General features: G+C 39.3%; 2 protein-coding genes across 4 annotated transcripts in view; both read left to right on the top strand.

The window, feature by feature from the left end:
- Positions 1 to 42,977, top strand: part of fgr.S (FGR proto-oncogene, Src family tyrosine kinase S homeolog) — a 49,271-nt gene extending 6,294 nt beyond the window's left edge. For 2 of the 3 annotated variants that reach the window (XM_018249455.2, XM_041583923.1), the window contains 12 exons: positions 9,619 to 9,835; positions 10,056 to 10,257; positions 13,040 to 13,139; positions 13,313 to 13,411; positions 13,822 to 13,925; positions 14,857 to 15,006; positions 21,140 to 21,295; positions 33,415 to 33,594; positions 34,863 to 34,939; positions 37,335 to 37,488; positions 38,838 to 38,969; positions 39,735 to 42,977. In XM_018249455.2, coding sequence (XP_018104944.1) covers positions 10,059 to 10,257; positions 13,040 to 13,139; positions 13,313 to 13,411; positions 13,822 to 13,925; positions 14,857 to 15,006; positions 21,140 to 21,295; positions 33,415 to 33,594; positions 34,863 to 34,939; positions 37,335 to 37,488; positions 38,838 to 38,969; positions 39,735 to 39,943 — 1,560 coding nt within the window. In that variant the 5' untranslated portion in view covers positions 9,619 to 9,835; positions 10,056 to 10,058 and the 3' untranslated portion in view covers positions 39,944 to 42,977. The remainder of the gene's footprint in view (positions 1 to 9,618; positions 9,836 to 10,055; positions 10,258 to 13,039; positions 13,140 to 13,312; positions 13,412 to 13,821; positions 13,926 to 14,856; positions 15,007 to 21,139; positions 21,296 to 33,414; positions 33,595 to 34,862; positions 34,940 to 37,334; positions 37,489 to 38,837; positions 38,970 to 39,734) is intronic. The other variant, XM_018249454.2, reaches the window with a different exon arrangement.
- A 23,490-nt stretch (positions 42,978 to 66,467) lies between these two features.
- On the top strand, positions 66,468 to 129,892 carry ahdc1.S (AT-hook DNA binding motif containing 1 S homeolog). Its single transcript, XM_018249452.2, has 5 exons — positions 66,468 to 66,942; positions 109,023 to 109,155; positions 113,452 to 113,486; positions 113,766 to 118,608; positions 129,362 to 129,892. The coding sequence occupies exons 1-4, from the start codon at positions 66,876 to 66,878 to the stop codon at positions 118,556 to 118,558; spliced, it is 5,028 nt and encodes a 1,675-aa protein (XP_018104941.1). The 5' UTR covers positions 66,468 to 66,875; the 3' UTR covers positions 118,559 to 118,608; positions 129,362 to 129,892.
- Positions 129,893 to 144,179: the final 14,287 nt, after the last annotated feature.

Here is a 144,179-nt window from a genome sequence, read left to right as displayed (position 1 = left end):
TTGAAGTTTTCATGTTTATAGTATTGTTATCAAAGACGATTCAGCTGTAAAAAAACTTGTAACGGAAACTTGCATTTTAGAGCAATAGCACATTATGGGTCAGTTAGAACAGCTCTGTCTTTCAGGGTCAATCATTATGATCAAAACTCCCTTTCTGGCATTTTTTCATAATCAGCTCTCCCATAATTGGAAGTTGGAAGTACTGCGGAACACCCACTTTGTGTCAAAGCACATTGCAATTCCCAAATAGAACTTGTGTAAAAATAATATATCCAAAATCAGAATTGCCTGGACTCATTACCAGGCAGGGGATAATCTTAACTTTTGTGATTCATTACAGCTCTGTCTTCTATAAACCCTGCATAAATGTTCTTCTTTTCTGACTTGACCTCAATTTGTATTCAGTGTTGAAGGGTTTATATAATTCTATTTTTCAAGACTCCTACATTTCGTTAATATGGGGTCAGAATACAAAGCATGGGATTCAATTGGTCACGCTTGTGGGAATCAATAACTATGTAGTTTATACATTTACAATTGCTAAATTCAGATTAGGCTGCAAAAATCACATATGGGGGTCTTAGTACTGCACACATGCATCCCACCAAAGCATCAGTGCATGTCTTACTTCCCCACTTCTAATTCTAATACTTCCCAGATAAATTGATTTCTGTGTTCACTGATTTCTGTGAGGCAACAATTAACCACAAATAGAATACTTGTGATGAAAATATGCACCTACTGTGCATATGGACTTAAAACAAAGAAATGCACCCAATCTGCCACAATATTATAGAGCCATGGGGAATGGAGAATGGCAGATGTCTGGTAAGAAGAAACCATCATTATGTATCAGTTCAGACCATGTATTGTACATCAGTTGTTCCCCCATGGAATGGTGGAACTTCATGGTATTAGGTAAGCTCTGTTCAGGGTCAAACCAGGTTAAAGAATCTCCAAATGGTCCAAGATACTAGTGGGCTCCAGCCTAGGACAATTCCTTTCAGCCCTTTCCACTACAGGATAATATAACACCTACAACATTTGTTTCTGTCTATATACAGTATAAGTTTTGTGGAATTGGTCCTGAACATCGGATTATATAATGAGTGGGCTAGTGGGGGCTGTTTGGGCCTCTGTGTGGGCTGTAGTGGCCTCTGCGTACCTGAAATGCCAGGGCCTATTTTGATTCTCGGTCCAGACCTGGATGAGTCCCAGTCTGCGACTAGCCTATGTAAGAAGTTGTACAGTATTATACATGGAACAGGAAGCCTTTTCTTCCATCCATTTTCTGAGACATCTACTTGACAGTTAGAGGCATATTTATTATGCTGTGTAAAAAACAGTTGTATAATACACCACACATATACCACACATTTATGCATTTTTTCTTCTTAGTGACTTCCACCTGAAGCAATGTAAAATAACACCGTCAAATCTGGCGTTTGCATGGTATAAAATTACACACACCGATAAATTCTCCATTTATTTTGCACAGCTTTTTATATCATATTTTTTTGGCGAATTTCATGTTACACAGCATAATAAATATGCCCCTTAAAGTAACAGCTTCCAGTGAAGAGTGAAGGAATGGATCAAACTCTGGGTCAGCTTGCTCTGTGCTGGGATACATTATTAAAACATATTCTAATAGTTTTAGCTGTAGGCTGTAAGGTCTTACAAGGAATGCACCTGGTAAAGCAAATGTTATTGTCAGCATTGGGTATTGTCATGAATTGGCTAATAATTTGCCCTTACCATACTTGCTGAAATGTAACTCAATATCAGGAGGTGCCATTACATGATAATTAAGATTTTTTTTGGGGGGGGGGTTCTCCATAAGAGACACAAGCTTATTTGCAGTTTGGATTGGTTTATATCTCTGTTACAGGCCATGAAAATGGTTTCATTATTATACACCAGTAGTCTGAGAGGCTCTACTGTGCCCAGAAAGGAGGTCTCCAGCTGTGCTATCATTTTATGAGATGTTATCAATAGTACAGACAACAGCTAGCAAAAACAGTGGTCAAGCAAGTTAATTCTAAAGCTGGCCATAGACGCAAAGATCTGATTGTACGAATCCTCCTGTGGACATTTTTCGTCCCATGGAGATCGCTCGTTTGGTCAATCGGCCAAGTTAAAAGATTTCTGTAGGCTGACGGTAATATCTCTACATGCTGATCGGACGATTTTCAGAGGGAGACTGTCATTAGCTTTGTCGGACATTATTGCTGTTAAGGTGGCCATACACGGGCAGATAAAGCTGCCGATATCGGTCGTTTGGACCGATTTGACAGCTTATCTGCCCGTGTATGGGGGCTTCCGACGGGTCTTCCCGATCGATATCTGGCCACGATATCGATCGGGAAGGTTGGATTTTTACCCGACCGACCCGTCGGAGCCGCTTGGCGCATCGTAATTCGATCGTTCGGCCATACGGCCCAACGTTCGAATCACCCCCGATATAGCCATGCAGTTAGTGGCATATCGGGGAAAGATCCGCTCGTTTGGCGATGTCGCCAAACGAGGGGATCTTGGAGTCTATGGCCACCTTTAGGGGCAGAGGATCGTCTGATGTGTTCTTTTCTACTTTATTTAAACTGAAGGTTAGTGGCAGGTCGGAAGATGGGGAAATCCAATTGTTCGAGGATTTGAATGATCGGATCTTTGCGTCTATGGCCAGCTTTAAGGTGGTCATAGACGTAACAATTACGATCTTTCTTGGAAAAGATCTTTCCTAGAAAGATCGTTCATTTCAATACACACGTGTAGAGCTGAATCATCAGATATAATGGTGTAAACAATAGAATTCTACCTGTATCAGACGATTCAGCACTAACAATGGACGATGTTTGGGTGCCTTCAAATGCACCCGATCAAAATTTTCCGTCCAGCCCGATCGACGAGCCGACCGATATCCAAGTTTTCTGCCGATATTGGTAGGCTCGTTTCCCACCATACACGCACCGAATATCGAACAAATATTTGTTTCTCTGTCTGTCCGTCTATGGTCACCTTAACAGTCTAAATAGGTTTCTGCTTGTAAAGACCTGTGCAGCACAGTGTTATGACCATGAGAATGTAATGGTCAACAAGTGAATATAATTCAAATTACTAATTAAAAAGCAAAGCAAGCAAGGTGGGTACATGGTTTGTATCAATTTCCTAAATTTGGGTCCAAATTCTGCTTCAGCACCCCAACTGTTCTACATAATACTCTAAATATACTCTATAACATTTAAATGCATAACATGAAAGGCTTTAGCAATAACTGTAAATGTTTGTTGTCACGACTGATGAATAATTGCCCATGAATATTTATACAAATGGCTCTGAATGATAGAAACTGTGTCTAGGTGACTGATACTTTAAATGAACAGTTTTGAATGGCCTAAAAGTACTTTGGCTTTAAAAATCAAAATCAATTCATTTTTTTGTTGGTAAAGCTGACATTTGATACTTTGTTTTATATCAAGATGTTATCTATATAAAATAAAGAATTGCAGGTGTCTACAGATGCTCTCTAGTGAGTTGGAGCCAGTCATGGTCTGATATTTGCTGCCTTCTGGAGTCCCAGCTACTTTCTAACCTCTAACCAGTGATCCATTAAGCCTTACTATGACATAATTGTAATACTGGCTACCTTGGACCAGAGGCTTCATTTACAAAGTGCAGGACATTTTGCAAAAAACAAGTGGAAACTGCCATTTTTTTTTAATTTTGCACTTTTAAGGGGGGGGGCTGACCTCATATGGGGGACCATGTCCCTGTATGTGTGGCTTTTTTACTGTGGCGTGTGGATGTGCGGGGTCTGGGTCTGAGCTCCGAATATATTCTCGTATAGAGCATCGTGAATTCAGCTCTTCTAGTGCAGAGAGCTTAATTGCGCTGTAATGCCCCCCCCAATTTCCTCCAACGTAAGATTGGTAAGAGTGTTGGGGAGGGGGGCATATCCTTCATGAATACATATAGTAACATAATAAGTTAGGCTGAAAAAGGACACACGTCCATCAAGTTCAACTTTTTATAAACAAGTCTATATATTACATGCCTAACTGCTAGTTGATCGCGAGATCCATTTGAAGCCTCTGAAATTTGCCTCAGAGGGGAAAATCATTTATTGATCTGACTTGTGTTACGTATGTTTTCATACACTAACTTAACTTCCTTTACACAGTGTCTCTTTTAATTTGCTACGTGTATCTTATAGTAGAAACACAAATGTATACGCAAATTGCCTTTTCACAGTGCAATGCCTTATTGTGAAACAAACTACTCATGTCACAAGGTACAGGTATGGGATCCGTTATCTGGAAACCCGTTATGCAGAAAGCTCCGAATTACAGAAAGGCCTCTCCCATAGATTCCATTTTATCAAAATCCAAATTTTTCAAAAAGTACCTTGTATGGGATCCGTTATCTGGAAACCCGTTATGCAGAAAGCTCCGAATTACAGAAAGGCCTCTCCCATAGATTCCATTTTATCAAAAGCCAAATTTTTCAAAAAGTACCTTGTACTTAATCCAAACTAAGATATAATTAATTCTTATTGGAACCAGAGCCAGCCTATCGGGTTATTTAGGGGCAGATTTATCAAGGGTTGAAGTGAAAATTCGAATTTTCAAGGTTTTTTCTTAGTGGAATTTGACTAGGGAATACCGTATATACTCGCGTATAAGCCGAGTTTTTCAGCACCCAAAATGTGCTGAAAAACTCTACCTCGGCTTATACGCGGGTCAGCTAAGGGGAAAAATAGACACCCCCTTCCTCAGCGGAACCCCAGTTCTCATATGTGCCCTAAATCCCTGCGTAACCAGCCAGTCCCTCACCGGCCGCAGATATGAGGCTCCTTCCGCGGCCCCAACACTCCTCCCTCTCCCATAGCGCATCAGGAGAAGACTGAGTATGATGTAGCGTAGCGCAGCTCCTCCTGTCTGGTGACGGTGAGGTTGTCGCTAGAGGTGTCATGGCTGCTCAAAAGATCAATGAGGCGCTGGAGCACCTAGCAAAAGCAGAAAAAAGGTACCGGTAATATTAAGGCACCGGGAAGGAAATTAAGAGATCAGTTGCCTTAAGAGATGCGTTGCCTTTTATCGTCGTTGGGGTTCAGTGTGACTTTTCCCGACGAGGGAAGGGCTGCTGTGTTCTAAATAATGTCCATACGATTGCCATGGGTTATAGTCTACTGTTGTTCCGCAGACATTACCCTAATGGCGTCAACATTGAGATAATACTTATTTCCCTCAAATGAGAGCCCTAGTCTTCCTGCAATCACTGGCTTCCCTTGATCTCATCATACTCTGGCCTAGATCAATAAAAGAAGTACACTAAGAGCAGACACACTAAGAGCAGGCCTACCTTTCATTGTTATTCAGTGGGTGCAGGTACAGATTGATTTTCAAAATGAATCAGTTAATAGTGCTGCACTGAAATCCATGTCTCAAAAGAGCAAACAGATTTTTTTATATTCAATTTTGAAATCTGACATGGGGCCCCTAGGCTTATACACGAGTCAATAAATTTTTCCAGTTTTCTTAGGTAAATTAGGTACCTCGGCTTATACACGGGTCGGCTTATACACGAGAATATATAAAATTATATAAAAATATATAAAATTTGATTCGAGTTAAAAAAATTTAATTTGATTTTCAAAATTTAGCATTTACTGGCCTTTTAAGAATTTTAATTTGACTATTAGCCACCTTAAACCTGCAGAATTGCTGTTTTAGCCTATGGGGGACTTCCTGGGATCAATTTGGAGTTGTTTGCAGCCTTCCTGAAAATCTAGGGGGTTTTTTGAAGAAAAAAACTTGAATTGAATTCGAATCAGGTCAATCCCATTCACCCAAGTTTGAAAAATTTGATTTTTTGAAATATTTTGGTTGGTCTGGTTTTTATCGAATTTCAAGTTCATGGGAGTTTATGGGAGTTTTTACAAGCTCCCATGAACTCGAAATTCGAACCCTTGATAAACCTGCCCCTTAATGTTTACATAATGTTCTAGTAGAGTTAGGAAGTGAAAATACAAATAACGGAAAGATCTATTATCTATTATGCAGAAAAGCAATCTGGATAACAGATCCCATACCTGTACAACATTTGACTTCAATGGTTTTCCATGGTGTGATGTGAGGACTCTTTCTTTTTAGTTTTATTTATAACTGCATTTAAGAGGAACAGGTATCTAGAATCAGGAATCAGGAAATCAGTAAGCTCTGAAATACTTCAATGCCATTTCCCTTAGTGTTCGTTTTATGCAAATAATTATTATATTTAGATTTTTTTCCTCTAATAATAAAACAGTATATTGTATATACCCAAGGCATGGTGCTCCTCATTATGAGAGAAGGAACAAAGATACCGGCACACTGCAATCATTATGAGAGACCAGTTATCTGGAAAAACCCTGGGCCCAAGAATTCTGGATATTATAGCATTTTTTTGCAGAGGAGGAAGAGGTAGGGGGAATGAAATCCTCTTCTACTTCTGCACCCTAATTCTGTCATCATCTTTGATGCTTAATTATGTTGCTAATACTCTATGCCTTTCTATGTATCATAAAGTAACAAAGACATATTTTTAGAATCTCGGTTTCAGCCTCACACTCAGTATTTTGTAGATTTCTCCCAAATTCTATTTTGTTGTTTCCTTTTTGTCTCACCACCAAGATGGAACAAAAACCAGACTTGTATGCACAAGTCCAACCTCAGATGGAAGTCGCCATCTCTGTCCTGTGGCCATTTGTGTAGTATTTTTCAGAACATGACCTGGAACATCCATGGACTTCTTTGATATTCTATAGAAATAATTGCCCAGATATTGAAAAGCACAGGGTTTCTACATTCTTTATTATGCTGTGACATTTTCAGACCATGTGTGTCTCATCCAGACAATTTTCTTTCCATGACAAACGGTTGTTTAGTCGGTCAGACAGGTTAGAAGATTTATGTCGGCCAGCGATAATATCTATGCATTTATTTTTATGCATTGTATCAGACAATATGAATGGGTGACTGTCATTACTATTTGCCAGACATAACCTTAGTGCTGTCTGTGCAGGACATTGTCTGATTTGTTATTTTTGCTACTTTATTTAATCTGCATGGTTAGTGGTAGGTTGAGAGATTGCACCATATGATGGATTGTTGGACATAAGGATATATCTGCATGTCAATGGCTATACCCCATCTTAAGCCTATGGTTCTCCCCAAGATTCTTCAGCATTTTGCCCACTGCACTTTTTGGAATGAAAAAACAGTGTTAATTTGAAACACAGAGGATTGCCACCTGATCCCACTGTTTGTGCGCTGGTACATTTCAGGAGATCCCCAGAAAGGACAATGAGTTTATGACACTGTTTTTATTTGTAAAAAAAAAATGGCAAAACTACAAAAAATCACACTAGGGGTTCATTTGATTCCCTGGCACAAGTGCTAGTGTACTAAGAGAGCAAAACTTTGCCCCTTTGTGCTCCTTTTAAGGGTTAGGCCACACTGGGCGTTTTGGGGAGATTTGGTCGCCTGGCGACTAATCGCCTCATCTTTGCGGCAACCAATCTCCCCAAATGCCTTCCTTGACTTTGCGACGGCTAAAATGAAAAAACGACGGCGCTAGTGACACGTGGCAATTCATTTTCCGAAGTCACCCGAGGTTTCCTCGTGAGGAAACTTTGGCGACTTCGGAAAATGAATCGCTGCATGTGATTAGCGCCGGCGTTTTTTTCATTTTAGCCGGCACAGAGTCAGATAAGGTGTTTGGGGAGATTGGTCACCGCAAAGACGAGGCGATTAGTCGCCAGGCGACCAAATCTCCCCAAAACGACCAGTGTGGCCTTACCCAGAAATTTGTGCCTTGCACCTTCTGATACTACCAGGGCTTTGTCAGAGCGTCAGTGACCGAAAATGTAACAGACTTTGCAGAGAGTGTGTATTCAGATAGATAACTGACACTGAACTTCAAAGACAGCTGCTGAGTTAAAGGTAGAGAAAGGTTCTGAAGCATTTTTGTTCTGTAGATCATCCAGTGCATTAGGGCATTCTTCATTATGGTTTAATTGTATGTAAAAAAAAAAAAATACCATTACTTTGTGAATTTGAGTTTCCAGTTTCTCATGGGTCTGGATTTTGCAATTTAACAGACTTTGCAGACAGTGAATATTCCGTTAAGATAGCTGACACTGAGGGGGTTATTTATCAAAGGTCAAATAAACTCTAATAAACCCAAATGTTTATTTATGAAAAAACTCGAACGTCTAAAATTCGATCGAATAGGAATGACGCGAAAATTCAAATCAAATTCGAATTGAGTTTTCCTCCTAAAAAAACTCGAATGTCAGGAAGGATTAACATCTTCAAATTGTTCAACAGACCTCTGCCATTGACTTGTACATGATCTCGGCAGGTTTTAGATTGCAAAGTAACGAATTCGAACTGTTTCCAGGGTCGAGGTGTGATAAATCTCACATTCGAATTAGAATTTGAGTTAGTGGTTTTAAACTAAAAATTGTGAGTTTTGACCAAAAAAACAATTTGAAAATTTGAATTTGAATTTACCATTCACACCTTAGTAAATTTTCTCAGAACCCACTGAGCATGTGCAGTGTCACTGACACTCGAATCAAAACAATATCCAAGATGGAGAGTTCCTGTGCACAAATTTGAAGACCTGAATCATTACTGTTATAGAGATGCTACACCTTTAGTCTGGGGCAGCAAGTTCAGTGTAAAATGTATAAGATATATGTATAAAATACAGCATTTCTATCTAGACATATTTGGTTTCAGCGTTTAATTCTCCTTTAAAGGGCTAATTCACTCTAAACTTTTGCTGCAGAATTGTACTTAGTGCAAGGTATTACTTATAACAATATAGGTTTATGGTTTTTATCTGTGCAATGACCTTAGTCACTTTTTTTGTGAGGTTGGGGTATAACACATAAGGGGGGGCTACGCAAGGTTATAAGAAAGACTGTGACAAACTAGCACCTTTATCTGCACCTTGTATAAACCCCCCCCCAAAAGAAAAAGTCTAATGTAATAGGACCAACAAATATAGGTGCTAAACTGCACAATTGTAGCTGCCCATAGCAAGCAATCGGTAATTGTAAATACCATGTTCTTATAACACATTGCAGAAGTACTGGAGTAAGAAGCACGGGATCCTAAAGCTGAAGTAAGCCTTCAACCCCATTAAGGAAATAAGTGACCATTTTAGCTTAGAACAGGAAGGGAGAGGGTTTCATTTCATACATTCAGAGATAAGGTTGTGGGACTGTGCATACAAGAGAGGAAGAAATAAATAAATAGAGAAGCAAAGACATGCAGTAAATAATATACAAGAATGCAACTAGTAAGGAAAAATAGAGTTATTCAAGTAGTAATGAATAGAAGGGCATTGTGACACCTGTGACAATGAAACAGCACAGAGAAAGAAGATTGGTGAAGTAGGAGACTAAAAGAAATTGAAGTGAGCAGATATATTTGCATGCAGCAGGTCTCAGAGGCCCTGTAAGGCTCTAAATCATTATATAAGAGGACATAATGTTGTTGTCTATTATTTATAAATCACCCACTGTACATATTCTGTAGTGCCAACATAACCAGTAATTCTTCCTTGCAGCAAATCACACATTTCCTTTAAATTCACCCTCAAGAAAAAAGGAGTCTGTGAATGAAAAAGATGGCAAATAGCAGTCTGTGATGAGAAGAAGAGAACTTCAACTAGGAAAAGGGAACAGCAACAAAGACTGATCATTTTGCCTACACTGTGTATCTATTTTGCTTTTCTACAGATGCATGGATGATGCCTCTTCTCTGAGCTCACATTTCATTAGTAGGTAACAACTTACTAATAAACGTTACTTAACCTTAAAATGTGCTAATAATTGGGTCTATTTCACTTGCGATTAAACTGGTGCTTAAAATACTAGTGAGTTGCCCCGTTTTAAAATATATTGTTAAAACTAAAGCACTTGTAAACTATCAAGAGCTGAGGTCTTCCTTTTGTAGTAGCATGTTTTATAGAAGATGGAAATACTGAATACTGCCATTTTGCAGGTAATGGGCTGCAAACAGTGTAAAGAAGATGAAGTGGCAAAGGTGGAGGAGAGTGCACTGGAGAACCCCCAGAGGTACGGTCCAGATCCCACAAGTCAGATGCCTTTTCGGATTCAAGAAACCCATACACCATTCATCAGTCCGGGAATAGGAGGGGTAATGTTGGGAACCAGCCACAGAGGAATGGGAGTAGGAGTTTCAGGTACATTGGTGGAAGGTCTATAAGCAAGACCTGTCTCTTAATTAACATTAATGATGTTATGTAATATTTGTGAAAACATTGCAAAGAGTGTCCTGAGATAATATAACTAGCATAACGAACCAAGCATTTGCTTAATAAATGAACATATAAAATTTGACAATTACAAAGAAATTATAGCTGCAGTTAGCTTTGTAAGGAGCTCCTGCTAAATAACTATGACTTTAGAAACCAACATTTATTACAGAGAAATTGGTTCAAAGTGCAAAAACCCTGAAAATTGAAACTGGCCATCATGCATAGATGCAAAGGATTTTTTAATTGTAAAGTAAAGAGTTGAACTTGTTTAATGTATTGAGTCCATTTGGAGGACCCAAATAATTTTTGCATGGGGGCCATAAAATGTATTTTACGCTACTGCTCTGATTATTTATCACTTCTACTTGAAAAAAGTTCAGCTGCTGAAGAAAAGCTTACTGTTCCTCCTCAGCCAAGATGGTGTTGGAGACGTGGCCATGGATGTTACAATTTCAATCTTTCCTGGAAAAGATATTTCCAAGAAAGATCGTTCATTTCAATACACTCTTGTAGAGCTGAATTGTCAGCTAAACAGATAGAAACAATAGAATTCTACCTGTATCTGACGATTCAGCAATGGCCTATGTTCTGGTGCCTTCAAAGGCACTCGATCAAAATTTTCTGCCAGCCTGATTGATCAACTGACCAATATCCAAGTCTTCTGTTGATATCAATTGCCTCATCTCCCACCATACATGTACTGTATATCGTACGAAAATATGTTTTGTTTGATATTATCGCTGCATCTATGGTCACCTTTAGGTAGTGCAGCCTCTTCTGTAACAGCAATACATGCAGCGCCGGATTTGTTTGCCGGCCGCCCCTAGGCCGCGAGGTCCAACCAGGCGGCCGCGCGGTCCTAGCGCCAGCCTACACTTCCCCTTCCCAGCGCACCGGCAAAAAAACGCCGGCGCAGCTGGTGTAATTGAATGGGGACGCACACATCCCCATAATGCGGCTGGGCGGCATGCCGCCCCTATTTTTTGCCGCCCTAGGCCCGGGCCTATGTGCCCTCGCCACAAATCCGGGCCTGAATGCATGAGGCTAAGTGGGCTTACACCCTGCCTCCTGATATCTCTAAATGGCTTACTTGGGTACTTACAAGGCTATTCATGGATTGTGCATCATCTTGGATCTTCTTTAAATGGATGTTAATTACCCTAGCAACAAGTGAACAGTTTTGTATGAATAGTAGAAAATAAATGTAAGCAATGAAAAATAAGAGTAGCAGTAAAACCAAAGCTTGGGGGTCAGTCTGTTTTCTGGATCACAGGTCATCTGCATCAACCAGACTACATTCTTAGCTGCATGATGAAAAGGGCCAGCAGAGGAAGGCTATTAAAAAGCATACAAAATAAATAATGAAGGCCAAACGCTAAATTGCTTAGAATACATTAATCTATAGTATATTAAAAGTTAAATACAAACTTTCCCTTTGAGTCTCTTACGCCACCTCTTACGCTTGGGCTGACATACTGTATTGCACTTCATAGGGCCATAGCACGTGGCTGGCCTTGTTCTCCCTGGCCCAGCCTCAATTAACAATCTCCCATTAATCTTAGTCCACTATCTGATTTGCATGACATTCTGATTTATAACCCCGCATCTCCTGCCTCCAATAATGTCAGAGATGGGTGGTTGGGTGCAGGTTTATCATTAGCACACAGTAGACTGTGTTTGGTAGGGAAAGGGTGCATTAGGAGCGAGGTAAGCTCTTGCAAGTAGGGCCCTGTGACCCTAGTTTTTCACTGTAATTCTGTAATCTCTGTTTGTTATAAATTATTGTAAAGCACTGAGTAACTTAAATAAATGATGATGATGATGATGATGATGAATCAATCACAAACTGGTCCCACAGCAGGATGTATGGATCTGTGGCCAGGCCCGGATTTGTGGAAAGGCCACCCAGACCTGGGCCTAGGATGCTGCCCATCCTCGATGATAAACTCATTGCACATGCAGTAGAAAGCCAAAGCACACCTGGGTAAAAGTTCACCCACCCTCTGAATTCAGGTTAAGAACTTCAAGAACAATGCTGCTACCCCCATACAAGCCATTAAACTAAGAAATGCATCATAGTTGCCTCTCCTCCACAGGCAGCTTGAGCACTGGCCCATAGCCAGATGTTGCATGGTACAGCCAAGGTGGCCCTACATGTCTTTCCAGCTCTCTGATACATTCTCATGAAACATCAGTACAATGGGCAGTTACCCTTATTCTTCTAAAAAGTTTTTGCAGCAACATCAGAGTTGTCCTGACCAGCTAAAATAAATTGTCTGGCATCCTTACCTTAACCAAGAGTTTTCTTCATATACTCGGCCTTCACAAACAGCGTGATTTTCTGTAGGGTCTGACCTACAACTATGATGACTTTAGGTTGGCCAGGTAAACTAACCTTGTGCCTTCTAAGCTTGAATTTTAACTTGTGTCATGACCCACCTGCATAATAGCCCCTTACTAAGTTTGTCTGGGATGGTCTTTATAAATATCAAATGACCCCTTTCTAGCCTGGTTGCACCTGTGGACATAATATTGGTGCATAAACTTAACAAATCTTAAAAATCTTACCCTTAAGGGAATACAAAACTTCTGAGGCCCTCTTATTATAAAGGCTTTTACCTCAAATGGTATGTATTTGGTGAAAAATGATATTTAAATATATCATTCTTTATGCTAGAATATAATTATTTTAACTTTGTTCATGTAGGAGGGGCAACCATGTTTATTGCTTTGTACGATTATGATGCTCGCACAGAGGATGACCTGAACTTTCAAAAGGGAGAGAAGTTCCATATTATTAACAACTCGTGAGTATCTTACTGAGATAGGAATGTGTGCATAAATTATTGTGACTACATACAGTAACCTTAAGTATATATATATATATATATATATATATATATATATATATATATACTGTATATATATATATATATAGATTGTGTATAATATGCATCTGATCTATTTATTCCCTATACAGAGAGGGTGATTGGTGGGAAGCTCGATCGCTAAGTTCTGGAAATACAGGATACATCCCCAGTAATTATGTGGCACCTATGAATTCCATTCAGTCGAAAGAGTAAGTTCTACCCTGCACTTGGAAGAAAAATGCTAAGATCAACAAACTTTTTAATAGCTAACATAACCAAATACTTTAAGGGTGGTGGCACACAGGGAGATTAGTTGCCCAGCGACAAATCTTCTCTACTGCGGGCAACTAATCTCCCCAAATGCATTCCCGCCAGCAAGAATGCGAATCACCGCGGGATTACATATGTATCGATATATGTAAATGTGAAACTTGTACAATTGTGAACCTTGTAAGCATAGATACTATGAATAATGGAACACTTGGCTGTTCTTTGGGGTCTATGGAAGCCAGAAGATCTTGAATAACGTCTCATGATGTACAAAACAAATATTCTTATAGAATGGTGTTAAAGAATTGTAATTTCTCATGTACCACTGTTTCCCCTGTCTCTAAATTAGGTGGTACTTTGGAAAGATTGGCCGGAAGGATGCAGAGAGACTACTTTTGTCTGATGGGAATCAAAGAGGAACCTTCATGATCAGGGAGAGCGAGACAACCAAAGGTAAAGCTTATCAGGATGCATGAGTATATAATATATTTGTATATATATACAAACAAAAAACCTTTTGTTTGTCCTGCATTCTCCTGACAAAGATCCAAGTATTGGATCGAAACGTTGAGTTTAAATAAAGGATTTCATTTTTTTGCACTATACAAAGTATATATATATATATATATGTGCAGGTATGAGATCTATTATCCAGAAAGCTCTGAATTACAGAATATCTGTCTCCTATAGATTCCATTTTATCATAACAATCTAAATTTTAAAATATGATTTCTACTCCATTTTATCCAAATAATCTAAATTTAATTTAAAAAATGATTTCTCTGTAACAATTAAACAGTACCTTTCCTTCTTCCTTCTACATACAAAGTAAGATAATAATAATTAATAATTATTATTAATTAATCCTTTTTGGAAGCAAAACCAGCATTTTGGGTTCCTGTTATGTTTACATTATTTTCTAGTAGATTTAAGTATGAAGATCCAAAGTATGGAAGGATCCAGTATCCTGAAAACCCCCAGGTCCCGAGCATTCTGGATAACAGGCCCATACCTGTATATATATGTACAGTATGTGTGTGGTGTATATATGATATATATGCTTGACAAAGGGGACCACCCCGAAACGTTGCATCGTGTGCAAATAAATCTTCGCAAGGGTTTTCCCTGCTTGATCGTGCCTGGTGTGCCATTGCCTTTCTTTCTTGTATATATGATATATATAAACATAAATAAACAGTATCAGTATACTAACACCCTACCATGCTCTCTTATTTTAGTCTTTAAGTCTCCTTTCACATTTTTCCTATGTGATATTCTGTCTTCTCTAAATATTATGTTTAACTAATCCTTGCCACCTTATTTCTTTTACCTTCCACTCTATTTTCCATTTTGATCAACAGCTTCATGTTATGGTTCTTCGCAGGTGCATACTCCCTTTCTGTTCGTGACTGGGATGCTAACAGAGGAGACCATGCAAAACATTACAAGATCCGCAAGCTAGACAGTGGAGGGTTCTATATTACAACCAGGGTCCAGTTTGATACTGTGGAGGAGCTGGTGTTACACTATAGTGGTAAGAAGGCTGCATCTTATATAGACTAATCTTTCCTTTCTTCATGGACATAAATAATATAGAGGTATCAAGTCCAGACTGACATTCCAAGTAAGCCCTGGCATTTCAAGTACACAGAGGCCCAAATACCCCCGCAGGCCCAATAAATAGTGAGTGTCTATGGTATCTTATAGCAGCTACAATATAATAGTATTTGCCAGAATCTAAAGACCAGTCCAGGCCTGATAGGTATGTTTCTGTTATAAGGCAGCTTGTAGCATGGATTTTGGAAAGAAAGCAGGCAATGTAGAGTTTATAATATACACTGGTAAATGCACAGAAATAAAAAAGCATTAACATTAACTTTAGGGACACATACGATTGGCATTCAAGGAAAGTGCAAGGCTAGCATCTCATAGACTGCTGTATCCCCTAGCAACAAGGCTTTCCTTACAGAGTAGACAAAAGAGCAGATTGGTCGTGAAGTGGCATAGCAAGAACACCATGTTCAAATATGATTGTTCAGACTATGTGGGGATGTGTTTAGATGTGATACAATGAAACAATATTGCAGTAGCACTCTATTTTCTTAAGTTCAAAATCAGGGCATGATGAACAATTCAATACAAGAAGCTAAGAGGCAGCTAGCTCAAACTGTGCCGAGTTGTACAATTCAGCTTCCCTTCAGCAACGCCATAACATATACTCTGCCAGCTCTTTTACAAATCAATTTGTAGATACCAGAAATTGTATTAGTACTGGAATTCCTGCTAATATAGAAATTAATATGTATTTTTTAATAACTTTGGCCCAAGTCTGAAATAAATATATTTTGCAAAAAAAATGGAAATGTACCTGGTTGGTTTGGGTTTTTTTGGGTTAATGTGGGGTCTTTGGGGTGAGTGGAAAAATTCTGCTTTTAGGCTTAAGCTGGCCATAGACGCAAAGATCCGATCGGACGAATCATCGTACGATCGGACTTCCCCATCTCCTGACCTGCCACTAACCATTCAGATCAAAGTCTTACCAGTCAGATCAAATAAAGTAGTTAAAGAACAGATCAGCAATGTTCTGCTCCTGACAGCAATCGTATGATAGTTATGTCTGACAAAGCTGGTGACAGTCTCCCACTGAAAATCGTACGATTGGCAATACACGCAGAGATATTATCGGCAGCCGACAGAAATTTTCTAACCTGTCTGATCGACCAAACTACCGATCTCCGCCGGACGAAAAATGTCGGGACTCTCCACACACGGTCCAAAAATCATACAAATCCTCGATTCGTACGATCGGATCTTTGCGTCTATGGCCAGCTTTAGGCTCATTGCACACATGGCAGTATAGCTGGGTTTGGGGATTTTTCTGCTTGCAGAAAAAATGCCTCAATCATTTACTGTATGCCCTGATAGGAAACACAATTACTTTTTGTAGTTGGCTGCAAGTAGCAGATTTTCCCTGTGTAATGTTTATAGTCATGGGGCCAAGCAGATGTTAGACAGACCCTGCCACAGTGTAGATAAGATTTGGGGTGAGTGCTCATCCGATGCCCTCAAAATACCTAGGATGATATGGCAATGTTTTCATATATCTGTCTTTTTTTTAGCTAACAACCCCAAATATTGGGGTCACTTACATGGTTTTGAATAAAAAAAAGTCTCCAAACCTCTTTTATGGCAATGATTCAATGATATGACAAAATGCGGGTTTTTTGACACAGTTCCTCATAGCTGTTAGACAGACAATACATTCCAAAACACACATATAAGAGCCTCATTTGTTAATGCAAGTGCAACATGGAAAGCACAACAATATCCACAAATTGCTGTGTTTTTTTCCTCAATGCGGCATTTTGTATTACAGAATTCCAGATTAATAGCAGGCAGCCATTAATTCAAGTGCACAAAATGTTTCTTGATTTAGCAATGTGGATGCTACTTAGCACTGTTAGACAATCACTCGCAAGTTAAAGCTTTTTCTTAGTCAATGTTGGAAGGAAATGAATCGTTTCTGTGCAGTGCAGCACCATTATAAGGTAGCTTATTCCCATTTACTAGCCACAAGCCACCTTTGCCCTCATCAGGCCCAGACATGACATAGGTTAATAATACACTGGGACTTGATTTTACTGTTTGTCTTCATAAATAAGCCCTATAAAGTACATATAGTATCATAATGGTCTTTTGAAGAATTTTTTTATACTTGCACAGCTCCCCTCTCAGTTTGTCCAGAACTGCAAAGCTTAAAAAACTCTTCATTATCAAAGCCTAGTGGTTAATCATATATGCAGGAGGTTCTGTTAGTGAGAATACAAACCTCTCTGTATCCTGTGTGGCCTTGCCTGCTAATTCTGTGTGAGAGTGATGGAGAAATGTAACAGCCCAGCCTTTGCAAACACTCCTAACTGTATATTAATCTAGAACAGTTATAGTTACTTTTTGAAACTTCATAGGGCAACGTATTGACTGTATATTCCTGTTCTTTTTAGGAAAACACTAGATCTCATGCCCTATCAGTGCAGAGGGGCCTCATCAGGTTTGTTGCTTTATGCAGCAGCTGACACAGAGCACCCCTCAAAATACACTACATTCCTTTTGGAAAATAGGTTGCTTGGGCCCACTAACACAAGTAGATGTTGGTATTTTCATTTCTCTTTCCATTTTGCATCTATTAATTAATTCATTAAACTCAGAGTGATATGGTAAATCATCAATAGTTGGCACTAGATGGATTTGGGAGATGCAATGCTTGACTTCATTACTTGACTACAGTGGGTAACCTCAGACACTTTTTATGCATTGTTTAAATGGGTAGTTTACCTTTAAAATAACTTTTAGTATGACATAGACATTGATATTTTTAGCCAATTTTCTTTCTTTCTTTTTTTTTTTTTTTTTGCAGTTACAGTTATTTAGCTTTTTGTTTAGCAGTTCTCCAGTTTGGAATTTCAGCAGCTATCTGGTTGCTAGGGTCTTGTTTACCATAGCAACCAGGCAGTGAGTTGAATGAGAGAATAGGAATAGAATGATAAGGAATAAGTAACAATAAGACTAGAAAATGGTAAGTTTACAGAGCAATAGTTTTTTTTTTTAGCTTTTAGCTACTGGGGTCAGGGATACCCATTTAAAGGGGGTTCACCCTCCAAATACTTTTTTTCAGTTGAGTTGGTTTCAGACTTTTTTCAAATACTTTCTATTTATTATTTATCGTTTATTTAAATTGAAGTTTAAATTTGAACATTCCTGTCTGGTGTTTCAGTCTGGCAGCTCAGTGATCCAGGAGCATCTGAACTGTTACAATTTGCTGCCTTTAGTTGATACATTTCTCAGTAGTATCTGTGGAATATTAGCAACTATTGTATCAATGATAACAGCTGTTTTTAATGAAATTCGGGGATTCTGCTCAGCAGGGACAAAGCTAAGAAATGTATCAACTAAATGTATCAATTTAGAACAGTTTCTGAGTCGGCGACTCCCCCTTCCAAAGCTGCTTTAGAAGGTGAAAAATGAAACTTTACACTTCAATATTAGAAAAAAAATTATCACAAATAGAAGCTAATTGCAAAAACGATTTTTTTTCTGCTAAACTGTCTAAAAACAACTAAACTGGAAAAAGTGTTTGAAGGTGAACAACCCCGTTAAAAGCTGGAAAGATGTAGAAGAAGGCAAATAATTAAAACCTTTAAATAATGAAGAAAGTTGCTAGGCTAACACACTACAGTTAAACCTATAAGAAAAAAAATATAATGCACTGTTTGAAAGGGATATGTCCAGCTTTATAACGGCATATGTTCTTTTTAAGCCTTCTAGCACCACCTACTGGCCATTTTAGTTTTTTTTTTGCTGAAAATGAAGTTATATTAGGATTCATTTATAAAGGCAGCACAATGTACAAAGTGCAAAATTGGGAAGCAAATTGCCATGTTTCAAAGTTGCAAATTGTGTCCAAGTTGCGGCACGTTTCTCTTCCTTCATTTGCGTGCAAACGTTGTTAAGGCTCATTTATGGCCTTCCATTTGTACTGATATAAATAAATAGCATCTACTAGAAAAGCATAAAATGTTTTCATATAGAAAGTAAAATTTTTCTGGGTCTCTTCTGTAGGGGCGTTTCTGGGATTTTCACCACATGAGGCAGCCAATACCTTCATGCCCGGAATTTACCTTTCCAAGTGTAATTACACTCTCTGCACTAGAAGAGCCAAAATCCGAATTTCAGTACTTTAAGTTACCCCTGGTAACCTGTGGGTTGCTGATGCCTGGGAACAGTTTCTCAACTCGCTTAGAATTATCGAAATAGCATAGCTGCCAATATTTGAAAGTAATTTCATGGCACTGTGGTACATTACTTTTGGGCCATTAAGACCACGTGAGAACTGGACTTAGAACTGGAGTTAGTATAATGTTCCACACCTCCCATATTTAGAAAACATAGTAGTGAAGAAAGAGCAGCACACATGAAAAAGCATAAAAGTATGTGTTCTGTGTCACAGTCTGTAGCTAAAATGAGGGTTAAACATGCTCACTATTAAGTGATGAATTTAATGCCCTGCACAATATTGGGTACAATATCCAGTACAGGTTTTGTTTAACTATTACACACAGAGTAACATCGGTTCTGGTCCCTGGAGTATCTGCACAGAATCACTGACTAATAGTTTCTCTTTATAACCACTGTTCACACAGGAAAAAAATACAAATTAATTTAATTTTTAATTCTGATAATTTCAGTATTTGAATCATTTACATTTCTGTTTCAAGGAGAACTCCCCCCCCCCCTAAACTTGCAGGCATTGAAAGGACGGTGATTAGACCAGCAGCAAACATTGCCCCTTTTATTACATTTGCCTGATAATGTCTACATTCATAGTTCTGACAAAAGCTTAATGTGCTTTGCAAGGCAGCAGCACACTCAAGTGGTATTACTCTATATTGCAATGTTTTTGTTGTTAAGGGAACGTTAGAAAGATTTCAAATATATCATCAGTATCCTTGTATTTCTATCAGTATGTCTTCCCCTGATTCTATTGCATTCTTTCTCCATCAGTTTTTTTACTAATCTTTCTGACCACAGTTCAGCTCAGTAAAATGGTTAATTTATTTCTGGACAATACCAGTGTGCCACAAAATTTTCTTTTAGGGGTTTAGACAGGAGTGAATTTTCTGTACATAGCACACAGTAGTTGTTGGCAGAAAGGAAAATGCAGTGTACCCACACGTTCACCCCTTGCTTGTGCAGGTAACACAGCAGTAGGAATAAAGGGGATACTAGCCACTATGAGAAGGCGTAGTAGCAGCGATGTAACTATGATATAGGGTCATGGAGGGGAGAGTTTGTGCACCTAAAGATGCGACCTAGTCCCTCCTGAAGATTATTTTATACATGGAAGGCTGGTGTCAAGATGAAGTCTACTCAATGCATGAGTCTTTAGGTGCAGGGTTCCCCAGCATCATTGGACACACTTTTGCAAAAGGAAGAAGGATAAATACAGTGGTAGCAAGTGTAAATATGTGGGGTTCAAAATGAAGTCTGTGCATGATTCTTTAGATGCTAGTACACGGTGTGGCATACAAATAAAAGCATATACGTATATGTTCAAAGTCACAACCTATGGTTGAAATAAATGGGATAAATCATACATCATCCAGGAAATTCGACGGTTGATTGAATCTTCCACACAGTGCCCAGTACACCTTTGTTCATTCTAAAACTAGCAGAACATGGCACCAGAGTATAGTGGTGGCAAGCCGCCCTAGGTCTGGGCCTTTTCAGCCTTGGCATAAATCCAGATACACTTGTGCACAAATTGGAACAAGAGGCAGGACGGATTTATCATAACCAGGTGCAACTATGTGGGAGTACAAGGACCAGCTTTAGATACAAGTACCGTCAATTCGCACAATGACTGCTGCCTATTTTGAACTACTGCATCTCCCAGTACCCAACCATTTTCAGCTGATTGTAATTTAACAACAGTTACAATGTCACAGATTGGTCCTACTGTGTAAGTACGGGGCCTGAGATGTCTGTTTTTCCCAGAGTACCTGCCGCCAATAAAGACAGTTCTAATGGCAGCTCATGTTATCATACCCTTTGAGTCCTAAAGCAGATAGATATAGCTCTTTACTCTCTCATCTACTTTTTTGTCGTTTCAGAGTTCAATGATGGGTTGTGTCACCTGCTTACAAGTCCATGTGTCAACCAGAAACCCCAAACACTGGGGCTTTCAAAAGATGCCTGGGAAATATCTCGAGATTCCGTCAATCTGGTTAAGAAACTGGGACAAGGCTGCTTTGGAGATGTTTGGAAGGGTAAGAGTCTAACACAATGTCACAGTCCTGTGTATATTCTATTCTGGACACATCAGTTGTTTACAAACATAGTTACATAGTTACATAGTTAAATCGGGTTAAAAAAAGACAAAGTCCATCAAGTTCAACCCCTCCAAATGAAAACCCAGCATCCATACACACTCCTCCCTACTTTCACATAAATTATATATACCCATATCTATACTAACTATAGAGCTTAGTATCACAATAGCCTTTGATATTATGTCTGTCCAAAAAATCATCCAAGCCATTCTTATAGTCATTAACTGAATCAGCCATCACAACATCACCCGGCAGTGCATTCCACAACCTCACTGTCCTGACTGTGAAGAACTCCCTATGTTGCTTCAAATGAAAGTTCTTTTCTTCTAGTCTAAAGGGGTGGCCTCTGGTACGTTGATCCACTTTATGGGTAAAAAGGTCCCCTGCTATTTGTCTATAATGTCCTCTAATGTACTTGTAAAGTGTAATCATGTCCGCTCGCAAGCGCCTTTTTTCCAGAGAAAACAACCCCAACCGTCTACCCTCATAATTGAAGTCTTCCATCCCTCTAACCAATTTAGTTGCAAGTCTCTGCACTCTCTCCAGCTCATTTATATCCCTCTTAAGGACTGGAGTCCAAAACTGCACTGCATACTCCAGATGAGGCCTTACCAGGGACCTATAAAGAGGCATAATTATGTTTTCATCCCTTGAGTTAATGCCCTTTTTTATGCAAGACAGAACTTTATTTGCCACAGTATGACATTGCCCAGAATTAGACAACTTGTTATCTACAAAAATCTCTAGATCCTTCTCATTTAAGGAAACTCCCAACACACTGCCATTTAGTGTATAACTTGCATTTATATTATTTTTGCCAAAGTGCATAACCTTGCGTTTATCAACATTGAACCTTATTTTCCAGTTTTCTGCCCAGTTTCCCAACTTAGACAAATCACTCTGCAAAGTGGCAGCATCCTGCATGGAACCTATAGTTCTGCACAATTTAGTATCATCTGCAAAAATAGAAACAGTACTTTCAATGTCCACCTCCAGGTCATTAATTAAGTTGAAAAGCAAGGGATCTAGTACAGAGCCCTGCGGTACTCCACTAACAACACTGGTCCAATTAGAAAATGTTCCATTTACCACCACTCTTTGTAGTCTATCTTTTAGCCAGTTCTCTATCCAGGTACAAATACTATGTTCCAGGCCAACATTCCTTAATTTAACCAGTAACCTTTTGTGTGGCACTGTATCAAATGCTTCAGCAAAGTCTAAGTTAATCATATCCACTGCCATCCTAGAATAGAGGTCCCTGCTTACCTTCTCATAAAAAGAAATTAAGTTAGTCTGGCAAGATCTATTAAAGGAACAGTAACACCAAAAACTGGAAGTGTTTTAAAGTAATGAAAATATCATGTAGTGTTGCCCTGCACTGGTAAAACTGATGTGTTTGCTTCAGAAACACAACTATAGTTCAAATAAACAAGCTGCTGTGTAGCATTGGTGGAAATTGAAAAACGGCTATATGGCACAGAATAGTTAATGGATAACAGATAGCATTATGTTCTACAGAGCTTATCTGCTATCTGCTGTGTAACTTGAGCCTTTTCCCCTTTGAATGGCTGCTCCCATTGCTACACAGCAGCTCATTTATATAAACAATAGTTGTGTTTCTGAAGCAAACACAGTAGTTTTACTAGTGCAGGGCAACACTGCATTATATTTTTATTACTTTAAAACAATTTAATTTTTTGATGTTACTGGTCCTTTAAGCATAAAACCATGCCGGCACACACTCATAATATTATGATTTGCTATAAAGTCCAGTATCTTATCCTTTATTAACCCTTCAAAAACCTTTCCTACCACTGATGTCAGACTAACTGGCCTATAGTTTTGAGGCTGAGAACGGGGTCCTTTTTTGAATAGAGGCACCGCATTAGCAATTTGCCAGTCTCTCGGCACTAAGCCAGATCTCAATGAATCCTGAAAAATTAAGTAAAGAGGTTTGGCAATCACAGAGCTAAGCTTGCTAAGTACCCTGGGATGAATACCATCTGGCCCGGGACCTTTGTTAATCTTAACATTTTCTAGTCTCTTTTGAATTTCCTCATGTGTGAACCATGCATCATTAGTTGTATTACTAGAATTGGGACTATTAAGAAGGAAACCTTCATTAACTGGTTCCTCATTTGTGTAGACTAAAAATAAGAGTTTTATTTTGTTTTCATCAACCAGCTGACCCCCTCTGATACTAAAGGTCACACCCCTTCCTGCTTCATTTTTTTACTATTAAAAAATAATAAACTTTTTACTGCTTGCTGCAATATCCTTTTCTATATCAATTTTAGCTTGCCTTATAGCTTCTTTGCATGATTTATTGGCCTCCTTGTACCTTATAAATGATTCGGCTGTCCCAGCTAACTTGAAAGCCTTAAAAGCACATCTTTTCTTACCCACCTCAACACCAACACTTCTATTGAACCAAAAAGGTTTTGCTTTGCAACGACGTTCCTTGCTTACAAGGGGAATATACTGACAAGTATATTTATGAAGCAGCATTTTAAAGACTTCCCATTTTTGTTCTGTGTTTAACCCTGTGAAAAGCATTTCCCACTTAATATGTTGCAGAGATGCCCTTATCCTGTCAAAGTTTGCACGTCTGAAATTTTGTGTTTTAGTTACTCCCTTATAGAATTGCTTCTGCAACAGAATCTCACAGGAGACCATGTTATGATCACTATTCCCTAAATGCTCACCCACACAAATGTTAGAGATAAGTTCAGTATTATTTATGACAAGGTCCAAAAGAGAGTTATTCCTAGTAGGTTCTTGAACGAGCTGGAATAAAAAGTTGTCATTCAGCATATTTACAAACCTACTAGCTTTTTCTGTCTTGGCAACCCCATTACCCCAGTCAATGTCTGGACAATTGAAGTCTCCCATAGCAACAACTTGACCCAGCTGTGAAGCCGCTTGTATTTGCAAGAGTAGATGGGCTTCATACTCGACACTTATACGAGGTGGTTTATAGCATACACCAATGATAATTCTTTTTGTAACCTTTTGCCCAGTCAAATCTCTACCCAAAGGGATTCTACACTCCCCCCCGTGCCAGCTATGGTTATTTCTTTAGCGCATGGCTTTAATTCAGGCTTTACATATAAACACATTCCTCCACCCTTTTTAATCCCTCTGTCTCTCCAAAAAAGGGTGTAACCATTTAAATTCACAGTCCAGTCACATGTTTCATCCCACCAGGTCTCAGGGATACCAATTATATCATAATTTTTAGAGCATGCAATAAATTCTAGGTATCCCATTTTACCTGACAAACTCCGTGCATTTGCCAGCATACAGCGGAGGTTACTACTTTTACATCAGTAATTAGGTTGTAAATGCTCAAAAAAATATTAACCACCCTTGACAAGCTTATATTTTAATGGTCAGGTAACAGATTTGACTCGGTCTCTCCTTATGAACTGGCGAACCTTCCTAAAGTCAACGCTGTCCTCCTGCTGGAAGCCCACAGGCTAGATACAGCCCACCATGGGATATTTATGCCCCCACCCCAAGTATTCTCAAAGTCTCCACAGCCATGCTTGTATGACATTATATAATTCAATACTTGCATATGCAATGTAACAAATTATTGGACAACTGTATGTAAAAAGTAGCACATTGCAGTATTTAGATATAAAAATGTGCCTTTGCAATTCTCTGTACAATTTAAGGTTACTGGAAATAATAATATTAAATCTGCAGGATATCACTATAAGTATATCAGGGGTGCATGTGCATAATCCTGTAATTCACAGCTGTGAGCTTTTATTATACACTGGTGGCCACAATATGTATCTCATATCACATATAACCATATATTTTGTGTACTGTTGCAGGGAGGATTATTTCCAGGTCTTGTTTTAGTGTCATTGGGAAAAGCAAAAAAAAAGGCATGTACTTCCTAGGGGTTGGGAAGGGATATATGACATAGCCAGAGAGTGCAGTTAGCCCCACAGTCTGATTATGGGCCTGCAAATTATTTTTCAGGCCCCCAAAATGTCTAGTGATTGACCGGATTTACCAATATCTATTAAAATTGTATGTGAATTAGGGCCTCATGAGGCCCCTATACTTCCTGGTCCCCCCTGCAGCGGCAGGGTCTGCATGCTATGTAGTTACACCCCTGTGGGCCTGTTCAGAAAAGTATTCTCTTAGCCCTTGTGTCAGTGGTGATATACAATATCTGACCCAGGTTAACCTTGTCTACACTAGTGCAGAGCTATGAGCATATGCTTAGATACAGGCCTCTATTATGCAATAGTGTTTGGCCATTTGCCAACATGATCATCTTATCAGGTTTCTTGCATGCCCATGTTGTGTGAAAATGATTATTTATTACTGACTTTACAAGTATTATTCATACTTCACATTCGTTTTTTGTAGGGATGCACCGAATCCACTTTTTTGGCCGAACCCCCTTCACGAAAGATTTGCCCGAATACCGAATCGAATCTGACTCGTAATTTGCATATGCAAATTAGGGGTGGGAAGGGGAAAACACTTTTTACTTCCTTGTTTTGTGACTAAAAATCAACGCAATTTCCCTCCCTAATTTGTATATGCAAATTAGGGTTCAGATTCGGTTCGGCTGGGCAGAAGGATTCGGCTGAATCCGAATCCTGCTGAAAAAGGCCGAATCCTGGATTTGGTGCATCCCTAGTTTTTTGGCCCATTGGAGATTATACAGTATCTCTATTTACTGGTAGTGCCCAGGCTGGTATCAAACTTATGACTGCTGCATTGCAAGGGAGAACTGCTAAGTGCTGGGGCACCATACCTCCCAGTGTAAAAAGACAAAAGCAGCCAAAATGCTCTTAGTCAATCAGGCCTCAGTATGACTGATTTTATTTGCAAAAACATAATGATCATTAGTGATGAGCAAATTTATTCGCCACCCATGGATTTTTGGCAAAATGCCAAATTTCGCCATGTGAGAATTCTTTCACGAAACTGTGGCAAAAATTTGCCTTGTAAAAATTTAGCCGCAAAAAAACGCCCATAAGAAAAAAACACCCATTGACTTTAATGCATTAGGACAAAAAAAGTCGCAGAAAAAACGGCCATTGACTTTAATGCATTCGGAGCGAGAAAAATTGTTGCGCATGTAATAATTTGTCGCGTGTACAAACGCCCATTGACTTCAATGCGTTTCATGAAATTTCACAATTTTGCAAATTTTTTTGCAGTTTCACGAATATTTCAGCAAAGCATCACAGGACATATTCGCTCATCACTAATGATCATCTAAAATGGCTTCTGATGAAGTGACTAGTAGGTCACATAACGTGTTAAGCCTGTCGCCCCCTGCCATCCTTGTATGTGATGTTTTCAAATGGATTAATAAAGCTATTTACGATTTTAACCAAGTTTGGCTGCATCTCCAGTCCACACCCTATCTCAGCACTACAATCCCCTGGTGCAATTCTTGATTTTTTGAGTGATCATCTAAAATCACCACACCTATAACATTTCTTTGCTTTGCTAAGCAATGTATATTACCTTTAGGTGTCTTTATACACATTCAGTTGTTACTGATAATGAATTCATGTTCTCCTTCCAGCTACTGAACTAACACTCCCATGATCCCCAGCCAGTTATAAGCTTCTTACATATGATGGGGATTCTATTTCAGCAACATCTGGAGGCCTCAGTGCTTCAAATCTCTGCTGTATTTGGCATTTCCTTGGTAACATAGTTATTGTGGAGGTCACTGTTGGCTGAGTTCTCTAGAATTACCTTATTGTATGCAGCCACAGGAGCATTCTGAGTAGAACAGGAGTGTCAGGGTTTCTTTTCCCTCAATGCCAGCATAAGAGTCCCTGTAAATATACAAGACTGTGGCAGAAGATTAACAAATATTGGACGGCACCAAGCCTATGACTAAGAAAGATAATCCTGAAACGCATTAGGTGTTTTACCAGCAGCCTGCTACAATAAAGCCTTTTCCAGAAGTGCCGTCCAATAATCTTGTTAATATTATACAGTCGGGACACTGAGGACTGAGCACCTGGGTGAAGGAATTGTGGGGAGCCAGAGCGGTCTCTTACGGTTTGTGTTTTACTGAATGTGGCAGAAGATTATGCATGTCAAAAGATCAATACACATTAAGGGCATGCCTAACGTACTGCTACATATTGAATTTTGTACAGACCTTATATATCTTAGGAAACCTGTTCTAACTACCTAGATTGTTTTAAAGTAGACTTATTGGGGCAGATTCCCTAAAGGGCGAAGTGGCTTACACTAGCGTCAATTCACTAGCGTTACCGCCTGCAGGGACTTCGCCAATTTCAAACGGGTGCAGGCGTCACTTCGCTAGCAAAGGAGATAGACGCTAGCGTTGCTTCACACTCTAACACCAGGCGAATTTCCGTTCTGGTGAAAGGACGTAACTCCGCAAATTCACTAAGATGGAGATTTTACTGAACGTTACCTCATTCGTCAGACTTGCCTTCCCCAGCTCAGACCAGGCGAAGTGCAATGGAGTGCATAGGACTTCCTCAATTTTTAGTGCAAAACTTTTCTAAATCTCAAAAAACGCTGGCGTCTTTTCCTTTTTTCAGAGTGATAGCCTGCAAAGGTCCGTAAAAAAATTTTTGGGTAACCGAGTTCCCCCCTCCATTTTCTAACATATGGCACACAAACTATACAGTGGACTCATGTGTAGGGCAATTTAACAACTCTATTTTCTTTATTAAGGTTCCCTGGACTTGTGTAATGTAATGTATTTGCTGCAACATGTACGTTATCATCATATGCAAATAAGGCAATGCTAGCGCATTTTCACTTTGATTGCCGAAATAACCCTAGCGAAAATTTGACAGCGTTCGGCGCCCTGGACGCAACTTTGCAATTTAGTGAATTAGCGAATTTGCGCCTGCCAAAGTGTTGCGATGCCTGCGAATTTGCACCTTTGCCTTAAGATTTGTATAGACTTATGTTCTTTCTATGTTAAAATGGCAGCACGGCTTTTCATTATATTTTTTTAAAAAAAATAAATCCACAGTTCCTCAGGCTAAATATCACAACATGCGCTATGATTCTGGGTATTTTATGTTCAGGAGGAAAATAACAACACATCATGGGCATCATAGTGGTGCAGTGGTTGGCATTGCTGCAAGGCATCCTAAGTTTGATTGAAACCAGTTCAACCTTGTCTGTTGTTCCTTGTGTGGGGTTTACGCCTACTCTCCAAAAACATAGAGCAAGGTTACATTTTTCCTGATAAAATTGAACATAGCTTGTGACAGGACTCTTAGAATGTAAGCAATACTGGGACAGGGAATGATGGATAAGCTCTGTAATGTACTGCAGAAATAAAGGATAACAATGGAGGCAGATGGTATGGCATATAATGAGAATATATCTTGGATGGCAGGAGGACATTATCACTAACCTGTAAATAGAAGAGCACAATGTTTTTCATTGCAGGACTATGACTTTAAAGTGGTACTTTAACTTAAAATTATAAAAGTATAATGTAGACATTGATATTCTGAGACAATTTGCAATTGATCTTTGTGTTTTATTTTTATAATTTTTCAGTCATTTTGTTTTTCATTTAGTAGCTCTCTAGTTTTTTATTTCATTGAATATCCGGTTCCTAGAGTTTTTTTTTACTTTAGCAACCAGGTTTGAATGAGAGGCTGGAATATGAATATGCGAGGGACTGAATAAAAAGATAAACAATAAAATGTATAAGTAACACTACGATTGTAGCCTCATAGAGCTACAGTGTTTTATATGCCGGGGGCAGTGACCCTTATTTGAACGCTTGACAGGGAGGAAGATGAAGGCAAATAATTAAATAAATAATGAAGAACAAATGCAAAGTTGTTAGGAATAGGACATTGTATAACATACTAAAAATGAACCAGTCCTTTAAAGAGATATTATGGGGCAAATTCACTAAGCGCCGAAGCGCCTAACGCTATCGTCAATTCGCAAGCGTTGGGCATTTTCGTTACTTCGCAAATTCACTAACGAACGCTGGCGTAAATTCGCTAGTGTTACTTCGCACCCTTACGCCTGGCGAATTTTCACTACGGACGAAACTACGCAAATTCACTAACGCGCGCAGTGTACTGAACGCTACCTTTTACGCTAGACTTCCTTCACCACCTCAGACCAGGCGAAGCGCAATAGAGTAGATAGGGATTGCTTCAAAAAAAGTTCAAATTTTTTCTAAGTCACAAAAAACGCTGGCGTTTTTTCTATATTATGGGTGATAGGCTGAAAAAGATCGAAACAATTTTTGGGGCTCCCCTCCTTCCCCCCTACATTTCCTAACTCATGGCAACTTAACTATACAGTGGGCACATGTGTAGGGCAAAAAAAAAATGTATTTGATGTTTTGAAGGTTTCCCAGGCATTTGTAGTGATTCTACGTATTCCTCCATTGAAGTTTGAATTTGGCGCTGTATGCGAATTAACCATCGCTAGCGTAACTTCGCTTCGCTTAGCGAATCAACGCTAGCGCAACTTCGCAACCTTACGCTACCCCTGTGCGCAACTTCGGATTTTAGTGAATTTGCGGAGCGCTGGCGAAACTACTCCTGGCGAAGTGTGGCGAAGTGCGGCGAAGTGCGGCGAAGTTACGCCTGGCGCAACTACAAATCTTAGTGAATTTGCCCCTATATATCTGGGTTTAACATGAGTCCAGTTAACATGCTTTGGTTATACAGTATATAGTGCGGATATTTTCCAAATCATAGCAGATGTTCCTCCGAGCCATCATTCCCTGTCCCAGTGGTGCTTTGTACTAACCATGCACAGTACAATGACAACTAAAAAAATATTTAATTGTTGGAGTGAACCTACAAGGAGCCACCAGAGAAGCTCAAATTCAGGGCCCACTCTTAAAGGGCATGTAAAGGCAAAAATATAAAATCCCATTTTTACTTTCTTTAATGAAAAAGAAATCTATCTCCAATATACTTTAATTAAAAGATGTCTACAGTTTTTATGATAAACCTGACTGTATGCAGTGCAATTCCCCCTTCTTTTACTGCTGTTGATAGGAATTGTCAGATGGTCCCCAACTGCTGTGCAGGTAAACGATCATACTTTCAAATGGCAGGGGGAGCCCCCCCCACCTTACTTCCCAGAACTCGAGCAGCATTGTTGGATTCCCTGTAGAGATTTGTATCCAGAGACGCAGTGTAGTCTCTATATTATGATTATTAATCATTCTTGCTGTATTGGCTTCTATGGCAGATATTATTTGACTTGTGCTGTTTTGATAATTTATGACGATCCCTAAGCTTAACCTCCCAACTGAAGCCCAGACCACACTGAGCATGTGCGAGTCTTGATATTGCAGAAATGTCTAACAAAGTTACAAGATGACAGCCCCCTGCGCCAACTTTGAAAGCATAAATCATTTGTCTTATTAGGCTGCTGGTGCTGTAAGTTCATGTTTATATTTAGTATACATAATACAGCATTTCTAACATTATTCTATTTTAGACTTTAGTTGCCCTTTAAAAACCATTCGATAGTGCCAAATGGTATAGTAAGAAAGTAAGAAAGGGCTGAGTTTTTCAAGAGTGGAGCCCACTAGGAGATCCTCTGGTACTCTGGCAGACCAGTACGAGTGTCCCACCCTGTCTTACAGTTACTCATAGCACTGGGAATTCTTCTGAGCAAGTGTGAGAAATGAAACTTTTATTTATTAATATTCTCTCTGAATTAGAACCCCTTGGAATATTACTTCGTCCTTACGTACAGATCATATTACCTATCCTTACCTCCCTGTGCCAAACTTGATATTTTGATGAGCACACTAATAGCATAAGGAAGCCTGTGCATAACATTTGGCAGGCTATTGCTCTCCAAAATTTGTCACTGTATTTTGCAGTTCAATTGGCATTAGAGCAGCAAACAAGTTATGCAATTGTATAATGGTTAGATGTTGTTGCACCCATACTGAGGACAGTGCACATGTCAATCATGACCTATCTTGAAAGTAGTAGAAAAGGTATGAATCAGCCCCATGCAAAGGGCTTAATTTCCTTGTTATATCAATACATAATGTTAGAAATTAACAAAACTCCTCCATCTTATACAAAAACTTGTAGGAGCAGGAGTTCCACCAAACGTTAGACCCAAGGGCTTGGGAGAGGATATGGGAGGGAACAAACAAATGTTCCATTAACCTAGGACAAGTAGAAACCTCATACAAAATACTTACTACATGTACTTGATTCCTTCACTTCTACTGAAAGTATTTCCATCCCAATCCTCAACCTGCTTTAGGAAATGTGGAGGGGGAGGTACAATGGCTAATTTTTGGTGGCAATGCCCTTTCAGTACAAAGGTATTGGACAAGAGTTTTTGGGATAATTGATTCTATCACCCAGATCCATAAGGACCCATGGATAGCATTATTTAATCAATGGATACCCAATATCAATGGTAACTCCAGGAAACGAATCACATTTATATTCACAGCAGCTAAACAGCTAATTTCTAAATCGTGGAGAACTCCACACCTCTCAATCCCAAAATTAAAATCCCACATTACAGCAATTATGATAAATGAAAAATTTACTTCCTTCCTAGCAAGGACTCATGATAATTTTTTACTAATATGGCAACCATGGGCACCTCGAGCCACAAGTTTGGGACTAAGCTTGACATCTCTTTCAGCATAAGACCAAACCCTATTAAAGGAAGGGAAATAAATTTTGAGAAATAGAGTATTAATAATAAGAGGAGCCCTGAGGGGAAAATTTTAAAAAGAATTCTACAATGGGTGGTGGATGCAAGGCAACAGAGGGCCTTTTAATGGCCCCAGACACATAATATTAGCAAATACTGGTTTCTTAACGGGATAGTGCTATATAAACAGATAAAAAGAAATTGGAGCAGGTAAATGAAACAGGCAACAGGTTGGTTTTTAAAGTTGTACGTTTATTTTTATTTTTTTTATGAAAGTGGAAACAAATGTAAGCATAACATTCATACTATTTAAGATTTGTTATCTTTAAATTCTCTGTTTGACTTTTGTGTAATGTTGGTAAAAATACAGAAAGAATATATTTTATTGTACTTTACACTATTGGAAAAATGTAAACTCAAATAAAAAGATATTTATATATATATATATATATATATATATATATATGTAAAAAGTAGTGGAAACATTTAAAACATTTTAAGTCACATAGATCACCATTTCCTTATATTTATTTGGCTTCTGTATAACACGTGTTTGCTTATTTAATATGCAGTTAAAAGTTTGTAATGTACAAATGCAAGTTACCGTATTACTAGTGAAAGTAAGGAAACGGCAGGCACTTAGGAATTCCAGAACTTGAGCAACCTCAGCTTTATGATTAAGGGGCTGATGTATAATCATACTAGAATAATTACTCGAATACTTATTCATTGTAAAAAATCAGAAAAACTCGAATACAAAACTTCACCTTCTTAAAGCAGGCAGGTCATGTAGAAGTCAATGGAAGCTGTTCAGACTGTAAACTGTTTAATTACTTTGAGGTTTTAGAGGATTTTTTAAACTTGTAATCGCTGGTAAAGTCTTACAAAATCAAGGATTTCAAGGTTTTTACGGAAATAATAATAATGTATTTTTAAGTTTTCTTGCTTTTTGTATTGGGATTTGTAATAAATAATAATAATTGCATTTTTTAATGTAAGTTTAGTCGAGGTTGAAAAAAACCTCTAAAACTACATATATCCGAATTTTGATAAATAAAATCTTAAGTGTTTATGTGCAAGGATCACTCAAAGCCACTTTTAGGTGGCACAAATCATGGGTGTCTCGGGGAGGTTGTTTGTGCCTCAGTGCACCTGAAATACCAGGGTGTATTTTGAATCTCAGTCTGGACCTGCATATCTTTCTAACTGAAATGAGCTTTCCACTTATGGAGCATTCACTATTTACACACTGCTTGTTCTACTTTGACAATCAACTCCAGTTTTGCTTTGTCTCATACCATACAGACCGGGCATCATACCAGGCAGTTTGAATTATTTTTCCAAGTTAAATGAGAATCCTCTTCTGTCACTATCTAAAAATACAGGTACATGGAATGGAACGACTAACGTGGCTGTCAAGACCCTAAAACCTGGAACAATGTCTCCTGAAGCTTTCTTGGAGGAAGCTCAAATAATGAAGAAGTTACGTCATGATAAACTGGTTCAATTGTATGCAGTTGTTTCTGAAGAACCTATTTACATTGTGACTGAATTTATGACTAAAGGTAAGATGTGAGAATCCTTAAAGGGGAACTATCGTGAAAATGAAAATTTAAAATGAGCTTCGGCATACTGAAATATGAAACTTTGTAAATACAATCAATGAAATATTCTGCATCATTTCTGAAATAATCAAGTTTATGTTCGCTATCCCTCTCTCAGTATCTGTTTCTCTTCATTCTGTCTTCATGAAGCATTTGGGTGTCATTAACAGTTAATTAGTCATTGACAGTTAAATCCAATATATTTTATAGGGGGGGAGCTTCCTTTCCTAGCAGATGTATTAGAGCTCAATCAAATAACTGATTCCAGTACAAATAAAAACCTAACAAAATAATTGCCTTTTGCAAAAATCCTGCATGTAGAGTGACAGCATTTTTGGTGCATTTAATAGAGTGAGCTCTAATACATCTTCTAGGCAAAATGAGCCCCTCTATAAGATACAGTATATAGGATCTAACTGTCAATGAATATCTGACACTCAACTGCTGAATGAAGACAGAATGAAGAGAAACAGATGCTGAGAAAGGAATAGTGAAGATAAACTTGATTATTTCAGAAACAATGCAGAATTTTTATTTGGTTGTATTTAGAATGTTTCTTAATTCAGTATGAGGAAGCTTATATTAAATTTTCATTTTTGCCATAGTTCCCCTTTGATATAAGCATTAAGATGGCAGCACCTACTATATATGAGCTACACAGGCTTATTGAAAATGTTTAAATATCTTTATATTCCAATGTTGTTTACGGATTATTGGACGTGACTGAGGTAGTTAATGGATGTAGCCAAGAAAAGCAAGGTAGAAATGTATTTCTGACTTTTATCCAGGTGGCTGTGAATATTTACTTAACGCAACTTTGCACCTAGTTTTTGCTTGACGTATTAACAGATAAAGTGGCCATTCACCTTTAGATTTACTTGTTTGACAAGGTTGCCAGACAAATGGCTTTCTCCCTATATGGCATGTGTGCCAGATGTTGGAAGAGGACTGATTCAACTAGATCATGTGCTCTTTGCCTTGATGGACTTTTTAACCAGTCTGAAGATGCCAAGAGAGCTGGACACACAAATTTAGGTCTAAGCAAAAGCTGTAGAGGCAAGGAAAGTAAGAACTCTGGCATTAACCTTGCGGCACTGAAAGGCCTTAGTGCAAGAATATTGTGGGCACCTAGTTTACAGAAATTGAACTAATGTATCTATATTTAGAACTCAGTAGACTTCCTACATTTCTGATTGTCCTGCACCCCATCGGGTATCCTTCTCTTGCAGGCAGTTTGCTTGATTATCTTAAAGAAGAAGAGGGACGTTTCCTGAAGCTGCCCCAGCTGGTAGACATATCTGCACAGGTGAGTGAGGTGGCACCTTTCTTTATATGGATTCTCCTGATTTTGGATTTGCTCTCTGTTAATCTCTTGTCTTTGTTTCTATGTTTCCTCTTGCAATTATGACACTTGTATCCCTCCTCTCAAACATTAATCCAGTGGGTCCATATCAGCTATGGGTGGCATCTGTATATTTACATACTGTAAATGCTATATTTGATTTTGTTATAGTTTCAGACCTCTGTGGAGCTAAAAGTGGTGGGGAAATATTTAGACAACACACTTTCCAATATTTTGGGAACACAATCCTCTATAATGTCAGCAGAAGCTATAAATACAGGCAAATTACATTAACTATACTTTGTACTACTAAAAAGGGTAGTACCAAGAAAAACTGAATGCAAAGGCTCTAAAAAGTAAGAAAATTAAAAAGGCTCTCTCAATGGGGCAAATTTACTAACGGGCGAAGTGGCTGTCGTTAGCGAAAAAATCCAATCCACAGGGACATCGCCGATTTATTAACAGGCGTAGAGGACAATTTGCGAGCAAAAGAAAGCATCACTCATTTGGATTAAAATCCTTCGAATCGTTCGATTATTCCTTCGATCGTTCGATCGTAGGAATATCGCAAAATCCTTCGACTCCGATATTCGAAGTGGAAGGATTTTACTTCGACGGTCGAATATCGAGGGTTAATTAATCCTCGATATTCGACCCTAGGTAAATCTGCCCCTTGAAGTTAGGATGTTGTAGCATTCTACTTACTCCTTAGGCAAAAGGCAGACGAGACACAGTTTCAGCTTTTCTTTGCTTGCGTTTTTTTCTCAGAAGCAGAGAACCTGATGCACTCCCATCCACTCTGCTGTGTCTCTGTTGAACGTGTGTGCTTTGCATTCACTTAATGTCTCTGCTTCCTCACCTATGTTGAGATGCTGGCTAAATTCTCCAGTAGTAATTCACCCTGCCTAAAAGGAACAGTAACACCAAAAAAAATAAAAGTGTTTTAAAGTTATGAAAATATCATGTACTTTTGCCCTGTATTGGTAAAAGTTATATGTTTGTTGCAAAAACACAACTATCATTTACATAAATAGACTGCTGTGTAGTGATGGGCGAACTTATTAGCCAGGTGCAAATTCGCAGTGAATTTGTGTGTTTCACCCTGAATATTCGCCAGTGTCCAAAATTTTTTGACGCAGCGACAATTCAGACGCGGCAACAATTAATAGACACCCATTGACTTTAATGTGCATCGGAATTGTCACTGGCATCAGAATTGTCACCAGCATCGGCATTGTCGCTGGTCAAATTTTTTTTTCAAAATTCTGACATTTTGCGGCAAAGCTAAACGGGAGAAATTCACCCATCACTACTGCCATCACTACTGCTGTGTAGCCATGGGGGCAGCTATTCAAGCTGAAAAGGAGATATGGCACAGGTTACATAGAGATAACCGATAAAACTCTGTTATTTGCAATGCATTATAATAATTGACACATACAGTATTTATGAAGCATATTCCTCATATCACAAAGCACTATACAATGGGTGGGTGGATACATTTAGCATACTGATTACATACAAATACTGACTAATACAGTGAACCCTGCTCACCATAGTTACTCTACACAAAAGTCATAAACAACAGTACGTATGGGATCTGTTATCCAGAAATCCATTATTGAGAAAGCTCCAAATTACTGAATGGCATTCTTTCATTTTATCCAAATAATCCAAATTTTAAAAAACAATTTTCTTTTTCTCTGTAATAATAAAACAGTACCTGGTACTTCATCCAAACAAAGTTATAATTAATCCTTATTTAATGTTTACATGATTTTCTTGGAGACTTAGGGGCAGATTTATCAAGGGTCGAATATAGAGTTTATAGGAGTTTATAAAAACTCCCATATAATCGAATTTCAAGTTAAAAACTACCGAAATGTATTGAAAAAAAAAAAATCAAATTTTTTCAATTCAGTTGAAGCTCGACCTGCAAACTCAAATTGAATTTGAATTGAATTTGATTTGAGTTCTTTTTTTTTCAGGAGTCCACCAAACTACTCAAAATTGATTGTAGGAAGTCCCCCATAGGCTAAAACATCAATTTGCAGGTTTTAGATGGTGAATAGTCAAATTTGAATTCTTAATGAGACAGTACATGAGAAATTTCGAAATTCTAATTTTTTTAAAAAAAACTCTAAATGAATTTGGACTATTCCCTAGTCGAATTACACTAAAATAAACTTGAAAATTAGAATTTTTAAATAACAGGTCCCATACCTGTACCTAGATAAACAATTGGAACACCAATGGTGACCCTGACTGGGATATATTTCAGTCTATTTCCTACAAAGGGAAAACAAGCTATTTTCTAACACTGGCTGCGCTAGTCTGAATACAAAATTCTTTCCTCCAGATAGCATCTGGCATGGCCTATATTGAACGGATGAATTATATACACCGCGATCTCAGAGCTGCCAATATTCTTGTGGGTGACAATTTGATTTGCAAGATTGCAGACTTCGGCCTTGCACGGCTCATTGAGGACAACGAGTATACTGCACGACAAGGTAAGGGCACACCGGTCCAAAGTATACTACAGTAAATTAAAGTAAAAGTGCTGCAGCTGTTTTTCTTGTACTTGACATCATCTAATTGTTAATTGCAGCTTAAAAATAAAAAGTTCCTGAGTGCCATGTTACAATATGAGATTTATAACAAATTTGTTCCTTTCGATGTGTAAAGGGCCTTAGTCCATATATGAAGCATTAACTCTCCCCTATCAGGGAAGGGGCACAATTGGTCTCAACACTGTATTCCTTGTATAACTCTTTTATGTCTATTACATAGTCCAAGGGCCTGTGCACATACTGTATAGTCAACAGTTATGTAACTCATTGTTGTTGGTGAACATTCTGGTTCAGCTCCTGGGACTAATAATAATACAATTTTAATCATATTAAAAAAATAGCACATTTTATTTGGTGCTACACTATCTCTTTAAAACTTACACATCATCCCTTCTTTCGCTTTGCCACTTTTAAGGCACATATTGTGTGCCTCGTCTGTTTTTCTAGAGTCAGGCCCAAAATATCTTACATTGCCTGCATTTACCACTAGAGTACCCTGAAATTGCTTGTGCAAATGGTTTTAGGTAACTGTCAGTTGAAAACATGGGATGCCACTTGTCCGCCTCTTACAAAGTGCTTGTACAAGTGCTTTCAAGCCACTGCTGTAGAGATAAATGGGGGCAATTTCAAGTTTTGTGTGCATTGAGCATCTCTCTCGTGTGCCACTGCTGTTATATGTATAAATGGCAATATGCAAAAGATTAATAACTAGCACTGGCTATAAAGAGTATATTCATTGTTTTATATCTGCGTAAGTTAAAATGCACAAAAGATAACCTTAACAATATATAGTGTATGTTTGCCTTTAAGAAAGCTGTAGGATTGTATTTCCCAGACTCAAGCAGGATGATTGCCCAGTGTTTCCAAGCTAAGCAAATTGTCCCCTAAAGAAACATTAAAAAATGCCGGTTGAGCTTAAGGAGTAAATTTTGGATGCCCTGCGATGCAAGAACCTGGTTTCTGTGTGCTTAATTGCCCCAATTGCATACTCTTCTTAGCAACCAAACTCCTAAGTGTCCTTTTAAAGTCTCCTTGCCGTAACCTGGCTCCTAGTGCCTTATTTTCTTGTAACATTGCCTTCTAGTAACCCAGTTACTAAGTATCTTATTGCCCTGTGCCATTTCCTTGCTGTAACATTATTCCTGAGTGCCTTATTTCAATGTCTGATTCGCATTTTGTGTCCAGCCTGTTTATCAGAAGTGTTCCTGCATTAGATCTCTAATTTGTCTGTGTCCTTGCACCTTTCCTCTCAACAGTTTTATACCTTACTGCTTAACTACCCTATACAGGTGCCAAATTTCCCATTAAGTGGACGGCCCCTGAAGCTGCTCTCTACGGTAGATTTACGATTAAATCAGACGTCTGGTCATTTGGGATCATGGTGTGTGAGCTGGTGACGAAGGGACGAATTCCGTATCCAGGTGCTTTTAATCTGCCTGGCAACAGGATCTGGGGACTATAAGGGAGGGTGTAAAGGATGCACACATATCATATGAACAAAACTGTGTTTCTTTGCATCTCTGATTATCTTACTCTCCCTTTCTCACCACTGTTTTCACACTTTAGTTCAACCATCTCCTTATACTGTCTCTGTGTTTTTTTGTATCTTAAATACCATTCAGCACTATTGATAATATAAACCCTTCTAAAATAACCTTAAGGCTTAGCCAGACATATGACGTGTTCAAGTCAATACATATCAGGACCACTCAGGGGCATAACCTGATTTCTGTGCCCCTCCATAGAAAATATTTCAAAAACCCTCCCTGACTTATGATAAAAAGCTGTTTTGCTTGTGCTGTTTTGATAGCATGCTCCACTTGAGGAAAGGCTACAGTTCATATTCACTTGTGTTGTTCAAGGCCAGTCTTTCATATAATCATTTGTGTCAAAGGAAATCACCTATGAGTATGCAGACTGTTCGATTATCACCCACAAATCAAAAGCATCGCTTTACAGCAATACTTGCATCCATGTATTGCAGTAAAGTACTTATTAGCAATTCCTAATGATCATAATGGAAGACATTGGTGACCCATCTCCATATTTTACCATATATTTGACACATGTTTCTGTGTGTCTCTGGCTCTGATTCCACATTCCATTTTTCTTCTTTCAAGATATAACCTTTCGTTCTGTTTGCTAATCCCAGCTCCAAAATGATATCACCTTTGTCTTCCTTTCAGGTATGAGCAACAGAGAGGTTCTAGAGCAAGTAGAGAAGGGGTATCGTATGCCTGCCCCCCCTGGGTGTCCGCCTTCACTCCATGAATTAATGTTACAGTGTTGGAAAGGGGACCCAGAGGAAAGACCAACCTTTGAATACCTACAATCCTTCTTGGAGGATTACTTCACAGCAACCGAGCCTCAATACCAGCCAGGTGACAACATTTAAAATGTGGGAAAACCTCCTAAATGATCATATTAAAACTTCATTTGGGATTGAAAAATAACAGTACAAGGAGGGCCATCCAAAAGATCATAATAAATTACTAGGAGGAGCTTTCACCTTCATGACTAGAGCTTTCAATCTGCTATCAACTGTTCAGGAGCTATCTTAAAGTTAAGTTATGTCATTGGAGACCTTGGACAGGATTTGGGTAAAAAAAATCTCCTTGAGGGCCACATTTATCCCACAGGCATCTAGCTGGACTGGCTGGAACTATAGCAATGTGACAGGTGCATGAGGAAACCATCATGGAGACCATGTTTTATTGATCAAAGCGTAAACTCAACCCCAAAGAAATCACAAGAATCAGAGGCAGACCCAATAATCTGTGAAAGACAATCATTCAATTTGGTATAAGCATTATATGAACCCTTATGAAAAAAATGACATATATATTATGTTGAGGCCAGGAAATTTACTTTTCTGACCATGGGCAGGAGTGAACATAAATGTTTATTGCAAATGCATGGGTGGACATAGAAGCACTCGTGGGTTCTTTAAAGAGAAATAGATTTCTATGCAAGGGGGATTCTTGTGTTTGCCTTTCTTGTAATTAAATGCCGTCTCATGGGAAAACCGCTTTGAGATACATGTTCTGGTTTGCAAATCTATTCTGTTGTCGGGAAAAGTGAGCATTATTACCAGGAAATCACAATTAACAGAAAAAAAAAGAAAATTATTATCAGAAATACAAACAATTCGGTCTGTGGAAAAATCACTGGTTGCAGAAACCATGTTGCATATATAGATGAAATCATTAACATATCTATCACTCTCACCACACACAGAATGCATGACATTGTAAAAGTATGTGTGAGTTGGATCCGCTTGATGAGAAGGAGCTGAATTAGCACATACCATTGTATATGGTTTGATAAATGAAAAGTCTGGAAAATATACAGTAAATAATGTAGCATCAGAAGGGTTATCATGAACGCCTGCTACATTTTCTTCATTTTCTGTAGCCATGCCGCTTACCACTTGTGTTTATGGCTATTTTACCTGTCTCATTCCATAATCAGGCATGGCAGACTCTCAGCCCTTGTACATTGTCTGGTTAAGGATGCTGGGATTTGTAGTTTTCTAGAGATCTAGAGATGCAAGTTTGGGACACCTGGATTATTGACTCTTCTCTTCCCAGATTTCTGTATAACTTTGCCCCCTTAACCTTTATAACATTCCCTATCGCTCTCCTCCCCCATCTCTGTCTTTCTCTCTCCTTCTCCCTCTCTCAGGGGTTATGTTACAGACACCTCTCAGCTGATTCAGAGGTTTTCACACCTCCCTTCTTGTGTAAAGTCCTCTCCCCCCCTCCCCCTAACTCCCAGGCTGGCTTTTTCTGCTGTGTGTGCAGAGACTGATTGGCACAGAACCAGCCCTTTCCCTCTACATACAGTGCCAGCCCCCCTCCCACACCCTTCACTGCTGGGGTTACTGAGGGGAGAAGGAAGAAAACAGGAGGGAAGGTGAGATGAGGTGCTGGTGGCTAATGTTGCAGGAAGAAGGATATAAGGGTGGAACGGACATAAAGTACAAAGGATCTGTGCAAATGACAAGTAGTAGGAGGAAGAATTAATATCATTCACATATTCTGTTAAAGCTCATAGGGTATGAGTACCACACGGAAGAAATTATTTATACAGATCTGTAACAGTGAAAATTAAAGAAATTGTAAGGCCTTGCTTAAAATCTAAGTAAGGATAATAAGGTAATAGCAAGAAACTGCTGTTTTTATGGCTAAACACCGAACATCATGGTAGATAGTAAAGCAGATGTGATTTAATTCACTTGTCTGAAAGAGAAGGAAATCTATCCACAAACTCTCTGTTGGGGCCCTTGGTAATTTAAGAAGTTGCAGATATACTGCAGTTAAAAGTGTACAGGTTAGATACCCCAAAATCAAGCCCTGTTGATTGTGAGCAGAAACAAACTAAAGTACTCAAAGATTCAGTGGTGTAGCTATAGGGGAAGAGACCCTGTGCCTGGGCCAGGTGGAGTGTGGGTCCTGTAAGGTCCACAATTTTCCCCACCCTTCCCTTGTTCAGCTGCCAACACCATCATACTGAATACGTTCCAATATATTATAAATACACTGATTTTATCATCATTTGTTTAACAGAAGAAGATCAATCATTCACATTTGCCCCTGTCCCAGTGAAGCTTACAATCAAATTTCCGTTGCAGCAGGGTAAATTTCATTAGGAACTGGTTAAACTATCCATATATTTGTCGAGTATGGGAGGAAACAGAAAGAAATCCATATAAATGCAATAAGAACATTCAAACTCCACAAAGCCATTGCCTCGGTTTGGAACTGTGCCTCAAACCCAGTGCCTGAGGTTGTAATTCTAATAACTCTGCTACCACGCTACCCCGTTTAGGCCTAGGGTACAAAAACAAAAAGCACATGCTGATTTCACTTTTGGATCCAATTCTGTGTAAACCAGAAAAGGAAAAATATACCTAATCACAAATTTTTCTCCCTTTATTCGTATACACACACACACCATAGTGTAGATTATTTTGTGTTAAGAATATGTTCAGTGGGAACTAACATATTACTTGTCTTTGAGGAAGAACTATCAATATAATGGCATATCTTTTTTTGTAACATGCCTAGATGCCCAGCCAAGCAATATGGCAACCTCCAATCAATTGTTCCATCATATCAATAATAAAAACAAATTTAGGGGAAGCTTTTTAGGGACTTTAAATTGTTATTCAGTTGCTTTGGTCAATGAACCCAACCAAAATGCAGAATAATCATGAGGATAGTATTTTATTATGTAATATTACTTTTTATGTTTCTCTGTATGTTGGCAGTTCATCCTTGATTCTTTTATGCAAACCAATTTGTGGTTGCAAGACTCAGCAACCTAATAGTAGCAGACAATTAAAAAATATGTAATACAGCAATTGATTGGCAATTGTTTTCGAATTTCAATCTATAAAATAAAGTGAACTTCATCTTTGAATAAAATATATCTGGACAATAAAGACATACAATTTCCTTATAAAATCTTCAGTTTTTGACATTAAAATATACAGAGCGTACTGAGATTAACTGAAAGGAAAAAGGACATCAACATACTTTTATCCTCCTTGGCTTGATGCCTCATACAGTTTAAAGTTACACAGCCCAAAGACTAAGCTCATCACATGAATCCTAGTGGGAAAATACCTGGTGTGAAGCCCACTATAAATGATGTCTGAAAAGACAACCCAAGCAGGTATATAACAGCCACTGCACACACCAGCTGAGAATAATTTGGAGGGCATGAGAATAAATAATAAAGGGCAGTGTGACTGTACATGGGAAAATCATTTGCAGGAGGCATAAACTGTAAAACTGCAAAATGATCTGCATTAAAAGCAAGGGTGTTGGGCATGATGTGGATTTGCTCTAAAAGAACGGAAAGTATGTTGAGACTCAATCTTTGAATGACATGTTTACCTCCCCTTGCTTTATATTCTGTGATGATGACCAGCTATACAAACCATAAGTTTCTGTGTGTAAAACGGAGCACCACTTGGAGTCAGACGTTTAAAATTCAATATTTATTTCATCCATTAAAAACAGTGTCCAAATATATAAGAAGATTATTGTCTGTAATGCTCGCAACCATTACACTTAAAGGACAAGGAAAGGCAAAAAAAATAAAATCCCATTTTTACTTTCTTTACTGAAAAAGAAACTTATCTCCAATATACTTTAATTAAAAAATGTGTACCGTTTTTATAAGAAACCTGACTGTATGCAGTGAAATTCCCCCTTCATTTACTGCTGTGGATAGGAATTGTCAGCCGGTCTCTAACTGCTGGGCAGGGAAACAATCATATATATGAACAGCAGGGGGAGCCCCCGCTTTACTTCCCAGCCATGCAGAACTCAAGCAGCGTTGGTTTTTTCCCTGTAGAGCAGTCGGCGACTGTGTAGAGATTTGTATCGGATTTTATTTTTGCCTTTACATCCCCTTTACTGTTTCCAACTCCAGCTGCAAGGACAAAGATCATGGAGCCAGATTTAAACAGATAAACTGGGATTAAATTTGGAGGATACTTTGCTGCAGCCACTGGTTATGGAGAGTTGGAGAAAGTTTGTATTAAAGGACATGTAAACCATATAAACCCTTACAATGTTTTTAGGTTGGACACATATTCCCCACACAAAATGCATCATTGTCTCTGTATTGGGTCAGGTAGTATCTGTATCCCCTCCGTTAGCCTGCACTGTAGTGTTTTCCTGAATGCAAGGTGTGCTTCAACCAGACGGACATTTTTTTGGTAATGTAACTTTATTAGCAAGTATGTGTAATCCTACTCATTCCTACATGTAGTCCCACTCACTCATATGCATAATCCCACTCACTCATGCATAATTCCAATCACTCATATACATAATCCCACTCATACTTGTAATCCCACTCATACTCATAAGTATGTATAATCATATGCATAATCCCAATCACTCATATGCATAATCCCTATCACTCATATGCATAATCCCTCTCATACTCACAATCCCACTCACTCATATGCATAATTCCACTCATACCTGTAATCCCACTAACTCATACATGTAATCCCACTCACTCATACATGTATGAATGGTATTATGCATATGAGTGGGATTCTGCATATGAGTGAGTGGAATTATGCATGAGTGAGCGGGTTTAAGCATGAGTGAGTGGGATTATGTTGGATTATACATGAATGAGTAGGATTATGCACGAGTGAGTGGGATTATGCATGAGTGAGTGGGATTATGCATGCGTGAGTGGGATTATGCATGAGTGAGCTGGATTATGCATGAGTGAGCAGGATTATGCACAAGTGAGCGGGATTATACATGAGTGAGTATTATTATGCATGAGTGAGTGGGATTATGCAAGAGTGATCTGGATTATGCATGAGTGAACGAGATTATGCATGAGTGAGTGGGATCATACATCCTTACTGTTAACCTTTTAACAACCAGAGTGGCAGTTAGCTAAAGATTTCAAAGAGGCCATTCACTGATTACATTTTTATGGGGGATGGGGGGGTTTACATGTCCTTTAAACAATACAAAAACTATAAAATCCACATTAGATTACATGACAACACAAGACCCAGTGCAGTCTGTATATTCTGATTATTAATCAGTCTTGCTGTATCAGCTTCTGGCAGATATTATTTGACTTGTGCTCTTTTGATAATTTATGACGATCCCTAAGCAACCCAGACCACACTGAGCATGTGCACAGTCTTGTCTTGCAAAGATGTTTAACAAAGTTACAAGGTGACAGCCCCCTGTGGCCAACTTTAAAAGCATAAATCATTTGTTTGATTAGGCTTTGTGGTGCAGTAAATTCATGTTTATGTTTAATATACAAAATACAGCATTTCTAGCCTTATTCTATTTTAGACTTTCCTTGTCCTTTAACGCGTTTCGTAGCCCTCCGGCCACTTTCTCAAAAGCTCAGTGGTTTTCACTCAAACAAAACTTTTAAAACAGAGAAAATGCCCTCCCAGAAAATCATTAACCCTTAAATGGCTATAACCCTTCCTTAGGGCTTAGAGAAAGTATCTAACTCATGCATCTCAATCAAGTAGATAAAATGTATCAATAGGTAGAACATACACAGTATCTCATTAATGCAATAATACAGATCTAGAGATAAGCAGCATTATAGTGTATCAATTTGTTTTGACATCCATAATAAATATATATAAAAACAAATACAAACCATAAGGCAATGCCCACTCTTAAGGGTAGGACTATATGGATGTTTTCGGCGCGATCAGAAAGGCTGCGACAAAAATAAGTGAATGCATTGTCGCATGGTGTCGCAGAGTTGATCCGACGCGACACGACTGCACACTGCATCTGCATCCGACAGTCATGTCGCGTCAGATCAATGCTGCGACACCATGCAACAATGCATTCACTTACCTTATTTTTGTCGCAGCGCGTTGGATCTTGTCAAACACGTCCATGTAGTCCTACCCTAAGGCAACACCCTTTCCATTTCCATTTGTGACAGACATGTAAGTGACCCCCATGATCACCCACTGACAGTCTCCCACATACATCCAGTTAGGTATTTTTTTCAAAGGCTCTTTTAACCATGTGACTTCTAGAGAACAAAGAATCCAAGCCTTTTTCAACCCCCTCACCTCATAATTGAGCTAAAGCCGGTTTGTGCCAGGTCAAATATTGACCAATACAGGAGATAAAAGGGGCCTGCTTAATAGCTTATGGGAATATTCTCAGCCTAGAACGGCTGTGTGTATTTTTAATGTTTGTCGCTATAAAGCTCTGCCCTTGCCAGGCTTTCAGTTGTTTTGGGAAGTTAATTTGATATTGCATGACAGGAAACTAGAAGTGCAAGTAATATTTCTTCCCCAACCTAATTTACATAAATCCCATGAATAAGGCCACTATACTGACACTAGAAAACAGTTTTTCTATACTCATTTCCCAGTACAAACAGCTAGAACATTCAAAAGGGAAAGAAAAGTAGGAACACTGACACTCCACATCCCTCTGGGGATGGCTTTTGGAAGTAATAATAGAGAAAGTGTGTACTGGTGCATGAAGCAGAGTTCTGAAAGGAACAATTACAACAGCCTGTCAAAGCCACATCCCTCCATCTGTCTCCCAGAATGCTCAGTCAGCCTTAAGCCAAAACAGCTGAAGGGTCATTGGCATGGAATCCCTAAATTGCACAATGAGTCTTCTTAGAGAAAAGGAGGAGGAGAAGGAGCTGTTACAGAAGTATGTGGAAACAAGCTTAGGAGCTGAAACAAGAGTTGGAGTGGAATGAAACAACCAGTGTTTCAAATTCAACCCTGGAAGGCATTAAAGGTGACTAATGCAATGCCTGCACAAGGGAACATAATGAACAGAGCTATTAATGTTGCATATGAATAGAGACAGGCTTCTAACTGGACTGTGAAAGCAATGACCATTTTCACAGGGGATCCTGGGAATTATACTGCAATAGCATCTGAAGGGTTGCAGACCGGACATCTCTGTATAATAATTACTGCATAATATTGTTAGCTGTCCATGATGTTATTACTTTACCTGATGCGATATATGAAAGTCTGTCCAAGAAGTGACAATATAATAATATAATACAATGGGGTAGGGAGGATATATGGTGGTTGTGTGTACATGGGACATTTTTGTTGACACACCCCTCTGCCAAGGGGCCCAGTTGGCTAATAATTACAGGCTCCCTAGGGTGGAGGACCAGCTAACTTAGTAATATGGGGTCATGTGATGCCCTCATGACTTTGTTCTGCAATATTTATGGACTGTACATTTAGCAAGTACTTTCTATTGTACAGAGAGACCTGTGGCCCTTTCCAACATATTATTCTGGTAGTGATACAAGTCTTTTTAATCAACAGTACTGTCATAGATTAAGTACAGGGATCCCTAACATTCAGTGCTCTACAGCTTGCATGTTCTGAATGACAAGCAAGCTTGGGGTTGCTCCATAGAATGACCACCCACCTCCCAGCCCCTCCTGTATGCTGCACTGCCAACAGCTGACCAGGTTACTTGATCAAATGTACAGGATTGATACTGTTTATAGCAAAGGCGTGGGCATCTTTTGCTACTGCAACAACAATTAGAGATGAGAATTCCAAGAATTCTTGTCCTAAGTTCCATTAGTGCAAGAATTGCAACTTTAATTTTTTAATAACCAAGCACTGAAGGTTGCCTTTAGCTGGTGTACAATAGAATAGAACTATCAGTTATCCACGTTCATCCTGTCTCCAGCTCACAGCCCTGTAACTGCATGCATCTGCTCCACTGCAGGGTTCTGTGCCTCTAATAGAAATAACTAAAACAGAGCACTCACGCAGTGATGCTAAAGCCTATCAAGAAAAAAGAAAAAAGGGGGGGAGCAGGTGAGTTTGACAGAGCAGCAAATACAAACTCACCCTGTTCAAACCCTTCATGCAGCTCTCTTACTTAGCTGTCTTTATCAGTGCTTTACAAATGCACATTTTTGTTGTGATTCCTGTTAGAGCATCTTATGTTACGAAGATACATGGAACAGAAAAAAAGGATAGAAGAAATGAAAAGAAACTTGGATACAGAGTAGGGGAGTGGAAGGCAGGCCCGGAGTGGCAATCTGTGGGTTCTGGCAAATACCAGAGGGGCTGCTGTATGGTTCCATAGAAAGGTACCATATAGTGGGCTGGTAGGGGGCTATTTGGGCTGGTAGGGGGCTGTTTGGGCCTCTGTGTACTTGGAATGGCAGGGCCTATTGTGACTCCCAGTCCAGGTCTGGTGGAAGGACAGCTAAAAGGCTGATAGGGAAACACGGGGAAAGCAGAGAAGCAATATTAACAAAAGTGCACTGCACTGATAAAAAAAGCAAAAAATTGTATATAGATTTGAAAGGGTTGAGAGGGAAATCACGATGAGGCATGGGGATAAAGGTTAGCCAGCCAGGCCAGCAGAGGTGAAAGGGGTGCAAGAAGAGGAAAAAGAAAGGTGGGAAAGAGATGAGATAGAAGTAGAAAGCATAGTGAAAATGGCAGAAAGAACAAGGGAATGGTATAGGGGTCCTTTTTACATGAATATGGTGAGTATGGCTTAAAAGGAGGTTTTGGATATGAAAACATTAGAAAAGTAAAAGTTAGTGTGATGCCCTCCAAAAAATAAAGAACACATACATACATGACCTTCCATATTTAGGACATTAGACAGCACTGACACATATCAGAAGTATTCAGTATAGACTGGCATTTTACATCCGCTTCATATAGCCAGATTCTTATCTGTAGAAAACATAATTTAAGTGTTTAATCTGATGCATAAGGTAAGGCTTTCGATATTAGTGCCTGAAACACAATGATATTTTGTCTTTTGAATAATATCACAAAGAGCTGACTCAGAAGTCAATCTCAGGCTTATGAGTTGTCAGCACCCCACCCAGTACCTTACCTGGCTGAACCACTCCTCACAGATAGATAAATGGTAATAAGTAATAACTATGCCACAGTGGTGTTTAATACAGTAAATGATTAAATAAGCAAAACCAAACACCATGTATAAATCTTCCTGTATTTTTTTTTCCCCTTGCAACCTCACTCCTGCCTAGGTACAGTGACACTGTGGTAGCTATTGCTGCATTTCAGTAGGGATGTAGCGAACGTCGGAAAAAAAGTTCGCGAACATATTCGCGAACTTGCGCAAAAATGCGAGCGGTTCGCGAACGGTTCGCGAACCCCATAGACTTCAATGGGAAGGCGAACTTTAACATCTAGAAAAGACATTTCTGGCCAGAAAAATGATTTTAAAGTTGTTTAAAGGGTGCAACGACCTGGACAGTGGCATGCCAGAGGGGGATCAAGGGCAAAAATGTATCTGAAAAATCTGCCTGTGTGTGCTTGGAAGAGATAGTGTAGGGGGAGAGCTGTTAGTGATTTCAGGGACAGATGATAGTAAGCTTGCTGGCTAGTAATCTGCTTGATACTGCTCTGTATTGGAGGGACAGAAGTCTGCAGGGATTTGAGGGACATTTTAGCTTAGGTAGCTTTGCTGGCTAGTAATCTACTGTTCTCTTTAAACAACTGCCATACGTTGACCTTGTAGGCATTGTTTGCCCAGTTTTTTTGGACGCAGCCACTGAAGCACAGTTGCCAGAAAAAATATGCCATATAAATGCTGAAAATAGTAATTTTTCGCCATACGTTGACCTTGTAGACATTGTTTGCCCAGTTTTTTTGGACGCAGCCACTGAAGCACAGTTGCCAGAAAAATTATGCCATATAAATGCTGAAAATATAAATTTTTTTGGTTGCAGCCACTGAAGCACAGAGGCCAGAAAAATTATGCCATATAAATGCAGAAAATATGCATTTTTTTGGTCGCAGCCACTGAAGCACAGTTGCCAGAAAAAATATGCCATATAAATGCTGAAAATAGTCATTTTTTGCCATATACGTTGAGTCAACGTATGGCAAAAAATTACTATTTTCAGCATTTATATGGCATATTTTTTCTGGCCTCTGTGCTTCAGTGGCTGCGGCCAAAAAAACTGGGCAAACAATGCCTACAAGGTCAACGTATACACTACTACAGCGGTGGATACGGATTACGTAAAATATATGAATGCTGCTTGAAAAAAGTGACTCCGGTGTTTTTTCTGGAGACGGTAATATTATGGATATTTAGACAGAATGGGAACAAGGTCACACAGCTCGATGGCGGGTTGAAGAAAACAGTGTGCAAATAATGCCTACAAGGCCAACGTATACACTACTACAGCGGTGGATACGGATTACGTAAAATATATTATGGCTGCTTGAAAAAAGTGACTCCGGTGTTTTTTCTGGAGACGGTAATATTATGGATATTTAGACAGAATGTGAACAAGGTCACACAGCTCGATGTCGGGTTGAAGAAAACAGTGTGCAAATAATGCCTACAGGGCAAATAATGCCTAAAAGGTCAACTTATACACTACTACAGCGGTAGTAAAATAAAAAAAAGTAAAATAAAAAAAAAATGAATATTAAAAAAAAAAATTAAAGTTGGTGCTGCTGAACTACTAGGAGCAGCAGATTAGCACACCAGTCCCACTCCCCAACACTGCTAGACTAATAGCACTGGGCTCTTATAGTAGTAGTAGTAGTAGTAGTAGTAAAACAACAAAAAAATAAATAAAAGCAGTCCTTACAAGGACTACTGTTATTGCAGCAGTCAGCAGATGAGATCAGAAGCAGGACAGCTGCCCACTGCAGCTACATACAGAGCACTGCAGTAGAAGGTAGATTACTAGCCAGCAAAGCTACCTAAGCTTAAATGTCCCTCAAACCCCTGCAGACTTCTGTCCCTCCAATAACAGAGCAGTATCAAAACGATTACTAGCCAGCAAACTTTCAACTGTCCCTGAAATCACTAACAGGCAGCAGCTCTCTCCCTACACTATCTCTTCAGCACACACAGGCAGAGTGAAAAAAACGCTGCAGGGCTTCGGTTTTTATAGGGAAGGGGAGTGGTCCAGGGAGAGCTTCCTGATTGGCTGCCATGTACCTGCTGGTCTGGGGTGAGAGGGCAAAAAAAAAGCGCCAACAATGGCGAACCCAAAATGGCGAACGTCGCGCGACGTTCGCGAACTTCCGGCGAGCGCGAACACCCGATGTTCGCGCGAACAAGTTCGCCGGCGAACAGTTCGCGACATCTCTACATTTCAGTGCTGGGCTCTTAAAGGGGTTGTTCACCTTCCAACACTTTTTTCAATTCAGTTGGTGTCAGATAGTTCACCAGAAATATTCACAATTCATTTCTATTTTCTAATTGTGAGCGTTTGTCTAATATTGAATCTTAAAGTTTAATCTTTTTGCCTTTGTACATCTTTCTAATGCAGCTTGGGGGGGTGTAACTGACACTTTCTGTCACTGTTCTGAATTGAAAAATGGTATAAAATAAAAGATGGAATTCAATTGAAAAAAAGTCTTTATTTTGGTGAACAATCTGAAAACAACTGAACTGAAAAAAAATGTTTTTGGAAGGGACTATCCGTACAGAGTTGCATGTTCTCCCTCTGCTTGTGTGCATTTTCTCAGGGTATTCTGGTTTTCTTTCCACAATCCAAAAGTATTCCACTAATATAAGTGACCATTTTATGCAAATATGGTATGGATCTTATGATAGTACCACACGCGGCAGAGCTCGGCCAGTATAAACATTGAGAATTTGTCAATCTGCAGGCATCAGCTCATTTGTGTTGCCTACACTTACAGGCAATGTGTCAGCAAGGGGGCAGACACACAGACACGCCCATACCTGTCATGAGGCAAGGTGGCTAGTTACAAGGGGTGGTTTTAACCCATAATTTTGGCTTTGCTAGTGCAGAGAGCACTATTGCGCTTATTGCTGCCCCCTCTGATGCTGATTTTTAAGTGATTGCCCCTGCAACAGAGCAGACTTTGATGTGAAAATGCATACTCACACTTTCCATGCAGAAATCCCCTCTGTGTGTCAGTTCATAGGCCAACACAGGGCCTGCGAGTGCACCTTTACACTGAAAGCTCTAATGGGGAAGGGACTGGTGTGAATAATATATAACCTATGTAAAATGACACATATAATATATTAATTAAAGAACAGATAGAACAAACTAATTTTATAAAACAAAAGATGGCCACACTAAAATTTGTAAAAAGAAGCAACTAGGCTCAACAGTAAATTGTTTCTGGCACCATTAACCACACCAATACTCACAAAAAAGTGACCTGTTTTGCAGTCATATAGTAAAATCAGTTAGTTCCCACCTGTGCTCCCTATCAGCAGCCACTGGGTCTGCTTCCCCTACTGTTAAACTCCCTGGAGGCAAATACAACCATAAAAACCTGTGGCTGGGCACATTACCAGCAACCCCTGAAGAAGAAGAGTATAAGTTTGAAGGTATTGTTGGGCCAGCTGAATATGTACCTTACCATACATCATTCTCTGCATCTTTGAACAGTTATTCATTTTGTAACAGCCAGGATGACATCCAGTTAACAGTATTTTTTTTAAAACAGTAGTTTTTTTAAAAAATAAATGCAGTGTGAGACTCCAGTACATATGTGTTTCAAGGGACCAAAAGAGCAGATTACACATGAAAGGAGAGGTCATCTTTCTCACTGCCCCACAGAGCGGCACGGTTTAGCTGTGCTCATTCATTCATTGAAATACCACACCCTCTATTCAGACTTGCTCATTTCAGGCCTTTAAATTCTGCCTTTCAAGCTGTGGCAACAAGCTGGCAAAGCATATAGGCTTTCTACACTGTATCGAACCTTCAAACTATACAACATATAGATTCTAATAAAACTCTGATTTGATTACTTTATGTATCGTTATATGAGATTTCGTCAAAGGAATTGATTTCACAAAAGAATCTACTAGACCTACCAAAAACCAATGAGAATTTCCTGAAAAGAGCTGTTCTTCACTCTAGCTCAGGGATCCCCAACTTTTTTCACCTGTGAGCAACAATCAGATGTAAAAAGAGTTGGGGAGCAACACAAGTATGAAAAAAATAGAAAAAAATAGATGTGATTGGCTACTGGTAGCCCCTATGTGGACTGCCAGCCTACAGGAGGTTCTGTTTAGTAGTACATCTGTTTTTTATGCAATCAAAACTTGCCTCCAAAACAGAAATTAAAAAATAAGCACCTACTTTGAGGCCACTGAGAGGAACATCCAAGGGTTTGGGGAGCAACATGTTGCTCAGGAGCTACTGGTTGGGGATCACTGCTCTAGCTGCACGTATTCCTTATTTAGGAGTTGATGCAATTGAACTAATAATCAAAACATTTACAGCATCAAGTGGACTATTTGCTAGTAGAAATTACCAAGTTAAGAAAAATAAATATATCAAACCACAGAATTGAGGATATAACTGAAATAAACAGATAACATCAAATCACATTAGCAAACAGCCATTTCTTCCTTCTCAGAAAATATAATAATTAAGATCAATTTTATTTTGTTATAGAATGAGCAATTCCAAGGAACTTTTGAATTGGTCTTCATTATTTCTATTATTATTGTTTTTTAATTATTTGCCTTCTTCTTCTGACTCTTTCCAGCTTTCAAAGGGGGGTCACTGACATCATCTAAAAACAATTGCTCTCAAGGCTACACATTTATTGTTATTGCTACTTTTTATTATTTATCTTTGTATTCAGAGCCTCTCCTGTTTATATTCCAGTCTCTTATTCAAATGAGTGCCTGGTTGCTAGGGTAATTTGGACCATAGCAACCAGAGTGCTGAAACTGCAAACTGGAGAGCTACTGATTAAAAAGCTAAATAACTCAAAAACCACAAATAATTTAAAATGAAAACCAATTGCAAATTGTCACTACATCATACTAAAAGTTAACGGTGAACTTTGGGCAAATTCGGAAATCGAAGCGCCGCGAGTGCATTGCGCTGGCATTTTCTCATTCAAGCAGGCAGAAGGCAGGAAGAAGGCAGTTCAGGGCGATTGTTGCCCAGCAGAAGAGGCGATTAGTAGCCAGGTGTCTAAATCTCCCCAAATCTGCCCGTCTGCCCTTAGCCTTAATGAAAGTCAGTTATTCTGCTCAGCAGGGACAAAGATAACAAATGGATCAATTCAGAATAGTTAAAGAATAAGCCCCCCCCCCGAGCTGCTTTAGAAGGAGAAAATTCTAAAATTATACTTCAATATTAGAAAAACGATCATATATAGAAAATAGAAAGTAATTGAAAGAATAGACTTTATTTCTGGTAAACAATCTGAAACCAACTGAACTGAAAACAAGTCTTTGAAGGTGAACAACCCCTTTAAAGTAAAAATATATAATAAAAATTAATAATAAATAAAATTATATAATAATAAAAATTATATTCTGAGAACAGTAAATATCGCAAAATGATCAATTATATATATATTTTTTATTTATTCATATCTGGTGATGCTTGCCCTCTAGGACCACAGGCCATCAGCAGCCAGTGTGGCTACACAGGGACACTTCATGTATAGAGCATGATCTATAAAAAAACTATTAGGGGCAAATTCATCAAGGGTCGAATATCGAGGGTTAATTAACCCTCGATATTCGACTGGGGAATGAAAATCCTCCGACTTCGAAGTCGAAGGATTTTGCGCCAATAATTCGATCGAATGATCGAAGGATTATCCTTCAACCAAAAAAAGTTAGGCTAACATTGAGCTCGGTAGCTTTTAGGTGGCGAACTAGGGGGTCGAAGTTTTTACTTAAAGAGACAGTACTTCGACTATCGAATGGTCGCATAGTCGAATGATTTTTAGTTCGAATCGTTCGATTCAAAGTCGTAGTCGAAGGTCGAAGTAGCCCATTCAATGGTCGAAGTAGCCAAAAAAACACTTCGAAATTCGAAGTTTTTTTTCTTCTATTCCTTCACTCGAACTTAATGAATGGGCCCCTTAATGTTTCAGCTGTGCAACACCTATGGTTAAGGGCAGGACTACATGGCAGATTCAGACGCGATCCGACGCGTTGCGCAAAATCGCATGCATCATATCGGATGCGACGGGAACAAGGTAAGTAATGGCAGTGTCGGATCGTGTCGCATTGTTGATGCAACTCGACTGTCGGATGCAGACGTAGCATGCACCATCTGCATCCGACAGTAGTGCCGTGTCGCAGCATTGATGCGACAATTGAATTGCTTACCTTATTTCCGTCGCATCCGACGTGACGCCTGTGATTTTGCTCAGCGCGTCGGATCGTGGCTGAATCGGCCATGTAGTCCTGCCCTAAGGAGGAGAGGGCCCTTACACTTTCCCAGCAGAGGGGTCTTTTAATAACTATGTCCAGCCCTAACTCCACAAGTTTATTCCTTTATTTATTATTTGTGTTCTTAGCATTACCAAGTTTTACCATGGAATTACCAATATATGAAGGCTACATGCAATATTCAATATAACAGGTATGATTCAGTTTCCAAAACTCTTCACTAATTATAGCTGTAGAATTCAATAGGTGTCTGTGTTACACCTCAAGTGCATAATCCATGGAATAGTGGTTGAATCAAAACAAGTAATTTTAAACTGCAATGTGTTTTTTAAGCAGTGTAGGCACACTACATGTTTCGGGCATAAGCCTTTATCAAGTGTAATAAAAGCAAGGCATTGTGGGAATTAAATACCTTCTTGGGAACAAGACACCACCCCCCACTTAAAGTGACAGTGTGGAATTATATATATATATATATATATATATAATGATTACACAAACTTAATCCAAGATACAAAAATTCAAAAAAACTCAGAAAAATTCAGAAATACTTCTGAATACAGAAGTATTCTTATATATACTTATATATAAATATATATACACATATATATATATATATATATATATATATATATATATATATATACTTATATATATATATATAGAAATTGCACGTGGTACCAGCACTCTCAGGGTTCCCGAAACGTCGGATTTAATAAACCTTTTTCTCTTATTTCAATACATCGAACGTTTGAGTTTTTCATGCAAACCCTGAGAGTGCCGGTACCACGTGCAATTTCTGTTTATTTTTTAACCAGAGCACCCAGGTATTTTTGTGTATTTTAAGGTGTGCAGCTTGTACCCACCTTTCCTTATATATATATATATATATTTATAAATACTTCTGAATATTCAGAAATACAGTCATGAATATTCCATAGTCCATAGTGTCCAAGTCCAAATATCAAAAAGCATCAAGGAGACTGCCTCTTTCAGCCTGTCCTTGATTAGTAAGACCAAAAGATAGATAGTCCAAACCATGACAATTGGTACTGCTATATCGTAGCCTACCCAGGGATGTGCAAAGCATGTAGTTATTTATTAATTTATAATCTTAACTTGCCAGCATCATAACCATAACTCCTGTAACTTAAATTATTTATTCGTTAATAATTTTTTTACCTTCTCCCGGCAGGAGTTCCATGCTGATTCAAATCTAGCTGGCCTAATACCTAAGAAAAAATTAATAATAAAAATAAAATATATTAACAGTTTTTTTATTTTTTCTTAGTTATTAATGGCCAGCTAGATTTGAATCAGCACGGAACTCCTGACGTGAGGTAAAAAACTTATTAACGAATAAATAATTGAAGTTACAGGAGTTATGGATGGTTATTGATGCTGGCAAGTTAAGGTTATAAATTAATAAATAACTACATGCTTTGCACATCCCTGGGTAGGCTACGATATAGCAGTACCAATTGTCATGGTTTGGACTATCTATCTTTTGGTCTTACTAATCAAGGACAGGCTGAAAGAGGCAGTCTCCTTGATGCTTTTGGATATTTGGACTTGGACACTATGGACTATGGAATATTCAAGACTGTATTTCTGAATATTCAGAAGCATTCAGAAGTATTTATAAGTATATATATATATATATTTACACCTATATCAATATAAACCTAAATGAGGCAGTCTATCAAGACTTGTAAAACAATGTGTGTAAGAGTTAAACAGAGATTGAGGTTATAAAAAAATAACTCAAAAGTTAATCATTTTTATCTTTACTGCTGCCATACAAATGATATCCAAGTCATAGCTCTACTTACCTCTACTATCAAACATCCATGAGAGCAACCAACTTTGCAATTGCCAGCCAAAACTGCAGATAGTGTTCACTGACACCATCACTTGTCGCAGAAAACAGACAATCTTCTGAATGAACTCCAATACATAACAAGCAGCCTGACAGTAGCAAGCTAGCATACTACCATTATTGTTCAACAACTCATTATTATGAGAGGACAATGTAATAAAAGGACCAAAGTTGGCTCCAGGTCTATTAACCTAAAGAATCAAATCAGATATTTAAGGTAAAAGGTAAAATCACTGTGGTAAATTCCTAGGGAATGCATAAAAATGGAAAACCAGCTAAAGATGGTGGTGAGACACTAAGGGGCAGATATATCAAGGGTCGAATTTCGAATTTCGAAGTAATGGGAATTCGAAATTTGAATAAAAAAAAGACCAATCGAAATTTATTTAAAAAAATCAAAGTTTTTAACTTCATGTGAGTAGGCTGTATTTGAATCGCTCAAATCAAAGTTTTAGCACATTCGATTGAATTCGAATCGAAGTATTTGCCCAAAAAAAAAAAAGTTCACCAAATAACTCCAAATTCTAGGTTCTAGGAGGTCTCCCATAGGCTAAAACAGCAATTTGGCAGGTTTTAGATGGTGAATGGTCGATGTTTTAAAGAGACAGTACATGATAAATTTCAATATTCGAATAGTCAAATTTTTTCAAATTCAAATCGAATTTTGACCTATTCGATAGTCAAAGTACACAAAAATAGCTCAAAATTCAAATTTTTTTACTTCAGGTTTTCACTTCGACCCTTGATAAATCTGCTTCTAAGAATGAATACCTGGGCCACTGTATTTATTAAAGAGAAGAACTCTGGCCTGGAGAAGCACATTTGTTTAAAAAATCTCTGACTGCCTAACAAATTAGATACTATGTATTACTAGTCCTTAAAGGAGAACTAACCCCCCCCCACCGTGATAAATTCCCACTGGCGCCTCTCCGCTGGCCCCCCTCCCTGCCTCCCCCTGCACATTCTTACCCCTGAATTCTGACCCCTCTAGAAATAGTGACCGCACATGCAGAGTGAGAGCAATGGACGACATTGTCTTCTCTTCTGTAATCTTTGTGAAGTGAGTGGCATATTGGCTCATGTGCAGTTGGAGCAATCTTCCGGTTCACGACAACTGCACATGCACCAAATGAGGCAGAAATTGCCAAAGGGGAGGAAGAAGACACAAAGATTACCAAAGAAAAGAAGATGGCGCTTCTATTTATAGAGGGGTCAGGATTCAGGGGTAAGGGGTGTGCAAGGAGGGGGGCCAGTGGGGACTTATCACAATGGGGGTTAAGTTCTCCTTTAAACAAAGATAATTTGCCTACAGTTCTACCTAAAGCAAAATACATGCTGCCACATAGATAGAGCCCATGTGCAGCCTTTAAGTACAGTACTTTTCAGTACTTCAGCCCTTCAAATGTGTCAGATATGACCTATCCTTCATAAAGCCATGCTGATTGCTGCTTTGAATGTGATCCCTTAACAAGCCTTCAGATAATTTGCCCACCAAAGATGTCAAACTTACTGGTCTATAATTGCCAGGCTGAGATCGTAATCCCTTTTTAAATATTGGAATGCCATCAGCTTTTCTCCAATCCATAGGAAATAGGGGCTAGTCAAACTGAACTAAGCTCTCTTAAAACCGGGGTGTATGCTATCTGCTTCTGGTGCCTTGTTTACATAACTTTTTATTAAATCTTTATGAATCATATCCTGAGTCAGCCACTGTCTAGATTGAGCTGAGCCAACAATACAGCAATGAAGTGAGCCTGGGAACCCTAACTCCTCTATTGTATAGACTGAAGAAAGAACTGATTTAGCACATTTTCCTTTTCTGTATCTGTTACAACCATTCTGGTACCATTATTTAAAGGAGCTACGATTATTCGCCTGAGCAAAAATTTGCCTGGCAAACCTGTGTAAAAAAGTGCTCTATCGCTGAGGCTTCTTCGCCTTTTAGTAAATAGACAATATCATTGCAAATTGTAATATTGGCGAATTTCCGCCGAAAAAACACAATTCACCTTTAGTAAATGTGCTCCTCAGTGTTTGGGATCACTGCGAGCAGTAACATGCCAATGCACACAGCCATACTGGAGGATGCATATTCGTATATCTCACAACTGTATATGGGGATGCACCCACACCATATGGCCAGGTATATGTGTATAGTGGTATGTATATTTGCGTATTTTGTGGGCCAGAGGTGGGACACTGATGAGATACAGTATGTGTGTGCTTCAATATGACTTCATACATGCAAAACCTTGCCAGGTTATGCCACTGCTGATAACAGTATTGCTTCTCCCATCAAGGTGCAGTCTGTGTTAGATTGCTGTTCCATTGAGAATCACCAATTAGTGCAAAACTGCACTTTGAATTATATTTACCAACTCCTATGACAAGCAGCATTCTCTTTCCTTTGTACATTTTACTTCCAGTTTTGCAGAATAGTAATTCTGGCTAAAGCAGAACATTTCTGTGGGATATCATAAAGTCACCAGTGCAAAGTTAAGTTTTTGCTTTCAGCTACAGAATTCATTAAACCTTTTTTCGCAAAGGTACAAATAATTTATTATGAAGGAATTCATATAACAGAACAAACTGTAAAACCAGTGTAAACTTTTTAAATCAATATATTTTCTATTTTTACTAGTTGTTGATGATTTACCATGACCCCTAAGATGCAAATTAGCATGGGCTATGCTGCTGGCACTCAAATTATGATTTAATAAGATCAGAATTCGTTACCAGTACAAGGCTTCTAAACCTCTGGACTAATATCTAGTATACGTAAATCTTAAACAACTGGACTTGCTGAGTAATCATTGAAGATGTTTCACTTCTCATCCAAGCAGCTTCTTCAGTTCAACTGACTGGTGTGGGAAATTGTCGGCATATAAACTCTTCCACTAATCCAATCACAATGGCACACTGTAACTCTTCAAAGAGGTGACATCTGAAATTTACAATTTAATGCAACTCCAGGTGTTACTTGTGAGAGTTTCATGAACAGATGCATGAAGTGTTCTGAAACCACTGAGTTACAGATGTTAGAACAGCATTGTATGTAGCAGACAGGTAGTGTCGAAGGCCCCTGCCTCTGTTCAGGGACGGTTTCTACAACTTGATATGAATCGCCTCTTTCATGCCTCATTCAAACCAGCGGTTGGACCTTGCTATTTTCAAAGGAGTGTCCCTTGTCTTTTAGGTGTAGAAAGACAGCTGAGTATAGGTAAATCTAAAACAACCGGACTTACTGAGTAATCATTGAAGTCTTCAATGATTACTCAGCAAGTCCAGATGTTTTAGATTTACCTATACTAGATATACCATGACCTGGATGAATGAAAATCTTCATAGTCTCTGGACTAATACAGTATGGTCAGTATATTAAATAAAAGTTTTCTAGCTACACTGTTTTTTTTTTAGTTTTGGTTCCTCTTTTAATGGTGGCTGTACAGGTATGGGATCCGTAACCCAGAAAGCTCCCATAGACTCCATTTTATCTAAATAATCCAATGTCATTTTTTTTTTAAAAAAGTACCTTGTACTTTATCCCAACTAAGATATTATCAATATGTATTGGAAAACCAGCCTGTTGGGTTTTCTAGTAGACGTAAGGTATGGAGATCAAAATTACGAAATTATCTACTATACAGAAATCCGCAGGTCCCAAGCATTTTGGATGACAGGTTACGAGCATATTTGATAACAGGTCCCATATCTGTACTACAAACTAAGGCAAATGTAAGTTAAAGGGGTGTTTCACCTTTACATTACTTTTTAGTGTTATAAAATGCCCAAGAAACCTTGCAATTTGTCTTCATTATTTTTTTCAATATCTTTTTTAATTATTTGCCCTTCTCTAATGCCTCTTTCCAGCTTTGAAATGGGAGTCATTGGCCCTGGCAGCCAAAACACTATTTTTCTCTGCTATTTTGTACTACTCATGCTTCTATTTAGTCCCTCTTCTATTAATATTCCAGTTGCTTATTTAAATCACTACCTGGTTACTAGGGTAAACTACTCCATCTACCAAATAGCTGCTGAAATAACAATCAAAAACCAATAAATATAAAAAATAAGGTGAACAACCCCTTTAAAGGAGAAGGAAACCCCCTGTGGTGCAAAAACCCCTCCCCTCCCCTGTGTTGCCCCCCCCTCCCTCCTCCCCCTGGCCTACCTGTCCCCCTGGGCAAATGCCCCTAAAATTGTTACTTCACCCCTCTGCGGCAGGTCCTGTCCACGGAGTTCACAGTCGCCATCTTCTCCCACGCGCATCTTCTTCCTGCTTTGACCGGCTTCTTCTGGGCGCATGCAAAGTAGGAACATTTACGGTACGGCTCTACTGTGCATGCGCCGAATGTCACGAAGTGAAATCGGAAAACTTCGTGACATTCAGCGCATGCGCAGTAGAGCCGTACCGGTAAATGTTCCTACTGTGCATGCGCCACAAGAAGCCGGTCAAAGCAGGAAGAAGACGTGCGTGGGAGAAGATGGCGACTGTGAACTCCGTGGACAGGACCTGCGCAGAGGGGTGAGTAACAAGTTAGGGGCATTTGCCCAGGGGGACAGGTAGGCGAGGCCAGGGGGGAGGAGGGAGGGCTGGCAACACAGGGGAGGGGGGAGGGGTTTTGCACCCAGGGGCCGGGGGTTTCCTTCTCCTTTAAAAATAGAAAAGTGAATTAGGCAATACAAAAACAGGGCAACAGGTATTATACATATACCCCTTAAAAGGCCATTATTCTCCTTTTTCAATGTGAGTTCAATCAACAGGGCTTGTGTTGAACATACTTTTTGCCTAATGTTTTAATCTTGAGAAAATGATTTCTTTAATTATTTATTGAACTGTGAATGTAAATTCTCATAGAAACACCTTGAGTAAATTTACATTGATTCATTGTTGGGCTTAAATCCTTTTTAGTTACATGTTATTCTCATGCATTTCAACAAAATACATTTTTTTAAAGGAAACACAGTTACCAACAACCCATGCTTAAATGCCTTTGTAAATAGAATAATGGTCCTGAAAGCCTTCAATTATCTAGTCAATAAAGAGTATAACTTCATATTCTTTTCAATGCTACAATGCTACAATTCAAAAACAAACATATAGGTTAACTAACACATTGTAAAATTGACCCTAGTGTAGATTCTGTACATTTGGGAATTAGCAGGGAGGAGGGTGACATTTATGTTTGAGAAGGCTCCCTATATAAATCTTTATCTAATGGGATAGGGACTGATCTATGTGAATGATGAACATTTCTGAACAGTGGATAGCATGTTAGTGCTACATAATAAAGGATGATAGCAATTAGGGATGCACCAAATGCAGAATTTGGTTTGGGTCAAATCTCAAAACTTTTTCATCATCAGGATTCAGCAAAATTAGAATAATTTGAGCCTAATCAAATTCAAACCCTCCAAGTCATATGACTCTAAAGCAACATGATTCTATATTTGGTTGAATATAAAAGTTATTGATTTGGTGCATCCCTAATAATAATATTTATGTGAGCATTGTTATATTCATAAAATCTGCAATGTTGAGATGTTTATCAATCTAGAAAAAAATGTTTTTTTATCCCAAACCCTCTCTGTCTGGAGACATTTCTCCTTTGAAGCAGTGCTACTCCTGAGGTAGTGTGAGAATCTTGCCTCAAGTGGAAGCAATGGTATAATATTAGGGAATGCCCCCCCAAGCAAAAAAATTTCCAGTCCCCTGCCACATGGTTGGCGATTGCACCCCCCCCCCCACCTCCATATGAGCTTGTTTACATGCAGGGGACTGTAAGGGGTGGTGGAATTGGGAACATACTGCAGACAGACCCCTTTTCACTGGGCCCTCCATGATTGCAGGGTCTTTTATATGGTAGTTAACCAGTGAGAGGCAGTGTGCGAACAAGCCATTCTGGTAATTAAAGAGGCAGAAATTTTTTTTTTACTAGTATTAAGTATTAAGCTTAGTGACTGTTATTTTTAATACATCCTTAAAACAAATACCATTGGAAAGGTATGTTGAAAGTTTATATGTGCAATTAGAGCATTGGCAAAAGGGCATACACCATTGTGACTAGTACAGAAAGAGTATTTATCATACCATTGCACACAAGTGACCGAAAGGTGGGGTGCAAAGTCCTCAAGCAAAAACTACCTGTCTTTCAAAGACTTTGCCTGTATTAAATAACAGTTATAGGGATTCTTAGAAGTGTATTTATCAAACAGTGAACTTTAGCTTTCACCCATTGCTAAATACACTTCTAAAAGTCCAATAGGAATTAATAGAAAGCAAGTGATTTTTTCTGTGGTAAACTCTTATCTCATAGTTTGATAAATCTGCCGATTGGGTAGTAATCTAAAGGGGTTGTCCACCGTCCAACACTTTTTCAGTTCAGTTGGTTTTAGATAGTTCACCAGAAATTAAGACTTTTTCCAATTACTTCCATTTTTAAAGTTTAATTTCCCTGTCTCTGGTGTTTGAGGCTGTCAACTCAGTAATCCAGGTGTAGACTCTAAACTGTTACAATTTTGCAACATTTAGTTGATACATTTCTCAGCAGCATCTGTGGAATATTAGCAACTATTGTATCAATTCTAACAGCTGCCTTTGCTGAAACTCAGGCATTTATCTCAGCAGAGACAAAGAACTATATCAACTAAATATATCAATTTATACAGTTTACAGGGTTGGCAACCCACTCACCAGTGCTGCTTTAGAAGGTGAAAATGCCACTTTACACTTCAATATTAGAAAAAACAGTCACACATAGAAAATAGAAAGTTATTGGGAAAAGTTTTTATTTCTGGTGAACTACTTGAAACCAACTGAACTGAAAAAGGTGTTGGAAGGTGAACTACCCCTTTTAAGGTGCATCATTTATTCTAAACCAATTCATAGGGTGTAACACTTACTCTGATAATAAAAACTCAGCATAAAAGGAGGGATGAAGGGCAACTGGGTTGCTTAATATAAACAGCTAAGATAACGTATTGTGCTAAAAATTGTGAAAGTAAAACCTTAAAGGGACAGTATAAACCCCTCTGAACATGAGCTGAATGAATAGGGCTGGAGCTGGACATACTTCTTGCCTGTTTTAATTAAGAAATATCTATAGTACTTTCTGTCACTTCTGGTCCCAGACAACTTAATAACCAGTCCACTTAGAAGCCCCTAATAATGAACTGCTCAAAGGCTGGTGTTTAGATGAGGGAGAGATTTGTTTATTTAAAGGTAGATAAATTCTAAACCAAACTGCCCTGATTACAAAGGAAGGGTAAGGCGAGTTCAGTGAACATAGCTCATAGGGAACATTATTGTTTTATAATGATAAAAATAGGGAACTGTAGATTTTTTTTAAATTAAAACAACAGACAGAATGTAATAAAGTCCTATTTAACAAGCTAATTTTAACAAAGGTGTTTTCAGGTTTAATATGATAAGCACAACAAAAAAGTAGTACAAGTATCAGATTCGCTAACTGGAAGCCTGTTATCCAGAAAGCTGCAAGTTATGAGGAAGCCATCTTCTACAGAGTCGTTTATAATCAAATATATATATATTTTTTTTATGATTTATTTTTTCTCAGTATTAATAAAATAGTAGCTATTTCTTTATCCTAACTAAGAGGCATAAATCCATACTGGTGACAAAACAATCCTAGTAGATTTATTTAATGTTTAAATAATCTGTAACTGATGGAGAACTAAATTATGGAAAAATCCCTCATCTTGAAAAGGCCAAGCCCCAGCTTTCTGTATAACAGATTCTACACTGTATAAAAGCGTTACTATATAATGGGATTTTGTTTGCGTTGTTGCCCACTTATTTGATGAAGTAGAAATGTCAGTGATGTACGTAAATGGCACTTGAATCCAAGTATTAGGGCTCTTACTGATGAGTGGTTAAAGATGCACTCCCCTTCAGCCTCGTGCTTTTATATGGTCATGAAACTCCTCTGTAACTTATAATATCCTTATATTTTACAAGAGGGGATACTTTATTCACTATATAAACGGTGACTAGTGATCTCCTTAGTTATAAACGATGAGTAGTGATGTAATTTTGTCACGACTCATTAAAACTTGTGTATTACAATAAATAAAGTACCCCTTGTTGGAAAATATGAGGATATTAGAAGTAAGCCTTCAGCCTTGTGCTTTTATATAGTCATGGAACTCCTCTGTGACCTTTAAAATCCTTATATTTTACAATAGGGGTACTTTATTCACTATGTAATCCAATTTTTTTTTAAAATGATCTCCTTTTTCTCTGTAATAATAAAACAATACCTTGTACTTGATCTAAACTAAGATATAATGAACAAATAATAATAAAAAAAGATTAAATATTTGAATATGAATTTGTTATTCCAGTAAAAAAGACAACCATTTCAGTAGTTACTTTGGATTGGTTGAGGAGAATGCAAAATGTATAACGGGAAAAAACAACTGTATACATAATGAATAAAGTACCCCCTCTTGTAAAATATAAGGATATTATAAGTTACCGAGGAGTTTCATGACCATATAAAAACACGAGGTCGAAGGCCGAGTGTTTTTATACAGGTCATGGAACTCCGAGGTAACTTCTAATATCCTCATATTTTGCAACAGGGGGTACTTTATTTATTATAATACACAAGTTTCAGTGAGTAATGTGACAGAAATGACATCAGAACTCACCGTTTATAACTGATGACATCAGAACTCACCGTTTATAAGGATATAATTTACAAGATATTCATGGCTTTTGTGTATTATATAGTAATACATTTACAAGTTTTACAGTTTGTATGCAATTTTTTTAATTAGGCTAAGGTGTAAAAATCACAATATCTTCAAACGACCCCTTGGATTAACAGTCTTGTCGCATATATCCATTCCCCTCTTCTGTTTCACTCATACACGTGACAGCAAGCACCACAAAAATATTTGAATCGTGTCCACAACAAACGTGCGCATATTCCATAAACGAACACAAAACTACACCACCCAGAATGCCTTGCGGCCGTACTACAGAAACTACATATACCAGCGTACCTCATGTCAGATGCGAACTGACTCGGTCCGTAAAAGCTTTGTATGAACACAAGACTGACAGCCAGTTTTATTTTTCAGCCACTTCTCTTAATCTGTCCCGTGAGGAGTATACTGACAAGTCTCCGACATAGCTATCGCCTGCGGATGGAAAGAACACTAAAAACTACATGCCCCAGCGTGCCTTGCGGCAAAAGACTAGTGGGATTGAACGATAATCTGAAAGTAGAATGTGTGCGCATGTGCACTCGCTGTGGCTTCATATAATTCATACTACAATTCCCAGCATGCCTTGAACTCTTGTGAGCGGCCCAGTGGGGAGGACTCCATGTCCCATCACACTACGCGGCGCTGGGAGGGGGGAGTAAGAGAAGGGGCGGAGCCAGCAGCGGGCGGAGGCGGCTCAGACACACTCAGCGCAGAGACACGGAGGAGGAGAGAGAGCCGCGGAAAAAACGGGGATTTACCGGAGAACAGTAAAGGCGCACCGTGTAATCCCAAGAACAAGCACCCCCACCGGAGTGTATAGAGCAGCGACCAATCGAAGGGAGGAGCAAAAAGGGCCTGGGGGAAGGATAGAGAGAGAGAGAAATCCCCGTGTGTGTGCGCGACTGGGGTGAGAGCCAGAATCCTCGCACGGGCAGCCGGGACTATCTGGACTACAGTCTTATATCTGGGGGTGCCGCCTGGGAATTGCATCACCGAGGTCGAGAGATGATGTGACTATGCTGAGCGTGACGGGAGCCGGAGCAGCCATGAGTGGCCGAGAGGAGCAGGAGCCGGCGGGGAGCGGTCAGTCTTTGCTTTGGGGGTGCTGCTGTGTGTGTGTCTGTGTGTGCGAGAGAGAAGCACCGTGGGGTGTCAGTTTACGGGGGAGTGTGCACGGATAGTAGTGTACATGTAATATGGCTCTGCAAGTTCCAGGGGGCAATGGTTGGTCCTCTTCAACATCTGGTCCTCTAGCTGTTATTGTACTACAAGTCCCAGCATCCCCCCACCTCCTGACAGCTTAGTATTTGGGGAAGGGGTTAGTGATACTTCACTGCCTTCAGAAACAGCCGTGGGGCCTCAATTCGTCCATCCCTGGGGGACCCCAGACATATTTGCGTGGATAAGTGCCTCTAGTGTGTGTGTGTTCGCCAAAGCCATTCATAGTTGTGTGTTTCGAGAGAGAGAGCTTGTAGTCATGATGTGCATTCATATAAACACAAATAGCTGTGTTCTTTAGTGCATTCATTTATATCGCACAACACTGGAACGTTCATTTACTCAGTTCGGGGATCGAATCTCATGGGGGCCAATTTGAGTCTTCCTGTGCTATTTGCTATACCAGGGGATCCGTCTGCCTCATACCTACAGGATACACACGACGCGTCCCAGGTATACAGTGTCATTTCCCTTGGGTGCTATTCCTTTAATTACCTTTTCTGGGATGCTTTTTTTAATCATGTCTCCCCTGCTATCAAAGGATACAATGTGACATTTGGTGAACTGAATGACAAGCTGGACTGCATAGAGATTTATCTCATTTGTTGCAGTCAATGTCCTCGAGGGATCCTATTCTATTTAATACATTGTATCCTCCCCATATCCATGTATAACACACACACACATATTTGTACTGTATGTGTATATACAGTTTTGTCTATTTTCTTTCCCCTGTTCTCATTTACCAGTATCTAGCATAGGTGTGCATTAAGTGTGCCCCTCCAGCTATGTTGAATAATACTGGAAATATTAGTTCAGCAACAGCTGGAGGGGGACATGCTGGAGGTTTCTGATCAAAATACATGTCTTAAGTTATCAACTTCCTATATTTTTGGGCTTTCTCACTGATGACTTCAATCTGTTGTCTCTATGTATTTGTCAGTCTTTGTCTGTTTCCATAGGCCTCTGTATGTGGGGCTTAGCATATGTAATAGAATGTAACATACAGAGCGACATACGCGTGGAATGGGCTACTTTTGAAAGAAAAGTTGATGCATCTAACTCAAGTATCATTTATAAATACTTTATTGCAATTTTATCTCTCTTGGCACTTGCACATTGCATGTACATACCCAAATCTCACTCTACATCTTTGTCATTTCTTCCTGCTACCTTGCATGTCTGTCTGTCCCAGCTTTATGCTTGCCTGCACAGTTTTATGTTTCCATATTCAATTGTGTATTTTCATATTAAATGCCTGTCTTTTTATGTACCAAATGTTTGTTTTTAAAAGCATCTGCATGCCAGTCCGTGACTCTAAGGGAGGCCTTATATGGACCAGTTGTCCAATGGATGAACTTGTCATATTCTATCTGATTTGGATAGTCATTTAACAGCAAGTTAGGATTGACCATTCTGCTTGGTTGATGGTTGAATATGTCCAAACTACCAACCCTTATATGCTGACCTAAACTGTGACTGTATGTCAGATATTGGGAAAAGCCTTAAGTAATGCCAAAGAAGCCCGAGACTAGCACAGAAGTTAGGAGGCGATACTTCCTGTGAGGTATCCAGGTATTCCTAGATCTCAGAATTTTTTACATCACTCTTTAAAAATAATTAAACACTATAAACTTGCTTAGTTAACATATTACTCTCCATTTCTTACACGTTTCTTGTGCCATAGCATTTTACTGGTAAGGGCTAGAATAGGCCAAATCCCACATTTGAGCAGACGGGTCCATTAGCTGCTTGGTTATTTGACAGACACCCTTGCTTAAAGCTGTGTTACAGGGGTTTTAAAACTTTTTGCATTTGATTTACCCATTTGTGATCAAACATTTGAACAAAGCCTTTCTTCGCCAATATGCTTAAGATACATGGAACTTTATAGTAGTTACGTGACTATAGTTGTGACTATAGTTGTAGTAATAACAAAAAACAGAGGTATATTAATATTTACCTAACATTTTACCTTGGCTCTTCATACATTGATTAGTTTGACCTGGGGTGGCCAACACAATTTAGGAGCATCTGCTCTAATAACTTGCAGGAGTTGATAACCTGCAGATTTCAAGCTATTGTGGAAATATGCCCTCCTTTCCATTCTTGGAGTTATAATTCTGCAAAATATGGGGTTTGCTGGGGTTACACACTTTGTCACATATACCCTATACAACAGAGTTGTACACTTTTTATTGTGAAGCAATGTGCAATACTACACACCAAATACTTGTGTATATATAAATCATCCTTGTTGGCTTTCGATTTAGGTATGACATACTGGCTGTGCGTTATCAATCCCAGTGAATAGGCTGCAGAATGGCTTATGTAATATAAGGTGCAATGTTTGCTACAGTTCTTATCACCTATAGCAACCAGCAGTTACTGACCTCCTGCTTAACAGCAAGCATCTCATTGGTTGCTATGGGTTACTAAACCTGGACAAACTTTATGCCTTTTATTATATATATATATATATATATATATATATATATATATATATATATATATATTGGTATATGTTCAGATTTTAAAATGGGGGCCACCATCAGTGAAGTGAGAGGAAGAAACAAAGCCAGGGGCAGCTTAGGGTACAGCATATTTGAATTTGTAATACAGCTTTTGTTCGGAGTAATGGGGTATTCTTGTTACAGGCAAAAGATGGATGAAATACTGGTATCTCCTTTACAGACTGCTGCATCTGCCATTCTGCCAATAAAATAGATCAGGGAAGACCACCGTTTGTAATCCAGCTGTTGCTGAACTTCAACTTTTGGATTCTTAACATTATATGAACTGATGGAGAAGAAAGATTTGAAGTTCTGCAACACAATGCTGCCTATTCCATATGTGGAGATATCCTGGTACCTTTATATTATTATCATCATGAATAATAAGTACAGGTATTGGACTTCCTTTACTTAATTTGGAGCTTTCTGGATACCAGGTTTCCGAATAACTGATCCCATACCTGTATTTTAAAAATGACAAAATATTACACCGTAAATCTGTACATTAGAGGACTGAATACAGTTAACATAATTACTGACAGACCCAGTAAAGAGCGACCTGTTTGTTAGACCTTACAATCTTGTGAAGATGTTTGCTTACATACATACATACATACATACATACATACATCCACACATACAAACACACATACATATAGATGGACTCTTACACTTTATGATGCCTGGCACATGTAAACCTGTCCTAAAGCTAAATGTTTCTGGTAATTCTTTTTGTGGATGCCATCTTTTTTTCCCAACATGTAGGTTTGTTTTCTTCTCTTTTTTTTTTTTTAATTGCAAAATAATCTGTCTATAGCTATAAAAGCTAACTGACTCAGTATTGTTCTTGCTGTCTGTCTCTGTCTCTTACCTTCACTCTCCCTTCTATTCTAACTAATAGTTGCCATTATACACAGAGAAAAGGGGGGAAGGTCAGGGGACATATGCCTCAGCTCAGGTGACATTCATTGTCTGCATTCCTCACTTCTTCTTTCTCCATGTATCCCCTTAGATAACTAGCGAGAGCAATGGACATTACTATATGTTAGCCTGTAGTGCAATTTGTCCATATGACATTTTGAATATTGTTAAAAATTACCATATATCACCCTGATAACAAAAGTGATGTAGTTGATCCTCATCCACCTCTGTACTAACTAACTTCATTTATTGGGCACACTGATCTTCTGAATTAGGAAGGACAATAGCTTGACTAATAATAGTTATGTTTGTAATGTCTGATTCTTAACGATTGTATGGGCATGGAGGGGAAAATGGGCAGTTATGGTTTCTGCCCGGAGTCCTACAAGATAACATAGCATTTACTCTTTTGTTAGACTCAGATATAGAAATATGGTTAAAATTCATTGTAAGGCCTAAAGAAGAACTAAACCTTTAAAACCAATATCCCCAATTTTATATACTGAACTTATTGCCCCAGCCTAAGGGTTCAGCATTAATTAATAATCCAAGCCTTCAAGGTTGTCCCCAGAAGCGCACTATGCTGAACTTTTTTAAAAGTGTCATTCATACTGCTTATGCTCAGTGTGATCTGTGCAGCTGTTGATAAGCTAAGCTTAGGGGTCATCTCAAATCATTGAGCATGGTCAATTTTTTTTTCTTTTGTGAAGAAAACACATCTGACATTGCTCAAGTTATGAGACAATGACACCTGCATTTAAGTTCTGGAAAACTATATCTTGCCATATAAAAAAGCCAGCTTACTTAAGTATTACCTTAATGGTGAGCCACACAACCATTTCTTTCCATGTAAGTTGGTACCCAAGCAATGCATGGACTACTAGAGATCCCAGTTCAGCGCCCTCATCCTCACTTTGTATTACTTGAGTACTTATCTATTTTGTACATGATCCAAGGTAATGATTTGCATGGCAGTGGAAGAAAGAGTGTTGGTTCAATATAAGTAAAACTAGTATACTCTTTATGTGTGAAATGGCACTCTGGAATTCAGGGCTAAGAGCAAGTTTGCATACCACAATACACAATGAATGGTTTACTTATACTTTGTAACTCACAATTATTACATACATTTTGATTATGCAAAGAGAGAGGTGAAAGACCTATTTCACTCCTTATGTAAGGAAACTCGGTGGATGCTAATAAAGTTTTCCTCTACATACTACAGCATAGCACCTGATTTGATTGCATTTTATTCCTATCTTTTAAAGCTGTGGGCTGTATAGCTTTTTCTTTACAGCCCTTTTTGCATCATCTGTAAACAAAATTTGATTACCTTCACTCATATAGTGCCAACTTTTTACAGAGGTTGTGTATTCCTATACCTACATATGTATATGAATGTGTATACATTAATATACCATCCACAGTAGAGCTGGCAATCAAAGTTTTCTAACATTTCTAAACATGTGTTCCTATACATAGAGGCAACCATTTTTCTCTCCTGTATAGTTGGCATGTTGGGTGAAACTGGTAACATTAAATAGTCAGATTTAGTTTTTCTGAATCTAAGTTAAATGCTGGATTTATTTACACCTCAGACACATTCTTCTTTTTTGACATAAAAATATGAATTTATGTTCCTTTAATACCAAGCCATATAACCCTTTAGATGCCAATCTATGTATACATGTATGCTTGAGGAATAAAAAAAAACATACCTTCAAACTTTTTCATTGTTTTTATGTTCTAAATAGCTATCATCTCCTTATAGCAGGTGGGGTACAAGCACCATAGGCAGAACCAAAGTGCAGAGTAGATAGTGTTGTGTGGAATTTTTCTTGGTATTTTTATTTATGTGCTCTTGCACATCCTCAGACCCAGTATTTTTTTTTTTTTTTTTTAATTTCAGCGACAAATTCAGGTCAAATCGTTACCAATCTGTCTAGATGTGGTTCGAAATATTCATTACTCCCTTGCACAAAAGAATTTGGTGGGTTGGTTTGGTAACTTGCAGACTTTTTTCAAGATCATTTCCACGTCTGTTTTCATTTTCCATTTGGGAAGCAGTTTTTTTACAAGAACATACTGCAATGCATTGGGTAAACGTTGCAATATCCTGTCTGCCAATCCTTCCCATTGGCTTCATCTCCTTCCTGCCAGCTTCCTATCGTCCTTACAATCATTGCAGTTTGGTCATCTGTCTATGTGGCTAGGCGTACAATAACAAACTGTTTAATTCACAGACGTATTGCTTTGATGACCTGAAAATAGGCTTCTATCAGTCTGTGTCAATTTGCGTGGCAGCTGATCTGTAGCTAAAGTTAATACAAATATACTTACTAGTTATACTGCACTAATATTCACAGCAATGTTACATTGTCTTCTCCCATCTAGCAGACACTCTCCATTATACTTTTTGTGTGCTATCTGTGCAGGAAGGGAGAGGTGCCAGCTTAAGCTTAGTTATCAGATCGATGGTAGAGCCCTGTCGGATTTCTCCTCCCCACCCTCTCCCCCTTCATGCCCTGGAGCCTGTGCTGGCGCTCTCCCCCTCCCTCCCACTCTGCTGCAGCAAGGAACGGTTGGGGGTCAGCGGAAAATATGTGGCAAGGACCTGACAGACAGCAGGCATCAGAGAGTAGGCCGCATCCCAAAGGAGAAAGGGAGGAAAACAAGAGTAAGAATTGGAGAGAACTGTGAAGGAGAGAGTTGCATTTTACAGTCATGGATAGAAAAGAAAATACATGGAGAAAGTGCAGGAAGATGATAAAGTAATCAAAGAGGAAGATGAATAGTTTTCTGAGGTAAGCTGAGTAAATAAAATATTGTATACGCATTGTATAAGGAGGAGAGTGAGGGTTGAATAAAAGATATACTGATACATGCAGTGACTGAGGGAAGAAGATAATATACCTTATGGTTTAAAATTCAGTGGCACATTAAGTTAGTTTATACCCACTGTTTCCATAAGTTTTCCACCCAGCCTAGCAACTTTGTTGTACCAAATCAAATGGCCTCTTTAGTGGGTATATAGATAGACACCATTTTTATGAATAAAATGGTAACAATATAATAGTGTGTGTATGCAACCAATTCATTCAACCTGTATCTACACAGATTTTATAGCTATGAAATTGGATCAGTTTAAAACTGCATGGTAGCATCGACATGGTCAAGCTATTATGTAGTTTATTGAAATCTGATTTTATATGAATTATAAGTAATGCCCTCTTATCACTTGCACCTAAGATTTTGGTATAATTTCTATGTGATAAAATTGAGTAATTGATAAAAGTGCTATTTAACTCCCTTTTTTTTTTTCCAACCTTAAAGTGTATGCTAACGTGTCACAGCATTGATCTGACGCGACACGACTGTCTGATGCAGACGCAGCACGCTGCGTCTGCATCTGACAGTTGTGTAGCGTCGGATCAATGATGTGACTTCATCCGACATCTCCATTACTTACCTTATTTCCTTCGCATGCGATATGATGCCGGCGTTTTGTTGCAGCGTGTCAGATTGCGCCGAAAACATGTAGTCCTACCCTTAGGGGTCAAAAAAATACATTTTAATCTATGGAAATGTTTTAGAAAATCACTTTCCAAAATATTGTTTTGAGAAGCAGCTGAAAAATATTTCCACATGGATATAGTTATTCTTATTGACTGTATATTTCTTATCTTTTGTCTTGCACTGGAGTTAAATTGGCAAATTGTGTAAAAGTTGATGTAGACTTCATGGATGTTTTTACCAGCGATTATTGCACAAAACCTTGCAATAAAAAACAAAATACAAAGAACTTCTTTAGAGAGACCAGAAAGCTGGTCTCACAAGAGCAATATTGTCTACTCTTGTTCCAGTATGTGCTTGACTGGCCTAAAACTCACGATTTCCACACAGATATCTGTTAAAGGCTTGGCCAGATATCAGTCAGGATGACTGGAAAATGCCATTGAGCCACTACTGCATTAGACTGTGGGCCCAGTGGATTAGTCCATTTTGACCATAAAATGGTCAAAGTTCCAATTAATTAATTATAATCAGTATATAGGCACTTTGGTCTTATGTAAGGATTTTATACTGATTAGCAAAGGGTGTTTTTAAATAATTTTTAAAAAGCTTTGTATGTCTTATATAAGTAATTCTAAAACAACTTTAAGCTTTGTATGTAATTTTTTTCCTTGTGATGTAGTACACCACTTCTCCCATATCTGCTTTTAGAGGCCACTGGTTTACAGGTGGCTATGTATGCAATATGTCCAGTTGAGACTGTATGGCAGCTCACACAAACAAACAAACATAACTGACAAATAAATGAAGCTTGCTATGCTTATGCGTTTAATACAGGTATGAGATCGGTTATTTGACAACCCATTATCCGGAAAGCTGCAAATTACTGGAGGTCTAAACTGCAAGAATCCATACTGGTAGCAAAGCAATTCTTTTTTTGAATGTTTAAATGATTATAAACAGACTTAAAGTGGTGCTTCACCTTTAAGTAAACTTTTAGTATGTAATATAATGGCCAATTCTAAGCAATTTTTCCAGTTTTTCATTATTTTTTTATAGTTTTATAATTTTTTGCCTTGTTCTTCTGACTCTTTCCAGCTTTCAAATGGGCGTTGCTGACCCCCATCTAAAAAGCAAATGCTCTGTAAGACTACACATTTAATCTTATTGCTAATTTTTATTCCTCATCCTTCTAGTAAGGTCCTCTCCTATTCTTATTCCAGTCTCTTATTCAAGTGGAGCTGCTGAATAAAAAGCTAAATAACTCAAAAAACACAAATAATAAAAAATGAAAACCAATAGCAAATTGTCTCAGACTATCACTCTCTATATCATACTAAAAGTTAATTCAGATGTGAACAACCCCTTTACGATACTGGCATCCAAATTATGGAAATACCCCTTATCTGGAAAACTCCAGGTTCCTAGCATTCTAGATAAGAGGCCCATAGTTTTAACACAAGTCGCCCCTGTAGGTATGTTTAATTGTAGAAAACACTGATTATATGATATAATAGGTGATTAGTCCTGTGGAAAAAAGAGCCTGCACCACAGGGTCTGCTGTATGGTAGTGACTCTCTCTAGCACTTTCTGATGATTTCATTTTAACTGCCCACCCCAAACAAATGAGTGGGTGGGTAGCCAACAGAGGGGTGGGGGCAACTAATTTGAATTACTTGTGTTGGGCCCCCTCCACGGTTTCTTTCTTTGGGTGAACTGGGCATTGGTAGTTACACTGCTGATCCGATTTCTAGGCCAAATAAGTCTATTTATTTTGTATGTGAACCGCTTAAGAGATTTAAATTGCAGATATGTATGAATAGAAAATGCAAAAAAGTGTTTTTCTAAATTGGAGACCTGCAGAACAAAACATTACATAATTCAAAGGCCACTAATAAAAATATAAAGATCAGTTGCATATTGTCTTGCAGTACTTGTCTCCAGTTATCCGTTATAAATTAACTATTGGGCTGCAGAGGCTTAGAGCTTAGTCACAGTTCAGATAGTTTCTACACAGGCCTAACTAGACTAGAAAGAACTTTTAGACAAACTAGCATGTGGAGAAACTTGTTGGGGTGCCATGCAATGATTAGAGGCAACTACTGTAGCAGTTAATTAGTTTTTCGGGTCATAGTTTTTATAATCCACCCAACTTTAGGGGGTTTTGAATTGGATATTCGATAAAATGCAAGCTGCCTATTTTTACCTGGCACACAAGCTATTACCCAGTGCTAAGCTATTTTTTTTAACAAAGAACAACCTAAAACTCACTGGTAATACCATAGGAATAAGAAAAATTATTATAAAAGGGGAAAACAATGTACAGGCTGCTATAATGCAGTCCTCTACATACTTACAACTCTGCTTTTGGTTTAAGGAGCTTGTTCAGAAGAGAAGTAAAGACCTGTATAGCTGGGTAGAAGATAGACAATGAGTGAAAGTGCTATGGTGTGTGTGTATGTGTGGTTGTAGAAACACAGTTGGGTGCTATATGTGTTCTGGTGAGGTATAAAGGTTTGCAGCCCATTAGACATATGAAGTCTTCCCCAGTCAGAATTTAGGGGAGGGATGTAGGATTTCTCTCTACAGCATTGCGTTGCTATGGAAACACCAGAACTTATATCAAAAATCCTACAAATCAAAGGGAATTTAAGTACTTTCTGCAGGCTTCAGGATACTGAACCAGTTAAAACCCCAGTATATGTGCTCCATGGTTCAAGTTGTTAGAAACTGTTTAATATTAAGATCATAAAGATATAAATGGACAGAGTAGTAGGATATTTTAATATGGGTACATAGGCAAACACTTTACACGTTTTGACGTGTAGAAGTAGTAATTGAAAAAAATAGATTTTCTTGTTTGGAGCAGATCTAGCAATTTTATGCCTTTGAACATCATTGAGTAGTGTTGTAAAGAAAGTGATGTGGTTAGAAAAGCATTCTATGATAGGAAGCATTATAAGGAGGGGTTGTGTGGAGAGAAGGAGGAGTTATGGGGTGGAGTTACATGGAAAGAGAGAGGAGGTATTAAGGGCACTGAATATAAATATACACACACATATCGTGATGTTTTAGTTGACACCCCTTCAACTCCTGCTTTTTTAATGGTACATAGCCACGTACAGCACAGAGGTGGCATATCTTAGAATCTGTGGCCGTAGCTGCTGCTCCCATCTGAGGATTAAGACACGTCTGGCTGCTTCTACCAACTTTGTCTCTGACAGCAAGCTTGGAAGCAGGGATCTGTGGAATGGGTTTGGTGCTATTTGACATGACCTTTGAGACACTGAATTCTATGAGACAACACCGGTGCTGCCTTTTTCTTAAGTGAAGGATTCTCACTGGCATAAAGGGGGATGTATAAAGTTTTAGCAGTTCAACTACTGTATATTCATTACATTCTGCAGAGCTGTACAACATTTCTCTTGATATTGATGTTTGCACGTATATAGTTAAGATTTTGTTTCATTGTTAATACTTTATGGCAATTACTGTGACCCAGCAAGGAATTTGGCTTCCACCCTAAAATCCTTGTATCACTTTTTAAAATCTGTTTTAGTGATTACTCAAGCAAGAGGTGGATGCACTAAGTGTCACACAGCAGTGGCTGTATCATGCAGCACTGCATACATATTTTATTACTCAGGATCCTAAGCCAGTGGTGTCTGTATTCTTTGAAACTGCTAATGGGTGTTAGTTTTGAAAAACACATGTGTTGAGCAGCCAGAGCCTCATTTCTATGGGCCTGGCCAGCTATGTCCCTCAAGCTCACCTCCTCCCTCTTCTTCTTTCCTTCCCCCCACCCCAACAGTCTCTGGTGTTCTGGCCTTCTATCCCCTGGATGTGCATGGAGGGAGAAGTAGCCAGCCGCATTCCTGGAGGCTGAGGGATGTGCAAAAAAACCAGTGGAAAATTCCAGCCCTGCAGCCTGGGAGAGAGGGAGCAAAGACTGTGTGTGTATGGGGGGAGGTAGTATTTGGACACTGAAAAGAGATTGCTACTCCTCGCATTTCTCTCCCCCCATCTGTGCTGTGTTACATGCTGAGGGCTGGCACTGCCAGGTCCCCTGCCTGCTGCTAGCTGCTGCCTCTCTTCCTGCTCTCTTTCCTTTTGTATATATTGGCCTTTTTTCCTGTGTGCTCTCTGTATTCTGTGCTCAAAGAATTTGTCTGCTAATGCACCACTGCCTTCTGTAGTGTCTTCACCTTTTTTTTAACCTCTTGATGCATATTAGCTTTTGCCTGATCTGTGACTTTTACATTTTTTGTTCATTCCCTGTTTTGCCTCTACATAATTTTCTTTTCACTGCCATTCTCCTTCATTTTGCTCTGTATATCCAATATTGGCCTTTCAACCTCAGTCCCTCTCATTGAAAATCATGCCTGCCCTCCTGTCTGCTAGGTTTTTTTTCTTCTTTTCCATTTTGAACTAAATTTCTGCATCTTTCTCCTAATGTCCATATGATTTACAATTCGCTTAGCCTCCCTTCCACTGACTGCAGTCTGCTTTCTTGCTGTTCCTTAGTGTGTGTATACATTGTATCAGCTACAGCACTTCTTCAGCCCTTGTCTGACACTGTGGTTGCCTTAGTTATGGTGCAACTCTTTCTTGCTGTTGCCAAGCAAGGCAACTCAATACTGACCACTTACACCCTCCACTATTTAAGCCTGACACTTTTAGTTCTCTTAACTTTGATCCTGTTTGTGCTACCATTACACAATTTTATCATTTTCCCTACTTGCTGATCTGTGTTTATTCACTCCCCATTTTGTGTCTGCCTAAGTCCCCATCTCTCATTCTAGCCTTTTCTTTGTATGCTTTTCACGCTCTTGCCTTATTCTGTGATTGTCTCACTCCCTCTGCTTTTTTCGCTCAACCCCCCCTCCGTTTTATTTCTGCTTTTCAAACTCCTTGGCTTCTCTCCCTCTGTCTCTCTTGCATGCTCCTTTGGTTTCTGTTACCTCTCTCTTCACTTACAGGTGTACTTTAATTGATATCTGCATTTTTCCAGTGTATATATACCTTCATTTTTATTCACTTACCTCTGCAGTATTTTTCCCATTTTTTGTGTTTGTTTTTTGCCCTTAGTCCTGATCTGTCTGTTCTTTCAGATTCTGCTATTCTTGCGCTTTTTCCTCTTTGTGTGCTCTCTGCACTTTTTTCATCCTGCGCTCAGCTCTTCTCTCCCATGCTCCCTCTCTGTTTTTATTTCGTTTTTTTTTTTTAGTTTTTAAATCCCATGCCCATGTATCTTCATTGGTTTCTTTATTTAAAATATCTACCCATATTTTCAACATACCACTTTTTTTCCTCCTTTCCCTATGTTTTGTTGCTTCATGCTTAAATTTGGCTTTTTTTAAACCTCATTGTTTCCCGTTTATTCTCCCATGCCATCATTTTTCCCATGCTATTCATACAATCCACTGATACACACTCTAGGGGGCAGCTGCCATTGGAGAATTATTCAGGGTCTCTAGATTTTAAATATCATGTCAGCATTATTTTGCCAGTGCAATCCAGTTATCCAACTCCCAGATGTTTTCCTGCCTCAGTGATAACTTGTAATTGCTGCAGCAGATTACCCAAGATAAGGCTTGCTTCTGACTGCTTATTTGTCACATTAATTGCTAACGAAAATGGTATATTTTATATAAGTTGGTTCATTTTCAAGAATTGTCTCTATATCCAAGCCATTGGCAGTAGTGGTTACATTTGATGGGTACATGTTATTTTGCCCCCTTAAAGGTTGTCTTGAAGGAAGTATCTGTTTGGAGCATCCACTCTGCAACCAAGGCCACACAGGGCAACAAATACTAGATTTGTTTTCTTTTAGAGCTCAGTATTTAATAATTTTGGGTAAGTTATTCCCTTATACTAAAATATACTTTATCTTATCCTTTTGAGTGCTCCCACAACCCCCTTTTTTTGTATAGGTTATTCCCTTTGCCTTAATACATACTTTATTTATAGTATAATTTTATCATTTATTAGACTGGCATACATGTTATCAATGTTATAAAGATGATCTCTATTCTAGTGTTATTTCACATAGTTTGCATTTATTAGATTTTTATATGCTTTTTCTGTGCTAATGTCCCCTTGCAAATGTAGAGAGGCAGGCTGTTGCCTATATCTTATTTTACCCAGGCTTGGTTGTCTCAGTGAAAGTGACACAGGTCCCTCTGTGTCCCTGTTCTACCCCCACTCTCCCATGTCAGGTCCCACACAATGCTGCTCCTGTGAGCTGAGAGCTGCATTGTGAGACAGAGTGCAGTATCCTGCCAGGTGTGTACAGATAGGAAACGGGAGGAAGGGGGGGAGGATCAGTCAGGCCTGCAGCTGGGAAGGAATTCAGATCCCCCCCAATGCACTTTCTCTCCCCTTGTATAGTCCCTTAACCCTAACAGGCACGGACATTTCTACTTATGTTAATAGTTATATGTTCAGAATAATGTTTTTTTTAATATAAATATTATGGGGGTTATTTACTAAACTCCAAAAACCATAAAAATTTGTGTTTTTTTTAGTAAAAAATCTTTTTACATTTCTTTCAGATTTTTTCCCGCAAACAAATTTTCGGGAAAGTGTATTGATAAAAAAGCCAAAAAAACCCGATCTGTTTTTTTTCCAGAAAATATTGAGATAAATTCAGACTTTGATAAATAACCCCCTTAGTGTAGCAATGGAAACTGAAATATATTGTGCTTTACATTAAAAAATTATTTAGACTACACTGTTTAGTACAGTACAATACTTAATAATTTGGGTAAACTGCCATTCAAGGCTTCTACACCCCTAAAGGAAAAAGTCTACGTAAAACAAGGCTGATTGGCAAGGTTGCCAAATGAACAGAACTTTCCCCAATGTGCCTTCATATAGGGTAGGACTAAGTGGACGATTTTTGAGTGATCCGACGCGCTGCGCAAAAACGCCAGCGTCAGATCAGATGCGTGGAAATAAGGCAAGTGAATAAATGCATTGTCGGATGAAGTCGCATCATTGATCCGACGTGACACGACTTGCGGATGCAGACACAGCAAGCAGCGTCTGAATCAGACAGTCGTGTCACCTCGGATCAACACTGCGACTTCAGCCGACAATGCATTCACTTACCTTATTTCCACTGCATCCGATTTGACGCCTGTGTTTTTGCGCAGCGCGTCGGATTGCTCCAAAATCATCCATGTAGTCCTACCCTAAGGTGGGTGATATTGTGCTGGGAATGCAGGCCATTGGGATGAAGACTACATCAATAAGCTGATGTGGTCTTTTCCCAGATGGGATTTTTTTTCCCTTGGACAGACAGGCCCTGTGTATGGGAAAATAACCTTTATTGTCTGGTCTGTTGCCATCTTTATTATAGTGGCCCTGTGTATGGGAAAATAAGCTTTATTGTCTGGTCTGTTGCCATCTTTATTATAGTTATTGCATATGGTAAGTTATGTTGCCTGCACTAAATCTCCTCTTGGGCAGGCTAGGAAATGTCCCAAAATAACGTTGCATTGAGGTCAGTGTGAATCTCACTGGGAAATGCATTTGAATTGTGTAATCATGTGAAAATGCAGGAGAAATCCATTTCACATTATTCAGATATTTTCACAGGGTAGATTTACATCGACTTAAATACAGTGGTATTTGAGACGTCTTGTAGCCCAAGCTAAATCTTCTCTGACACAGGCAACAAAACAGTGGTGGTTTCTCCACCAGTTGGGAAACCACCAGTTACACTCAATGTCGCCCCCATGTGTTTAGATATTGAAAGAAATGGTATGCACCTGTCACAGCGCACACGAATTGGATCTGAACCAGAAAATGCACACACAAGCTAAGTGAAGAGGCCAGTACAGTACACTGCCACTCCTTGCACAGTAATATAGTTGATTGTTTATTATACACATATATTGATCACAAGTACATTTCTCATAGACTTAGAGAAACATTCTAGCATTTTGCCATATGAACATATCCCTGAATGTATCAAAAGCATTAGGGGTGAGAAAAATGTTTGCTGCATCATTGTATCTTCAGCACTTGCTTAAAAATGTCTATAGAAACATTTATGGGATACTTGCAGCACCACTCAACACTCTCTGGTTATCAACCAAGGTGTAATGCTCAGGTTCAAAATAGCTGCAGAAGCAAATTATTGCCTTCTTTTTAGCACTTGCCGTTGGTAACTGTGTATATTTATTTAAAAATATATTGTTATGTTTCCCCTATCTGTACAATCATGTATTTTGAAAAAATGCAGAATATTGTATATAACCAGAGTAAATAAATACCGACATACCACTATTCACTGCTTTTCATTATGATATTTCAGCAGTTATCTGATGACGTTTACCTGTGACCCTATTTGAAAGGTAGAAAGAGGCAGAAGAGGAAGGCAAATGATTAAAATAATTTAAAAAAAAACTATTAAAAAAATGGAGTCCCATTGTTAAAAATTATAGGAATAGGACATTCTATCTATAACATACTAAAAGTTACATAGAAACTCAATGGTTTAATAGATTACTATGAATACAGGACCCCTTTCAAAGACCAGAGGGAGGCAAGTAATACCAAATGTAAATCTGCTAGGTATAGGACAATTCTAAAAACATTCTAAAAGCTTAAAGGTGGACCACACCTTTAAGGGATGTAATGCTGAATAGTTACAAAAGAGTGTATGCTTTGTTTGACTTTTCTTCCTTAGTAATACTGATGTACTCCCTTGCTAGTTAAAAGGTAAGGGTGCCACCATTTTTCCTAATAAATTGCTTGTACGAGAGAGAACTATTACTTAAAGTGGCCATAGACGTAGAGATCCGCTCATTTGGCGGTGTCGCCAAACGACTGGATCTCTCCCCGATATTCCCACATTGAAGTGCGCGATCTCGTGCTGATCCAATCGTGGGCCCTAGGGTCCAATGATCGGATAATAATGGATGGGCATAACTGTGCAGCCCATTGTGAATATTTAAAGAAAGAAGCAACTATAGCATGTATAGCATTATATGCTATAAAGGAATCTGGTCTTCTTCCTCAATAGTTATACCACTGACTCCCATTGTAATGATTAAAAACAGATATAAAAAAGGCACCATGTACATAACACTCTGTTTTACTAAATGCCTGCATACAAATACTTCTATCATTGGAGTTTATTCAAAACCCTAATAATCAACAAACGTTATACCACTGGAGGTGACAATGTTCCCCCTGTATTTTTAAAAAAATAACTGTACAAGATATAGATATAACATAGAAATTAGAATTTGGTTTTGGATTCATTTTGTGGCAGATTCTGTATTCGGCAAAATCCTGAAATGTGAATTTAGTGCTTCCCTAACAAGTTTAAATTACTAGTATTCATTTCATGGTGTTACCTGTCTTCTTCTGCCTTAGGGATCAAACTTTTACTGCAGCCTCTTCTGGGCAGGCACTAACTGTTCTTGAATAAGTCGCTGTTCAATGCTGAGAACAATTAGTTTGTAAGAATACACGTATAACTATAACTGTGGTCCTTTCATAATTCTAAAGTATACCAAATGCGGAATAGGTATCCAATCTACCAGTTCTATTCTTAATTGGCATTATACAGATCTATCATGGGCCAGAACTAAACTTGTTTGTAAAGGCGGTTATACATGGGTCAGTGTAAGATGCTGCAAACTAAGTTGGCAGCTTATTGGGCAGTAAATGGGGCCCTTCGATCTGGCTGAAAATTGGGTAGATGTTGATCGTGCAGGTTTAAAAATCCCACTGGATCAAGATTCCTTCCTCGGTCTGACCACCTGTTTTTTTTTTGGTGATGTGATTTTGAACGTTGGGCCCTAGGGCCCAAAGATCGACAGAAAGAATTGGCAGAATAAAATGGCAAATTAAAAAAGCACAACAATAATGATCAGTTGTGAAGTTGCTTAGATAAATGGCATTTGCTAGATAATTTACACTAATTATGCAAACGTTGAAGTGCATACTTCTTTTTTCATTAGATACATGCTTTCTTTACATATAGATGTAACTATAAAGGCTGAATTTTTACACACACTTATTTATTTTTTTGGTCTTCACAATCAGGGTCCAAGATTCCTTTAATTATTAGTTGAGAAATTGTAAAAGAAATCCAAAGTGCTAAAAGATGTGGGAATTTAAACATGCTCAGAAGCTTTGTGTATCTGAGTGACCTATTCATGAGTTAAATATTCAGCCCTACTTGTGAGCAATGTGACCCAGTGTCAGTGTACTCATTCCTCTCTACCCTCCCTACTGTCCCACCACAAGCCCCTGCTGATCTCTAACTATTTTACTGGGGGTGGAACATCCAAAAATAGCCTCAATCGTTGTTTTAATCTAGCTCAGACTGGTCAATGGCCTGGATGGTCATTAGACAGTCCCCTGCTCCAGTCCCCGCATATGGTTTTATCACCTACCATGTTTATTTGGCTTAAGGCTACTTAACCCTTTTTAAGGGCCCCTCCTCCCCCAAAATCACTAGGGGCATATGGTGTGGAATTTCAATCCCCATACAGAGCCCTGTGGATCATGGCATAGTGTAACCCCTTCCCTGCTTGGATGGTAAAACATTAAAGCATTTGCTGTACAGTGTCCTTTTTTGTTTTTCCCCGTCTTCTTTGTAACCCCTACCTTGCTAGAATCAAATGGAAAAAGGTCTATAGAGCATGGCAGTGTAACCTAAATCTCTCCCTCCTCCCTATTTCCCTACTGCATGTATGTGTGGTTATTCCTGGTCTGTCTCAGATGTTGGAAAGAGGTGATAATGTCTTGGCGGATCTGTCTCTCTCCCTCTGCTCTTCCTCTCCCACACTCCCCCTTCCCCAAACTACTCTCCCCCCCCCTCCTTACTCTGTTTATTCTCTCTTGAATTCCCCCCCCCTCTGTTTTTCATCTCACTTATTATACTCTCACCCTTATCAGTCCAAGTTTATTCCTTTTTTTGTCTTGTTTCTTGTGACGCTTTATTTGAACTCTTAACCCAATTTTTGTTTCTATCATAATCTTTCAATCATAATTATTTTGGGTCCTATTTTTTCTCCTTCCGCTGTCTAATTTCCTCTCTCAGCCCTACGCTCTTTGGACATTGCTTCACATATGTTTGGGATGACACTATCCTTTCAGCACCCCCCCCTTTCTTTTTAGATACCCCCTCCCCTTCTCCAGGCTAGGGGCCTTGAATCCCAACTCTGGCCTTTCCTGCTCCAGGCCGTATTAGAAGTGGGTGGGGTAAAAGCCATGTGGTGTTAGGACAGAGAAAGCAGGGTGTGAGATGACGGCTTGTTTATTCCCTCATAGGTCCAGATCTTTCCAAATCTCCCAGGTCTCCAAAGCCTTTCCCGCCTAACAATGTTTTTCTTCTCTATATACATGAATGAGCAGCACTTTACATACCTTTTCCTTGACATTTTGTCCGTGTGCACCCTGTAGGGCTGTAGGTGAGTCATTTTTCCTAGTTAGCTGGCAGATTCTTTCATCCTCCATAAGAATGTGGGTGGGGGTTTTGGGTTAACTGTAATAAGGCTTTGTCAGGTGCTAGAGGTGAATTACTGACTTATTCCCCTGTGCAGAGTTAGGATTTTAATACGGGGAATATGAATACTTCAGCATATAAAATGTGCTAGGTGTGTGCTGTGTAGCTGTATTGCTGAGGGCAGACTCTTCTCTCCTCCCTCTCTCCTTGGCCTTATCTTCCTGCCTCCTAATCTCTCTCTGCCTGTCTCTCTCCCTCTTGGCTCTCCATAATTACAGGGTGGAACAGATGTCCCTGGATCTGTTTCAGATCCAACATCCATTAGAATAACCTTCAGCACCATTTTTGGAGGGAGGCATGCACTCTTAGTGCATCATTTAACAATAGTGAGCATCATATACTGTGTCATCACACAATGCGGCGTGTTCTGCCTGCTTCTAGAGACTTCTCATTAGTGCAGCTTGATCAATGTCTGGGGGCACGCAGTATATTTACCTGTATTTACCAAGGTCTTGGTGCTAATTATATTTAATAAAGTATATTCAAAATCCTTGTGTCCATGCACACAGTGTTCATTTTCAATGTAATTTAACGTGAATTGTTAGTCGTCAACATGTTATGTCAATATTTTATTATTAAATAATATATTTTGTATCCATTTGTGGAGGAATAAATTCTAAAGACCTGCATGTCATTTAATTTTTAGTGGAGAATCCAGTTTATCAGTATAGTTCATGGAGCATTTCAGTGTATAGAATTAGAGCATATATTCATTATGTATATTTCTCTTGTGTGTACCTATGTCATAACCATTATATTAGAAAGTAGCAACAAAGCTTGTGGTAACCAATTCCTTCCATTCTTTAAGTTGGATTTGCTATATCCTTTTCTTGGTATTGTCTCATCTTTTTTTAAAAAATATTATCACAACAACCATACTGTAACCCTGATTTGGCTTAAAAAGGCAAATACCAACTAGAGGGGTAGAGCATGGGCTACACTGGACCCTCTTTCAACAGGATGGGCTTTCACTAAGTTGTAAGAGCACGTAAGGGTGTTGTACTACACTTCTATACTGCCAGAAGTGTCAAATAATAGAAAAAGGGTTTTTTTTGGCAAACAAAATAACAGGTTTTGTTCAATGTAAAGCGCCAAAGTTGAAAATACTCACACATATGAGGTAGTTCAATAATTGCCAAGTACAGTCAATGGTGTAGCAGATAAGACACAATGGCACCACTGAAGGAATATCGGGGGGGTTTAAGTATACACCTTCCAGGTTGTCAGTACCTCAGGTGGTCCAGATCCCCTACAGTAGACATAGAACAGGGATTGAACTAAAACCTGTTTCCCTTGTCAGTATTGCGGTCCCTTTACCACATTTAGACAGGGCCTGGGGGAGAGCTACTCCCTTCTATTCTCCTTGTTACAGCTAAAATGCTAAAATTGCTAACCTAAGCTGGCCATAGATGCAAAGATCCGATTGTACAAATCCTCGATCGAGGATTCGTACGATTTTTCGGACTGTTTGTGGAGAGTCCTGACATTTTTCGTCCGACGGAGATTGGTCGTTTGGGCGATCATCCAGGTTAAAAGATTTCTGTCGGCTGCCGATAATATCTCTGCATGTATAGCCGAACGGACGATTTTCAGAGCGATACTGTCACCAGCTTTGTCGGACATAAACTTTGGTACGATTGCTGTTTGGGACCGAACATCGGCTGATCTGTTCTTTTACTACTTTATTTAAACTAAAGGTTAGTGGCAGGTCGGGAGATGGGGAAGTCCGATCATTTGAGGATTCGAACGATCAGATCTTTGCGTCTATGGCCAATTTAAAGCTCACTGACTCCATACCTCCTAGAGAGTGCTATAATAGTGGCTATCTTGCACAATAGCTAACCTCGTTCACGAGGTCCCTGTTCCCAACTTCTCTAAAGGGGTTGTCCTTTTAGGGCCTAACACTTCTGGGATCTTGTTGCTGAGTAGACATACACCTAGATTAACTGCTGAATGCCAAAGAGGAAGGACCTCTCCCTGCCAAGCACTATGTTAGTGAGGCAGGCTATGGTTATCAACCTACAGGCCAATGAACTGGGTATACAAAATAAGTACAAATGGTTACTTGAGTTTTAACCCAGCAACATGGAAATTATTTACTAGTAGGGAATTAAGCCATAGGGACCATGTTCTTAATGATCCCTACACTTTGCTCATGCACAGAGTAGTCTACAGTTGTTCTGTTTCTTCAATTTTCAACTGCTGAACCTGAATAGATGTATAATTCTATGTATACTATTATTTACATGTTCACCAGCCTTTTTTGTTTATAAATAAATATATGCTACTATACAAAGGATATTGAACAGTTTTTTATTTATCCTTCCCAGGTGCAGGCCTCTCACTGGTTTAAGGCTACTGTAAATGTAGTGATGATGAGAACAAATGTTTTTCATGGTACAGTTGTATACTGACAACTGCTAGTGCTTTGTGACCTATATCTATTCCCAGCAATTTGATCATTGCTACTGTGTAGTGAAGATCAAAATGCTTTTTAAACAATAATACTTTAAGAACTTTACTGAAGTGTTAGAGAAATCCACTAACTAGTTGGAAAAAGTATTCCCATTCCCAGGCTGCTTGAAATTGTAAAATTTAAGGAAAGGTCACCAAGCCTCCCTTCTAAGGATTAGAAAAGTCAGCACTGTGAGCTAAATTCAGTAGTGAATACCAGTAGACGGGAGCTGAGAGTCTCTTAGGCTTAGGGCCTTGACAAGTGGTGCACTTTATCACCCACAAGAAAACTCCTCTCCCATGGACACCTCTCCCATGCCCAAAAATACCTGTCCCTCTGATTTTATTTAAATGAATGTGGACAGGCAGGTAGTTTGACATTTTATCACCTGCAGGAGAATATATCTCCCCTGTCTTAGCTAGGATTGCCACTCGGCCGGTATTTTACCGGCCTAGCTGGTAAAATACCTGCCGGGGCTGGTATTACAAATTTACCGGCAATGTAGCTGCCGGTAATTTGTTATACCATTAGCAAAATCCCCTGTGCGCCGATGAAAACGTACATTTTCATCGGCTTCGGGCGGTGGCCCGCCCCTTTTGTGGTGCTACTCCACATGGCCCGCCCCTTTTGTGATGCTACTCACCCATGGCTCCGCCCCTTTTGCAGCACTCCTCGTCGGCTCCGCCCCTTTTGCATCACGCCCCACCCCTTTCTTTTACTCCCCCCAACCATAGGCGGTAATTTTTTTTTTTTTAAAAGGTGGCAACCCTAGTCTTAGCCCTTATAAGACATAAATGAGCTGGTGGACAGAAGGGTCTCTGCATGTTACGGAATATTCACTGGAGTGCTAGCCCTTTTTTTTTTTTTTCTTGTTCTCATTACTTAGGGGCACATTTACTATGGGTCGAATATCGAGGGTTTATTAACCCTCGATAGTCTACCATCGAAGTAAAATACTTTGAATATTGAAGTGGAAGGATTTACCGCATTTAGTTTGATTGATTAAATCCTTCGAATCGAATGGATTCTAAGGATTTTAATCCATCGATCGAACGATTTTCCTTCAATCAGAAATTACTTAGAAACCCTATTGGGAAGGTCCCCATAGGCTAACATTGGTGCTCGGTAGGTTTTAGCTGGTGAAGTAGCTAGTCGTTTTTTTTTTTTTTAACGAAACAGTACTTCGACTATCGAATAGTCAAATGATTTTTAGTTTGAATCGTTTTATTCGAAGTCGAAGTAGCCAAAAAAAAAAACTTCGAAATTCAAAGTTTTTTTCCTTCTAATCCTTCACTCGAGCTAAGTAAATGTGCCCCTTAGTGTATAATATATATATATATATATATATATATATAGAACAGTCCTAGTCAGGTGCACTCTCTTCCAATAAACATCCGCCTGGGTGCAGGTAAAAATATCACTATCAAACCTTCTCAACAAACCGCACTCCAAGGACTTATGAGGTGTCAAAAAATGCCTTTATTTCAACGTTTCGGCTCTCACTCGTGAGAGTGGACACTTTCCTGAAGACGGCTCACGAGTGAGAGCCGAAACGTTGAAATAAAGGCATTTTTTGACACCTCATAAGTCCTTGGAGTGCGGTTTGTTGAGAAGGTTTGATATATATATATATATATATATATATATATATATATATATATATATATATATATATATATATATATATATATATATATATAAAATTAATACAGGTACGGGACCTGTTATCCAGAATGCTCGGGACCAGGGGCTTTCTGTAATTTGGATCTTCATACCTTAAATCTAATCGGAAATCATGAAAACATTAAATAAACCCCATACAAGGTACTGTTTTGTTATTACAGAGAAAAAGGAAATCATTTTTTAAAATTCGGATTATTTGGATAAAATGGAGTCTATGGGAGACGGCCTTTCTGTAATTACTGGATAATGGGTTTCACTGTATACACGCACACACACTTTCCAAATTACTGTAACTGTAACATCATTTGATGCTCATGAATAACCGTAAGTATCCAGAAGAAGGATCTTATGGAACTATTTGTGAACAAAGCAGTACTATTGTGTACGAAAATAATCAACAGCTCAAAATTGACTGATCATTCACAATTTACCTATTGGAGCCTCCGTCATAAGAAAATCAAGTCCTGGGGATAATATAGCGATCAAACCAAATGATTCAGTATTGATTTCACCCCAGACCCTTTCTAAACATATCCTGTAACACTTGCATGTATAACTGCTCTTTGGTCCATTTAAGTTGCAATTTCAGAAGGAAGTAGCCATGACTCATTAGGGACCACTCGCCTATAGTGAAAAATTTGTAGTTATGCTCTGATAGCATAGTTTTGCTCATGAAATAAGTTCTTCTTTACATGTTAAACATTCTATGCCCGTTCGGCTAAGAGTAATAAAGTTCAATCACTACCTTTTTTTCTATAGTTATTTGCATGTACGTAGTATCACATATTTATTGTGAAAATGACACTGTGCTACTCCTGTAATCATTATGTTATGGTTACTGTCACTTCAAAGATCTAAAGATCTACTTGGCAACTTGCTCTATTAGCAAGTGTTAATATACACGATTGCTCCGTTATTGTTAATATAAAATTGTTTCTTGGACCTATGCTACTTTGGAGTACCACTTTAGTATACGGATAAATAACAATAATGATCATTTGTAAATCGTTATGCTCACTGGGTATGTTATTTGCAACATGCAAATATTCTGCTTCATTAATGAATATTACTCACTAATCCTTGCATGTTACAAGCACATTTATGTTTTCTTTGTTTTTATATGCTGGAAAAGCGCACATGTTGTCTTTTGCTGAGTTCATGCCACATTGCATCCATAGTATAAAAAATATTTACTTTGCAGAGAAGCTACAATTTTTAAACCTGCCACTTTAGTCACTTGGCAGGCAGTGTCATGGCTGCCATTTGAGAGAAATGCCTCTTCCCCATTCGAACATTGTTTCAGTCCAATTGGATTCATGCAAAATATTACCTGCTATTTTTAAATTAAAACGCTTATTTTTGCTGCCTGTGTTTTAACCATTTACCCTTATTCATGCTATATTTATTGTGAGGCTTTTTTTTTCTTAGATGATACAAAATGAATCTCCCCTTTGACACTTCGACCTTTTTTCCATTTGCCAGGTGTGTCTCCTATAATATGGCTGCAAGAATCATGCTTTTTAGAAATAAAGCTCAGTGCATTGTATATGCTGGAACAAGTACAGCAGTTCTGTAGTTTCAAGAAATGGAAATTTAATCACCCTGGACTTTTCTGTAGAAAACCAGTTTACTTTTTAGCGGGTGCAAAGGGCCACACTTATTAATGAGCATGTCTGGTCCTAAAGTGTGCTTTGCTTTCATTGGCTTCTTTGTGTGGCATCACAAATTGTTTTTATAATCCTACCGACAAAATAATGAATAGTGGTTAACTTGCCTTCCTACATGTTAAAACAATTGTCACTGTGCTGGTCTAGGGCAAAATAAAGCTCAACCAGTGAGTATCAAAGCTTTGATACTGGGTATCAAAGCTTGTGGTGTTTAACGTTTTAACAAGGGCAATTATATACATAAATAATTTGTATAGTGCTTCAAGCTCCAAATTTGTAAATTTTTTGAGGGTTTAACTTACCCAATGCATTGGGGAATCCAGGTGCTCACACCTTAAGCCTTCAGCTCAGGAAGGCACTGTGACAAATATCAAATGAAAAAGGTTGGCACAAACTGGATCACTCTCCACGATGTAGTTAAAAAATGTATTTATTTAGAACAGCAACATCCCAAATGCCTTACGCGTTTCGTGCCTTTTGGGCACTTAATCATAGGCTATTGCCACCATGACTTTCCAACAAAATTCCGCATTGTTTAATTTAGCTTCTAGTATTTGTACTAGTAGTAAACGGTGACCCTCTTTGGTTTTTATGTACTTGTACTCAACTTTCAGAGTTATGTCTCAGCCCATTGCTTGATGCTAACATGTTATAAACTGCTTGAAAATGTTGCATGGGTTACACGTGAACATGACAAAAAGTACTACTTCCTAGACAGACTTGAAAGTGTATTTATCAAAGTGGTGGATCGCCTTTAAATTACTTTTTAGTATGTTATAGAATGGCCTGTTTTTTTATTAACTTCATTATATATTCTGTATAGTATTTTTAATTATTTGCCACCTTCTTCTAACTCTTTCCAGAAGTCAAATGCAGCTCACTGACCCCAATCTAAAAAACAAATACTTTGTAAGGTTACAGGTGTAACTTTCTTTTCATGCTCTCTCCTATTTATATTCCAGTCCCTTTTTCAAATCAATGCATGGTTGCTAGGGTTATTTGGACCCTAGCAACCAGATTGCTGAGCGTGCAAACCCTAGAAATGCTGAATAAAAGTTCAATAACTCCAAAACCACAAATAATAAAAATTGAAAACCAATTGCAAATTGTCTCAGAATATTGTACCACACTAAACATTAAATCAGAGGTGAACAACCCCTTTAATATTGGAGACGAAAATTACCAGTGATGTTGCCCATAGCAACCAAACGGCAATAAGATTTGAACAATCTGAACCAACAAGTTAGAAACAAAATGAAAGATCTAATTGGTTGGAGGGCAACATCACCAGCGATGCCCCCTGTCAAGAAGTGACGTGGCAGTTTGATAGCAGCTTATGGTACTGTTTACCTTATCCTTTTTACCATTTGCTTCATAATACTGATTGACTTTCGGACCCCCTTCATTCTCCATTTAAATTTTTTTATATGCTTTCTTGATCCTACTGCTCTTATCCACCATCACAGCCTCAGCACTAGTTTTCCATTTTAAGAACTGTAGCATGAGCTGACTTGTGTGCCTGTTTCAATTAAATGTTTAAAACTTGTACAGCACATTCCTCTTCCAATAGGCTGCTTGCCTCTTACAACTATGGTTGTAACTGCTTTTACCTCATTTTTTTTATATAGATGTTCTTTCGTTTTACCTAAGTAAATCCTCAGAATTGTACTGGTATCTTTTTGTACTGGTATCTTTTTTCACTGAAGGAACAGTAAGAAAACTCTGTAAGTTGTCCTGCTGTGAAGTGTAACATTTCAAGCAGGTGTGCCCAGACTTTACTAATGCAAGGCCTACTTTTAGTGATGTTGTCCCATTATGATCTACATCCATAAAAGCATTTGTTAGCATTCTGTTACATGGAAAATATTCCTTAAATATTGATTTATGAGAATGTGTTTATTGTATTTAAACATCTATTTATGTAACGTTAATGTAATAAATATCTGAATGAAAAGCATGAAGCATGATCTACTGATGTCTAGCTACCAAGTCTACTGGTAGATCCCGATCTACCTTTTGGGCACCCCTGATTTAAAGTTAGTCACAAAAAAAGTATTTTCGGTGTGTGAACAAGAGAGACCTAAAGCTCACTGGTAATTACGTGGGGCCTGGGTGCTCGTGCCCCGAACCTACAGCTTGAGATGTGAATCCTTACCACAGTGCCTGCCGTATCTGTGGTTTGTAAGGCTTGGGCTAGACCAGGGGTCCCCAACCTTTTTCACCCGTGAGCAACATTCAGATGTAAAAAGTGTTGGGGAGCAACATAAGCATGAAAAATGTTTCTGGGTGGTGCCAAATAAGGGCTGTGATTGGTTATTGGTAGCCCCTATGTGGACTGGCAGCCTACAGGAGGTTCTGGTTGGCTGTACATCTGGTTTTCATGCAACCAAATTAAAAAATAAGCACCTGCTTTGAGGCCACTGAGAGCAACATCCAATGGGTTGGGGAGCAACATGTTGCTCGCGAACTACTGGTTGGGGATCACTGGGCTAGACAATTGTGGAGAATCTGCTCCCCTGCTGCTCCTCCAGTCCTGCTCTGCCTGCCCCAGAAGCATTGTCTCCACTTGGGTGCAGGCAGACTCGGTGCATCATTTTACATTTTGTGCCAAAATCCGATTTGCCTTCAGAAGACATGGGAACAGCAGGGCAATCATCTGCATCACCTGGCCCTAGCAGTTTACGTATAATTATATCAGCCCTGTGTTTCACTGCCCTAAGGAACTGCACCTTCAGACTGAGTCAGCAGCTAATATGCCCATGTATGGGCTCTCCAGTTGATCTGTTCCTTTTGTGACAGACCTGCTTTGACCTCTGTTGACCCAATTGTTGGCTTTTGTTCTCCATTGATTCTCCTGTTAAGCAATATTGGATCCCACTGGCATTGTTTTAAAGGGAATGGATAGCAATAGTGCATTTGCAGACTCCTTCCCAATCGTATATCCCCATGTTTGTTTTTTCTGGGCCAGGAGTATGCAGGCAAATAAAGCATATATTTTTTGTTCTGTTTTACAACAAAAAGCAAGTAGAAAGAAAAAAACTACAACAGGCAAAGCACTTGAAACTGCCCTTTGTGCCATTACATTGAATATGTAAGTTTTCCTGTTGCCTTCCTTGGTAACCAAACCAATAGCACACAGCTGTTCTATTTGCCGCTCTCATCTTTTGGAGATCTATAGTTATCCATTAGATGATGGGTGGTAAAACTTTCCAACTTGCTTACATTTTTATGTAAGTGAAACATTGTGTTGTAGACATGACTATTGTGGAATGCTGTAGCACGCAGCTTTTGAGCTGTAGAGGGTCTACCACAGAAGTTCCAGGTCATCGCATCATATTTCTTATACACATCATTGAGAAGCAGCTGTTGTGGACATAGCATTTTTGATCACAGTTACTCATAACATTATAAACACTCATTTGCCGTTGCTTTACTCGTGCCTTGGATGCTATTGTGTCTAGGCTAATTGGTCCAGACTTCTTTATAACCACCTCATCTCTGCTTTTATGTTGTGATTCCTATTTCGAAAAGGTGGTATAGCCTAACAGCTTGGAGGGCATAGTGGAGCATCACTGGGGGCATGAACAGAATTGTAGATTGGCTTCACCACAGCAGTGACTCATTTGTCTTGCTCATGTTCTTCCAAAATAAAACCATGCCAACATAAAAATTTATCTTTAAGAAACACAGTTTTGCAGAAAAAATGTACTTTTGATTCTTTATTTGATTCTTTGCAGTCAGGGAAGATTTTTGCAGACTGGAAAGGCAGTCATTACTTTCTCTTTTAGTAGTATTAAAGTAAATGTATTACATTTAATTCATTACAGCCATGTGGGTGTGTATTGTGCTGTACATTAATTGCGGATTGGCTATATTGATTGTGGTCTTTGACATAAGGATATGCGTTTTTGTGGTGATGTACCATTTTTGGCAAATATCTTCATACAGCCCCACGCATGGTATCACTGATCACTGGAAAATTGATAATGGTTAGTTATCCACCAAACTTGCTGCCAGTAAGTAACCCAACCTGAAAGTACAATACATTTGTTGATTGTGTGTTACTGGTTTTGATATAAAGAAAATTGATCTGCATCCTTAGACCCAGAATCATATATACCACTTGACTCGGCCCACTGCAGTGTATGTACTACTAACAGGCACTGCCTCTGAGTTTTTGCAGACACTTTTAGTTGATTTTGGCACAAAAAAAAAAATGCCAGTGCATTTCTACACAGAAATATGTAAGCTAAGTTGAATGGTTTGCTTAGGAAATGGCAAAGTGTCACGGTAGCCTTAAAAATTACACTTTAATATGCTACTGAGGCTGATGTCACTCCAAGCATTTTCTTCAATGATGGGGAAAATCTGGCCAAGCCACCTTTATATTTAAGGAAACCCCTCAACTAGTACATTAGTGAAGTTTGACCAAAACTGCCTCACCTGTAAGTTACAGGCAGTTTCTTTAATATTAAATGGCATGGGCGGATTTGGGCCTTTCTCCTCTTTTTGATATACTGTATCTTGTAGAATGCCACACTTGGCACTTGTGCAATATGTTTGGTGGCAAATTGCTATAACTAAATCAGTGTCGGTGACTTGCAGCCACATCAGGCTCCATGTTTGTTAAAGTGGTTGTTCACTTTCAGTTCTATTTTCAAAAATTGCACTAGGAATTACTTTTTCAAATTGCCCTTTTATTTTTATGAACTTTTTTTGTAAGATTGAAGTTAAACATTAATTTTTAACCTTTTTATATTTCTTAGGAGTAAGAGGATCATCGACGCCATGAACTTTTGATACATTAGTCGATACCTTTCTTGCTTCCTCTGCTTTATTAAATGCAATTCATATATTAGTTGCTGGCATTCTGATGCTGTTGAGAAATGTGTCAACTGATGTAGACGATTGTAACAGTTTAGCAAGATTGCACATTGCTTAATGATCTATTAAGCTGAAACAATGTTTAAACTTAAAAGGGAACGCCAGAAAAACATAACTTTAGCTTTTTGAAAAGTAAACATAATTTCAAGCAGCTTTGTAATATACATCAATTAAAAAAATATGCAGACTTTTCATAATTTTTAATGGTTTCTGACAGTTCCCTAAGCCTAGCCCCCTGCTCTTCTGCTGATCTCTCGGACTACTTTGCTGAGATGGCTGACTTCTGTTACTTTGTATCAACAGCCAGCTGTCCTTAGACTTCATCTTCCAAACCCCACAATTCCCTGCACATGTGATTTCAATAAGGAACGGAACATCATAGTGCAATGCTACGGGACATCCTCCGGAAAACACAAGCTCCTGCATGCGCTCTCCTAAAGAAGAAGTATGCAGACTCGTCTCTTATTATACTCGCTTTTCTAAAGAAACTGCAGTCACACCTCCATGCTGCCCACACTGGCTGTTGCAATTTCCCCCTCCCTCCTTCCTCAGCCCTCCTTCCTCAGCCCTCATTACAAAAGCCCTCCCTCCTCAGCCCTCCATGCTCAGACCTCAGCTCGTAAGCCAGGCTGATAGCCAGTGTCGGACTGGGACACCAGGGGCCCACCCAAAAACCTTTGACTAGGGGCCCACCAATTAATCTTAGACCAGGGGCCCACTCTTAGTACTATTATTCTTCCTTTCCTCACTCATCTATTCTCCTTTTCTTTACATACTATAATCTATTATTCCATCTATTTAGCCACTTTGTTCTCATAGAAATAGGGAATGGCCATGAAATAGGCCAAATGTTTAGCAGCTTGAGGGCCCACTGACACCTTGGCCCACCGGGACTTTTCCTGGTATCCCTGTGGGCCAGTCCAACACTGCTGATAGCTGAGGAGGGAGGGCTGAGAACAGAGGGCTTTTGTAATGAGGACCGGGGAGGGAGGGATGAGGACAGAGGAGGGAGGGCTGAGGAAAGAGCCACGAGGGGGGAGATTGCAACAGCAAACGTGGGCAGCAAGAAGGTGTGACTGCAGTTTCTTCAGATAAGTGAGTATAAGAGACGAGTCTGCATACTTCTTCTTTAGGAGAGCGCATGCAGGAGCGCGTGTTCTCCCGATGATGTCCTAAAATGCTTTCTGTACAATGCATCATAGTTCCTGCATGTTGTGTGTAAGCTGTGGAGAATATGTAACATCAGTGTTTAGTCCACCTTCCCTGCCAGGATTTGATGCAGAAAGAGAAGAACCGTTAACTAGGGATGCACCAAATCCACTATTTTGGATTCGGCCGAACCCCTGAATCCTTCACAAAAGATTCGTCTGAATACCAAAATGAATCCTAATTTGCATATGCAAATTACAGGTGGAAAGGGAGATGATTTTTTACTTCCTTGTTTTGTGACAAAGTCACGTGATTTGCAAATGCAAATTAGGATGTGGAGTCAGTTTGGCCGGGCAGAAGGATTCTGCCCAATCCGAATCCTGCTGAAAAAGGCCGAATCCCGAACTGAATCCCTGGATTCAGTGTATCCCTACAGCTGGATTGCAGCATAGAAAATGGAATTTATTCATACTTTTTGAAGAAACAGGTAACTGTGATGGGTATATTAGGGGTTTCTGTATTATGTGGGCCTCTTTATCATATTTTGGTTTGGAAGCCTGAGTTCCCCTTTACATCTTCAAAATAGAAAGCGATTGAAAAAAAGTGTTGCTAGTGTGCTGTCCTATTTGGATAATATATGACAATATGTGGCAGCATTTAATAAATAGACAATTTATTTGGGTCCCACCTACATACATTTTTTTATATACATGTTCTTTTCTATCACCTCATGTTTTCTTTGATAATCAACTGACTTCTTTCCTGTCCTGCACCGATACACTTCAAAATTACTAACCAGAACAGGTAAAATATACAATTAAATTACCTTCTCTTTCTTCTTCCACACTGCATTGAACTTCATGATGCGTTACTGCAGTTGATGGGATGGGTTACTAAGTAGTGAAGCTTTTGGCCTACAGTGATTTTTTGGATCATGGGTAAAATGGCTGCCTCCTCCATGAACATTCCCCTAATGTCAGTTTTAGGATGCAGCATCAGTGGCTTTGTTCTCTGCAGCAGAGCAATCTAGCCAAGGCTGGCCATGCAGAGGCCCATCTGGTCTCTGTTTTTCAGGATCCGGTAGAAATGTTTCACAAGCGCAGAGTCCAAATCACTGAACTGATTACATTGAGAGAGAGAGAGAGAGGTCAGGCTCTGTGAGGCCATCCAATACAGAGCATTGCAGTGTAACCTCTTTCCTACCAAGCAAAGAGACCTACAGAGCGTAACATTCTAATCCTTTGCAAGCCCTGAATTGAGAGATACATGTAGTGTAGCACTGTTAACCCTTCCTAGGCTAGAAGAAATCACTAAGTTCATTCCAGTGTAGTAGGCTAGTAGCACCTTCAGTACCTTGTCAGTTTGCAGTTCCCCACTATTCTATGAAGTCAGAATAAGCTGTGGGGATGTTGTGACCCAGTCACCATCCACCTGCTTACAGAATGACCATGTATAGATTTTTACACACTCGCATACACAAGACTATGGGGTTAATCTTAAACTTGGTATTAATAAACTAGCTCAATATTTGCAAAAGTAACATGGACACAGTGAAAATGGTTGTAATTAGTATGTAGCAATGAGAAATCTTTTTTGAATTTGTTGGCAATTTTTGACCATATTGTCTAGCTGAAAATCTTTCCAACTGGCTGCTAATAGTCAGTATGTCTACAGTCTGCAGCCATGATTGGATGCCAGCTTCAAAATTTTGTCTGCATCATAAAAGGTGGTTAAATGGTGTTGTTTGTGTATCGTTTAGTGGTTAGGTATTTCTGTCAAGGTGTTTGAGTCAGTGCCCCTTTAAATGTAAAGAGTACACAAAGTATACATATATACATTATATATATATATATATATATATATATATATATATATATATATATATATATATATATATATATATATATATATATATATATATATATATATAATGTGAATAAGTGGATGCACACCGGGATTTCTTAAAAAATTAAAACTTACTTTTATTTAATACATATTTAAAACATGATCAGGTCAACGTTTCGGTCTCCATCTTAGACCTTTGTCAAGATCCAAATGGTTGATTAAAAAGAACACATATATAGATATATTGATTCCACCCACAAGTGGTTACCCTGTCATTGCTTACTTTAAATAAATTGTATAGCTCTGTTATATGAATTCAGGCATTTTCAAACATCACTGAATGCATCTGCGGGTAAACCAAAAAAAGAAAATGTAAATAAAAACAAAATAGCCATTGAACCATGCTGAGACCCATTTTTTTCAAACAAATTATAAATTTATCAAATCTTTAACCAATATTAAATGTTGCACAAATCAATTTAAGTGTCCAATTAAACCTAATAAACCTGCACATACCTGCTATCTGAGTTCAATCTTTTAGAACCTAGTAACAAAGATGGTTTCAATGCTCATTCGAAAAGCATAGAAAAGAGCAATGCTCATTTAACCCCCAGGGTCCCAAGGTGTTAAGTTTTTTAATCCAAAACACCTCCCGTTGCAATAACATCTTTGACCTATCACCACCTCTGCTCAAGGGGGGGGATATGATCAATGGCTATATACTTAAAGGTGGGCAACCTATGACCCCTCTCAAGAAAGTGCTTGGCCACTGGTTTCTGTGTTTGACCATCCCTAAAAGCCGTGCTAATCGCAAAACGGTGGCCATCCATTCGTAGCCTAAGGGTTTGATCAGTTTTACCTACGTAGGAAAGCCCACATGGACATGTTACTAGGTAAATTATATGTGTAGTGGAACACGTTATATAATGTCAAATCTGAAATCGTTTACCTGTATGAGGATGTAGAAAAGATGTACCTGGCGTCATATAACGACAAGACGTACAGCTTGGACAACGAAAACATCCTGATTTTAATTCTGCTAACCATGTTTTTTTGTTGGTAGTGTAACTGGATCAGTCTTTACCAGTAAATCACGTAGGTTAGTTCCACGCTTATAGGAGGTTCAGAAGATACATTAGCCAATTCACTATCTGCCCCAATTATATTCCAATGCCTCTTGACCACGTTCCCTAAATCTTTAGTACCCAAATTATATTTGGTACTAAATACTAGTCTTGAATTATGTTTACGAATTTCAGTTTTCTCCTTACATTTTTTATGGGCCGTGTCTAGAGCCCTTTGTAGAACCTCGTCAGGGTATCCTCTAACACTAAACCTTTGTCACATATCCTCAATTTGTTGCTCACATTGATGGGGATTGGAATTATTTCTTAATACCCTACAAAACTGACTAACTGGTAGGGAATTTTTCGGATGGAAGGTTTTATAATGAAGGAGGGTGTTTCTATCAGTCGATTTACGAAATAATGTATAACCGATATGATCCCCATCAAGTATTAATTCCACATCCAAAAATTGTATTCTTATTGGGTGTACAACAAACGTAAACTTCACGGGACACTCTCTAGCATTTAAATCAGTAACCATTGCACTAAACTCCATTTCCGTACCCCTCCAAACCATCACCAAATCATCGAGGAAACGACAGAAAAAAATCAAGTTATCACCATATTTGGGTACAATGTGATGCTGTTCATACTGATGCATAAATAAATAAGCATATGCCGGCGCCATGGCCGCTCTCATCGCCGTCCCGAGTAACTGTAAATAAAAAGATTTTTCAAAACGGAAATAGTTTAACGATAATGCAAGCTCTAGTAGTTCCAGAACAAAATCAATAGGTAGACCTGCATACATCTCATATTCAAGTAAGGAGCATCTGACCGCCTCTAACCCTGCTTCATGCGGTATTACAGTATACAAACTGACCACATCCATACTTGCTAGCAGGATGGGCCCATCAGTGGGCAACTTCAACTGTTTAATACATTCCAACAAATGGGGGGTATCCTTAAGATAAGTCGGAGTACTGCGAACTACTGGTTGCAGTATCTTATCAAGATAGATTCCAATGGGGTGTAATAATGATCCCCGCCCCGACACTATCGGGCGGCCAGGAGGGCACGTCATACTCTTGAGAACCTTGGGTAAGGAATATAATAAGGGGCAATTAGGGTGTTCCTGTAACAAAAAATCATTTAAATACACATCAATAATGCCCTGTTGAAATATTCACCAATGTATCGACCTTTTTCTTAAATTGGGACACAGGTTCACCCTTCAAACACACACATATGTATATATATGTGTATATATATATATGTGTATGTATATATATATATATATATATATATATATATATATATATATATATATATATATATATACTGTTCAAATGACCAGCAACTCCAGGGGTTTCAATGAAAAAGTTGTGTATTTAAATAAGTGCAGTTACAGCCAACGTGACGTTTCGGTCCATATATATATATATATATATATATATATATATATATATATATATATATATATATATATATATATATATATATATATATATATATATATATATATATATATATATATATATATATATATATATATATATATATGGAAAGGTGGGTACAAGCTGCACACCTTCAAACACATCAAAAAACCTGGGTGCTCTGGTTAAATAATAGATAGAAATTGCACGTGGTACCGGCACTCACAGGGTTTGCATGAAAGATCAATCGTTCAATATGGTTAAATAGGAAAAAAGGTTTATTGAATCCGACGTTTCGGTTCCCCACAGGAACCTTTCTCAAGGGCAAACCATATATATGTGTGTGTGTGTATGTATATATATATATATATATATATATATATATATATATATATATATATATATTAGGGATGCACTGAATCCACTATTTTGGATTCGGCAGAATACCGAACCGAATCCAAACCCTAATTTGCATATGCAAATTAGGGGTGGGCAGGGGAAAACATTTTTTACTTCCTTGTTTTGTGACAAAAAGTAGCCTGATTTCCCTCCCCGTTCCTAATTTGCATATGCAAATTAGGATTCGGATTGGCCGGGCAGAAGGATTCCGAATCCTGCTGAAAAAGGCCAAATCTCACACACACACACACACACACACACACTCACACACACTCTCGTTGTAGCTGTAGTTAATGGCGAGCACTCCCCATTTGGATGTCACCGTGTCCCCACTGCTGCATGACCCACTTCCACACACTGTATCCAGGCAACATACTTCAGTTTCCCCCAGCCTTACCTCATGCAATGCCCAGTACATCTGTATCCTGTACAGAATGTGAGTGACATGAACTACCTATGAGCATAGTGTACATTCTGTGTTGTATAATGATGCTGAGTATCTATGCACACCCCTTCTCTGTTCCAAGCTGTGTATTTTATCTGCCTGTCTGACAGATCCTGGTTCCAGCAGGGAGCAGCTAATCTGTGCACACAGGAGGAAGCAGATAAATAAAGGATGAGAGAGGAGATAGGACAGGCAGCAGAAAGGGAGGGAATGAAGGAGTAACTGTGTGGTGGCCTTTGTACTGAGAAAAACAGTGGATGCATATGTTTGCAAGGTTGCTTATTCTGCAATGTCTCCTCTAGAGGTCTCCTCTATCTCTAGACAGTCAAGCTGACCATATAATAAGTGAACTAATGCATCCATATATCTCTTAGGGCAGAGACACAGTCAGATTTGGGGAGATTAGTTGCCTGGCGACTAATCTCCTCTTCATCGGGTGACTTTCACGAGGAAACTTTGGGCGACTTTAGAAAACGAAGCGTTCAGATTGTCATCACGCCGGCGATTTAGATTCTAGCCTGCGGGAAGGCAGGGGAAGGCAGTTCAGGAATATTAGTCACTCTGAAGAAGAGGCGATTTTTTCGCCGGGCGACTAATCTCCCCGAATCTGAACGTATGTCTCTGCCATAAAACATCTGTGCATTAGTTCACATACTTATTTCACATAGTATCTGCATATTAAAACCAAGATATGTGATCAAAATTAGTGGTATAATTCATTTTTCTAATACCGCCTCAAGTGACCTCCTTAAAGGGGTTGTTCACCTTCCAAACACTTTTTTCAATTTAGTTGTTTTTAGATTGTTCCCTAGAAATAATGACTTTTTCCAATTACTTTCCATTATTTATTTTTTACGTTTTTTCCAAAATCTAAGTTTAAAGTTGAATGTCCCTGTCTCTGGTGTTTGAGTCTGACAGCTCAGTAATCCAGGTGCAGATTCTCAACTGTTACAATTTTGCAACATTTAGTTGATACATTTCTCAGCAGCATCTCTGGAGTATTAGCAACAATTGTATCAATTCTAACAGCTGCCTGTAATGAAACCCAGAGATTCTGCTCAGCAGGGACAAAGATAAGAAATGTATCAACTAAATGTATCAATTTAGAACTGTTTACAGGATCGGTGACCCCCCCCCCCCAGAGCTGCTTCAGAAGGAGAGAAATTACACTTTATACTTCAATATTAGAAAAACCGTGACACATAGAAAATAGAAAGTCATTGGAAAAAGTCGTTATTTCTGGTGATCTATCTGATAACAACTAGTTGTTTGAAGGTGAACAACCCCTTTAATTTATCTGTATGGGAGAGAACTAGAAGTTTCTTTAAATAGGCTCCCTATCTTTGAGGGTCTTGTAATCATGATTCCTACAGATACCTATGGAATATAGATTTTATCTCTTCTATGCCAACAACATATTTGAAGCAGAACTTATTGAAGCATCTAGCAGCCACACCCTTAATGAAAAGATTGTTGTGCTCTGTGCCAGATATGTCAATAGAATCTGCTGTTTCTGTAAAAAGGAAGAAAATATTGAAATTGAATTGTTTAGCACTATCTCCATCTCAAGTCTTAACTAGATCCTACAGAAGCATTCACATACCTGTTATTATTCTGAAGGCCAATAGAACTAAGCTAACCATACCATGTATGAATACATCTTCAGTATCTCCCCAAATAGGCCTTGCACGTTACACTAACATTGAGGTGAATTAATGTTGAACATTCAGATCACTGGACATGTATGTCTTTAAAACCAAAACTGGAGTTCCTTTGTCCCCTAGAGATTTTTTAATATACGCAGTTTTAAATGTGCAATTGTCCAGTTAGCGGTACCTAAGTAGACTTCACAGTCCGTGTCACTCCCGTGGTACTCACTCACTCAAACTTTTTATTAACCCCAGGAAGAACTCTTATTATACACTGCTTATCTGTAGTTCATTCCCATCTTTTTGTCAATTCATGGAACTTTCTCTATAGGGCAGGTCTTCTCAATTTGTTTGTGCCAATACCATTCAAAAAATAAAATTACCTCGGATAACACAGCAGAACACATTGGGTTGGGTTCTAATAAATTAGATGTTTTTTTTTTTTTTCACTGTTACAAATAGGGCATTCATGCTTATATGTTTGCTGTATTTTTCTCTTAACTAATTTTATTGAAGGAATAAGGTTACAGAATGACACATGAGCTATATCAATACTATAATTTTTATAATCCCAACCCACGGTTAGTGAATTGCTGACAGGGAGTAGGATAGCAACCTCTAGTGGTAATGTCCTTTGTATTGTTGCCTATGGAGACTGTCTTTCAAAGATCTGTGCACCCAGTATGATATGCCCTTGTATTACAGAGTAAATAGCCTTAGAGAGGCCTAAGGGTAAGGACACACGAGGAGATTCAGGGAGATTTTGTCGCCTGGCTACTAATCTCCTTGTCTTTTGAGCAACTATCCCCATAGGCTACAATGAAAAGTTGCCTGCGCTAATGCACACACGGTGATGCGTTTTCAATAGTTGCCCAAAGTTGCCTCAGTGAGGCAATTTCAGGCAACTATTGAAAACGCATCGCCCTGTGTGCATTAGCGCAGGCAACTTTTCATTGTAGCCTATGGGGAAAAACGATGAGGCAGTTCAGGGAGATAGTTGCTCAAAAGACAAGGAGATTAGTAGCCAGGCGACAAAATCTCCCTGAATCTCCTCGTGTGTCCTTACCCTTTAGTCTCACACAACAACTGCAGTCACAACTAATGAAATCCCTGAAATCCCTAAAGTTTTAAACTCCTAAATCTACGTTGGTCTTAGGGCTGGGACACACTGGGCGATTTGGGGATATTTAGTCGCCTGGCGACTAATCGCAGCGACTTTTCTCCCCGAATGCCTCCCCTCACTCTGCGCCTGGATAAAATGAAAAGTCGCCGGCGCTAATCACACACGGCGATTCGTTTTCCGAAGTCGCTCGAAGTTGCCTCACGAGGAAACTTTGGGCGACTTCGGAAAACGAATTGCCGCGTGTGATTAGCGCAGACGATTTTTCATTTTAGCCAGGCGCAGAGCGAGGGGAGGCATTCGGGGAAGATTGGTCGTGGAAAGTCGCGGCGATTAGTCGCCAGGCGACTAAATATCCCCAAATCACCCAGTGTGTCCCAGCCCTTAAAAGTCCTGCAGAAATGACTTTTTTTTTTTTTTGCCTCCATAAGCAGGCATGAACCTGGGTAGTTCAAGAGTGGCTAAAAAAAAGCCTTCCAGTTCATTATTCCCTCCTGCAATACATCTGAATGAGATGTTTTGCACAATGCATGCACTTTGGCAAGCAAGGAGTTATTCGATCAAGCTCTGCAGGGATTTTTCTCTATTAACCAGGATAGGGTTGCCTGCCAGGATGTGGTTCCCTGGCTGAGTGCTTTCTGCCTCAGAGCATTCTGGGAGGAGGGCAGCTATAATTAGGCCTGTGCCTGGAATGCACTGACTGCTCTCTCCTCTCATCACTGCACCATCTGTCTACCTCTACCGCCCCCCCCCACATACATAAACACTTACACTGTTGCAATACAAGCATGCTTGCCGATGGGTGGGTGTATGGGCATATGAGAAGAAATTATTGGCTATATTTTAGCTTTAGATATTGTAATGAAGGTCCTGTGTTCCATAGTGCTTAAAATTTAATGTAAAACTTTGCAGCTTAAACATATCTGATAAGTATACTGCAATGTCAGTGTTAGCACACTTATAATTTAAACAAGTGTGCCATATCATAAGTATCTTCATTATCTACCCTTAAATCATGATTATCACTTGGAGTTTGCTCTTCTTGATCCCAGCCAGGTTGGTTTATTGTTTCCCCTTTCTTTAGGGCAGAGACACACGTGGAGATTCGGGGAGATTAGTCACCTGGCGACAAATCGCCTCTTCTTAGGGCAACTAATCTCCCCAAACTGCCTTCCCGCCAGCTAGAATCTAAATCGCTGGCGGGGTGGCACTCAGGAGTGCTTCGTTTTCGGAAAACGAAGTGTTCCGAGTGCCATCCTGGCGGCGATTTAGTCGCCCGGCGATAATTCGCCTCTTCTTCAGGCGACTGAATCTCCACATATGTCTCTTCCCTAACTGGACTTCTAACTACACCTGGTACACCCCTGCATGGATTTTTTATTGTCGTTCCTCTCTTCCTGTCAGATATTCTCTGTATGTGTGTCTATATTGTTTCTTCCATGAATGTGTCTGTCCGCCTGTATCTTCTGAGCGTTTTTTCCTTGACTTTCTTTTACCCCCAAGTAATCCCTTTTCCATATGACTTTAATGTTTATTTCCTTTTCTCCTTGTATTCCCATTTTATGTGCATCTTTCTAACCTTCCATAGATCCCCCTCCCCCTCTTTGCACAATGCCCCATTTCTGTTTGGTCTATTCTGCCTTTTAATTGCTCGCATCCAGTGACCTGCTGAGGTCCAGAGACTAATGATGGAAAGTGAGTGAAGAGGGAGAAAAAAAAGAGAGATGGGGGTGAGGGGGAAACAGACCGTCTCACCTGATTGTAATGGCTTACCTGCAATGCTTTGAACTGCTGAATGGTGGTCTCCATTCACCATACATCTCCCTCAATTCAAGTGCAAAGACTACAAGTGAAAACGCTTAGTTACATGTTATCTGAATGTCCTCCTTTTATGTAGTGTGAAACAGCAGGTTCTAATTTTGCAATAAAGGAAAAGGTGTGGCATTTTAATTTGATAACCTTTAGCTCTTATTTTGAGGTTTCAGGTCTGTGATAGAAAGGGCAATCACTGATGGATATATATATATTGTGGAGCATTGCCATGCCCACAAATATTGTATTAGTAGAGTATCATTAAACATACTTTTTCTAAAGATAATCCATTCTCCATGACAACCAAGGTATGCCGACATGGATGATAAAAGTCCAAAGAGTGAAACAATTAAACATGGTGTTGCATTTATACAGGCCAAAACATAAATCCGCTTCTGCAGATGGAATGCTGCTGATTAGACTGATCCATGGAGGTTTGTGCATTCTAGACAAGCAGTCGCTGTTTTGAATTATGGCAGTGGTGTCAAACTTGTAATCCAGTGAAGAGAACACATTTGACCCCCATATGTAGTAATACGCACAAAATTTGCCCAGGAGCCATAACCTGCAGCAACCAATAAGATGTTTTAAAATAGATGACCTGTAAATGCTTCCTACTGATTGGTTTGTGTGTTACTGAACCTGTGTAAACTTAGCGGGGCTCGCGCACGGGGAGCCCGGAGTTTGCACTTGCACATGGGTAGCCCGGAGTTTGTTCATAAGGCAAGGTCAGCTTCTTCAGGCTTTGGACATTCCACTTTGTGCCTCAAACACCAAATATACACTGAAAGCTATGGGGGACCTTACACATCTTGTATCTGTCTAACTTCACTTTGCAGATTTGTGGAAAATTAAACCTTTTCTTTGGAGCCCCATCATAAGTTCACTTAGCTAGATAAGAAAATGTCCCTTTTCAGATATATATATCCATGTAGCATGATGTATTTTCAGATGTTTATTGCAGACAGACACAGTTTACTGGCTAGACTTTCTTTATACTGGTGCATGTGCTTGCATACTTGCTTGGACTTTGGCTTGCAGATAACACCAATTACGGACTTGATCTGTTGAGTGCCAATAAGAAAGAATAATAATTAAATAATTAAAATTAATATAAAAATAAGAAAACTATAAAATATTTAAAACTGTATTTGATTTTGTCCACATTGGTGTGTTAGAGGGGACAGTTTTGGATTCAGATGCAAAGAAGATATGAAGCCTTGAGGAGAGGCGTAAGGAGAACATGGAATTAAGTTGGAGAGAGGACAGGAAGAGCGCACAATCCTGAGGAGAGGTCTTGTGTCTGTGTGGAGGAAAGACACATTATATATACACCACTCTGCAGGATATTGAAAAACAGATAACAGGAGAGAGGAGGAGAGGCAGGAGCAGAAAGACAGCAGGGGAGAAAGAGAAAAGAGGGGGAGGAAAGAAGAAGATGGGAGGGAGGGACAGAAAGAAGAGGAGAGTGAGTGGGAGATAGAGAAAAAGTGTGGCAGGGACAAAGCTGAAGAGAGGGAGAAAAGGGCCGTAAAGGTAGTAGATATCATGTGAGCTGATAAATGGGGGCATATATCCAACACAACTGGTTTTGTTTTGCCTGTGATTGATTTTTTTTTTTTTTTTTTAAACAATGTTAGATAAAAATGTGGGTTAACAGTGTTGTTTATATGTTACATTTGAACATGTACATATATTTTAATACAAGCAAAACATAATCATCTTTCATTTCGCATACGTCAATAGAGCAATTTCAGCATTTCAATCTCAATAATCTAATAAAAGTTTTTTGTTTTTTTTTTGTTTTTTTTAAAAATGTATTCCTGACTCCTTTCTTTCCTTCTTTCCAAACAGATCTTAGCCCTACAGGCCTTGGATCCCCAGGCTTGGAAAATGGGGAAGTTACTGTTGAAAGGCGATCCCTGCACTCCAAGGAAACTGAAAGAAACCGCAGAGTGACCCTGGTCTGCAGACACCCACGATCAAGGTGAGAAATTTATTTTAAAAAATTAAGCAAAAATGTTAGCCAATTGTTCTTATGTCCAATTGTATTAATAGTTATTAGCTTTTATGGCTACCCTTAGATTTTAGAAATGTGTGTAATGTTTATACCGGTGATGTTTTTGTCCCATGTCAAGTCTCTTTACACATCATTCTTGGAACTGATAAAACATTCTCATTACAGGAATTTTAGATGGTAGCACTTTATCACATAAAAATGTCCATACTGGGGGGACTTCAGCTCCAAAATGGACCCCCAAGCGGACCGCCTAAACTCACAAGCCACAGGCCCCACAAAACTAGCTCAATGGGCGGCAGATCTTAAATTAGTAAACACGTGGAGATGGAAACACCCGGTGTCGAGAGAATACTTTTGTCATTCGACCACCCATTAGTCCTTCTCAAGGATTTACCTGGCACTTGCATCTATAGAGATCCTCTCCTTCATTAATAAAGTGCAGTTCCTTCCACGAATCCTTTTTGATCACTCTCCACTTCTACTTTCCCACTGCTGGTCCACCCCAACAACCTCTAGGCTATGGAGACTAAGTCCACTATGGCTGGTCAGCCTCTCAGGTTATCCTATGGAACGCCTCTAAGGCACTAATGAGAGAGGTCCTGTCCGGGGCAATAAGACAGGCCTGCAACCAAGAAGGAGAAAAGGTTGAACTAGCAGAAGCCACACATGCAGAATATGAGCACACCACAAACCCAACACCTGAATCACACACACTCCTACTAGAGAAACGAAATGCCCTGGAAAGAACACAGAAAGCCCTCCTATACCAGTCACAGTGATACTTTGAAATTGGAGACAGGAATGGGAGAATGCTAGCATACTTTGCAAAAACACAGTGCCCCATAAATGCAATACCAGCTATAATGAGAGCTGATGGAGTAGTGGTTACTGACCCAAAGCTTATAGTGGAGGAATTCCCTAAATACTTTCGTAAACTCTACAACAATATTCCCCTCAATACATCACACACAGCCCATTCCTGGGTAGTATATCCATCCTGACTTTCCATCCAGCTGACAAAGCAGCACTCAATCAATCCATAACTGCAGAAGAGATAAAAGAAGCTATAGCTTCTCTCCCAGCTAATAAAACACCAGGAATTGACAGCCTCCCAGCAAACTGGTATAAGGCCCTGCTGGAACAAGTGACCCCCCCCCCACCTTCTGACTGCTCTTCAAACCTCCTTTGAAACGGGTTCCTTTCCCCCTCATTTAGTGACGCTCTAATTATAGTGGTTCCTATACCAGACAAAGACACTCATACCGGCCAATCTCCCCTTATAAATACAGATGCTAAAATACTTACAAAAATACTAGCCACAAGACTCCAAATAACATTATTGACCTGATTCGCCCAGATCAATCTGGCTTTATGCCTGACAGATCTGCTAATATTAACCTGAGGAGACTATATACCAACATAGAAATACAGCACGACAAGGTGTGAACCAGTGCAGTGGCGTCACTTTACTCTGCCAAAGCCTTCGATTCCATAAAATGGCCCTATTTGTGGGAGACCCTGTGCAGAGTCAATCTGGGGGAACACTTCATTAAATGGCTGCAGCTACTATATCAGCAGTCAACAGCAAAAGTCAGGGTAAACGGTCTTGTATCTGCTCCACGCAAGAGGCACCCGTAAGGGATGCCCGCTGTCGCCCCTACTATTTGCGTTGGCTATTGAACCCTTGGCCATAACCATACTCGAATCTGAGCAAATTATGGGTCTGACTCTTGGCCTGATCACAGAGAAAATATCTCTGTATTCTCATGATCTACTTAAATACCTAGCAGATACTGAAGACTCCCTTTCAGCCCTTCTTAAAGGAATTGTTCAGTGTAAAAATAAAAACTGGGTAAATAGATAAGCTGTGCAAAATAAAAATGTTTCTAATATAGTTAGTTAGCCAAAAATGTAATGTATTAAGGCTGGAGTGATTTGATGTATAACATGTCAGTCAGAACACTTTTCAGCTCTCTTGGTTTACACTGACTGGTTACCCTGGCTACCAGGCAGTATCCAATCAGAGACTTGAGGGGGGGGGCATATCTGCTTTTGAATCGGAGCTGAATGCTGAGGATCAATTAAAAACTCACTGAACAGAAATGTACCATGTGGCCCCCCTTCAAGTCGCTGACTAACTCAGAGTTATAGAGCTGAAAAGCAGGAAGTTGGATTCTGGCTGTTTTATTAGACATCTGTTCACTCCAGCAGTGGTGGAACTACCGGGGAGCAGGGGGTGCGAGCGGACCAGGGCCCGCACCCCCTCAGGGCCCCCTGGCAGCCTGCTCACCAGTGAAAGCCGTCGTGTATGGAGGGAGGGCGGGCTGTGCATCACACACCAGGGCCCGCCCCCCTCTAGTTACGCCACTGCACTCCAGCCTTTATACATTACAACTATATTAGAAACATTTTTTATTTTGCACAGCCTATTTATTTACACAGTTTTTATTTTCACACTGAACTATATCCTTTAACATAGTGGAAGCATATGGAGAATTCTCAGACCTGATAAAGATAAACTGGAGCAAATCCATGCTATTCCCCATAGATAACCAAAGCCCCACCATCCTTCCCTCAAATGCTCAACTATCATGGGTGCAAGAGTTTAGGTATCTTGGACTCAATATACATGCAGACCTCTCACGGTTCGTGCAAAACAACCTTAACCCCATAATCTCAAAACTGGATTCCGACATTCAAATTTGGGCGAATCTCCCCCTCACCTTATATCTGATGCAGGAAACATTCCATCTACCATTGCCACACCCCACAGAGCTTGCTGCCAAGGGCTGAAAATTCTTAAAAAAGAACCTGTTCGCCTTACACCTTCTCTGCCGCTGTGGAGAAATACTAACCTCCCACACTTCTGCAATTTGAAAGATTTTCTCTATTGGTTGCAAAGGGGCATTAAATACCTGGGTGACATACTACTGAATAATACTTTTGTATCATACCCTGAGCTCAAAGCCAAATGTGGGTGCTTACCCCTGTTCAGATACTTCCAAATACGGCATGTGTTCAAGGCACAATTTAGTACACTCTCCCCAACTTTGACCACACTGGCAATGGAAGACTCCCTTGCGATAGAACAGCCTACAAAACTGGTGTCCAATCTATACAAGCTATACCACAACCCAACTGCAGAACTCCAGTGGCTAATTTCATACACATGATTTGGGCCTGCCCAGTGATCAATACATACTGGACTCAGATAATGGCAGCCCTAGCAACCATACTTCATTTCCCACAGGTGCTTTCCCCTATGGTGTGTCTATTGAGGTTGGTGGACCAACTGGTACCTACTGCCCATGTACAATGGAGGTTTAGGGCATTACTGTATTATGCAAGACAAAATATAATTATGACTAAAATATCCAATAAACCAATTAGGGAGTGCTCCAACCCTACTACATTCCAAGCCCTTTAAGATAAACAGGCATAAATCATGTGACGCTCACTCTGTGAGTGAGTGGGTCTGTGTGCAGCTGCCCCGGACCTTTCGCTTAAAATTCAACTTCACGGTTTAGTAAGCATTTGATGTTAACAGGTCACTCACCACTCCACATCTCTGGTCTGGGTGCAGTGCCCCAAACCTGCAGTTTTGGGAGACTTCACAGTGAACACAATTCCCTTGCAGCACTCACTCAACGGAACAGCAGTGTGATTAAAACATCTTTATTCACCGGTGAATAAAAATATAATTACGCATGGGATGGGAACACCCACCCCACGAGAATCTCCTGGATAAACGTAGTCAATGCAGTAATACCACGAATTAAACGTACACAAGAAGCCAGAGGCACGGCTCATAAATTGATAAGATATGGAGCCCGTGGTGGGAGTTGGGCCCTGGTACTCAACCAAGGAGTGACATAACGCAGGAATAAGGGTGTCACTTTGCAAATTAACACTGGGGGTATTAGACCAACCTTTAAGTAAGGAGTAAAGAATTAGATGCAATGTAAAATAAATCAAGTGACACATATGTAACAGAAATCTTTATTGTTTTGTCAATGTTTATTGTTTATAAAACAAATAAAAAATACATTTAAAAAAAAAGAAAAGGAAAAAAAAAATATATATAGATATATATATATATATATATATATATATATATATATATATATATATATATATATATATATATTCAAATCATTAAGCACTTGTATTTTTTTAACTTTCATACAGAATATCTTCTAGCCATAGGGTTATCAAGCCCGTTGTGTGCTCAAGGATAATTTTACATTTTCTTTCTGTTTATAGAGACACCAAATACAGTGGAAGGAGTGCAAAACTGAGTAAGTACACAGCAATCAAAGCTGCTTGTTCCGCATGTTCTTTATGTGGAATATCTTAGGATGCACCCCTAAAACATCCATGTATGCCCCTGAAATCCCATAATCATAGTTTAATTTAACTATTGTATATGTGTGGAAGTCAGCCTCTGGGCAGCTTGCTATTTTTATATTGTGTTGCCCCCTAGAAAGTTTTGGCTCTTTATTCCAAAGACTCATTCACAAAATTTTTGGTACGTAATGTGCATTCACTTTTATAATAATTTTACTTTTGTACCTTAGATTCCTCTTTGGCCCACTCGGAACCCCATCTCTGCTCATCGCAAGAAGATGATTCACAACCTCCACGTAATGAGACCTGGAGCCGTGCCAACAAGCCACTCTGCCGCCCATCAGCAGGCCCCCCCAGACTGGGAGTAGATGGAATAATCGCTTTGTTGAAGAGCAAGTGTGGTAATGGACGTGTAAACCTACAACCTGTAGTGAGGTTGATGGACATCATGAAAGATCTCAGCCAACTGTCCAGTGATCTACGATCTAGTGGAGTACGTTTGGATTGCACCCATGTTGCAAGCTCACCTTCGGACTCAGAGAATGCAGAACCTGGATTACAGTATAGTTTCTTCTCATCTCAGAGTTTGGCTTGTGGTCTAAGAAGCCCTGAGGAAAAGTTCTCTGAGACTGTGGAGAAAGAGCCAGTTCCTGTTTCTGCTAACCCAGACTCGATGGAATCTGCCAGTTCAGAAGTCTTGAGAGAACTAGCAGCTCTAGCTTGGATGGAACCTCAACAAACAGAAAGTGAAGGAGAGAGGGAGGAGAGGCTTGGGTGGAGATTGGAAGAGGTGGAAGAAACTAGATCCCAAAAGGAAGAGGCATCAAAAGAACATGACCATAGGGAAATTGAAAATGTGGGGTCTAGGGAGGAGCATCTCACTAAACAGAAAGATGATGAGTCAGGTGAGGAACCAGATGAAAGTAAACATGAGAGTGAGTCAGGGGAGGAACAAGGTGGAAGTAAGCAGGAAGATGATTCTGGAGAGGAGCAAGAAGACCCCAGACAAGGAGAGGAATCATCTGGAGATGATCAGGAAGAGAATAAACAAGAGGACTCATCTGAGGAAGATCAGGCGGAAAGTAAACGGGACGAAGAGTCCTCTGAGGATGAGCAGGATATAGAGGCTGGGGACAATGAGGCAGAAGAGCCAAAAGATGTCAAAATGGAGGAGCAGGGTGATATAACATTAGCCCAGGAAAATCAACTTAGTTTGAAAGAAGTGAGTATAACTAGACTGGATTCTGATCTGAAAGAACAGTCATCTGATGAGGAAAGCAGGGGAGATAAGGGAAAACACAAAGAGAAATCAGTAGAAAGGGAAATTCTCATGGAGACACAAATGGAGCAGTTACCCTGGATGCTCCCGCTCTTTTCTCCCTCAGTTGATAACATCAGAAGAATGTCCTTTTCTCACCGTGGTAGGTTTGGGCACAGAGGACGCAGGGGTGATAGGCCAGGTAGAGGACGAAGAAGAAGACCAGGTAGGCCACGATCTTCAGAGAGCCTTTCACGAGCGTATGTGATGCCACCCTACCACCGAACCTCTGAAGAGCCAAGGGCATATCGGCTACATGAACAAAACTTACATTTTACACACTCCATTAATCATCCCCCAACCATGGAAACACCTAAAGAAGAAGGTCCCCCCAAAAAGCCGAAGCGCAAGGGAGTCCGTAAGATGGTGGTTCGGATTGCAAAAATCCCCATGCCTATGGGTAGGAGAAACAAAACAAGCTACAAAGTGTCTTCTATCAGCAGTACATTGAGTGTTGAGGGAGGAGAACTGATAGGTGGATCTGGCCCAGGTCCTACATCACTTCTCAAAATGAAGAATAATGGGCGCAATGTTGTCATGGTGTTTCCACCTGGTGAACTCCCCATCATTCTTAAAAGGAGGCGAGGAAGGCCTCCAAAAAATCTTGTGTTAGCACGTGAAACCCCCCCAATGCTGCTCCAGCCTCCCCCGAAAGAACAAGCAGCACTGCCCCCTCCAACTTCCAAGCCTCCCACACCACTACCAGAGGGTGAAATGGTGAAAAAGCGGAGGAGAAGGAAACAGAAACTTCCATCTCCCCAGCCATCATATGTGGCAGATGCCAATGACAGCAAATCTGAATATAGCGATGTGCTGGCAAAGCTTGCTTTTCTCAACAGACAAAGTCAAACGGCTGGGCGCAATTCACCTCCCCGCTGCTGGACTCCAACACTGCCAGAGTCTGTACACCAAGCCCCTGACACTCACAGCATTTCACAGTTTCTTCACAGAGTGCAGGGTTACCGCAGAAGAGGTGGGCGTGGTGGTGGCCCTGGCCGGCGAGGAGGATGTAACAGCCATAACCCAGAGTTGTCCCGTTGTTCCTTCAGTGACTTTTTTGAGGGTATTGGTAAAAAAAAGACCAAACCAAGGTCTGTTGACCCTCTTAAGCCACGGAAACGGAGACAGCCACGAGCTGAGCCAGATCCCAGTGCTAAACCCAAGCGTAAGAGGAGATCACGTAAGAATGGTGCTCTTCTTGGTGAAATGGGTGGAGAGTGTAGTTTAGGCTATCAAGGTACATCTGAGTGGGGACCTGAAGGTAAAGGAACATCATGGCCAGCTCAGCTTTCTCACAGCCAGTCAGGTGGTAGACACTGCAGTTATCAAGGGCATGAAAACAGGGGATTTTCTGCAATGCACAGCGGATCCCCTAACAGACCCAGTTACTATGCAGGAGCTGGATCAGTGTCCCATGCTGAGGGTGGAGGGCAGGACCGCCACAGCCTCTTTACTGGGTATTTCCGCTCCCTCCTGGACTCAGATGATTCTTCTGATCTTGTAGATATTGCCACAGCTGCCCAGAGACAAGAAGCCCGCAAATCAGCATCAGTTTTCTCTGGATCATCTTCTTCTCCTAACACCCGAGCACTTCAGTCCTATCCCAACTCCCGGGGCACTAAAGCCAGTGCTCAAGAATCAGCATACCAAAGTTCAGCACCAGCCAGGCAGCAGTTTCCACCAAGTCGAGGTTCATCAAATTATGCAGCATTGAATCAACAAGACTGCCATGGCTCTGATGCCTTTCAGAAGCTGGTGTCTCGCTCACCCAACTCTCATCATGCTGGAGGTTTTGGCCAATATAGTGGTTTCTCCGGAAGTGCTGGTCAAAGTCTTTCCAGCCATGGACTTTTTGCACCCAGCAAACAGTATCCCTCTGGACCCACAGATTGTACAAGCAACAAGGACTGTAGTTTCTCATTCAGTGGAGGTGGTAACAGCCTCCCTTCATCACCAGGCAGTGCTCACAGTGGCACAGGTTTCAGCCAGCAACAGCAACAATTGCCTGTTGTAGGATCTGGAGTCAACATGTGCAAAAACCCCTTCTTTAATACATCAGAAGTACCCCCCTTTCTCCCTCTTAGGAGCGAGAGTCGATCAGGCACCTCCTCACCTGCCAATTACATGTTGCCTAAAGCTGCTGGATCACTCTTCCCTGGGGAAAATAGTCGTACCTTTCCAGGGACTTCAAGTCAGTGGGGTTTTAGGCAGGGTTACAGCCAGACAGATTGGGGACCTGATAGTTTTGGACAGCTGTATGGTTCTAATTTTGATTGTCACATGACAGAGTCCAATGTTATCTTAGACATTAGCAACTATACTCCTCAGAAAGCCAAACAGAACACAGACAACATTTCTGAATCATCCTCTGACAGCACACAGTACACACAGCCTGCGACTGGCTATCGCAGGGCAAACAGTGAGGCCTCATCTAGTGAAGGGCAATCCAGTTTATCAAGCTTAGAAAAATTAATGATGGATTGGAATGAAACTTCCTCTGCCCCTGGATTCAGCTGGAACCAGAGTGTTCTCTTTCACCAGACTGCTAAACCTGGTCGGGGGAGAAGGAAGAAAGCTGATATTTTTGAACCTTCACACCCACACCACCATCACCTGGGCTTCTCCTCATCCTCTCCTTCTTCCTCCTCTTCCTCAGCTGCTGCTCCCCCAACAGGCTTTCCCAATAAACGAGGCGGTCCGAGAGGACCAAGAGGTGGTCGTGGTGCGGGCTGTTCCACAAACAGGAAAGAAAGAGGTTCAGGAAAGGCTAAATTTGTCCCAAAACCACCTGCTCCACCTCCATCATCCTCTGTGGGCTCTATGTTCCAGGAGTCCTCAGACCTAGGATTGGACTGCTATAGTGGAGATAGTAGCATGTCACCTCTGCCCTCCCACTCACGGGCATATGGTGTAGGTGAGCGAGATCCCCCTTGTGACTTTTCTGGACCTTATTCCATGAACCCCTCTACCCCTTCTGATGGCACATTTGGTTTCCAGAGTGACTCCCCTGGGCTGTGCCCTCCCACAACAGAGCTAGAGCCTGGAAAACACTTCTCTCACCTCCCACCATCCGGAAGTGCTGCCTCTGGTGCCCCACATCCTCCTCCACCACCACCTGGCCTGGGTTATGAACATCCCATGCAAGACTCTCCTTTTTCTCCCAACTGCTCCCCTACACTTGAGCTACGGCCAGGGGAGGGAAGGAAGCTAATACCCTCTTCTCACTCATCCTGTGATTCCCTCAAACACAGTTTGCCTCCACACTTGCCCTCTTGTCGTGAGCAACTACCACCCCAACCCTCCACACATCACCGCTATGAGCCCCCCAGTTGCAAAAATGCTGCCTACTGGTACCCACCTCGCAGTCCTCCTTATGATGGAAAAGGGGGCTTACTTTCAGACTTTATGGGCAGGCGGGGGGAGGGAGCATCTTGTCTGAGCCCTCATATCCCCAGCCCTAAAAGGGACAAAGAGACGCTGGACATGATGAGAGGACACCACAGAGCCCCATACCCTTGTCCATTGCTCAGTGATATCACTCATTCCCCTGTGCAAAGAGACTCCATGGTGCAACTACAGGAGACCTATCGCTACCCAGCCTTTCCCCCCCAGGGACCCCCAGTTCTGTCCCCTCCCAACATGAAGGGCGGGTTTCTGGGACCTGAAAATATTCCCGAAGACAACTTTACAGTCACCTCCCTTTAGTGGGGTGACATGTCCGGAGTCATCAAGCGCAGCAGAGGCCAGGGGGTGAGGTGAGAATTTGACAGGGAAGATATGAAGTGGTTTAAGAAGGATACATGATTGCATTGTTCAGTTATATTTTTGTGAATGTGCTGCACATTTTCTATGAAAATATTCAGTATTATGTGTGTGTGTGTATATATATATATATATATATATATATATATATATATATATATATATATATATATATATATATATATATATATATATATATATATATATATATATATATAGCTGTAGCAAACATACACACGCAGAAAACTGTAGCTATAATGCAAACTGCCTAAATAATAGCCAATGTATGTAAATTTTAAAATATATATTATTGCATCATTTTACAGTGAATTTGTTTGTAGGGCTGTAAGTTTACTAAACATGTTTTAAAAATACATGTCTTTCAAAGTATGCTTGGTATAGTAGCAGTTTGCATTTAGCTATACTTCTTGTGTCTGATTATGTATTTTGTTTCTGCTTTTAATTTGCTTTTAACTGCTTCTCTCAATCACCGCCTTAAAATTAAATGTGATATATCACCATTTTTAGCATTTTATCTGTTTGGATAATACAATTGGGCCTTACCTGAGTAAGTCCAGGGTCATTGGTGGTTCAAATGGGGGGGGGGGGATTTGATGCAAAATTTTGCAACCTTTTTTGCATTTGTTTTTGTGATAATTTGTACTGTGATGCAAATGATAGCAAAGTTGTGTACATTTTCTAAACATTTAGTTTTAGGTAAATTAATTTTTAATATACTTCACTTCCCCTAACAGCTATTGCACACACTGGGGCTTATTTATAAACACTGGGCAGATTTGTATATGGGCAGCATCCCAAAGTACCCAGTTATTGACTGAATTTTTTCAGCCAGCTGCGGGTTGAACAATGAATTCAAACATTTGGTTGCTGCCCGGGTTCAAATTTGCTCAGTAGCCCCACTGTGTTTTGATTGCTACTGCATGTAGGATTAATGTTCAGATAACCACTGCAGATGATACCCAACAAATAATTAGAAAGCTCAATAAGTCAACCTTTTTGATTGGTTATTAAAAAGGAGACCATAGCTATACATGTTTTGAAGTGATAAACCCATGCAGGCCAAAACACATAATTTGCAATTCTTAGTGATGGAAATCAATCAACAGCGTATAGCAGAGTTTTGATGACAGCTACACTTGTTCATGTGTATAAAACATGAACATGGCCTTGCCCCTTCTTGATTCCAGTACTGTAGAAGTTTCAGTTGTAGCATTGCAGGGGCTTTTATTTTTGCCTTTTTCAAAGTATCCCTTCAAAGGTATCTGACTGATGCCAATGAACCACAGTGTGGTTTGCTGACCATTAAGTTATTACGATTACATGAAAATTTCAAGAGTTAACTCACCATTGAAAAAGAAAATGGATACCACTTGTTGGATGTGCTCTTATGCCAATTAGTCTTGTTTTACATAGTTCTAATAGCTCTGATATGAATCATCATAACATTCAGCCTGTCCCATAAGGGTAAAAATATAAACTACATGTTCAATTTTCACCCTTCCCTGCCTGAAGGTATTTCCCATGTAAATGCTTATGTAATACATCTATTGTTCACACCCCTTAATCCCTGTTCTGTTCACACCTAAGACCCAGACTGAAATTGCCCACATTGTTCACCTGTTAACACTCATACAAACTGCTGGAGTGGCACCAACACCCTGTCACTGTATGTAGTACATCTTAGAGTGGTCCTGATAGGTCTCCCTGTCTCCTGCTCTTTTCTGCCTGCCCTATGCTCCCTGTGTGTGCCATAATCTTCCTTCCCCAAACTCCTTGTGTTTACCATACTTTGCCTGCCCTATGCTCCCTGTGTGTGCCATACTCTGCCTGCCCTATGCTCCCTGAGTGTGCCATACTATGCCTGTCCTATGCTCCTTGGGTGTGCCATAGTCTGCCTGTGCGTGCCATACTCTGCCCTCACTATACACCCTATGCGTTTCATATTCGGCCTGTGTGTTCCCTGCTCTGCCTGTGGAACATACTATAAGCCTGGTATTTGCTCTGGGTGTTGTTCGCATTGAAAATTATTTTTAGGGGCCACTAAGGTGTTTAATCATGTGCTGGGAGGTGCTGTGTTATCAACAGAGGAAGAGGAGGCATATGGATGTAAGAGTATTAATATGACTTAACCTTTTTTCACATACTGTATGAGTGATAACTGATATTCCTGCAATGAGCACCAACCATTTGGTTTTTTGGTGTGCTACCACCATTAATGTAGATATGGTCTTGTGGTAACTTGGGTGTGGTTTAAAGTGGGTGTGGTTTAAAAACAGGGAGTGGTCAACACTGGCTTCCATTATCGGCCCTCCACCATTTAGGCCAAAACAATTCCGGCCCTCAGTACCACAGAAGTTGAACAGCACTGGCTTACGGCATCCACTGGCTCTGTCAGCTGGCTATGGGTTGGAAATGCTAAAGCAACCAATCCAAAGTGATCCCACCTGACTGCATCAGTATCTGCCATAGGGTGTGCATACTACGATCATGTGAGTGGGAAGAACCTCCAGCCAAGGAATGATGTTTTGATTTTGATTGTGGCTGCCAGAAGGTACATTTCACTTTAATACAAAAAATAGCTGGCTGTTAGGCTGACTAATGACTTGTTACTCATGTTATTATGTCAATCGCACATAATGGTCAAAAACTGGCAAATATAGCAGAACTTTTTACAGAAAGAGCCAACTGGCACCATGTGGCCTACATGAATAGCCTGTTACCGTTTGAAGCAAGGGTAGTTCACCTTTAAGTTAACTTTTAGTATGTTATAGAATGGCAGATTCTTAGCAACTTTTCAACTGGTCTTAATTTTTTAAGTAATTTTTGTCCTTAAGTCAAAGTTTTTCTTGAAAACCTTTCACCACTCATCCGAGCGGCTTCTTCAGTTCAACTAAAGCCACTCGGATGAGTGGTGAAACATTTTCAAGAAAAACTCTATATGTCCAGTTGCCTTTGACTTAAAGGGGTGGTTTACCTTTTAGTATGCTATAGAATGGTCACTTCTAAACAACTTTTAAATTTTAAAATCTTCATTATTTATTTGTTTTTTTTTAAATTATTTGCCTTCTTCTTCTGACACTTTCTAGCTTTCAAATGGGGGTCACTGACCCCATTTAAAAAACAAATGCTCTTTTGATTTATTACTCCTCTTTCTATTTAGTCCCTCTCCTATTCATATTCCAGTCTCTTATTCAAATCAATGAATGGTTCCTAGGGTGATTTGGACCCTTGCAACCAGATTGCTGAAATTGCAACTGGAGAGCTGATGAATAAAAAGCTAAATAACTCAAACCCGCAAATAATAAAAAATGAAAACCAATTCCAAATAGTCTTAGAATATCACTCTCTACATCATACTAAAAAGCTTACTCAAAGGTAGATAATTGCTTTATTCTACTAGATACTGTATATCATGACCTGGAAAAAAAGTGAATCTTCATAGTCATATTCCTCCTTTTCAGCATTCAAATGGGGGTCACTGACTCCAGCAGCCAAACTATTACGCTATAAAGTAACATTATTATTTTTATTATTATTAATTACTTGTTCTGTTCAGTACCTTTCCGATTCATATTTCAATCTGCTAAAATTCCAGACTGGAGAGCTGGCGAACAAAAAGCTTCAACAAGATTCAACAACTGTTGTCTCAGGATACTGCTACCTATATCATGCTAAAAACTAATTTGAAGATCAAAACCCCCTTTAATGTAAAATATTGCAGTGAATATAAAGCTGTGTAGAAGGAACACCATGGAGAGCATGGAGGGAACATATAAACACCATGTACACAATGTCCACCACTTACCTGGACCAGTCCAGGAAGGGTGAAATAATAACCACTGTACCACTACTAATTGGATTATAAATACAATGGGTAACCTGTTGTAGAGCATACAGAGTTTGTGGCCCGACAGCAGTAAGGCAATGGTTGCGTCTGCAAAGCTAAAATTGTCCAGCCTAGCTAGTAGACTATGTACACTGAAGAGAATAAATGCACATTTTATTCTTCATATTTACAGTGAGCTGGTAAATTTATGCTAAATATAATAATTTAAGTGTCTTGGTCCCTCAATATAGATTTTTATGTAGCATGCATAGCTAAATATTTGCAAACTATTTTTTGTAGTAGCAGTCTGATGTCATTCCCCCAGGTAAATGTGAGTATTTTTTTTCCCAAAGCAGGGCAGCTAGAGAACATCATTTGCTTTTTTATGACACATAAAAATAATATATTTGCAGGCTAACTTGTATGAATAATCTCTGTAAAGCAGCATGTAACCTCTTGACATGCTGTATATAGTACTCTTTGTCCCCTTAAAGGGATACTGTCATGGGGAAAAAAATTTTTCAAAATGAATCAGTTAATAGTGCTGCTCCAGCAGAATTCTGCACTGAAATCCATTTCTCAAAAGAGCAAACAGATTTTTTTATATTAAATTTTGAAATCTGACATGGGGCTAGACATATTGTCAATTTCCCAGCTGCCCCAAGTCATGTGATTTGTGCTCTGATAAACTTCAATCACTCTTTACTGCTGTACTGCAAGTTGGAGTGATATTCCCCCCCCCCAGCAGCCAAACAAAAGAACAGTGGGAAGGTAACCAGATAACAGTTCCCTAACACAAGATAACAGCTGCCTGGTAGATCTAAGAGCACTCAATGGTAAAAACCCATGTCCCATTGAGACACATTCAGTTACATTGAGAAGGAAAAACAGCGGCCTTCCAGAAAACATTTCTCTCCTGAAGTGCAGGCACAAGTCACATGACCCGGGGCAACTGGGAAATTGACAAAATGTCTAGCTCCATGTCAGATTTCAAAATTGAATATAAAAAAAATCTGTTTGCTCTTTTGAGAAATGGATTGCAATGCAGAATTCTGTTGGAGTAGCACTATTAACTGATGTGTTTTGAAAAAAAACATGTTTTCTGATGACCGGATCCCTTTAATATTTGACTCTGTAGCATAGTGTCTTATGTCAATTTAACCAAGCCACTCTCTTTTTCCAAGGCAAAGGTAATTCTAAGGAATTTCACCATATGGTAATTGGTGCCTTTATCAGAGTGTGAGATTAGAGCTGCCCTCTAAATAGCAAGTGTGTAAATTTTTCATTCTTATGGGATTTTTGGAATCATATTTATCAATGGGTGAAAGTTAGCATTGGCCATTTGATAAAAATCCCGTTGAAATGTTTCTGTGTTAAACTCTAATCTCACATTTGGATAAATCTACCCCAAATGTCAAGAATTTTGAAGTTGTTTTTAAATGCAATTGAAGGCAGTATCTTTTTTGAGATTTTGCTGATTTTGACTTTTGAAACAATGTAGCAGAAGGCAATTGGAATCTTGGCTGGAGGAGAGGTAACTTCTGATACATTTTTCCAAGGATCTGAACTAGAGAACCAAAAGGAATAAAAATCTTTTTAAAAAACCGGCCACCAATTGCAGTTACCTTTACATATAGAGTATCTTTAAAACCTTGGATTTTTTTAAATTAATAGATACAGTAAAATTGCTTAGAATCAATTTTCTTTTAGCATTCCCTGTAAAGCCATTTCTTCTGTAAACGATAAAGTTCATAGATGAACAAGTTAAAAGTTATTTACCTTAAAGGGGAACTATTGCGAAAATGAAAGTGAAAAATTCTGCATCATTTCTGAAATAATCAAGTTTATCTTCACTATCTCCCTCTCTCATCATCTGTTTCTTTTCATTCTCTCTTCATGCAGCAGTTGGGATATTCATTGACAGTTACATCCAATATATCTAATAGGGGGGCTGCTTTTGCCTAGAAGATGTATTAGAGCTCACTCTATTAAAATCACCAGACATCATGTCTCTCTACATGCAGAATTTGTGCAAAAGGCAGTTATTTTGTTTGTACTGGAATTAGTTATTTGAGTGAGCTCTAATATATCTGTTAGGAACTGTGCCGGGCCAAGCCGGCTGGGCGCCCTAGGCAACCCAGCCGGCTACGTCACCCCCCTCCCCAAGCGTTTTTGCGCATACGTGGAAGCGCGTACGTGCGCATGCTCGAAAGCGCACAATGAGGATGCTTGCTGCCGACCATGGAGACTCAACGCCCGTGCACAAGCACGTGTGCGAGGAAGAGCGCAGGTACGCGCTGAAGAGGAGGAACTGCTCATTGTGAGGAAGCAAGGGTCTGAGCTAGGGGAAGGCGGAAGAAGAGGTATGTGCCTGGCGCCCCTCCACCTTTGCGCCCTAGGCACGTGCCTCTTCTGCCTACCCCTAGTTCCGGCCCTGGTTAGGAAAGGAACCCCCCCCCATAAGATATTGGATCTAACTGTCAATGAATTTCTGAAACGCAACTCCTGCATGAAGGGAGAATGAAGAGAAACAGATACTGAGAGAGGGATAGTGAACATAAACTTGGTTATTTCAGAAACGATGCTGAATTTTTATTTGATTGTATTTAGAAGGTTTTATATTTCAGTATGATGAAGCTTCCATCTTGTAATTGCTGCTACATGTTCTGCGTATTTCCTTTATAAATGGCATGGTGAGGCCTAAACCATTATTGCAGTCAGCTCGCTAACTGTGAAAGTGTTGTTTCATTTTCCTTAGTTTAGCTTGGGTATGGATGTGTATTTCTGCAACTAAAACCTAGCTTTACCTTAAAAAATAAGTCCATGAAAGCTCTGAATACCCTTGTTTCCAAATGAATACCTTTGTATTGTTAAATGGTAAAAATATGGCTTTACTTGGGGAATATTCTGTCTGTAAAGGAATTCTATTAATCACTCACTTTATTTTAGTTAATATATGGCAAATCTTGTATTTTTCCCCTCTTACTTTGTTTTATTTCTGTGGCGCTTTCAGTATATCACCATTTTAATTGGATGCTTGGTCAGATGACCTCCATAGCCTTCCTGTAATGTCATGATAAAACCTACATTTTGCCAGCAGGGGGCACAGCTAGTCACAAGAGGACATACATGGAATTATGCATAGCTTTAGCTGGAACAGCCACTTAATGTTTCTAAAAGACTGCGTAGAAAAATACAATAGAATTAGCAAAGGTGTGTGTGTGTGTGTGTGTATATATATATGTGTGTTTTTTGTTTTGGTTTTTTTTGGGGGTTTTTTTGCACAGGGAGCTATATAAACTTTTAATAGCATTGGCTATCTTTAGTACAACAGTGATAAGAAACCTGAACATAATCTGCTGCTCCTTAATTTAAAAAAAAAAAAATGTTTAATAGTTATTGACCTTGCACTCTGTTTCTTTATGGCAGGAAGCAGACTTTATAATAATATATTTATCCTAGAAAATGACCCTGATGCATCCCCTTTTTCATTGCTGTTGTACTTTTGTCTGCATGTTAAAATTAATCTTTCAGTTTTGCTTAAATTGAAATTATAAGGTATATTAGTAGTGTACATCCCTTTTAGGACATTTGTGCCTTAAATACCTTGAGTATAAAAAAGAGTTATATTAATGGCTGCAGTTAGAGTCCATAGATCTCTCTATACTACTTATGTGGCAGAGCCAAACCCACATGGGCCCCAAGTTATTATACACTACCAGCAACAGGACACTGGAGGGTGGGCCCTGACAACTAAGTACAAGTTGCTTCCAACTTTAAATCTGGTTCTTCCAATTTTTAAATTTTAGCATAGGACATAGGTCTGACCACACCCCACTACATCCAATCATGCAGCTGATCTGCACAAACTTCACCTATCCTGTAACAAGCACAAACCATTTCAGGATCTGCAAATCTGTACTATTGAGGAGAATGTTTATTAAGGCACCTATAAGCACTCCCACCTGCCCCCCCTTAATGTTGTACATTTTCAGGACCCTACCTTTTGTTTTATTTCCTAAAGATCCCTGATTACCCCCTTTCAGTTCTCTTAAGGTGGCCATAGACGTAACAATTACGATCTTTCTTGGAAAAGATCTTTCAAGAAAGATTGTTTGTTTCAATACACATGTGTAGAGCTGAATCATCAGATATACAGGTAGAAACAAATAGAAGTCTACCTGTATCTGACGATTCAGCACTAACAATGGCTGATGTTTGGGTGCCTTCAAAGGCACGATCAAAATTTTCCCTCCAGCCCCAAACAACGAGCAGACAGATATCCAAGTCTAATGCCCATATCGATCGGCTCGTTTCCCACCATACACGCACGGAATATTGTACGAAAATTTGTTTTGTACGATATTATCTGTGCGTCTATGGCCACCTTTAGTGAAGAAGAATACATATGTGTATATATATATATATATAAGGTTGTGCAGTTTGGACAGTTTTGGCCTAACTATACTTGGGAGTTGACAGACCCCCTCCTGAAATTCTAGATCACGTCATTCAGTCTGTGTGGAATATTTGGTCCATTGTTGCTTCACATCAGTACCAGGAAAGTTTGGGGCAATGGGTTGATATTTGGCAGTCTATGTGGATGACCAGATCCACACTGTTTCTTCTTTAAAAGCATTTACGGTTAATTAACCCCATTTTTAAGAGGAAGACTCCATGTTGGCAATCTAAAGGTGTCTCTAAATGGGCCTATAAAAGCTGCCAATTCAGTCCTTCCAGACTGAGTGACCGAACATATCTGACCAAAAATCAGACCACTATAAAAATCCTGTTTATGTGAGGACCACAACAGCTTGTTCATGCAACCCTTGCCTCCACAGTCTGTATTCCTGTGCTTGTTTGGAAACCTCACCAAATAAGCAGATCTTTCAATGTCGGGCCAGCGTCAAGCTATACTGCTTACACATGGACCAAATTATAGACTATTTGACCATTTAAATCATTCTAGTGCCACCTTGCCTCACAAATTGATAGCCATGTTAAATGAAGCTGATCGGTTACATCACTATATATAAATATATATATATATATATATATATATATATATATATATATATATATATATATATATTGTCCAGTGTACTGTCAATCACAGGATTTGAAAAAGGTTATATTTAGTGACTAAACAACAATTGCCAGTACTTTGGACAATCTGTTAAATATTTTTTTACTAGAGCACCCAAGTAGTTTAATCAACTTTAAGGTGTGCTACCTGTGCCTACTGTTTTTGTGGTTTTTTTTCCTAGTGCTTGCTTCCCCCCATCCCCCAAGAAGAAGTCAATCTCCCCCCCAGTGAAAAATTGCTCTCAGCTATATCTCTTTAGCCTCTCTATATAGCTCACTTCCCCCTGTACCTCTTTTATCCTGTGTACTTATTGGCTTCCTCCAGCTCTTTTCTTGCCTCTCCCATTTTTTCTTCTGCTCCCCCCCCCCTCATATATTTGTTCTTTCTAGATTTTTTTGTTATTTGATTGGGGTGGATTTATTTAGGTTATACAATGCCTTGCAAAAGTATTCACCTCCCCCCCCCTTGTCTTTTTACCTATTGTTTTACATTCCAACCTGTAATTTAAATGTTTCTTAATCTTATTTTATGTGATGGGTCTGCACAAAATAGTTTAGGTTGAAGTGAAATGAGAAAAATATATATAAAAATAATTAAATAAATTTAAAAAAAAACTGAAAATTGGCATGTGCATATGTATTCACCCCCTTTGGCATGAAGCCCCTAAAAATCCTGTTGCAAACAATTACCTTCAAAAGTCACATAATTAGTGAAATAAAGTCCACCTGTGTGCAATCTAAGGGTCACATGATCTGTATAAAGTATAAACACCTTTTCTGACATGGTACCACAACAAACCTGCCAAGAGAGGGCCACCCACCAAAACTCAGAGACCGGGCAAGGAGTGCATTAATCAGAGAGGCAGCACAAAGACCAAAAGTAACCCTGAAGGAGTTGCAGAGTTCCACAGCAGAGGCCTCAGGCGGCTTCTTCATCAGAATCGGCACTGGTTGGAATGGCCTAGTCAAAGTCCAGGCCTCAATCCAATTGAGAATCTGTGTCAAACTTGAAGATTGCTGTTCACAAGCAAAAACCATCCAACATTAAGGAGCTGGAGCAGTTTTGCGTTGAGGAATGGGCAAAAATCCCAGTGGCAAGCTCATAGAGACTTATCCAAATCGACTTGCAGCTGTAATTGCCGCAAAAGGTGGCTCTACAAAGTACCGACTTGGGGGTGAACAATTATGCATGCTGAAGATTTCTGTTATTTTGTCCTATTTGTTAAAAAAAATAAAGTTGTAGGCATGTTCTGTAAATGAAATGGTGCAAACTCTCAAACAATTAATTTAAATTCCAGGTTGTGAGGCAACAAAACATGAAAAATGCCAAGGGAGTGAAGACTTTTGCAAGGCACTGCAGCCTTAATGAATCTGAATTGGTAAATCTAGGTTAACAAAATGCAAGCTATAAGTTGTCTAATACAAAATGCTTTGTTGTTGAGGCCTCTGGTCCATGGGTGTTTTGTAGCCCTACAATTCATTAATGCCACACTATGTCACTTTGTTATACATAGAGCTATGCTGAATAACCAGAAATTAGCCTGTAATGTACCCACATGCAGCTGAACCATATATACAGAACAGTTTTGTCTTTTTCTTTTCTTAGTTTGCGCTGTGCCTGTTAAGTATGTTTCAGGCATGTGTCCATTTGAAGTATAGCTGTACTGCTGCACACTGGATAAAAAGTTCAGATAGAACACTTTTTATCTGATCCAAAAGCACCTTTGATGCCTTGTTCTAATATACGTTGATCAATGATTTTTAAATTTTTTTATAAAAATGTGTTTGTAATATTTTTTTTCTTAAATCCACAGCTCAGACCCCTCCTCCCTCCACCGAAGCCAGAAGAAATGCCGTGGGATCTCCCTTCTGAGCCTGCACCCCCTAAATCATACGAGTGTGCTCTTCATCTTACCCTTGATCTCTGGGTCCCTTACCTTTTATTCTTTAGTTTATTTTTTTTCAGTTTTTTTTTGTTTTTCTTCCTCTTCACAAAACCAGCAAAAATTGTACATAAGAAATTTTTTAAATGTTGCAAAACTGTACAAAAAAAAGAAAAAAAAAAAAAGAAAGATACGAAGGTGGGGAGTGTGTGTGTGGGGGGAGGGGAGGAGAGACTTATCTGTTATTCCCTCTTGGTCAGCCACCTGCAACACATCAGCATCTCTGTTAAAGAAAGGGTTAAAGGCCCCCACACCCTCAGTACCCATAGTCTGTGCCACCCTCCCTCTCTCCCCCCCATCTACCGGCTGCACTGAAATTGCGTATGTTAAATCACCACCCTCGGCGGTTACAACTATTTATTGTAAATAAGGATTTCTCATAAATTGTGTATTGTCCAAAAAGTTTTGTGTGTTTAATGGGGTGTGAGAAATAATACAGGGAAATGCACACACAAGAAGGCTTCAGTGCTTGCAGTAGTATGTAACTACTATATTGGTCATGATCTCTGGGTACAACTGTGGGTGTGCTCTTGTACATGCTGTGTGTATTGTATTATAACAGTTTCCAAGGCTGCAGCAATCAGTGTGCATTCTTTTATTTCTACCTCTTTATCTTCACACTTTCAGGCCTTCTTGCCCATCTTTCTTTCTCTAGTCATGTCTTTTGCTCTCCATCCATGTACTGTTTGCCTTTAATATTTTCTAATTTCTTTCCACCCACCTTCCTTTTATCTCTCACCTTCATGTCGTTCTTATCTCACACACCACCTGCCTTCCTTTTATCACATAAATCTTAATTTTACCTTCCATATTTTCTTTCTTTTTTTTCAGTCACTTCCCCTTTTAGGCTTTTTTCCCCCCCTCTGACACCTTACTTCTTGACCTCTTCTGTTGCATATTTATTTTCCCACCATATCCTGACATCATCTTAGGCACCCTTATCAGTCTCTGTTCTCTTTCCTGTTTAATCTTGGCCTTTCTGGTTCAACTACCATTTCCTGTATCATATTTCCTCTGTTCTCTTACCTTTCACTTTGGCTCACAGAAGCCCCTACTCTCTTCACCTCCACCACTTTTTTGCCTTTCCTTTCTCCCTAATTTGTTTGAGTTGCTCTCCCTCCCTCTCTACCAGTTCACACCAGGCGCTTGATGTCCTATTCGTCAGTTCCTCTCTTTGCTTTGCCAGCAGTGTGACAATCTCCTGCTGCTCTATGACCCTTCTTGCTCAGAACAGACTGTCCTCCCACAATCCCCCCTGGCCTGCACCACTCTTCCCTCCAGTGCACCCCAGCCCCCACCACAATGCTTCATTACATTTCTTCTCTCTCCCCCACCACCCACAAATTCTCACCCTAAATATAGTTGCAGTGGGCTATAAGAGTGCAGCAGACACAGAGCAGTAAAAATGCTTCATTGTAGTATTAAATGGCTTTATTGCAGATCCGCTATACCACGTCCAAGCTTTACTGAAAATGATCTAGTTCTGTGGCAGAGAAGGAGTAAACAAAATCCTCTGACTAGACTGCTCTGTTTTTCTCTATAGCACGGTCTGGCAAAGAAGGTGTTACCCTGCAACTCTGCAAGATCTTGTTAGAATTCCATGCAGCAGAATCCCCTGTGGCAGTTTGCTGGTTAATCCTTCTTTCTGGCCTTCGCTTTAGATAAGTGGGGGGTGGGGGTGGAGGTCACTGCTGCTCCTCCAGTTTTGCCTTGGGTTGGGGGGGGATGTCTTGCTGCCAGGTAAGTGGTGAGTGGTGAGTGGTGGAGGGGCTGCGTTGCTGGGCAACAGCCCAGATGTCTGACCCTGTACAATGTGCACTGACACAGCTGTGTGTGTATGTGTGAGAGAGAGAGCGAGAAAGAAGTGTGTGCGTGTAAGAGAAATAAAGGTCTGTGACAGCAGTGTAGGGGATTTTAAAAAAAAAATTGTATGTTTGGTTTAGTGTATGCAGAACAATATAAATGAAATGTTAAAAGGGCCTATGCAACAAGTATCTGGGTAAATGAATATAAATATCTCATTCTATATAACCAATGGTGTAAGAATGAAGGGGGAATAGTACTACATGTGCAGTATTCTGGGGACCTGGGGTTTTCTGGATAAAAGGGTTTATTTTTGTAATTTAAAATTCATTTAAACCCAATAGAATTGTTTTGCCTCCAATAAGGGGTAATTTTGTCTCAGTTGGGTTCGAGTACAAGGTATTGTTTTATTTACTATAATTTTATTATTTATCATTAAAATAGACTCTATGGGAGATGGCCTTCCCCTAATTCAGAGCTTTCTGGATAATGGATCCCATACTGTATATAGGAAGAGAGCAATTTTTTTGGTGATAGAAATGTATGCAATTTTATTAAAATAAGGGATGTTGAATAAAATGCAACACTAAAGTGCAGTAGAAGGGGCTTTATGGCATTCAATAAGCAATTAATCTGGATTTTTATGAAACAGGGTTGTATGACTGTGTTATATGGTATGTGTCTGATATATAATATTCTTGATGGCAATGTTCTTAGGTAGCTAAGAAAACAGAGCTAGTAAGGCTAGCATTTTTCCCCTAAGAAAGTGCCAACCCTAGTCAAATGAATGTTTATTTTTTTTGTACACACTTATGTAGAATTTTGTATCTAGTAGAGGTGTGACAGATAATTGCTGCATAAAGTTACATTTTGTGTGTGTGTACAAGAGACTCTCCATCACTCTGTGTCAGGGGCTGGGGACAGAGCCAGAAGCTGTTTGACATGTCAGGGACGGAAGGCGTGAGGGTGACACGTTACCATGGAGACCAGAGAGGAGAGGAAAAGGCCTTCAATGCTTTTAGTGTCTCATGCTGTCCATCTGCAGTTATTTTCCTTTATTTTTAATCTAGCCACCACCGCACTGCCCTCTCTTTTCATATATGTGCACATACATCTCTTTGCAAGCCACTTTTGTTGTAAGGTATCCAGACACTTCTCATATTAAACAGGACACAAGTTGCTCTTGCCACTTTTTCTGGAAATAAAATCCCTTTCTTCCCTTGCAGTTAGCTTGCTTTCCTATTAGTAATATTGGCATCAAGCATCATCTTTACAGACCAGATGGCTTCTGCCCTATTCTGCATGCCTACATTTTTAGTCACATCACTTTACAGAATAAATGCTATAAGCATGGTGCGTGCGCACTTTTGTGTTGTGTGAGGATTACTTCAAGGCTACTGGGTTTTGGAATGAACATGGAGTGTTAAGAGGTGGATAACTAGTTTACCAATGGACAGATAATACCTCTGCATAGTGGATTTCTGTCTAAAAACAGTCAAAACAAAGGGTGAATAGAGGATGGTGGTATAATGGTAAGCTTGGTACCTTGTGAGGACTCAAACAATTTGCCTAGTTGAATTCAAGATATAACAAAAAAATAGGATTAATGTGCAAAAAGTAGGTACAACACAAGCCCTATCCAGTGAGCTCATGCTGAACACAGGTGGGCTCCTGTCATGAAAACCTTGCCTCAAGTGGTAGTGTCCTGCTGGTTATGAGGGGAAAGAAAAAAAAAAAAAAAAAACCCCACTGTATTGGGGCACCTGTGGACAGACACTTAAGTGGAGGTCCACTTGGTAGTAGTCCTAAGAATAATCATCGCCGCCAATAAGTGTTCTCTCCACATCTCTCTCTGACCATCGGTTAAGCCTTCAGAACTACTTTTTGCCATAGATTTTAATTTAAATGGACTTGAGTCTGATTTCCCCAGCCAAGGCTTTGAGGCCCTCTAGGGGTGCTTGGGAACATCTGTCCTTGATTAAAGTGATGAATACCTGCTGTAAGTTTGCCTAAATGGTATCTCAGCATCAATGTTCTTCTAATTTTTTTTCACACTCCCCCCCCCCCATTTACAACCCTGTTCGGACAATGTAAAATGTAAGATAATGGGATGATTTACAAAACCATTTAAACCCAAGTTTTCTTAATAATCTTGTTTTGAATTTTTTACCAAAACAACACGTTTCAAAATCATTGGGACAGAGGCAACTGGAAATAGTGTGTAGTGCTGGAGTGGATCCTGGAGAGGCTGGGTCTCACTGAAAGTAAACTGATGTGGAGCAAATATTGAGCCAATTTAAGTATAACATACCTCAATATAAAATTGGGAATTTCATCATCTACAGTACATAATACTAAAAGATTTAAAGAATCAGGAGAAATCTCTGTACACAAGGGGAAAGGCTGAAAGCCAGTTTTGGATGGCCATAAGCTTCAATCTTCAGGCTGTTTTTTTTTTTAATATTAAGGCTTTTTTTTTTTTTTTTTTTAAATTATGGATGCCTTTTACTCCATGCTAAAGATAAATGGGACCATATGGCTTGTACAATGCACAGTTTAAAAGCAATAATCCCTCATGGTATGGAGGGGTGCATTAGTGCACATGATAACTTCCACATCTGGGAAGGCATCATTAATGCTGAATGATATATAAAGGTCTTGTATTTTTTAGAGACAACCTTGCTTATTTGAGCATGACTAGAGTGCAACCGCGGGGGGGGGGCACTAGATGCGTACCTCTTTTGTAACCCTAGTCCAAGTTTTCACTCAGTGTCGGACTGGGATACCAGGAAAACTCTCGGTGGGCCCAGGTGTCAGTGGGCCCTTTGCTTAATAATGGAAATATATAGTAAGTAGAGACTAGGAGAATAAAGAAATTGAGTGAAGAGAGGAGGAAAATGGGTTTTCTGGTGGACCCCTGGCATCCCAGTCTGACACTGATTTCACCACCCTACCCAACTCCCACTCCTCCTCTACTCCTTACTTGACTTTGGTCTTCAGCAACCTTGCATATGTATGCTGGCACCTCATCTGCCCCGTCTTCAGTGCAGGTGGGTTTCCTAGAGTGTCTGACTGGCTTGACCTGCCTGCCACTAAGCAAAACAATGTAAAATTGCATTCTGCACATATTTACAATAGCATGGTACCATAGTAAGAGAGTCTGGAAGCTAAACCGACCTTCCTGCAGTCCCAATCTGTCACCCAATGAAATCATTTGGTGCATTATGAAACAAAATACAAAAAAAGGAGAGCCCAAACTATAAAGCAGATTCAATCCTATATCAGTCTACAATGGGACAACATTTCACTTTCAAAACTACAGCAACTGGTCTCCTAATCTTCCAAATGAAATGTTTTAAAATCATGATGAGCATATACAGTATTTAAAAAAAAAAAAAAAACAGTTTCGTAGTTTCCGTATTTGATATTTTGTTTTATGATTTGAAAGTAAATCTATAGTTTAAAGGATTTTCAAATCATCCCATTCTCTTTTTATTTATATTTAGCACAGTGTCCCAACTTTTTTTGGGTTGTAGTCTTGGATCCATATTTTTTCCTTTTTAAGGCAATGGTACACAGTGCAATTGTAAGACTTTTGGTGAGATACAAAACACTCAAAATTGATCACCCATTTTATCAAATGCCTATGGAACAGTAAATATAATTAGCATTTGTATGTGTTATATTATTTCTTAAAGTATAAAATTGGCCATACATGTACAAATAATATTAAATATGTTGAGACCCACATCTATAAAAAAAAATATGTTGAGACCCTTATATCCATGTACTATGGATATCGTTCAGTTCAGCAATTGGGCAAGTTTGAAAATGTAATCTGCTGATGCACTGTTAATGCCAGTTAATGAGTAGGGCTGTAGTTAGGATACAATGCTGCCCTAAACACCTAACCTTAGCCTGTCCTCTTCCCTTGGTGATAGAAGCATAGATGGTTTTGCTGTACTGTGCATGCACCAATTACAGACGGTGACCTCTTCCTGTTTGCTCCACCGCTAAATTTTGCTGCTAGTATTTGTTCTTTTTTTTTTTTAATAATATATATTTGGGGTCCGTTATCTGAAAACCCGTTGAATGCTCTAAATTACAGAAGGGCTGGGTCCCATACACTTTTATCCAAATAATACACATTTTAAATTTTTTTTTTCATTTTTCTCTGTAATATTAAAACAGTACCATGTACTTGATCCAAACTAAGATGTAATTAATCCTTATTGGTGGCAAAACCAGCCTACTGGGTTTATTTAATGTTTACATAATTTCCTAGTGGACTTGAAAATCCAAATTACATAAAGATCTATTATCTGGAAAGCCCCAGGTCCCAATCATTCTGGATAATATGTCGAACTGGCAAAGTTGTGCTAGCGTTACTGCGCCAAGCAAATTGAAGTTGCGCTAGTGTTCCATAATTTGCATATGGCGGGAAGTTAAAGTTCAATGGACATATATGTTGCAGCAAATACATTACACTTCACAAGCCCGGGAAACCTAAATAAAATAGAGTTGTTATATTGCCCTACACATGAGCCCACTGTATAGTTTATGTGCCATATGTTAGGAAATGTAGAGGGGAAGCGAAATTATATCATGCTGGCGAATTTTCACCAGGGTTAGTCACTTCGCCCTTTAGTAAATTTGCCTCCTAATGCTTTCCATACCCCGTACACACTTTCTCTTACTCTCACTCACTCACTCACTGCTAATATCATAGTAAGCCTAAGGATAGAAGAAAGGATTCAGAGCCCCTGCACCACAATTTCCAAAGGTTGCCACATATTCTCATGTGCTGAGATGAGTTTTGACTGGGATATTGCTTTGAAAACCAGCCCCATGGCATGAAATCACCAGTATAACTGTATGGAGCAGATTTATTAAGGGTCGAATTGAAAATTCTAAAAAAACAATTTATGGTCAAAACTGTCAAATTCGACTAGGGAATTATCCAAACTCTATTTAAGGTTTTTTTTAAAAAAAACTTTGAATTTCATTTTTGAGATTTATCTTACTCTGGCCCTTAAAGAATTCAAATTTGACTATTTGCCACCTAAAACCTGCCAAATTGCTGTATAAGTCAATGGGAGAGATCCAGTGAGCAATTTGGAGATGTTTGCAGCCTTCCTGTCATTCAATTTTTTCTCTCCCTGTATTTTTTATTTTATTTATTTTTTGAGTGGACGTTATTGAGCTATTTTGGTCTCCTCTAAAACCACAAACCTTTTTCTACATCACAACAGGCACACTCTCTTCTATCTATTGTTATCTACCAAGGTTTTGGATGTAGGGAAGAAAACCACAGTGCCCAGAAAATACCTATGCAGAGGTAAAACATAAACTCCATGCAAATAGTGCTCTGGTTTGAATTACACCAAGATTCCTATCAATATTTGAAGACAACAAGCAACAGATCTGAGATCTGCTATGGGATCTTGACTGTAACATTATTGTCTATGATGATGTAGAGATAGCAAGAACTGGGCGATGGCACATTGTACAAGGCTAATTCTATAGTTAACATGTTTGTCAAATGGTTTTCAAACACTTTCTCCGCTATGCCATATCATCCTTGTACTAAAACAATGCTCCTGGTTTCCTGTGACTTCACTGCCAGTGACTTATTATGAAGTGTTATATGTCTGTCACATCATAAGTCTTATGAATTGACCCTGGCAATACCTATATTGAAAGCTTTAAGTCTAGTCGCCTGTTACTTTTAATTTTGTTACAAATTGGTTCTCAGTGATGAGCAAGGAAATGTTCAAATACCCTTGATGTGTCAGTAATATTTCATTATCTTCTGCCTGGCACAGGGTATTACATCATTGTGTTGATAAACACTTTTTGGGCTGAGATGTTTTTCAAGGAGCTGTACTTTTCTGTAAATCCTTTTAATAATTATTCCTCTCATGTTAGTCAGTGTGTGCCAGCAATGTAGCAATCTGTATACTGCTTATATTGGGTTCTTGTTTTCTATCCTGTTAGCAATCTTGTTGAGCCTAATATAGGTATGGGATCCATGTCCAGAAACCCATTATCCATTTTGATCAAATAAATCACATTTTTAAAAATGATTTCCATTATCTCTGTAATATTAAAACTGTATCCTGTTCATTATTTTAATTAAGGTGTAATTAATCCTTACTGGGCGCTAACCTATTCTACTGGGTTTATTTAATGTTTGTAAGTTGGATCACTATACTTTATGTCTACTAAATAATAATTTAGAGGTCTTGAGCATTCTGGATAACAGGTGCCATACCTGTGCACAGGCTGTTACATATTTTCAGGGTCCGGGGCCAGACCCCCTCTCACAATTTCCTGGCCGAAAAAAAGAAAATCTGCAGTGCCGTGCAGCTTGGTTTGCGCATGCACAGTGTTGCAGTAGGGGGTCCAGAGGGGGGCCCTGAACAGCAGTCCCAGTGGACCCTGGGCCCCCCAGTCCAACCCTGCATATTTTGGGTTGTCTGGTGATGTTTTTGATAGGGATATCTTGTAAGCAATTCAATGGAAAGAAATACCACACCATATTATTAATGTATGTATGTATGTATATACTGTATGTATGCCTCCCCTTTATATAGTTTACTTGAATATGCAGCAGTGTTTGATGTAGAAAATTATGTTCTGAGACAAATGAGTCTTCACATTTATTTTTAGTGTTTTAGGGAATGTAAACCTAAGAAGTAAATTCATGTAAATGTAACAAGGGTGTTTTTTCTGAGCACTTTTGTAATTTAAATTTTTAGCAGTTTCTGAGATTATTGCAGTTTAGGCTTCTAATACCAGGCTGTTGGCTCAACTAAGAGACACTATCCCTAGTGTTAACTAACGGAAAGGAAGTGCATAAACAGGGTCACTGAGCCTTTAAAGGAAAACTATACCCCCCCGAACCATATAGGTCTCTGTAAAAATTTAGTGCATACATATGTAAAACCCTGCTTCGTGTAAATAAACCATTTTCATAATAATATACCTTTTTAGTAGTATGCGCCACTGGGCGATATTAAATAGAACATTTTCTTTTTTTTAAAAAAAAAGGGCCGTCCCCTGGGATCCTAGGATTTATGGTGCACACAAACAAACTATACATGTTAGGTCACATAAGCCAATTAACAGACAAAGTTCTGTCTTTTGCTTCCACACTTCCTTCCTGTTACAGTTAAACTGGCCATAGATGTAAAGATCTTTTTGATATCGTGCAATTATCTTGAAACTATCGTTTGAATGTACAATTTGTCCATCAACTAAAAAGACCATTTCAGGCAATATTGCCAGGAAAATTGAGGGTAGCTGCCTGCTTGGTCCTGCAAACATAGATAAATTTCACTGGGACCGATAAAGATTTTTAACCTGGCCGACCAATTTTCTGACAGATGTCGGCCGAAAAATCGTAACATTTACAATCGTTCGATTCCCACTAACTTTGCGATAATTTGACGGATTGGTTGGATTTCGCTAAAATTGGTCGTTCACCAAAGAAAAATCTTTGCGTCTATGGGGACCTTTAGAGTTATAGTATTTCTAGTCAGGTGATCTCTGAGGCAGCACACAGACCATCACAAAATGGCTGTTCAAGGTAATATTTACTTAAATAAATACTAGTTTGGTAACACTCTTTAATATGACACTTAATTTGATATAAACTATCTTAAGTATTCATTTTGCGGGTATAGTTTTCCTTTAAAGAGAGCTGGTGCGCTAAAGACAATATAAAATTAATGTAAATTGCTAAAGAGCTCAGAGAATCTCCCTTAGTAACTTTACCATTTTTAAATTTAGCTACTGAAAAATGATTTAGCTTTTTTTCAGCAGCTGCCCAGTTTGTAATTTAAGCACCTATCTGGCTGCTAGGGTCCAAATTTCCCCTAGCAACTACATAGTATTTTGAATGAGAGACTGGAAGATGAAAACGATAGTGCCTCAATTAAAACATAAGTAATAGAACTGTAGCCTTTTCTTTTTTCTTTGCATCTGGGATCAATGACCCCCCATATGAAAACTAGAAAAAGGCAGAGTGAAAAATGAAGACCAATTGAAAGTGTCCATGAGTAGGAGATTATTTAGCAAAATGTTAACTTAAATTTTGGGTACCTCTCTAATACTACAGACAGGGAGGTACAACACTGCAAATGTAAGAATATATTCAGTTACATGAATTGCCAAGTGTTGGAGAAATTTTCCCTTTAGAAAACAGTATGCAGTACAGTTTTGGTCTTCAGTGCTCAAGCAAAACAAAAACCTGCAAATTCACAAAAGCAAGACACATTTCATGAATAAGGTGTTTTGTGCACCTTGGCATAAAATATTCCATGTTCCACTTTTATGAATTGGAAGAATTGCATATAAATCCTTAAAACTGGTTGTAAGACTGGTATAAACTAGTGTTATTTGGAGTTAAAATATAGAAAGATGTTTTAAAGGGGTTGTTCACCATGAAATAAACTTTTAGTATGATTGTAGAGTGATATTCTGAGGCTATTTGTAATTTGTTGCAATTGGTTTTATTATCTGTGTTTTTGATTTTTTTAGCTTTTTATTCAGCAGCTCTCCAGTTTGTAATGTCAGCAATCTGATTGCTAGGGTCCAAAATACCATAGAAACCATGCCTTGTTATGAATAAAAGACTGGAAAATGAATAGGAGAGGCCTGAATAGAAAGATGAGTAACAAAAAGTATACCAATAACATTACATTTGTAGCCTTACAGAGTACAGTAGTTAAGGGCTGATAATTAATCTGCTTTGGTGTAGGTTTCTTACTAAATATGGGAAGGAGTAGTCCTCAGGATGAGCTTGAGGTATTTTGCGTTACACGTTCCATTTGTAACGTGTATGTGTGTGTGGGGGGGTATTCTTTGTTGGGATCCCTTAGCAGCAATGCATCATTCCTTTAAAAACAATACATTTGTGGCCTTACAAAGCTTTTGTTTTTTAGATGAGGGTCAATGGCCCCCATTCGAAAGCTGGAGAGCAATAAAATACTGTATATTCATACCTCCCAACTGGGACAGTTGCGATTTGACAGCTTAACCCGCAGTCCTGGGTTTGTTACTGAAAAGTATGTATATGTACTTTGCTCCCCCTTTCTGCCAGCAGAATTGGGGTGGTTGTTTCACCTGGATGCATTAGATGCTAGTAGAAGGCAATTACCTCCTGTACGTTTGGCCATTTAGATTATATATGGGGAAAATTTTGCAATTCTATAAAATATATAACTGTAAAGATGAACTGAATGCATTGTTATGTTAGAGGTCACCCCACTCCTAAACTGCACCACTGCTCCTCCCCCCCAATAACATCTTGTATGCCTTACCTGTGCCAAAAAAATAGAACAGCGGGTTGGCAGGTGATATCTAGTTCCACTCAATTATCCATAGTGTGGCAGCTTTGGTGTGGAAAATTGTTCTTAAAGGAGAGCTGAAGCTTAACTAAAGAAGTAAGCTAGCAATGTTGTACATTATGTTTTGGGCTTCTGGGTCAGCCCCAGGCAACCACAGCCCTTCAGCAGTAAAGATCTGTGTCTCCAAAGATGCCTCTGTAGCTCCCCATCTTCATTTCTGCTGATTCACTGCACATGCTCTGTGCTGCTGTCGGTTACCAAGCTTAGGGGCAGATGCAAAATACACTGGAAAAAAAAAAAAAAAAAAAAAATATATATATATATATATATATATATATATATATATATATATACCAATAGTTTCCAAACCAGCACTCACTTTAGTGAAAAAATGTAATTTTTATTATTACATAGTATCTACTCTATATATAAAGGAAAAGTATAAAAGAAAAAAAACAGCACCAAGGGTCTTAACAAAAAATCTTGTATTATGATAAAGTATGCACATCCGACGTTTCGGTCCATATATATATATATATATATATACAGTGTATATATATATATATATATATATATATATATATATATATATATATATATATATATATATATATATATATATATATATATATATACTATAAATGTCTCAATATAATTTGGCTAGGCAGATCAAAAAGGGGTTAATGTCCAGCTAGTGGCAAGTAGGAGGGGGATGGCTCCTGGCAAGTGGGAAGGGGAGAGGGAAGCGCAGGGCAGATGCGGGGGGGGGGAAGCAAGGGCGCACTGGCAGGGGAGTGGGGCTATGAGCAGAGTTGGTCTAAGGGTGGCCAGTTTGTAAATCCAGGCCTGAAGAAAGGGCTGATGGGAAGAGTCCTTGGCTGGGTCACTGGCAGATCCTATGGCAGGCAAGTCCAAACCTTTGCAGAATTTGATTTCAAAAGGGTATCAAGATCAGCAGGATCAACAGGGTAATAGGATCAGCTTATATTATAGGTGTTGGGTGTTAATAATTATGAAGTGCAACTCTTACGAGCTGCTGCATGCACAGTAAAATTTCAAGAACCTATATATGTGTGCTCATTGGATATTTATAAAAAATAACCATAGCTGTCCAATTTATTTTGGAGGCCATGCAGCTAGTAATGAACTTGAATGGCAGATAAACATATTGGCGGCTTTCATCATTAGACCACACCCACTTTTTAAACATGTTTACCCACACCACAGATATTTATTCATAGAAGCAACATAAGGGGTTCATGCTGTATCTACATTTACATTTATAGCTACAGCAGTCATGTATGTTATATGTAGATACAGTGTTCATCCAGAATTTACTCTTCTGTCCCTTGTGCTTCATATTTCCTTCTAGTTTTTTTGTTTTCTTTCACTTTCCTCTTCTCAACAAACCTCTTTTATTTCTATTCTGTCTCGATCATGTTTTCTCCTCATCTGTACTACTCTCCTTCTACCCTCTACTGTTCTTTCTCATTCTACTCTGCCTCTATCTTAGCCTATCATACCCTTTCCTTCCTTTCCATTCCATATTTTCTCTACCCTCGCTTGTGTTTTTCCTTTCTATCTTTCTTTTCCTTTACTATCCCCACAATTTTTCTCTTATTTTCTAGTCTTATTACTTTGTTCTTTTATTTTCTCATTCCTTTCTGCATTTCATTTTCCCTCAATTTTGCTCTAACCCACCAACTTTTTTTTGTTTTCTTTTTTGGTGCTGCTCATTCTCCTGCATCTTGCTCTCTACCTTCTACTCTCTCCCAGATCTTTTAAATTTCATAGGGTATGCCCTTTTATCTTTTTGATCAACTTCCCCACTGCAAGAAACTCTGTTCTGGCCCTGCAGTTAAACCAGCACATTATGGTGCTGTGCTGCGGCCCGAAAACTGCCAGAATCAGAGCCTGATTTCTATCCAGTGATGCTCTAGTAAACGGACCTCTGGCTACATCCAACCCCCCCCTACACAACCAACTATACCCAAAAGTCTGACAGTGGGTTGAGAGGTATTTTTATACAGATTTCCAAAGGGCTGACCCTTAAATCATGGTCTCTTGGGTGCCTATATATAAATACAGTCTTAGGTGGCAGATGCAAACTTCTGTAAATTTCCTTATGTAGAGTTTTATGAAATTGTGTATACACAAAGTACATGGTAAATACATGGCAGCGCTGGGCCAACCCCGCTGCCTATGGTCATAGCTCCAAACAACACGCACATGCGTGACATGCACGTGTGAAACTAAGATGCAGACAGACCGCACACGCCGGCTAGAGCAGCGAGCGGGGACTAGGGGGTAGGGTAGGCAGAGAAGGTGCGTGCTTGGTGCCCCCCCTGCTTTGCACCCTAGGGACATGCCTACTCTGCCTACCCCTAGTTCTAGCCCTGATACATGGTACTGACTTAATTTGTACAGGTATGGGATCCCTTATCTGGAAACCTGTTATCCAGAGAGCTCTAAATTATGGGAAGTTCATCTCCCATAGAGTCCATTTTAAACAGATCATTCTAATTTTAATTCATTTAATTTTCTTTTAATGATGTAAATGAAGCTGATTGAATCCCCTTTGGTGGCAACCCTATTAAGTTGGTTTAGCATTTAAATGATATTTAGCAGACTTAATGTATGGTGATCAAAATTATGGAAAGATCCCTTTTCAAGAAAAACCCAGGCCCCCAAGCATTCTGGTTAATAGATCCTACACCTAAGGTCTATTATCCAAAATGCTTGTAGAGATACAAGTACCTTGCTAAAAAGACCCTTTCTTAAAGCTATCGAATATTTCAGCTTGTAAAACTCAGGGAGAGAATTCCACATTACAGCTCTCACTGTAAAAAAAAAACCCTTCCGAACATTTAGCCAGAACCTCCTTTCTTCTAATCGGTATGGGTGCCCACATGTCAGCTGAAGGACCTACTGGTAAATAAAGCATTAGAGAGATTATTATATGATCCTCATATATTTATAGGTAGCCTAAAGCCCCCTTCCAGCATGAACAACCCCAACGTGGCCAGCGTTAGCTGAGATTTTCCATATCTTTCACCAGCTTAGTTGCCCTTCTCTGCATCCTCTCTAATTCTATAATGTCCTGTTTGAGCGCTGGAGAGTAAAACTGTACAACATATTCTAAAAGTAGCTTGCATATATTTACATCCCAGGTGCATGACTTTACATTTATCAATATTAAATCTAATCTGCCACAGCTGTCCAGATTGCCAGTTTGTCAAGATCCTGCTGCAAGGATGTCACATCCTGAATGAAATTAAATGGGCTGGATAGTTTTGTGTCATCTGCAAACACTGATACATTACTTACAATACCCTCCCCTCAATCATTAATTCAAATAATTTGGCCAGTTGGCCACCACAGATGTCAAATTTACTGGCCTATAATTGCCAGGTTGAAAGCATAATCCCTTTTTAAATATAGGAATAACATCAAATCCATAGATACCATACCAGATCAAAGAGAGTCTGAGAAAATCAGAAATAGAGGCTGGTCTAAATACCGAACTAAGCTTT

This window comes from Xenopus laevis, chromosome 2S (genome assembly GCF_017654675.1).
Source record: "Xenopus laevis strain J_2021 chromosome 2S, Xenopus_laevis_v10.1, whole genome shotgun sequence".
NCBI lineage: Eukaryota > Metazoa > Chordata > Amphibia > Anura > Pipidae > Xenopus > Xenopus laevis.
The sequence above is the reverse complement of the archived record's forward strand: the minus strand, read 5'-3'. Positions and strand labels throughout refer to the sequence as shown.

Coding starts and splice junctions, on each gene's coding strand:
- ahdc1.S (XM_018249452.2), top strand. CDS start 66,876: ATGCTGAGCGTGACGGGAGCCGGAGCAGCCATGAGTGGCCGAGAGGAG. Junction 66,943..109,022: donor GCAGGAGCCGGCGGGGAGCG/GTCAGTCTTTGC, acceptor CTTTCCAAACAG/ATCTTAGCCCTACAGGCCTT. Junction 113,487..113,765: donor TGGAAGGAGTGCAAAACTGA/GTAAGTACACAG, acceptor TTTGTACCTTAG/ATTCCTCTTTGGCCCACTCG.